General features: G+C 45.3%; 1 protein-coding gene and 1 long non-coding RNA gene across 2 annotated transcripts; one reads left to right on the top strand and one right to left on the bottom strand.

Annotated features, from left to right (window-relative positions):
• Positions 1 to 289: 289 nt before the first annotated feature.
• Positions 290 to 113328, bottom strand: PLD1 (phospholipase D1). The gene is made up of 26 exons (XM_053390553.1): positions 113067 to 113328; positions 65822 to 66004; positions 62650 to 62777; positions 60982 to 61127; positions 60038 to 60146; positions 57543 to 57608; positions 51899 to 51957; positions 51250 to 51342; positions 45571 to 45723; positions 44022 to 44171; positions 42733 to 42816; positions 39664 to 39745; positions 35694 to 35804; positions 34635 to 34841; positions 33022 to 33241; positions 32218 to 32346; positions 29521 to 29639; positions 28577 to 28690; positions 23860 to 23970; positions 21492 to 21580; positions 13390 to 13503; positions 11982 to 12031; positions 9651 to 9785; positions 2673 to 2826; positions 2003 to 2117; positions 290 to 1021 (listed from the first exon to the last, which is right to left on the bottom strand). The coding sequence occupies exons 2-26, from the start codon at positions 65973 to 65975 to the stop codon at positions 797 to 799; spliced, it is 3117 nt and encodes a 1038-aa protein (XP_053246528.1). The 5' UTR covers positions 65976 to 66004; positions 113067 to 113328; the 3' UTR covers positions 290 to 796.
• Positions 103975 to 106189, top strand: LOC128414773 (uncharacterized). The gene is made up of 2 exons (XR_008330727.1): positions 103975 to 104051; positions 105409 to 106189. It is a non-coding gene; the product is annotated as an uncharacterized LOC128414773 (long non-coding RNA).
• Positions 113329 to 125622: the final 12294 nt, after the last annotated feature.

Raw genomic sequence — 125622 nt, forward strand, 5'->3', positions numbered from 1 at the left:
TTTCTTGCTGTAAACACAGCACTGAAGAGCTGAGTGCCAACAGACAGACAGTGATCACAGTCATGGCCCAAAGTGGCAGCGTGCAGTGTTTTCTCAGCAGTCAATTTACAGAATACTCCCCCCCCCCGCAAAAAACAGGAGTTTAAAGAAAAAGAAATAAATTCTAGCTAGGTAGCCTAGGGCCAAAGATTTAACCAACTGCTATAGCCCACAATCCACCATGGGTGTAATAATTACATTGACAGTACATGCATATTTGCAGCAAATAACTCCGTGTTCTGTGCACATGGGTGCAAATTCACTTTGCCTAGTGCAAGAGGTACTTCCATGGAAGTGGTGGCCTTAGTTATTGTTGTGTCAAGTGGTTGCCAAACATTCTCCAGTGTAAAAGACAGGTGGGACGAACAAGCGCTTTCTCCCAGTTCTTTATGGCAATGAGTTTCTGAATTCCCTTTGAGGCCATCGGCCAAGCAGAGCAAGCATGCATGGAATAAGTGGTGTCTTGCAATGTGACTTGTAGTCTTTCGAGAAAGTGGCTTGCAATTCCCTTCCTTCCTGGGTTGCTAAATTGCAAGTCCTCTTTTATCCGTGAGCAGAACTTGTCAGTTATCGGTTGCTTTCGACATTTCGCCCTGCTACACTATTGTTTTCTCTGAAGCTCTTCCACCAAAAGGCACTTTTGGATCGGTGCGGACTTGGCAAAAACATCCCATGCAACCACAATCGATTCAGCAGATCTCCAGAGAACCCTGTTTTTGCTTTTTGTGTTCTTAAATCCAACATATGCTGGATCCTCTTATGTCCAAGTCTCCATGGGCACCATTGATTCTTTTGTCCCGACGGAGGGAAGCAAATTCTCTTCTTGCAGGAAACCAAAGGGGAACTGAACTAAAAACCCATGGATCTTTTTGAGTTCTTCTGCTGCTTTGGCAGGATTTTCGCAAGCGAGCTTCGGCTTGGTGATGTACTCCCGTAACTTGGCCAAGCTAGTTACTTCGTCATTGGGAAGGCTTCGGAAAACCTAATTCAAGAGATGGATGAAGAAAAGGAGTGTGAGCGCAGAAGTCTTTCCAAAGGCCCATCTACACCAGAGACTTACCCAAGGGGCTTAACGGGCAGCACCTCTCCCCACGGAACTGCAGGTCTGTGCCAAGGGCTAGGGATCTCAAACAGACAACCGAAATCTGTCAGTTTTGGTTTTTCTCCTTTTCCCAGACATATGTTCAGTTCTCCATATTTACATATCAGTTTGCAAATGTTTTCCCTCACCTCATAAAATAACTCAGCATTTAGTATGGCTTTCTCCTAATATACATGTTTGGCTTAATATATATATTTTTGCAAAGCTGTTTCCCCCAACGCAATGCATTTTGTATGCTATTTTCACAAACATAAGCCTTTTTATGCATGCTTTTACAAGTATGTGTACTTCTGTACATGCTTCTTGGCTGGAGAACTGTGCTGCACAATTCAGAGAAGTACGAGTTTCAAAGGATAGCTGTGTTTGGTTCACATATTCTTTTGGAAAGCGCAATTATATATGCTTGCCTTTTAATGTGAACCGAATTGCATTTCTCCCCCCTCTCTAGTACTCACATCAAACTACAGTTCCCAAGATTCTTTGGGGGAACTCATGTTAAAGTTAAACCCATGTTAAACCCATACACACATTCTGACTGATTTTAAGTTACTCACCCATTCCACTACAGAGAAAAACCTGAAATGTACCCCTGTGTTTCTCCAACTATTTTTCCAGACAAAACTGAAAACTACCAAACTCTGCTAAATCTAACAGCAGATAAGGGCACAGAGCCCAGCTTCTTGGGGCTCAATGCCCCCAAAGCGGTTACTCTGCCCCTCCCTGCTGCTCCAGAGTATCTTGTGGAAGGTTCTAGAAGAATTGCCCCTCCTTTAAATGCCCCACCCACAAAGCGAGGGCACTCTCTATTCTCCTTCATAGCTTTCACGAAGGAAGAGTGGAACGCAGGAGTAAATATATCACCTTATCATATATAGTGGCATTGCGTGCAGCCGTTGCAACCCACACTTCCTTGAAGAATTTGTCGCAAACAGGATCCTGGATATCATTAGGGTCTGTTGAATTGCCAAGGACAACTCTGAGAATTGGGGGAAGATGGAAAAAGAAGGGTATGGGAATTATACACTATTGGAGACATAAAGAATTATGCCCAAGCCTCACTACACGAACGCCTGATTCAGATATCCAAACAGATGGAGTTTGCCCACTTCCTTACTTATTTGTGCTTTGCTGGTCAGCGGCAACCACTTTCGGGCAGAAAACATGTAGGGAGAGAGGGAGGGAGATGGACAAATCAGCTTTTCCTTTGTCTCTCTTTTGCTAGTTGGCTGCAGCCATTTCAGGAAGAAACCATGGAGAGTCAGCGGGGAGAGACTGAACAAATCACAGATTAGAAATGTTCCCATAGGAATCAATGGAAATTGTGGACTCGTTAAGTGAACAGTCGCTTAATGAATGATCTCCTGGGAATGCACTGTGTTTGGTAAGCAGGACCTGTATGTACTTACTACTGGGCAAACATGGATAGGATTGCACTCCAAACATCCTATTATGAAACAATTTATTTTTTCCTTCTTCTTAAGTTGGGTTGCAGCCCAACTTTTAACAAAGCACCTTTGGGCTGCGGTGATACCTGAAGCACTGAAGGCGGAGAGACTGAGCAAACCGCCCCGCTTTGTAGTCTTCTCCGTCCATCACTGAAGGAAGGGTGTCTGTATCCTGCACGATGACGGCCATTTCGCTGTCTCGCTTGCCCAGCATACTGCGGTCATTGATGTTAGCAGAGCCTATGGAAGACATTGGGAGGGAGAAAGGAAGAGACACAGAAACATGGTTTGTGTAAGTTAATGCTTTAAAGTGGCTCAGAAGGACCACGTGGCAATTGACCAAACAAAGGATGCTCATATTTCGGATTGAACTGCAGCACAGATTACGAGACCTATAATAATAATTCAATTTATATCCCAGCACAGCATCTGTCGGATTTTTCGTCTTCACAGAACATATTTGTTGTTGGATTGAGAATAGGATAAGAACTGGTTCTTCTGTATGCAGATGACGCCGCACTTCTTGCCAGATCCCCTATTGGACTGAGGAGAATGTTGCAAGCTCTACATGAATACTGTGATCAGCATGAGCTCCAACCCAACTATGCTAAGACCAAGATCATGGTCTTCTCTGCCCGACCGAGACTCCATCGATGGTCGATGAACGGGATCCCCCTAGAGCAGGTTAACTGCTTTAAATATCTGGGACAAGTAATACGGTCAAATAGGTCTTTTCTGGCCCATAGAGACTATATAACAACTAATGCATCTAAAGCAGCCACCCAGATTAGATCTCTATATGCTAAGAATCAGGCTCAATCAGTGAAGATAGCTTTGAGACTCTTTCAAATGAAAGTCCTCCCCCTTCTTTTGGTGGGCATCTCTTTAGGCTCCCGTAGGGATTTTTTGAAACTGGATTCTATCCAAACGCGATTCCTTAGAGCCATCCTTAGGATTCCCCCCTCGGTAGCGGGTGCGGTTATGAGATTAGAGGTCGGCTGGCAAGCCCTATGGTATGTGGCCTTGAAGACGAAGCTCTGGCTATGGCTCAAGCTTTGTTTTAAACCAGTGGGTATTGCCCCCTTGATATTGAGGGACGATTTCCAATCATCGTGGGAAAGGGAGGTCATTAACGAGGTTCAATCCTGCGGATTGTCTCACCTTTACTTTGAGTCTATGACGTACAATCAAGCTAGAGCTGTGATCTCCCGGAGACTGAGTGACATTGCCAGACAAGAGGACATAGCCCAGGTAAAATCAGGGATGTTCCTAGGGGACCAGATCTATCGGACCATACCAGCCCCCTACCTTGCAGAAATCCACTATGTGGAATACCGCAGACTTCTTACAGCGGCTAGATTAAATGTCCTTGACTCTGCAATATTGTGGGGAAGGTACAGGGGAGTACCATACGCCCAGAGAACCTGTCTTTGCGCCATGGGTGTGGTTGAGTCCACCGAACACATTCTCTTGACTTGCCCTTCTTATGCAGAGCTTAGACAAAATTTTATAGACCCACTCCTATGTCAATTTAGCTTCCTACCCGGAGAAAACCAGGTTTTACACTTGCTGAATAATGTCGCTAGAGCTATACCTTCCTTGGTGGCCAAATTTCTTTTTTTAGCTTTTAAGCGTCGCAAGACTATAATTGACTGTATTGATATGGGGCTATCTGTTTAGCCCATTTTAGTGTTGGCTAAGTTCTAAAATCTTCCTAGATGTTTTAACTGTGTATTGACAAATGTACTTTTTTCTGACTGACGGTCGAATAAAAGGTTGATGATGATGATGTGATAAGCACTGGCAATAAGTTACCCCTCTTTGTGGTTGTCAAGAGAGAGGCATGGAAGTGCTTGCAAAAGGGTTTCTTTTAAAACAATGTTTCCCAAACTTGGGTCTCCAGCTGTTTTTGGACTACAATTCCCATCATCCCTGACCCCTGGTCTTGCTAGCTAGGGATGATGGGTGTTGTAGTCCAAAAAAAACAGGCCTAAGTTTGGGAAACACTGTTTTGAAACCTACAAAGGTTGAACGTGGGTTGTGATGTGGATCCTAATTTACAGAGGAGAGTCCTCCATCTGGTCCTAGTGCAGTTTAAAAGAATCCCCAAAAAGGAAGAGCGGCAGGGAACCTGAAGCCACCCATCACCAGTAGGCACACAGGTCACCTGGCCATAGTCTTCTTCAGTGCAGCAAGATGCATAGTGAAATTACAATAAGGTAAAGGTAAAGGGACCCCTGACCATTAGGCCGACTCTGGGGTTGTGGCACTCATCTCGCTTTATTGTCTGAGGGAGCCGGCATATAGCTTCCGGGTCATGTGGCCAGCATGACAAAGCCGCTTCTGGCGAACCAGAGCAGCGCACGGAAACGCAGTTTACCTTCCCGTCGGAGCGGTACCTATTTATCTACTTGCACTTTGACGTGCTTTCGAACTGCTAGGTGGGCAGGAGCTGGGACCGAACAATGGGCGCTCACCCCGTTGCGGGGATTCGAACCACCGACCTTCTGATCGGCAAGTCCTAAGCTCTGTGGTTTAACCCACAGCGCCACCCGTGTCCCCTGGAAATTACAAGAATTGTTGCTAAATGTGCATGTGTATATGAGCTTATGCAAATTGGTAACTGTTTCTTTAAAAACACCTCTTTTTATGAGATGTAAGCAGTCACGCAAGACCCCCTTCTATATGCTGTGTCTCATTCCTGGTCTCCAGACATCTTTTTACCAACCAAAGAACAATGAATACCTGCAAAATCTGTTTTGATGGGCAACAATGCCTCCAATCGTACTACCTTCAGCTTTTATTAAAACTATCCACGGGGCCACATAAGTTCTCCAACCAGCTGAAAATTCTTCCTTTCACCAGCAGGCAACAGAGCAGGGGAGGCTGAATTACCTCTGCTGATTTGTGCAAACTCTGAAGGCGACCAATATAAATGCCTTGTGAACATTACCCACAATTGGAGCAACAGGGGCTCTGGACATGAAGATCTGTTAAGGCAGCCTTGATGTCAAAGGCAGCTCCTAGTATAAAGAATCAAAACCCCATAAAAACAGCCAATGACACAGTGGGGAGAAGAAGAAGGGCAGGAAAGAGAGGAAGACATACCACATGCTTCATAAACTCCAGCATATGAGAGGTTAAACAATTCTCAATCCAAATGAAGAAGAAAGAAGTATGGAGCTTAATTTCCAAGCTGTTTCTGCAGAGCGATGCACCTACACTGTAAGACCGAAATGTCTGCTACGTAGGGGGAAAAAATTGCCTAAGGCGGAACATGGGAAATGTTGTGGTAGCTGTCAGTGTTGCTGCTTTTTGTGAGGCCAGCAGCCCAGTGCCACAGGGATCTATTCATCCATCCCAGGGACAAGGAAGTAGTGTTTGCTTCATCTGAGAAGCATATAGACAGGATACGCACCAATTGGAAACAAAGCAGGGTGCCTGCCCCAAAACATTTGCAGATACAAACAGGACTGAAAACGTGTCACGTATGACTGCCCTGATAGCATCATGAACACAAAACATCATGAATGCACAATAAAACAGAGATATGCAGGGGCCCTGGAAAGTAACTATTTCCAGTCCTTTAAAAATAACTAACAAGACACAGGAGGCTGCAATCAGAAAGGGGAGGTGCACCTTAACACTCTGCCCATTTTCATACTAAAAACTGAACCCTCCCTTCAGCTATATGTTTTTTTTTTAAATCCATAGAGGAAAAGTCAAAACATATTTTCCCTGCAGGTGAAAAAGTAGGGATTTTGAACAAAATACGCTTAGAGGGAAAAAAGGTTCGAAGCTTTGCCCCAGTCTCCAAACCATTCCTGTCATATCACTATGTCACCGATCAAATCCAAGGGTTTTTTGTGGATGTTTTTAATTAAAATAACTGAACTGTGTGTGTGTGTGTCCTGTGCAAAGTCTAGTTTGGTTCTGACTCAGCCTTGGTTACCTGCTCCATTATTTTAGCCTCATTCACCTCCTTGGCTTACAAAGCATTGCTAGATCAGGAAATTATGGTGTTTTAAGGCAAAAAATCCATGAAACCCACCTCCATGAGGAGACTCCCCCCCCCCAAAGACTTTAGCCTTCTCTCTAAAGGTAAAGGACCCCTGACAGTTAAGTCCAGTCATGAACGACTCTGGGGTTGCAGCGCTCATCTTGCTTTACTGGCCGAGGGAGCCAATGTTTGTCTGCAGTTTTTCCGGCTCATGTGGCCAGCATGACTAAGCCACTTCTGGTGAAACCAGAACAGTGCACGGAAACGCCGTTCACCTTCCCGCCGGAGCGGTACCTATTTATTTACTTGCACTTTGAGGTGCTTTCGAACTGCTAGGTTGGCAGGAGCAGGGACTGAGCAACGGGAGCTCACCCCGTCGCGGGGATTCGAACCGTCGACCTTCCGATCGGCAAGCCCAAGGCTCAGTGGTTTTTCACCACAGCGCCACCCACCTCCCAGCCTTTTCTTTATCATTACTCAAAAACTTTCCTTTGAGGGAAGCCTTTTCAGCTCCACTTAATGCCAGCCATTTAAGAAATACCTTCCAGAGGTGTGCCTTCACTTGATGACTTGTTTACAAGTATCCAGGTGTCCTCATTGATGTTGTGTGAATGTGTTGCAAATCACTCTGGGTAGTTTTCATTAAAATCGAGAAACATTTAAGTAATACAATAAGCAAGCTACTCTGTGTCAGGAGTGTGTGCAGGAGCCAGGCCCTGTGACCAGTAGGGCTTCGCAGGACTGGGGCCTTCCTAAGTTTCTTCTGGAGAGGCAAGGTGAGGCCACTTGGTAACTCACTGCACCTGGTGGCAAGAGCCGGGAAGGGATATAAGGTCAGCATTTTGCTTCGGCTCTTTGCCACAGCAACACATTTCCTGCCTTGCTGCGTTTGGCTCCTTGCTTCCTGATCCTCGGACCTCGGCTCCTTGCTTCTTGACCTTCAGACCCTTGACTTCTTGACTCCTTGCTTCTCAACCCTCAGACTCTTGACTTCGTGACTCCCTGCTTCCTGACCCTCGGACCCCCTGACTTCTGGACTCGCGTTCCTGCTCCCACCCCACCATCTTGCCCCCAGTCCCGACGTCCTCAGACGGGACTTCAATCGCCCGTAGACAGGGCCGTGACACTCTGGTGACAGGAAATAGCAGCACCATGATTTTTGCAGTTTTGGATTCTTAGGCAAAAAGTCTACCATACACAAGGCTCCTACTGATGCAACAGCTTTCTTGGAAGGCAACCTAAACAAGGCTGTGTCTACTTCCTATTCTGAAATCAAGGAGGAGAATGAGAAAAGTCTGCCCTCTGCAACCACTAGCAGGAGAGAAGAAAAGCAGGAAGATGACTGCCTTGTTGTCAACACATCCCCCCCTCCCTCCCCAAATGCCTTGGAAAAGGAGCCGATGGAGCACACATGTCAGCGTAAAGCATCCAAATTTCACAGCATGTTCTGTACTTTGAAGAGCAGATGACAAGTCGCCAAAGTTTCAAGGCAGATCCCAAGTTTGAGACGCGCCAGATGGGCCCAGTTCCCCGCAGAAGACCGTCGCAGAGAAGGGCAAATTTCTTCCCTGTCGGTGATTTGGGCATCATTTCCTCCCAGTTATGCCAGACTGCACCGAGTGCAATAATCAAGCCAGGGAGTCTCGCTTAAAAGTTGCCGTTCCTTTTGTGCTTGGTGTGCTTTTGTCAAAGCTGCAGCACAAGGAGAAATGCAAGAGGGGGGATGTCTAGCGGGATTTGGTTACAGGTTGATACAGGTGACTGAGCCTGGGTGCCCTTTGCAAACGTCCTACAAAATTTACCAGTATTTTATTATTATTAACAAATAATGAGTCGATTCTCCTTTGGGCCTAGAGTTTAGCATCAGGGACCCTCAATCTTCAATCTGCATGAGAAGGCCTGGAAAGTGTCAGCAAAGCATTCTATCTCACTGCAGTTTCTTCAGATCATTTCTTCATGCCTTCATTTGCTCCCAGAAGGACTGAAAGTCCCATGTAAACATCCCTGGGTCTGGTTAGCTGCTTCCTGGACATTGCAAACATCTGAATCTGTACTGACTCATTCCCTTTAACTCAAGTTTCCCTCACAGCTTGCTTCTTCAGTCTTTGACTTCCAGTGTCCCATGGCTGATCTTTACCATGTGCTGGTCACGATTTATGTTGCATTTCGGGGGGAAATATACTTTCTCCTGATGCTAATACAGTGGTACCTTGGTTTATGAACAGCTTGGAAATAGAACGCTGCAAACCTGGAAGTAGGTGTTCTGGTTTGTGAACTTTGCCTTGGAAGCTGAACATGTTCCGCTTCCTGTTGAGTGTGTTTCATTTGTAAATTGAGTCCCCCGCTGCTAATCAGAGGCTTCCTGTTGAGTCTGTCGGCTGTTGAGTCCCTAGCACCCACGCAACACAGAGGTGATATTTGGAGCTTTCGCTTTTGCTCTATTTTTGCATTTTTGTTTGTGTGGCTTCTTCGTGTGTTTTTTTTTTTTACTGTGACTTGTTCTTCATTTTATGGGACTGACTTGTGACTGTGGCTTGTGACCCCATTTTTGTGACACTGGCTTGTGACTTCGTTTTTGCGACTTGTTTTTGTGGCTGTGTGGAACCCAGTTCAGCTACTTACTGATGGATAAAAGCCCCCATCCAAACAATGACTATCATCAGTGCACGAAGAAAAAAAATATAAATTTTTATAATCTACAATACTGTCTTATTTATTTTATAGTGCAGTACATTGATTATTGATTTCATTGGTCTCGTTAGATAGTAAAATCCATGTTAAATTGCTGTTTTAGGGGTTGTTTTTAAAAGTCTGAAACAGATTAATCCATTTTGCATTACTTTAGAACGCTTTGGTTTTGGAACAGACTTCTGGAACAGATTGATTTTGGGAACCAAGGTACCACTGTATCAGCTTAAGGATGCTACTTTGAGCTGAGCAATCAGTGCAGCAGCACCACAAGTCCTACAATTGGATAGACCCTGAAACCCTCCCCAAAAAACCTGCATTTTAATTGAAATGCTTTGTTAACAACACACTCTTATTTAACAAGCTTCTCACTTACCAATGATGACTGTGTTGTCATCCACAATCATCAGCTTGCTGTGAACGTAGATCAATTCTGTCACAAGCTTTCCTTCCAGCTCGGCGTGGTTTCGGAGTCCGCAGAACGAAATGTAATTAATCCACTGGTCTCCAACTGAAGCGTGCCAGTGGCAGGTGGTGGGAAAGGGAAGGGAAACAAAGAGGCTTTAGGAATAAGAAAGTGTGGCAGTGGGACAACTAACAGCACCATATAAAGCAGCTATAGTAGCTGCACAGAAGTTGTAGGAAAAGTAAGAATATTAAGAGGTAGTCATTACACTGTGACACCAGGTGGCGCTAAGGAGTTTGCTCCTTTGGCAACGTGATTTCCCATTATAAGCTTTACACTGCGTTTTTCTGAAACTTTTTCTTTAATGTGTCTAGATCCAGCCCTTAAGGCAAACTATAGGTGCAAACTGTCGTATGAACATCCTCCTTTGTTTGCTGTGACAACTCTTATTCCTGGACAGGCAATACAGATAGTTTTTCTTTTCCTAGCTTAGTATGGTTCAAACACAACTTTTTTAAAAATAAAAAAAAGATAATGATAGATAGATAGATATAGAATAATGATAGACAGGTGGTAGATAGACATACACAAATTGCTCTTTAATTAAATTGCCTACAAAACAGCTTTACTGATATTTGAATACATTGTTTTGCTCTTCCAATAATAAATGTCTGCCAAGCTGTCAATTAAGCTTTTTGCATATCAACTGCTCCTTCCCATACTACTTGTACAATATGGACATTTTTAAAAAAAATACACTAAGATCTTGTGCCAGATTGCTTTTTCCATTCTTTTATAGATGGCACCTTCTGTCTGTCTCTGTCTCCCCCAATCCACCTGCCTCGTTTTTGGCAATTATAATTCTGGCTACCACTAGCACACTTGCAAGGTTTTATCTATTCTGAACACTGTCCCCCTTAAGTTTCCCATTAGAATAACCATTGGGTATAGTTCTAATTTGTCACTCTACTCTCCTGATTACTTCAATAATAAGGGGGAATATTGTATTGTTTGTTATTATGTTATGCATTTTTGTGGTTTTATACTGCAAAGCATCCTGTGATTCTTGGATGAAGAGTTGTATATAATTTTTTAACAACAACAACAACGATTCCACAGGACTTTCCAAGCCCTGCCTGATCTTGACCACGTCTCTGAGAAAGACAAGGAGGCAGCCTGTACACTTTTTTGAAGCAAACCAGGAGTCAGATATCACAAATATAATATTTTCTATAAGTTTAGGAAGCATCTCTGCTACTGCAGTTTGAGAATAGTTGCAGTACTGACCACCTTACCAGGTCAACTTATGAGTTAACAGCTGTAGCTTCCTTATTGTACCTTATAGGTAGCATAAACCAAAGACAAAAAATAATCAAGAAATAATTTGGTTCAGAGTTTGATCACTCAATTGTCCCGACACAGAACCCACAATGTACCCCATATCTGACACCGGGGTGGACAAATCTCTCAATTTTTGTTTAACTTAGTTCGTCATACTTCCACATTAGTCTGCATTTGTTTTAACTTAAGTCCTTACCAAATATTCATCAGCATTGTAGTTTGCATTTCTCCTACTATAAACTTAGTTTTGCAAAACATGCATTTTCGCAAATGTATGCATTTTAATGCGTGCTTTCCCATGATGCACACATGTTTTGGGTTGGAGAAGTGTTCAGAAAAGTGTCTAGAAAAGTGTGGATTTCAAAGGGTCGCTGCGTTTTGGTGTCTGCATTATTCTGGGAAGCGCGAATGACGTTGTTTATAGTTGTGTCCAACTCTTCGTGACCCCATGGACCAGAGCACGCCAGGCACTCCTGTCTTCCACTTGCCTCCCACAGTTTGGTCAAACTCATGTTAGTAGCTTCTAGAACATTGTCCAACCATCTCGTCCTCTGTCGTCCCCTTCTCCTTGTGCCGGTTCTCACTAAAAATGGGAACTGAACCGAATTCATCCCTCAACTCTACCTAACAGCGACCCATCACATTACCTAGTCCAGGGAGTCTGCTCACCATAGTATCAGCAAGTAAAATGCTGGGGGCGGGAGGGAATAATTCATTTTCAGCTGCATCCAAAGGGATGCCAAGAACTGCAGCTCTATTCTGTTTTCAGCAGACACCCAGATGTTGTTTTGCTACTTCATTCTGAAGATCTCCTTGACATAACAGAGGCCTCCTATGCTCCTGGTTTTACCATCCTGCAATTATGCCAGCTAACGGGTGCTTTATGGCGTATCAATCAAATTTTAGTGTCCTCGAGGCCCAACAGCGTGCAGTGCGCACAGAGCCAAGCAAAGCACTTACTCTCTGCTTTCAGCTGTCCCAGGATCGAATTATCTCCTCTGCACATGGTCCTGGAAGAATTAAGGCCACGATTAAACTCACAAAGCAGCGGTATGTGAATGGGTGACAAGGATGGGGCTAATTAAAATCAACAGATACGTTCATATACAAAGCAGGGAGGTGGTGTCAAGCAACACTATTGATTCCAAAGGAAAACACACAACACAACATAAGGAAGGTAAAATGTTGCAGGGCTGGTGATCCCTTCTTGGGATCCTGGAGAGCAGCTATCAGTCAGAATAGACAACACTGGGCTAGATTTATCTGATCCGGGATAAGGCATTGTCTTATGCTCCTAAATCACCACATGTGTAGGAAGCCAGAAGCAATCAGTCACCCAACACCATTTCCAGACACGGGATGATTTAAGGGATCCATGGACCCGCCAGAGAGTGGATCATACACATGAGTCACTCTGACAACATGGCTGCATGTCGCAGGCCTGGCTCACAGGAAGCCATGGCACAGCTGCCAAGTCACAGTGCACGAATCAGGCCTACTGAGCAACTTTTTAAAAAAGGAATATGATGTTTGGGGGAAATGGCACCTAACTGCGGTCTCTTGCTTTCATAGCCTGTTGTCTATAAGCGAGATACTAGGAAATAGAAGGCGAAAGCTTAATTAAAAAGCCAATGCGCAAATGTGCCCTGTGAGGTTTTCATAGCAAGGCCCAACACAAAAAGCCTGTGCTCCCTCTGCTGGCTATTTGACAGAAATGTGCAATAACACACATTCATCTGAACTGGCAAGAGGAATGGTTGAAAATTCTTCAGCATGCTTTGGCAACTGACTATAAAATACCCTTCCACACCAAACACACTGCCTCCAAGCTTCTGTTTATAAATCCAAGCGCTGGTTTCCACAGTGATGCTAAGTCCTTCTTTGCATTACTGCAAGAATTCATGCTTGCAACACAGAACTTTTCTCTTCTCTCTCTCCCACTCCTCCATACCCGCTCAATCTGCCCTGGGTTTTCCACAATGCCCCTCACCCATCCCTGGAGCAGATTTGGAGAGGGTGCGGATTGGAACAAGGACACTGGATACCACCCAAGTCTCCAACTTTGTTCCTCCAACTCTGTCGAGTGGCCCCAACATCTCCTACCCCCTTACATGTTATCATTTACCTTTTTTATTACACTGTTATCCTGCAGAGTGCAAGCTGGTGCACAAGGTCTTCCATCCATCAGCTCTTTGGATCCTGGGGCAAAGCCTGAATCAGAGATCCCCTTTTACCCCTTTGCCTGAGAGACTCCACAGAAGACCGATGCAGACCCCAGCCGTGCGCTGCCTAGATTCCCTTCACTAACACACCACAGCGTATTGCTGAGAACAAAATAATTTGGGGCAGTCAGAACAACCCAAGATACCTATAGTTAAAGTGCATGATTGCCTGCAGTGCATTTCCTCCTCCTGTTGAAATGTCGCCCTCAAATCCTGGCAGCAGTGGGATGACTACGTAGACTCGGTACCGTTTGTTTTCCCTGGAGAGAGAAGACAAGAAAAGGTGAGCCAATCTTGCCCCAGTCCCAGAACAAGAAACCCTGAAACTCCAAATAGTGGGTGTGATTTATGAAATGCAGAAGTTCTTCCTTTTATTAATCTTATTTATTGATACATGGCCAAAGGCCAGTGCAATGGATAACAATAAAGGCACAATAACTGCAAACAATAAATAATTGAGTGGTCTAAGCAATGATCAGTTAACCAATTTAAATAGCCAAGTGATGAGCCTGTTAAATACAAAGGGGGAAAAACAAAACCCAAAATATGTATGATAATATAATTGAAATTATAATGATAACAAGAAGCTGCAGAAGTTCTTAAGTCAGCCTGAGATTTTATTTAAAAGCTGGTTTCCCCCCATATCTGTTTGCCAACACTGGTGTTAGGTAATGATCTATCATAATATTGCTCTTGGATATGACCTTCCATAATTCTGGCCTCTATAGTTCAGTGATACTGCTCCTTCCCCCCCCCAAAAAAAAAAGATAAGAAAGGAAAAAACATGGAAGAAGAAGAGCTTGAATTTGATATCCTGCTTTATCATTACCCTAAGGAGTCTCAAAGCGGCTAACAATCTCCTTTCCCTTCCTCCCTCACAACAAACTCTCTGTGAGGTGAGTGGGGCTGAGAGACTTCAGAGAAGTGTGACTAGCCCAAGGTCACCCAGCAGCTGCATGTGGAGGAGCGGAGACACAAACCCGGTTCACCAGATTACGAGTCTACTGCTCTTAACCACTACACCACACTGGCTCCCCAGTGTGAACAGATCCCCACAGCATTGGCAAGGGACTGGGGCAGGAACACATTGTAAGAATGTTAGAAAAGCCCTGCTGGGTCAGATCAAAGATTTATCTAGCCAACATCCCTGCTACCCACTGTGGACAACCAGATGCTCAGTGAAAAGACCGTAAGCAGAGCATGAGGGAAAATAGCCCTCTCCCACTTGTGTACCCAAGTGACTGGTATGCAGAGGCAATCAGCCTCTGAGGTAGCCTACAGCCATCATGACTAATAGCCATTCCTAGCCTTTTCCTTCGTGAATTTGTCTGCCAGTCGTAAAGCCAGTGAAGGGCTTATCCACGCTTATGTTTTGCCCCAGGTCTGCACTTAAAAGCTCCGAGTCGTCGTTGTTGTTTCACCCCAGAGCTTTCCCTGCGAAAACCTGCTCTTTAGCGCTCCACTGAAGTAACCATGAATTTAGGTTTTCCACAGAATACTGTTTGTTCCGACGGAGCTTTAAAGAGCAGGTTTTCACGGAGGAAGCACCAGAGCAAAACAAACCAACAAACCCAGAGCTTTAAAGTGCAGTCCATGCCCGGAAAGAAGGGATGAAAGGTAAGTTTGGACAAGCCTCAAGCTGATGGTGGCAGCTATCACTGCGTCTTCCGAAAGTTTAGCTGTGCTCTGTGTGAATCGCCCAACATTTGGATTCATTGCATGTCTCCTGGTACTTGTAAGGTGTGTGTGTGTGTGTGAGAGAGAGAGAGAGAGAGAGAGAGAAAGAGAGAAAGAGAGAAAGAGAGAGAGAGAGAGAGAGAGAGAGAGAGAGAGAGAGAGGGGAAAATGTCTCCTGATTCCAGGGATGAGGAATTTGTAGCCCTCCAGATATTGCTGAACTACAACATCCATCATCCCTGACCATTGGCCATGCTTACTAGGGCTGACAGAAATGATGGTCCAAAGTTTACAAAGAGCAACAGATTTCCCCTCCCCTGCAGTTTCTCCATACCACACATAACTGCACACCCCTCTTATTGTATCTCCCTTACTTGACCTTTTTCCAGGCGTAAAAGGCACCCAAATGCTGTGCCCTTTTCCTCGCGGGAAAGTTGTTCAAATCCCTTGATCATTTCAGTTGCCCTTTTCTGCACCTCTTCCAACTCAACCATAAATATACCCAGAATTTCAAGTGTGGTGGCACCACAGATTTGTCACAGGCCATTACTGAATTTCTAGAAAGGGTTGGGAGCTGGTTCCCTTCACCTCCAACAGGCGAAGTGAAAACATATACACTGCAGACTTGTTTAATAGCGATTGCGGCAGGTATCACTGCGTCTTTTGAAAGTTTAGCTGTGCTCTGTGTGAATCACCTGTGTGTCTCCGCAATGAACTCTGGGTACTTTAGTGCTGGTGTGTATGTGAGGTGTCAGGTGAGGGCCCAGAGGGAACTCAACACTCTCATCAAACTACAATTCCCATAATTCTCTGGTGGAATCCATGACAGCTCAAACAGGATATATGGATAGAAACTGATAGAAGTTTGCTGTGCAGATATGCTGTTAGTGCTCAAGGTCAGAATTCACACACCTTTACTTCTGAGTGCATTCTTAAAAAAAATGATAGAAATAGTGGATGGAATTCAACCTTCCGCTCTTCCTATCCTTCCATCCGCTGGCATTTCAGATGGCCAGATGGAATGATTCCTCCCTCTCTTTCCCCTGCACACTGTTCTGGGGTTTCTCAGAGCCAATTCTGGGGAGAGGGCAGGAGGAGGAAACCGCATTGCACGTGCAGTCGTCCCTGCACAGGGCTTCCACTGCTGAGATTCATTAGGTGAAACCCACCCTGTCTTTTCAGCAGCCAAGTCCATTAGAAGCTTGCCACAATTGCAGAGCAATTTGCAAACTCCGTTCTCCCTCATAACATATTTGTTTTTATTCTGGCTGACAGATAGATGATTATTATGCTGGCCAGTCAATTTCTGTACAGTTTCATTTCCAGAGACACCCTTTGAGTCCCTCTCCTTATTTTTAACTCAGTAATTTGCCAGGCAATTACATCTCAGCTAATTAGCATTCATATGGAGTCTGACTTTCCAGGCACCCATAATATAATTCAGGGGTGCGAAAACTGAGTGACACTTGCTTTTTTCGTAAGCCAAAAGGGTAGGAAACAACCACCAGGTGGCGAGCATCTTATAGTTTGGATAAAACTCCAGGAAACACTGAAAATCATTAGAGATTCTACCAGGCAGATACAGCATTTCCTAGTAATTCTTCCTAGGACTAGTATTTATAAAACAACAAATATTCAGATTCATTTTCTGCAGTTAATACTGGGCTCAGAAATAAATGGGAACGTTGCCATCTTTTACCACAAAGTCCTAATTGAAATAATTTTCTAGATTGCAAAAGCAATTAAAATATTTCCATTAATAAAACTGAGAATGCACTTTGGGGGAGATCCATAAATTAGGAAACATATCTCAACCCATATGTTGCACAAGTATCTGTGCATAGTTTGTTCTTCTGGCTATAAAGGCCCCATAAGCATGCAAATGTATGGTTGAATCCAAGCACCGCTTTCTCCAAATCCAGCCCCGTCAAATAGGTAAGGTGATTGCCAGCCCGCTATTCATTGTTTTACAGTGTCATCGAAATGCATGGAGCGTTACAGAATAACACAAGCAAAAGAGAGGCAGCCTGCATCCCGCCGTCCAGGGAGTTTACAATCTGCAGTTTGGCAGCAAATAAAGCAAAGGAAAGTGATCAACAAGGATCACAAGGACATCAGCAGGACAGGCAAGGAGAACTAGGAATGATCCCAACACACAAGCATCTGTTCAGCACAGAAGAGCCTTGTAAGGCAATAGCTCAGGAGTACAGATTATGCTTTGCATGCAGAAGGTCTCAGGTAAAATTCTCGGTATCTCCAGGTAAGGATGGGAAAGGCCACCTGCATAAAACCCTGGAGAGCAGCTGCCAATCAGTGTAGACAAGAGTGAGCAAAGTGGACCAATCATCTCCACTTGGTATAAGGCAGCTCCTGTATTCTTATGGTTAAGTCCTTTCAACACACCCCAAGTCACATTGAATATCAGGTCATAAAACTGCAATCCTCAAACAATCTACACTGTGCCACTCCCAAACACCACTATAGGTGTTTGAAATTGGTACCGCTTCCTAAAATGAATGGCACATGAAAATAATGAAGTGGTGCATTTTTGTTTCTGTAAAAAAATAAAAATCAAGGTACATTCGCTCAATGTTATCATTCAGACCCATGGGTTTCGCCTTAAATTAAAGGTGTCCGCATGAGACAAGGCAAACAGCTTGGGCGCGAGGAGTATTAGTTGATACTTGCCAAAATTAATTACAAAAATAAATCACTTATGAGCTTCCCATTTTCATCATTCAAAAGCAGCATGGCCAGCTCAGAGGGAGGGGAAAAACCACAACCAGAAAATCTACGAATGTCGATATTGAGCTAATTAATTATATATGCTGTGTACTGCCTAAAGAACAAAGAGGTCCTTACGCTCGGGTGGAAAACTCCATCAAGCCCCTCCATTAAGGTTGAAATATTTATGCAAGAGCTAATTTGTCTTTTGCATGAGACCCAGGGGATTCATATATTAGTACCTACTCCCCATTCAAGCCACCCTCAAAAATTTCATAGTGAACATACTGTAATAGAGATTTCATAGCATTAGAATTAATTCACCTTGATCCAGCAAGGGAGATCTCTATGCAGACGCCGATTCTTACTTGCTGGACGAAAAGACTGAGAAAAGCGCATGCACACTGCATATGGATCATGCATATGGACCATAGGTGCCAACTCTATGGGGCTTGGGGCCCTTCACCTCCCCAAAAATATTTAGGGGAGCCAGCCCCGCTCCCCAATATTTTCTGCAAGTTGGTGCCTTCTTCCTTCCTTCCCCCAGTCAGACGCTGCCCCCTTTTCCCAGCTTGCCTCCTGGCTTTTGGCGCCCTTTCCAAGTACATCTGAGCTGGGGTAGCTGGGGTAGATGGGGCAAAGCAGGCAGGCAGGTGCCAGAGGGGGCAGAAACTTCTTTGCTGTGCCCAGGGTGCCTCGGTCTCCTGAACATCAGGATTGGGGCCAAAGTGCATTACATGGTGGGGATCGGAAATGGCACTGGGCAGGATCTCAAATATGGGAGGTGAGGAAATCCCCATAAGGGTTCCTGAGGTGGTGCACAAGCTCCTAGCCAGAGCTTGGGTTGCCCAGGCATGATATCACACACCTCTGGTGGCCAGCAGGACCCCAGTTGCATGGCCCGTGCCACAATGGGGTTGCGCCAGTGGTAATTTCCAAGGGTACTCCTTGACAGTCCTACTGGGGTGTTCAGACTGCACACTGGGCAATCAGACAGGGAACTGATCTGTTCCACAATGCTACCCAACCTTGCTTGGATCAAAGTTGTGGGCGGCATTAACATGAGTGTATCATTTATTTGGTTATAAATTTGCATGTAATGCAAAGTTATTTAACTTCATGTATAGTTATTTAACTTCATGTATAGGTGGTGGTGCAAAGCTGATCAGAGCATGTAAAAGGTAAAGGGACCCCTGACCGTTCGGTCCAGTCGCAGACGACTTGGGGGCTGCGGCGCTCATCTTGCTTTACTGGCCGAGGAAGGCGGTGTACAGCTTCCAGATCATGTGGCCAGCATGACTAAGCCACTTCTGGCAAACCAGAGCAACGCATGGAAATGCCGTTCACCTTCCCACCTATTTATCTACTTGCACTTTGATGTGCTTTCGAACTGCTAAGTTGGCAGGAGCTGGGACCGAGCAACGGGAGCTCACCCTGTCGCGGGGAATCGAACCGCCAACCTTCTGATCGGCAAGCCCTAGGCTCTGTGGTTTGGACCACAGCGCCACCTGCGTCCCTGTTCAGAGCATGCAGAAACACATTATTCCACATTTCACACACTCTTTGATAATGAACATTTTGTTCATCTGCAAAGAAGATGGGTTATGGGAAATAACTGTAACAGGCTTATGCTCTGTAAGCTGAGGAACTTGGTTGTGGGGTTCAGGTTATGTGAAGCAAGTATCTCGGACTGAGACCAGGCTCCTGCAAACTGCAGGAAACGGCTCTGGAGGCTGTGAATGAACTGGTTTGGTTTGACAGGAATGCGTTCTGCTACGACGACTGCACCACCTGAATCACAATTATACCAAGGCAAGCATATACTGTACTGTTAAAAAGAAAAAGTGCTATTTTCTGCACCATGGAAACCCAAGGCTTCCAATTAGAATTATGCTAATGTGTTATGCATTTGCATAATTTGTTCTGCTAACAAGATCCCCAGGTTTTGCAGAAATGTCTGGAACACTTTCAGCCAGGGCAGGAATAAGAAACAGGCAGTTTACAACAAGGGAAGTCAGGTAACAGCAGACATATGAGAAGGTGAAAGAGCTAAGAAACGCTAGAAGGTTCAAGCCCTGACCACACTCGGCTCTAGCGAGTCTGGCCCTGTCCCTGTCTATGGATGGATTGCTCAGGAGATCTGTGACCTGTTTTTTGTTTATGAATTACTTTAATGCATGTGCTGGAATGCTCCACATTCAACTGAAGCAGCAGAACTGGAGAAGGAAACACTTATTCCCTTCTCCCGATCCAAATCGCCCCTACCCTCTGCAGGGGAGAAAAACAACTACTCGTTTTTTCCTTCTCTGACCAGCCTGGCTCTGTCTGTGTCCCTTAAACGAAGTTTTATTGTGCTGGGTGTTGTTTCCCATCTCAACCCTCTATATTTTAGATCGCTGTTTAAATTCCTTCCTCTCACAGCGATCTTGTGGACGCACAGAAAACCCTCGGCTTTATTTATATTGACTTCTCCAGCTTTAGATAAATGCAGCCTGCTCTTCGTGATTGCAAGGCTTGATATACTAGCTTGCCTTTTGGAAACGCAGGGCAAACTGTAAACATCCTCGATCACTTTCCAGAGACAAGGCCTAGGAACACTGCAACGATCCACAGATTAATCATATTAGAATCCCCCAGTGGGTGGAGAGCCTTTATTCTTCCTGCTTAAAAGCCAGTTGCTTTCTGTCGAGAAATCACCCACACCCTGAACCACTGAGCTTAAATGATTAAAGAAGAAGATATGCAAACATTCAAAGCTGTCCTCAAGCATTTAGGAGCGGGCAAGGAGGAACGACAACCAGGTTGTCAGCATCAACCTGAGCCCCCAAAAGTAAGCAGGTGCAAAGAACTATTAGGGGTGAATTTGTTTCAGAGGCCCCTTTCTGCTGTTACACCAGTCATACACTGGCCTGCGAGTGCTCCAGTTGGAGAACAGACATTACCAAGTAATTATACTCGAACTCAGGACACAAGGGAGAAACGTGCTAAGAGGAAGGCACGCTTGGCAAATCCACACTGTGATCAACTCCCGCCCGGAAACCAATGTCCCCACTGTGGAAGGACGTGTGGATCCAGAACTGGCCTCCACAGTCACTTACGGACTCATTGTTAAAACCGTGTTCATGGAAGACAATCTTACTTGGCTACGAGTGATCGCCAAAGAAGAAGAAGAAGGTAGTAGAGATATATACTGGATAATAGACCCAGATGTTGCAGTGCCCAGGTGCCCCTGAACTTGAACACACAATCTCTTTGTCGCAAAGGTCTACTCAGAAAAACACACTGTAGTATATACACTTGTAACTCAGTTAATTTGCAGCTGGATCAAAGATTCCCACCCATTCCCTGAAAATTCAGACAGACATTATACACACCAAGATGCCCCAAGTTGCAAGGAATGCCAGAACCACTGATGGAAGTGGTGGCAAAACATGATGAGCAAAATGGTGTCATTATAGACAATGTAGACAGGACCCTAACATCATTTGCAAGATCATTTGTCCCACCAGGTCCAAAAGTTTAATTACATAAAATAATTTTACATGAACTGGTAAATACTGATTTCGTGGTTCGCCAAGTCCAAGAACTAGTTATCTTCATGTTAGCTTCCATATATTATAATCACTAGAGGAAAACCAGTTTGTGCTCCCATCTCACCCTAGTCACCTTGTCTTTTAACAATAAGTTCACCCCGTGCAAACGTTTTTTGAGTTCTCCACTTTTCCCTGAAAAAATGACTCCAGAAATGTTTTTTTTAAAGTCTGTGCTGAGGTATTTGGCTTAGAAACAAAATTTCCCCTGCTGCATTCTTCATCCCCACCCAGACTGTGTTTTTCAGCAAGATTACCTGTGCGCCTTGAGGATGCGGTGAGCGATGGCATCACCAATCCGGTTCGATACAACTTTGTCGTCCGCACAGCTAATGAAAAACTGGTTCTATGGTGTGGGAAAGCAAAACAGAAAGAAGCGGGAAATGACTGTACTGTTCATAAATCTGATAGCTACTGTAAGAAGTACCTGCCAAGGCAGTAGTTTTCAAACGTGGAACCTTGAGGCTCCTTGGAAACTTATCATAGCTACGCTGGTGATGAGATCAGTAATAGCAGACAAGTTCTTCTGAAAGAATGCTTGCCCAGTTACCAGTCTTCCTGTGCAACCTTAGGAGAGCACCAGATACACTCTAGGCCCATCAATCTGATGCCTCCAAGTCATAAGGACTATGATTCTTATCAGCCTCAGCAAGCATGTCTGTGGTGGCAGATGTGAGTTGTCATCCTAAACCAGCTGGCAAGGGGTGTTATCAGTGCCTTCTATTTGTGTGAGGCAATGGCAAAGTCTAACCCAATGGCAAAGCCTGGGACCCTCATACCTATGGGACCGCCTCTCCTGGTTTGCCCCACGCAGGACCTTAAGGTCCATAAATAGCAACACCCTAGTGGTCCCGGGCCCTAAGGAAGTTAGATTGGCTTCAACCAGAGCCAGGGCCTTTTCAACTCTGGCTCTGGCCTGGTGGAACGCTCTGTCTCATGAGACCAGGGCCCTGCGGGATCTGATTTCTTTCTGCAGGGCCTGTAAGACAGAGTTGTTCCGCCTGGCCTTTGGCTTAGAATCAATTTGATTCCCTCCCCCTCTTTCTTTTTTCCTTTCTCCTCCTGTGAAGAGGCTGCATCTTAATGTTTTATTTTTATTATTGGTTGTTAGCCGCCCTGAGCCCGGGGTCTTGGCTGGGGAGGGCGGGGTATAAATGAAATTTATTATTATTATTATTATTAACAGGTCTAGCCAGCCCACCGTGAAACCAAAGAATGCAGCCTGGGATGGATCCCACAATTCTTGGCAACACACAGGGGGTTTCTCAGAAGACCAATATGCTGGTGATAAGGGGCTCCCTAAGAGAAGGATGTATCTAAGCCAGGCTGCAACCCAAAGGAGGTGAAAGCTATACAAATTCTACTCAGATTCATTGTAATTGGTGGAGGCTGGTCCATTGGGTCAAACTGGGTATGTTTAGCCTGGAAAAATGGAGACTAGGAGGAGATATGATAGCCATCTTCAAATAAGCAGAGAGGTTGGGTGGCCAACGGGCATGGATGCATTAGCTGAGATTCCTGCACTGAAGAGGTTTAACCTAGATGACCCTCAGGATCCCTCCCAACCCTACAATTCTATGACTCTACAAAATGGCGCACTGCCCCACCAACCTCAGTCTGCCTGGACATTGTCCACCTTCTCACTTACAACCAGTCCAAGGGTGGCCCTGGCTGACTGCTTCCTCCCTCTTAGTCTCAATGTTGCCTCTGTAGAACTCACTAGGGAGGAGGATGGGGACAAAACGAGAACTAGTTGGCTCTGCCTGCCCTTGGATCTGGCACCACCTATTGCTGGGCTGCCTGACTTCTGCCCTAAGAGTCCCAGTGGCCACCAGTTACCACTAGGGGTGTGGGGCAGGGTGGGATGGGAAGTATGGGTCAATGGGGGCAAAAGATGGGAACAAAACTGGAATCAGTTGGCTCTTCCTCTCATTGTCTCTGGGCTAACTCAAGATAGCAGCATGAGACATTTAATCTCAAGGTCGTTGGTTCGAGCCCCACATTCGGCAAAAGATTCCAACATTGCAGGGGGTTGGGCCAAATGACCCTTGCATTCCCTCCAACTCTACAGTTCTATGAATCCACCTGCTGTTGTTCTGCCCAAGCAGTTTCAATGGGTGCCAGCTACACTTTAATATATCTTTACTTTGTCTGGATTTCACCCAGATGACCAATCTGTTTGGTGTTTCACATCTACAGTCATATCTCGGAATGAATATGCTTCGGGTTAAGTATTTTCGGGTTGCGCTCCGCGGCGACCTGGAAGTAACAGAGTGCGTTACTTCCGGGTTCCGCTGCGCGCGCATGTGCAGACCGTCAAAATGACGTCACGTGCATGCGCAGAAGCACCGAAACATGGCCCGCACACACACAGAAGCGCAGACACAGGTTACATTCGCTTCGGGATGCGAACGCGGCTCCGGAACGGATCCCGTTCGCATCCCGAGGTACTACTGTATATGTAAATACACACTTTACTAAAAGGTAAAGATGTTCACGACTGGAGATTTTTCGAGAACAGCTTTGAACAGATAAGCAGAAACAATGCAGGTAATAATAATACTTTTAGGATGTGGTGCTGATTTCCTGCTGTGTTCTTTATACCTACAGATAGCGACTACTTGCCTCTATGTAGACATAGTGTTTGCTGTTTTCTATCACGTTAACATAAGCAGAATGAATGGACTCCTCATGGTACTTGATCCCAGCAGACCAGTCCGTAGCAGAGCGGAGCACCTAAAAAGGAAAAGATCAGGTGTTCTTTAGCATTATATTTATTAGGTGATTTTTATAAGAATTGCCTCGATGCGATTCACACAATGAAAATAATGTTAACATTAAAAACCAGCAATAAAACAAGGCCTAAACTGCTTATATCTATATCTATCATCTATCTATCTATCTATCTATCTATCTATCTATCTATCTATCTATCTATCATCTATCCTTGTTTTTTAATCATCCATGTACCAGTCAAGTTTTTATCTCGTTGCAATCACCTATCCTCGTTGCAAAAAACAAATAACATTGAATCGTCCTGTTTTGCCAATTCAGACCTGTGCCTTAAGAAAAGCATTTGCGCTATATATATATATATATATATATATATATATATATATATATATATACACACACACACACACACACACACACATACATACAGTGTGCTTGCTTCTAAAAAAAGAAAAGAAAAAGCCATTAATATGACTAATAATATATTTAAATGTACAAAAGAATCTCTAACACTTCTGTCCTCTTAGGTAGGTCAATATTCCTTCCACGACGCAATTAGGGAACGAAAGCTGAGAGGGAGTGCTTTTGGGGAGGCATATAAGAAGCTGCCAAATGTTGAGTCAGACTATTGGTTCGTATATAGCTCAGTATTGCCCACACTAGCTAGGGATCAGGTTCCTTGAAGGATTGTGCCTCCCATATACACCTTCCCACATCTTACAGTTGCATGAGGTCCTTTGCTGGCTGCCCCTGCCAAATGAGATTTGTGAGGTACCTGTGGGGGGCAGGGTATTTTCTGTGTTGGCACCTTGATTGTGGAACATCCTCCTTAGAGAAGCTGGCCTGACACCTAAGTTGGGGTCTTTTCAGCACCAGGTGAAGCTTTTTTTCCTTTCCCCAGGTGTTCCACTCTTAAAAGTTTCAATGTTATTGGGGCTTTTAAGACATTCTATACTCTTGATGTCCCTGCAGCTAGTTTTAAAGGTAAAGGTAAAGGTAAAGGTACCCCTGCCCGTACGGGCCAGTCTTGACAGACTCTGGGGTTGTGCGCCCATCTCACTCAAGAGGCCGGGGGCCAGCGCTGTCCGCAGACACTTCCGGGTCATGTGGCCAGCGTGACAAGCTGCATCTGGCGAGCCAGCGCAGCACACGGAACGCCGTTTACCTTCCCGCTGGTAAGCGGTCCCTATTTATCTACTTGCACCCGGGGGTGCTTTCAAACTGCTAGGTTGGCAGGCGCTGGGACCGAGCAGCGGGAGCGCACCCCGCCGCGGGGATTCGAACCGCCGACCTTTCGATCGGCAAGCCCTAGGCACTGAGGCTTTTACCCACAGCGCCACCCGCGTCCCTCTGCAGCTAGTTTTAAATCTAGTTTAATTCAGATTGGGAATGTCCTAAATTGCCAGCTTTGAGAAGGTTACTCTGCCCAGAGCAATTAAAATTGGAACAAATGCAATTTGTAGGGAATAATTTCCCAGGCAAACCCAGCTCACCAAATGTCTGGGATCAGCCTGTGGTTTCCTGAAAATGTGTTTTCCTACTTGCATTTTTCAGCCAACGTTGCGCTGAGTTTAGTTTCCATCGTTTCCCATGAAGGATGATGGTAAATAATTTTCTTTGAGTTTTTGGCTCTTCCAGTGCAATCCCATACTTGTCTACTCAAAACTAAGTCGCACTGAATTCAGTGTAGCTTACACCCAGGTAAATGGCTATAGGACTGCTGCTATAATAGACTGTATCGAGAGTCCTAGGCCATCTTTGTGATTGGCCTGAGCACTCTGATCTGTATCAGAGCAAGCGTTCAGTGTTTTTAATCAATTACAAGTAGCGGAGTACTTTTATTTTGGAATGAATGAATAAATGAATGGGGGAAATTCAGCTCAATTTTCATTTGTTCCAAAAAAAAATGCATTGAGGAGTAGGAAAAAGGTAAAGGTAAAGGACTCCTGAAGGGTTAAGTAAGTCAAACTTGACTATGGGGTGTGGTACTCGTCTCACTTTTCAGGCCGAGGGAGCCGGCGTTTGTCCAAAGACAGCTTTCCAGGTCATCTGGCCAGCATGACTAAACTACTTCTGGCGCAACGGAACACTGATGGAAGCCAGAGCAAACGGAAATGCCGTTTACCTTCCCACTGCAGCGGTACCTATTTATCTACTTGCACTGGCGTGCTTTCAAACTGCTAGGTTGGCACGAGCTGGGACAGAGCAACGGGAACTCATTCATTCCTCATCTGCACCCTGGAGAGGCTTACCTGCTCCAGGGGCTATGGTCCTTTCAGCAGCTGCATCCTGCTGGTTGCCATTTTATTTATTGTTTATTAATTGATTATATGTAAACCATGCTATTCAGCCAATATTGGCTCCCAAAGCAGGCAACGATTCGGATCTAAACACAGGTGCACTATAACTAGGGAGAAGTTCAGAGTGTGCATTTGGGGATCGTCTGTTCTGCCCCCTGACAGATCCCAGCTCTCTTTCCCCAAGATGGAGATGGAACAGAAGGAGCTGCAGATGAAGTCAGAGGCTGACTGATGATGATCTGTAGAGTCTCCTGGCCCCTGGCAACCAATGCCTGCCCATTTCTGCAGTTGGTACGAGTTAGCATTTTTATCAATCTGAGCTGCTCCAGCTGTACCAGTGAGTGGTAGTATGATTTGTATACATCATGTGAGTGTCTGAGAGAGCGTGAGAAAGTCTGTGTTATCTCTTCCTGCTAAGTACTATTGGAAGTTAGTTTCACCTCTGCATGTGTCACAATTCTGTACTGGTGTTCAGAGAGCACAGACATACTGATTAAGGAGTCTCAAAGCAGCTAACATTCTCCTTTCCCTTCCTCCCCCACAACAAACACTCTGTGAGGTGAGTGGGGCTGAGAGACTTCAAAGAAGTGTGACTGGCCCAAGGTCACCCAGCAGCTGCATGTGGAGGAGTGGAGACGTGAACCCGGTTCCCCAGATTACGAGACTACCACTCTTAACCACTACACCACACTGGCTCTCGGGACGCCTATCACCGGTCTCTCTGGACTGAGGGAGATTTACAACCAGGGAGGACCACCAGAGAGATGCTCCGAAGACCTGGGAAGTTGGCAGCCATTTCCAGGGGTGTTTTTCCAACAATTTTGAGGAAAGAGAACCTGACAAGTTCATCTCATACCTACTGCAGCAACCGACACTGGCTTCTAATACTGAGCAGAGAGCTCAGTGGCAGACTGAGTCCACACAGTTCTTCAGAAGATCATTTGTGCAAAAATTCCATACAGTCAGGGCCAAGGAGTGCCTCATGTCATTAATGAAATTCAAGAGATGTAACAGAGAACTCGAGTACAGCTTATCCCAAATATCCAACATCATCCATGAAACCCCATAAATCGCAATAGAGACTAAAGAACCTTATGGTTACAAAATACAGCTATAATAATAATAATACTTTCAAAGACTCTCTGTCCCTTGAATGTTAAAATGATGTTGGATTGGATTTAAGTGGACTTAGTAATAAGACCAATAAGAATATGTAAAAATGGTTTGATAGTGGATGAAAGTATAAAGCTGTAATTCGTTGAGATATAGAGTTAAATTTAAAGAAAAAGGGTAAGGATTTGCTGAATTAATTATGTGAATGGGAATACAAAAAAGGGAGGTGTGAGGAGGTCAGAGAAACAAGTTAAGGAGAATTCTAAAAATCTGAAAAATTGATTTGTTTTTAACTATTTTTTGTGTTTGTTATATTTTATGTATTTCTGTATTTCTTGTATTTTCTTTTTCTATTTTTTTTCTTTTTTCTTTTTTCTGTATTTTTTTGTTTTGATATTTTTGTCTTTTTATAAAATCCTAATAAATATCTTTTTTAAAAAAACAAAGACTCTCTGTCCTGCCCCAAGGACTAGTAATTTAGGCTGCAGTCCTGACCATGTTGACTTCAGAGTGGGACTCACTTCTGAGTCATTGTCCTTAGGATCGCTCTGTTATTAGTTGAGGTTCTCTATGGCTATAGGGACGCGGGTGGCACTGTGGGTTAAACCACAGAGTCTAGGACTTGCCAATTAGAAGGTCGGCAGTTCGAATCCCCGCGACAGGGTGAGCTCCCGTTGCTCGGTCCCAGCTCCTGCCAACCTAGCAGTTCTAAAGCACGTCAGAGTGCAAGTAGATAAATAGGTACCACTCCAGTGGGAAGGTAAACGGCGTTTCCGTGCGCTGCTCTGGTTCGCCAGAAGCAGCTTAGTCATGCTGGCCACATGACCCGGAAGCTGTACGCCGGCTCCCTCAGCCAATAAAGCGAGATGAGTGCCGCAACCCCAGAGTCAGTCATGACTGGACCTAATGTTCAGGGGTCACTTTACCTTTACCTATGCTTTTAATCAAGAACTGTGAGTGCTAGAAAGGAGGACTGGAGAGGAAACATCTCTTTTATGGTGTCTCCTGAGATGTCAAATATCTAGTGCAGTCTATTAAAAAGAAATGGCATTTGTTCTAGTAGTTTATGGCAGTTTCAGTTTAAATGGTTTTTTACGAGGCTTCTCATGAGAAGTCTAAAAGCTCACCTTACGCCTGTATGTGTGTGAGTGTGTGTGTGTAAGTTGTAAATTGCCTACAACAAATGGCAGCCTTACCTGCACGCTGGCACACACTGCATCGGGGACCTGGTACTTCAATTCGTCAGCAGTCTGCTGAGATTTCGGCAACAGAAAAGGGTAGGAAAGGGATCTGTATTTGGGCTTCATGATCTTGGAAAGAACAACCACAAAAGAAGCATAAAATACACTGTCAGACTTGCATATGTTCAGTTTTAACATCAAGTTACAATCCTACGCATATTCCCTCCCTCCCTGACAGGGTTGCCCCTGCCCACTCTGGACAGCTCCCAACAAAATATTAAAAGCACAAGAAAACATCAACCATTAAAAACCTCATAGTATTTATGAATGCTTCCTTATGCAGGTTCATATCCCTGTGAGCAACCCCACCCCACCTGAACATCAGAGAGAAAGTTTCTTGCCCAGCTTCCCAGTCTACTGAAGTGGTGCAGTCTATTCTCACACCTTAAAGGTAAAGGTAAAGGACCCCTGACAGTCAAGTCCAGTTGCAAATGACTCTGGGGTTGCGGCGCTCATCTCGCTTTATTGGCCGAGGGAGCCGGCGTACAGCTTCCGGGTCATGCAGCATGACTAAGCCGCTTCTGGCGAACCAGAGCAGCGCACGGAAGCGCATTTACCTTCCCGCCGGAGCAGTACCTATTTATCTACTTGCACTTTGATGTGCTTTTGAACTGCTAGGTTGGCAGGAGCAGGGACCGAGCAACAGGAGCTCACCCCGTCGCGGGGATTCGAACCACCGACCTTCTGATCGGCAAGCCCTAGGCTCAGTGGTTTACACCACAGCGCCACCTGCGTCCCATTCTCACACCTTAGAACTCTCTTGTTTCGTTTCCTCCTCATTCTGCTGCCTTTGTTGGTCAAGCCTCAGAATGCGGCTCTGCATAGAACTCAGCGTATAAACTAAGAAACTACAAGGAGGTAGTTATGCAGACTCAGGTCTTCCATCAACGGAAACTCACCTTTGTGAAGTTCCAGCGCTGAATGAAATGCCGAGCCACATCCCGGGCAGCTTTTCCGTGCACCACCGAGGCAATGTCATGCCATGGCATCCTGGGCATGGTGTAGCGATCAATGAAGTCTATGTGGGTGGAAAAGGAAGTGTACATGATCTACCTGAGAATTATCACCTGGAATTTTGGTCCAATTTGCACTATGCATTTAAAGCAGTACAGTGGTACCTCAGGTTAAGTACTTAATTCGTTATGGAGTTCTGTTCTTAACCTGAAACTGTTCTTAACCTGAAGCACCACTTTAGATAATGGGGCCTCCTGCTGCTGCCGCGCTGCCAGAGCACAATTTCTGTTCTCATCCTGAAGCAAAGTTCTTAACCCAAGGTACTATTTCTGGGTTAGTGGAGTCTGTAACCTGAAGCGTATGTAACCTGAAGCGTATGTAACCCGAGGTACCACTGTATCATGCCACTTTAAACGGGCATCGCCTACCCCAAGGAATTCTGGGAACTGTAGTTAGCTATGGGTACTGAGTGTTGTAATGAGGCCACAATTCCCTTCATGAAGGTACCCTCTCCAGAGATTCCTGGGAACAGGGACTGATAGTTAAACCACTCCGAGGTAGAATCCATACACATATAAAAAAAAGTTGTGAAAATGCTTTAAAAAAAAGTTTTGAAAAATATATTTAATTTGCCATAGCTCACCATCGCCTTCTAGTGCCATGTTTGTATAATGCACTTTACAACACACTTTAAATGTTTTATTTGCAGCTGAGTCCTGAGACTTGTAGCTCTGTGAGGAGGATAGGGGTCTCCTAACAACTCTCAATGTCCTTAACAAACTACAGCTCCCAGAATTCTTTGGGGGAACCCATGTCCACTTTAAGTGGTATAATAGTGCTTTAAAAGGGGCCCTAGATATGCTTCCCATAGGTATTTGCTTGGGTAATGTGGCAAAGAAGGTGCTGGTATGATTCATCAGGTATTATTACACTGGCTCATAATGGAGATGTTCCATAAAATCAAGTGCTGGTTAAGATGCAGCAGGAAACGAATTAGTCAAAGCACTTCCCTCCTCCTCTTTCAAACCATTAAAGAGATTGCAAGATTCTACTTCCAGTTTAAAACTAACCATACTTTCCTATGACGCTCAATCTTGGCGAACTGGTTTGCTTATGCTCTGGTTGATTAACAAAGATGACCTTAAGCCCTGTAGGGCTAATCCTGCAATGCAGCACGTTAAGTGGATCAGGTTGTGGTATGAGCAGGAGAATAGATGAAGGCAGGAACTGGTGTCTCAATGATGCAGCAGGACTTTTTGAAGCGCTGAGCCTAGCCATGGGGTGGGACACTATTTAGGCAAAACGTCTTGGGCCAGCACTAAAACCATAACCTGGTCTGATTTGTTCTCACTAACTAGAATTCAAACAAACCACAGTTCCACATATTTGAACGCCATTGGGAACTGTGGTTTGTTTAAAATCACAGGCAAAAACTTTCAATATCCGCTGGTGCACAAAAGAAGAGGTGTCGGAGGACATGACCCTAAGGCTCGTCATGACACATTCATGTAGCAGGAAATCATGGCTCACAAAATCATAGCCTCTAGAGATGGAAGGGACCCCAAGGGCCATCTAGTCCAACCCCCTGCAATCTCAACTAGATCCTTCATGACAGATGGCCATGCAACCTCTGCTTAAAAATCTCCAAGGAAGGAAGGATGCATGTTACATCTCAAATGTCCAATTGTGTGGAGCTGGGGGAAGGCTGAAAAAAGTTGTGATAAATGCTGGGATCCTGGAAAAACTGGCTAAGGCATCTTAACCCACATTCAACTCTCTTAAAAACTATGTCGACAACCTTCAAAGATCTGTGCTCAATAGCGTGGGAGTTGCTGCCCCAATAACTACTCTATTCCGAACTTAAAAATGGAAAGCATAATGCTGGTGGTCAACAAAACAGGTTTAAAGACTCTCTCAAGGCAAATCTTTTTTAAAAAAATGTACAGTGGTGCCTCGCAAGACGAAATTAATTCGTTCTGCGAGTTTCTTCGTCTTGCGAAGCACGGCTATTAACGGCTTAGCGGCTATTAACGACTTAGCGGCTTTAAGAAAAAGGAAACAAACTCGCAAGAACTCGCAAGACGTTTTCGTCTTGCGAAGCAAGCCCATAGGGAAATTCGTCTTGCGGAACGACTCAAAAAATGGAAAACTCTTTCGTCTTGCGAGTTTTTCGTCTTGCGAGGCATTCGTCTTGCAAGGTACCACTGTAGTATAAACACCAACAATTGGGAAACACTGGCCTGCGAGCGCTCCAATTGGAGAACAGCCTTTACCAAAGGTGTCATGGGCTTTGAAGATGCTTGAACTCAGGACGCAAGGGAGAAACGTACTAAGAGAAAGGCACGCTTGGCAAACCCTCACTATGATCAACCCGGAAACCTATATCCCCACTGTGGCAGGACGTGTGGATCCAGAATTGGCCTCCACAGTCACTTACGGACTCACTGTGAAGACCATGTTCATGGTAGACAACCTTACTCAGCTACAAGGGATAATCAAAGAAAGAAAAAGCAGCAGCAGCCCCAATGTGCTGTGTGAACTGAACCCAACACACCAAGGAACACCAGTTTGGGGAGTTTCCCCTGACCAAAGACAAAATGGGTGCAGAAATGATACTGGTTCCCAATTGCAATAGTGCTTACCAGCAAAGGGTTTATCAAGCTGAATCCAATCTTTAAAGACAAAGTTGCAATAATCCTTCCCATGCCAGAACCTGGTTTCACCCAGAAGCTCTCCAACGCCAGTCTTCATGCTCCGGATAGAGCCTTTATCTGCCCCAAACAGGAAAACACACAGATTTATTGGAGAACTCAACAAACCGCACATCAAATTTACCCCACTGGCAACACCCAGCATGGATGCCAAAGCTAGTCCCTCGTTCAAATTGCACAGCAGCCAGGAACTCACCCTTCTATTCTCCTTTGCTTTCTTTCCTAATTCTTTCCTTTTACACCTAGAATGTCTTTTGCCATTTCTAATTTTGGCACTGTCCACAGCAATTTCAATCCTTTTATAAACAAACAAGCCCCGAAGAAAGCAAATGGGTTCAAAGCCTCAATTGCTCTATCTGTGTTATGGCTATAATAGCGCTTACACACAACTGCGGAAAGGATTGCCAATATAACGTATGTCAGCACTTCACATACCCTTGAGATCCAGCACAGGGGAGTGGTTAGAAGTTAGGAGATCCTGGTTTTAATCCCCATAAAGCTCACTGTCTCTCAGCCTAATCTACTTCAGGGGCAGAAGACATAAATGTAATATAAACGCCAAGCATTTTTGTTCTTGGAACAGGTAACTTTTTTTCCTAGATGGTACCCTGCTTTGACATCCAGGAGGAGATAAACACCACAGCCCTTCTTGACTGAACATTCACGTGACGCCAAAATCTGAAGTCCTTCTTGCCTTATACCCACTGCCCGTCAAAACAGTGAGGACCCACTCACTGGAATCGCTGTCTATACTGCTCACGCTGTCTGCGTGGTGTAGGCCGTGCCGGTGGAGCTGCTTGTAGATGCTGAACCTGGCAAATCTCTTGGGTTTCCCTATTCCTTTCATCCTCAAAGGGTCCAGAGATTCGTCGTTGTTCTCCTGCAACTGCAGCTTCGTTGGGGGCTCTGGTGCAGGGACGGTGGCTGCCTGTTCATCAGTGGCTTCAGCTGAAGGCTTGAGGCAGGAAAGAAGACAGGTTAAGGGCTCGTCTAAACAGTTGTGGTGGTGGTGGGGAGAACATGGTACAGTCTTCAAAGGCCGTTTTTTTTTTTAAAGAATATTTACTAAATTTTCCAATTTTTTAAACAAACAAACAAAAACAAAACAAACAGAAACATTAAACAAAAGCATAACATTCATAAACCGTACTTTTAAATAACAAATTCCTCAGACCTCCTCATACTTCTCCTTCTTGTATCCCAATTAGTGTTATTTGTTCAGCAATTAAAGCATTACAGCTTGTAACATTACCTCATTTTTCAAACCCCCTTTTTCCCCCTCATCTATGTTCTTATATATCATTACAGCTAGAAACCTCTCAATTTCAATCCAACACCATCTAAGGCCGTTTTGAAGGCAGATGGGCCAATAAAATGACTGAACACTCACTCCTGCAGAAAGCTAGAAGAGTTCATATACTTGCACGCAAGAGGCTATTGGAAAGGTTGATGGGCTGGTTGCATGCATCCATGAATGGCTCTATCAACAACATTCTCCAAGCAACTGCAAAGCCAAATTCTCTCCCATGACCCACAGAATTGTAGAGTTGGATGAGACCCCGAGGATCACTAGTCAAACCCCCTGCAAGGCAGGAATCTCAAGTGGAAAAGGGAAGAAGGAGATGCTCCTAGCCCCCACCCCCCAATTGTGGGTCAGCCTAAATGAGGGCCGGGACCAGGGCTACAAATGTACATACAGCAAAAAATGTGTATATTTTTCATAGGTAAAGGTAAAGGGACCCCTGACCATTAGGTCCAGTCGCCGACGACTCTGGGGTTGTGGCGCTCATCTCGCTTTATTGGCTATGGGAGCCGGCGTACAGCTTCTGGGTCATGTGGCCAGCATGACTAAGCTGCTTCTGGCAAACCAGAGCAGTGCACGGAAACGCCGTTTACCTTCCCGCCAGAGCGGTACCTATTTATCTACTTGCACTTTGATGTGCTTTCGAACTGCTAGGTGGGCAGGAGCAGGAACTGAACAACAGGAGCTCACCCCGTTGTGGGGATTTGAACCACCGTCCTTCTGATCGGCAAGCCCTAGGCTCCGTGGTTTAGACCACAGCGCCACCCGCGTATATTTTTCATAGCTGCATACAAAAAATGTGTTTATTAGGAAAAATCCACACTAAAATGCTTAGGGTTTTTTTTTTTTTTAAAAAAAATCAAATTGCAGATTGCTGCAGAAATGTGACGAGCTGAATTTAAGATTTTAAAAATGAGAAATGGAGAGAACCAAAACCGACAGATTCATCTACCCCAAGTAAGAACAGAGAAGCAATCTCAGATACAGCTCTGGAGATCTATGCATCCCCCAGACCAACAGCTGTGATTGTGGGATCTGGACTCACTGAGAGGTTGACCACAGATGCAGACTTGGTTGCTGTCATTCGTTTTGCGCTGCCGACGTCAGTCAGTCGGTGCTCATTGTCATCCCACCTGCCATAAGCCAAGTCGATGCCTCCGACAAAGGCTATGGACTGGTCAATGACCACCAGTTTCTCATGATGGGCCCATAAATAAACGGTTGAAGACACATGATCTGGGTGCCTCATTACCTGCGTGGAAAAGAGAGAGAGAGAAAAACCCAACTTTAAGCTCAGGTTATGTTGCATTAAAAGCTGCCAATGGTTTTCAAAGACAATTTCTAAATCCCTGAGAAGACTACATTTCACGGTTACAATTTACAAGTGGGAACAGCAACATAATGTTATAGCATTGGAGGTTCTGTTCGGTGTACCAGACAGTCACCTCTGTCCTCTCCAGCATACTCCATTCCGTAATTGAGGGGAAGCTGCTTTGAAAATGTCACACCTATTATATTTATTAAAAAACCGTGGCATCCTCTCCAAAGGGCTGCTTCTTCCTAAGCTGATCCTGAAGATACAACCTCAGGATGGTATAGTACCATATTTTTCCGTGCATAACACGCCCCCATGTATAAGTCGACCCCCCCCTTTTTTGGACCGCAACAAAATAGTCCAAATAGCCGTTAATCACTCTACAGCCTGCTCACCGCTGCAAATCGCACGCTTCGTCGTGGCCACCAACCAGCTGCACGCTGGCTGCCAAAAGCCCACCTGCCACCTCGACGCAACCACAGCCAATTGCACGCATGCCTCGCTGCTACCGTAAATTGATGGCCCAATTGCCACAGCCAATCGTCAGCAGGCCTTGCAGCAGCAACCAATCACACGCCCAATCGCCGCTGCCAATCTCCTGCTGGCTGCTGCCATTAATCACCCGTGCCCCCTCTGCTATCCGTGTATAAGACGACCTGAAATAATTTTGCCTATTATTTCTAAGGAAAAAAATATCATCTTATACACAGAAAAATACGGTATTTCTTTTTTAATATGAATTTTATAAAAGGAATTAATAAGCATGCACATCATAAAGGGCGTGAATACCTTGATGTTGGAGTGCAGGTGCATTAAGGTACGCTTGCTGTACTCACTGTTGATGCCAAGAGCAAGCTCCACCTCTTTATAGAGCATCACAAAGATTTTCACCCCTTGTTGCTGTCAAGAAACAAAACAGGAGTTATGACTCTATGCAGATCTGACCACCAGTCAGAAACAAGATGGTTCGTGGTCATTTTATAACACTCTCTCTTTTGTTTGCAAGACCAAATTCCAGGTCTCCCACTGTGGAGGAAAACGGAAGTCTGTTGCCTGTGTACAGCAAACAAGGTACAAAAAAATAATAATTGTATATCTTTTCCTTATTTTGCTTCTGCTAGTCATGAACGGCACTTCCCCAGATAAATCTGCCCATAGACTTAAGTCATCATTCTCCAGACCCACCTTACGGTGATTAACTAGGAGCAGGGCCTTTTTGGTAGTGGCATGCTTCTGTGGAATTTGCTTCCCAGGGAAGTTTATGTGAACTCCTCTCATGAGCTGCTGTGGCAAGCTACTGAGTTGTATCTAGCAGCTTCTCAGTGAACTATTCCGAGGCCCTGGACTGACTCTGCCCATCCAGACTAGCCACTGGATCTTGCAGGACTGGCAGGAGTATAAAAGGACTTTCTGTTTTGGTTGAGCTTCACTTGAACAACACGGTCTTCCTGAGCTCTGGAGTGTTCCTATATCCTTAGTTGTTCTTTGGTCCTGACTTTTGGCTTGTTCCTTGGTCCTGTCTTCTGATATTGACTTACGGGTTGCTTCTTGATCCTTCCTCCTGATTTTAACCATGGACAAGCAAACATTCAGGTTAGAATCATAGAATCATAGAGTTGGAAGAGACCACAAGGGCCATCGAGTCCAACCCCCTGCCAAGCAGGAAACACCATCAGGGCACTCCTGACATATGGTTGTCAAGCCTCTGCTTAAAGACCTCCAAAGAAGGAGACTCCACCACACTCCTTGGCAGCAAATTCCACTGTCGAACAGCTCTTACTGTCAAGAAGTTCTTCCTAATGTTTAGGTGGAATCTTCTTTCTTGTAGTTTGGATCCATTGCTCCGTGTCCGCTTCTGTGAAGCAGCAGAAAACAACCTTTCTCCCTCAGAGAAAACAACCTTTCTCCCTCAGGTTGGCAGAGTGAAGACTGCACCCACATCATTGCCACCTCCAGAGGAACCACGAGCAGTAAATCAAGAAACTTGGTTGCCGGTCATGGTTCTCCTGGGAGAGACAAACTATGAGCCTAGGTCTGGAGGTAATGGTGAGCCAAACCATGGCTTAGCCCAAGAGAAAGCAGGAACAGAGGAGGAACACTATGGCCACAATCTTTGTACCAGAAGCCTGCACATTTGCTTGTTTGAGCTAAGCCCAAATAGTTTGTCTTAGAGCTGCATGCAAACTGGGTCTCTTTCTACAAAATAATAATAATAATAATAATAATAATAATAATAATAATATACCCCACCCATCTGGCTGGGTTTCCCCAGCCACTCTGGGCAGCTTCCAACTGAATATTAAAAACAATACAGCACCAGACATTAAAAACTTCCCTAAACAGGGCTGCCTTCAGTTGTCTTTTAAAAGTAAAGTAGTTGTTTACTGCCTTGACATCTGATGGGAGGGCGTTCCACAGGGCAAGTGCCACTACCGAGAAGGCCCTCTGCCTGGTTCCCTGTAACCTCACTTCTCGCAGTGAGGGAACCGCCAGAAGGCCCTCGGCGCTGGACCCCAGTGTCCGGGCTGTATGATGGAGGTGGAGATACTCCTTCAGGTATACAGGACCGAGGCTGTTTAGGGCTTTAAAGGTCAGCACCAACACTTTGAATTGTGCTCGGAAACGTACTGGGAGCCAATGAAGATATTTCAGGACCGGTGTTATATGGTCTCGGCAGCCACTCCCAGTCACCAGTCTAGCTGCCGCATTCTGGATTAATTGCAGTTTCCAAGTCACCTTCAAAGTAGAGTGCATTGCAGTAGTCCAAGCGGGAGATAACTAGAGCATGCACCAGTCTGGCAAGACAGTCTATACTGCGGTTCTATATTGCAAAGGACATTTATTTTAGCTGGTCTATGCTTTTAAATGTTTGTTAACGGTGCTGCTATTGTAAGTTTTTCTTGCATTGTGTTTTATAGCCACTTTAGACTGGCTATAAATAATTATATAGCTAAATAAAGAATACTTTAATAACCAAAACCTCACTCTAACAATACTGCTCAGTGTTTAAAATCTCGTTAGTCCCCAAAGCAAGAGTGAGGAACCTTTGGTTCTCTAGGTGTTGATAAACTACAACTCCCAAAAAGCCTGGCTAATGATCAGAGGTGATGGGAATTGAGGTTTAAGAACATCTGGAGAGTCAAAGGTTCCTCACACCTCCCCTAAAAAATACTAATCACAGGAGTGGCCTTGAAATCCCAAGTTCTGAAATCAGAACAAACTCGCCCCCACCTGCCGTGTCCAAGAAAACTGTTCTCAACTCTAGTGTGATAAAGAATCTTGTGTTCTCTCTGCATCTACTCGCTACTTTTTCGTGAGTCTGAATGTTATGGATAGTTTGATTTCCATCTCAGTCCCAGAGTGCAAGGCAATATTCAGGGAAGGAGCCCATTTGCCACCAAGGGAGTAATCCTTTCTGACCCGTAAAAGCTTGAGAAGGCACTTAAGGTTCTCCTGACCGAGGCCTTTTATGATGATGACAGAAAGATCCCATTAAAATAATCTTTCACCTCAAGCTCAATATCACGCTCCGGCCCACATAAGAATAGAGTATGGAGTATGGAGACAGCCAAGCGAAATTCTCTCCTAATTAGATCTCTATCTCCCCTGGAGGAGATTGATGGCAACCATTATCCGTGTAATGAGAATCCATTCTGAAAGCAGGCACGTATTATAAATCTGGCTGCATTGCGATGGCAACTTCTCGAAAAGCCAATTTATGCTATCTACCGTTATCAACGTTTATATCATTCGCAGTTGGCCAAAGTGAGTACGCAGAGAAGAGTACAGCCAAGATCAGTCAGGAACACAGGATTAATGACGGGCAAGCCTGCTTCAGCTTACAACAAAAATCAGCCGGGCTTCCTAAGAGTTCGGATGGAACACCTATAAACTCTACAAAGGCTCTGGAACCCTGGTTTGCATCCAAGGAAGGCTCCTAATCTCTACCTCTTGTTACTCCTTCCCCCGTCCTCAAGCTATGGCTGTTTCGGAGGGGGAACAGGGTTTGGTAAGACCATCAGGATGCCGGTCAGACATCCCTCAATGCAGAGCATCTGGGCAAACAATGACCATTAACACACAGGAAGTTCATAGATATAAGAGAGGAATCCCTTCAGGAACTTCCCCTGATTGCTTTCTGCCTACATGTTCTCAGCCAAGGGGGATTAAGGAAGCAGAGGAAATATTTAGAGCCTTTAGGAGAGCCAAGATGTCTTTTGTATTGCTCTCCTCTACTATTTTATGGCTTGCGTACTTATGTATGTGTGTTTGCCTTGTGCAATTGTCAACATTCATTCTATATTTGAGGCCTTAGAATTCCTATAACACTTCAGTTTCACCAAGTGTTTACAAGCCGCCCAGAGTGGCTGGGGAAACCCAGCCAGATGGGCGGGGTATAAATTATTATTATTATTATTATTATTATTATTATTATTATTATTATTAGTGAACCACTCTCTTTCAGCCTCAGTTTCCTGTCTGCAACATGGGGATAACACTGGCCTAGCCATAGGCGCTAACTCTGTGGGGATGAGGAAAACCTTAGCCCCCTAAAGTATGTGGGGGGAGGCTTAATAGTGGTGTTTGGCCTTGTCAGGCCTAGCGGTCTCCTCCAGACACACATGATGTCACAAGCGTGTGTCACACGTGTGATGTCACGCACACACGACGAGCCCCCACCCGAAGTCAGGCGGAACTCAGTGCCTCTGGGCTTAGTTTTCAGAGCTGTGTAACGACTTGGAGAGCACAGCAAACCTACAGCTTTCCGCCTCAAAATGCAGTCTAATCTCCAACGGTTGCCTTCCACCACTGGCCGTTTCATGAATATTTCTGGGCTCAGCCTGAAAGAAAGGAAGAAAAGTTGGTTGCACCAACTTCAAATATATTTTCAAATATAAGCATATCTATTGGAAATAGTTTTTATTAGTAGTAGTACTAGTAGTAGATCTATTACCTGCCCTCAAAAGCATGTCCCAGGGCAGGATACAATAATTAAAAACTCAGAATTAAAAACAGTTCAGCATGTTACCTTCAGAAGAATGGGGTAGGTTCTGAAAACACAAATCTCAGGCATCGAAGGCCACTCCTACCTACATCTGTAAAAACAGCGTATCCGCCCTGATGCATTAATAATAAATAAAAAGCCCCTTGGAATGATTTATTTTCTGAATGTGCTTTTTATCCATTGTTTTCAACAATGCTGCAGTATATGTGACGGCCGACATCTGTGATTTGAGTCAACAAATCTATTGTTTGTGGAGTGAGCTCACGGAGGAATTTGTCACTCAAGTTCTGAGGAGGAGAAGCAGCAGAAGCTCCTGTTAAATCCAGAGCACATGCAGGACACCATGCTATCTTAGCCAACATGAATTATTCTGAAATTACTGCAGCTGTTTTGTAAATTAGACCCAAATCCATTCATGCAGCGCAAAACGTAATGGTGTTTACTTTCCAGCGGGTGCCACAAGACGTACTTCCCAGTACGTGAGCTTAGAGTGGCAGCACTTAGGGCAAATTCAATATGTTGAGGGCTGCCATATTTATCATTTGCAAAGGACTGGGAGGTGTGGGGTTTTTTTCCAAAATCAAAAGGTACACACAGGTGGTGCTGGGTGAATTGAATCTACTGCCCCATGCTCCACCTTTCCAAGGAATCTTTTTTCCAGCCTGAATCCATTGCTGAAAGTGAGCCATGAAGATGAGATAAGTCCCTGAAGTGTTGGAGCTTTTCGGTCACAAATTTGGGGCATGAAATCAGGGGTCAGGACGAAATGGGGCGATTTCAGATGATGAAAGCAGATTTTGGGGTAGACTTAGGGTGGCCATTTTTTAGGTCCTAGCATTTCCCACACACAAAATTGCCTCTCATATCAAGGCTACATTATGCAAGGGGGCTGGTGGTTTGCAGTGGGAGCTAAATTGATGGTACTGGTGGGTTTTTTCTGGAAAAGTGCCCAGCTGAAAATCACTAGAGGCTGGTTCATTAGGCTGAATGGAGCATTGGAGAATTCTGATGGAAACAGAAGCTTAAGTTGCCAATATTCACTTTTTCATCCCACATCTGGAATGAAAATCAATTCGACAGATATGATCGCCCTTTGCTGTTACAATTTTCAGTCTCCAAACAATACGTAACTGATGATGTTTCCTTCCCATCGAAATGAATGGTATGGAGTAACAGAATAATTACATAATTAACTGTGTAATTAATTACATAATTAACTATGTAAAGTTCTGCCAAACAGCTGACAGCAAGAAGAATAATACAGTTTTTTGTCAGAAGTCAAACGAATGAAGAATGGAAACAGAGCTAAATATGGCAAATACGGATCAGAATGGAAATCAGTGCCCTCTTGCCCCACCAACCTTAGAATTTCCGAAAGGCAGAGCTTTGTCCTGGATCTTAGGCAATAATAAAAGCTCAACAACTTTTGGTGTGTCCTGGTTTTTACGTTTTGAAATATGGCAAGCCTACCTATTTCCCTCACAGAGTGGTTTAACAATCCACCTCTCTTCTCGGGGAACTATGGGAATTGGAGATCTGCAAAGGAAAGTGGTCTCTTCTAACAAGTCTCAGCACCTTTAACAAACTACAGCTCCCAGAATTCTTGAGGGTAAGCCGGGACATCAGAGTGCCTTAAATGTATGGTGCAAATGTGGCCTTACTAATGACCTGTCAAGGGGTGATTCTGCCGGTCAACCTACTGTTAGGTCTCCTTAACTTCTGCCCTTTCACTGCCACAAATGTTACCAGGAAAGCACTACAAAAACTTGCAAATAATCCACACCCTCCCTCCCTCTCCAATTTTGCCAACTGTAAATGAGCCGTCAAATTTTTTGGGTGTGGGTGGGTGACGTTTTCACTCAGTCCTAGTTCCGCTTGCCTCACTTCTATGTTGGATATTTAGATGTAAATATTGCCCTTTATATGGGAACGGAACAAATGTGTGTGAATAATAATAATAATAGTGGCTGTCACTGTCATGTCTATCTTAGTCCTTACTCTGGGTGGATAATGATATTTCCATTCCTGTCAAATGGAAAATCCAGTCTGCACCAGTGCTTGAATGATAAGGGGGAAGTGGGGAGCTGGAAGATTCTGGAAACAGTAGCTTAGAGAACTGGTAGAAAAGATAAACGGGCAAGTATCCGCTCCCCTGTAATTTGAGCACCAGTCTTTGTGCCTCACATCTTTCAATTTGGTTGCTAAGTGTTAAGAGAAGGCAGCTTATAAACCTCGATTTTTCACAAGAAGGTGAAAACGCAAACATGGAAAACTAAGCACTGGTTGAAAAGTTACTTCTCTCTCTCTCTTTCTCTCTCTCTCATTTTCATTTTTGGCTGGTTCCACTTTGGTTTCCTGGCCAAGTGTCCTGAAAAGACCTTTACAGCAAAGCAACATAAAACACCCTGTCTCTGTGAAGGTTGTTTCTGTTTCCAAAACATCTGATCCTGCTGTTCAGCCTCCATGCTGAAAGGGCCCTTAACAGTACTGCCTTAGACCATTTTAATGGAAGGCAGTCAACCCAGTGTCCTCCAGGTGTTTTGAACTACAATTCCCATCAGCCCCTAGTCAGCATGGTTTGTGATGTAACATGAAATCTAGCTGGATTTTCCTGAACCCCACAAACCTGGTTCCATCGCTGGTGGCATGAGGGCCGTGTGGGCATTGAACACTTTGGCCTTGGGACCTGCTGACTGGGGGTGGATAGGAGTTCCAATCCAAAACCTCTGGTTTTGGCAAAGGGAACGCTTTAGGAAGCAAATGTGTGTGTTCACACAAGACAGATGGAGATAGAAAATCAAACCGTGCAAATTAAATACTAACCACCAATCTGTGATGAAAATCTCTTCTTTGGCAGCTTCCATGGCATTGGCGACGTCTTCAAAGTACCCTTTTGCATTTACATACCTAAAAGCAACGACAGTAGTTTGATTTCTGTCCAACTGAGAGGGAAAGAGAGGAGGAAGGGGAATAGCAGAGGTATGCCCAACAGGCCTCATACTGTTAACCTTTCATGTAGTTTGGGACAAAGACAGAGGGGTACAAACAGATATGAAAAGAAGAGTCATTCGGTGGCGGCGGGAAGAGAAGCGACTTCATTCGCCGCTCCTGGCAGCTGCCACCCCCACCCCAAAATAGCTCCCGGCCACTGTGTGAGGTGTCTGTCGTCTGCTACACACACAGACTGAAGGTTAAGTAATTTATTTATTTTCAAATCTACAGTATGAACAAAAATAAAAAAGAATGAACTGATTATAATTTTAATGAATGTGTTACAAAACAAATGAGTTTTGACAACAAACAAAAAGTCTATCCAGAAACCAAGAAAATTGCCCTTGTGTGCCTCAAAATAATATTTTGGGTCACTAGAGGCCAAAGTAGATGTGATGTAGGAGTGCTCCTTTTTTTGGAAATGGAAAGGAAAAAAGATGATGATGATAACATTTATTTATACCCCACCCATCTGGCTGGGTTTCCCATGCATTGATAAAAGCGCTAACACAAAATGGTGCAATGGACAGAAAAAGAAAAAGAAAAAGAAAGAAGAAATACTTGTGTCCTGTAGTGGTGAGGACTGTCATAAAGAAAAGTCCTGAATGTAGGGCATCCATACATATAACCACCCACTTAATGTAATGTAATGTAATGTGATGTAATCAAATAAAATACAAAATAAAATAAAATAAAAGCAGCCACAATAGATTGGGACCAGAGTGTTGTTGTTGTTTTTTAAAAAAACCTTTCCCTGCAGTTCCCTTTCCCCAGTTGAAACTCTAGCATAATTCCGGGATGTTTACTCCCACTGGACAAGGAATAGCTTGAGGGGGAATTTTGCTCGGCAATTTACTAAATCTTAATCAAGGTGTAGCAGACAGTTTCATTAGGAAGGCCAATTTCCCAGAAAAAGCTGAAAGGCAGAGATTCTTCGCAGTATAATTACATCACATTTGGGGGTTTGCACACTGGGGTCCACAGAAACTAGCTTAGAGAACCAGATTGCTGCCTTCCCCCCTTTTTGATGGTATGGTTCCTGTGTCATCAACAGGCAGACAGTAAACAGGTTTTGCACCTCATGCTGGGAAAAGCTATGAGAGCAGTGAGCCACCTCTTACCACTTTGCCAAGGTGTTCTCCTGGACAGCTGCGTAAGAGCCAAATCTGTGATGTTTGAGGAAGTTAGTGCCGTTTTTCTGAATGAATTCTTCTATCCCTTGACACCACCAGAGAGCATGTCTGTAGCTGTTGCACTTCAAAATCAGTGACCTGGAAGGGGGAAATAAAACCGTGAAATGAGAGGGGGGGGAATTATTTATTATTATTATTATTATTAATTTTATTTCTATACTGCCCTATACCCGAAGGTCTCAGGGCAGTTCACATTAAAAGAAAAGAAAAGGAAGACCAAACAATAAAATCTTGATTTGGGAGGCAGTATCTCTCTGAATACTAGTTACTGGAAGTCACAAGGAGAGAGAGTGCTCCTGAACTCAGGTCCTGCTTGCAGATTTCCCACAGGTATCTGACTGGCCACTGTGTGAATAGACTGCTGGAATATATGAGCCTTTGGTCTGATCCAGCCATGTTCTGATCTTCTTATGTTGACTGGGCAAGCAGGTTATTTTCATTTTACTGATGATCGCTTAACAAGGTACGTAGCTTTGTTTCAGAAGCTGGCACTATATAGAGGTGGTGATCCAAAGGCGGTGCCTTAATCCATGCAGGAAGATGGATGAACAAACACAGTGGGGCCGTTTTGGACATTTCCCTCAAAATCTGCTGCCCTCTGCAGCACCAGCTGTTTTCCAAACCACTGTCTGGAGACTCTGGGGACTGAACCCAGGGCTTCCTGAATGCAAAGCAGATGTTCTACAACTGAGCTACAGCCTTTCCCTTGTAGACTGTGCTGAGAGTCTACAACACAGGAAGCGAGGGAATTCGTCCACCAGAGAAATTCTTCCTTGGCCCCGAATATGGCGGCCGAAGGTACCGTAGCAAGGTCTTCACACTACCCTGCCCACCTTCGTTTAGCTAACAGCCGCTAAGATCCTTCTCCACAAACGGCAGAATGCTGAATTTGACTGCGCTATATATAGCAGCTCTTAAAGTTACCAAGGAGGCCCAAGGCACAGAGCAAGTGGTTATGTATCAATGGGTTATCAATATTTGACAAGTCTTGTTCAGTCAGGTGAATAATGAAGAGTGTCACGAATAGGGAGTTGGGTAAATATCCCAACTATGGCTTCTCTCAGTTTTTCGTTTTCCCAGTATTAAGTTCAGTTCTCCATGTTTCTATGTCAGTCTGCATTTCCCTCCCTACTCAGAGCATTTTAGTGTGAATTTTGCCTCACAAATACCCATGCAATTTTGCCTAATATAAACATTCCTGCAAAGCAATTTCTCCTAATTCATTTGCATACATATATACGTGTGTGTGCTTACACTTTTATCCTAGCATATACCCTTTCTCTTTTTTTGCACACATTACGTGGGTGTGTAACTGCATCCCAATCTTCAGAAGTGTGAACCTTAAAGAATGGCTGTGTTTCAATTTGCTGTATTGTTTTAATGGTGCAAAGGAGATGCAAAGTTTGCCTTTCAATGTGAACTGAATCGAATCTCTCCCACATTCCTAACCACAAGACGTGGCGTGAAAAGGTCTCACCTGGAGAGATTGTCTATTCGTAGCCCGTGTTTCGTTTCTGTCTCTTTCTTGCCAATCTTTATGCTGAACTCTTTATCTACCAGTAAGACAAAGGAAATGGCTCCACTGTCTGGCTTCATGTACAAGAGAAAAGAGTCCTTGACTACTAGCCACCTAGGAAAGAGATACAAAACAAACACACACAAAATTACATATATTCATCAGGGCTTCAACATTTAGCCCATGAAGCGGTAGCGGAATCAACGAAAACCCTTTGTGATCAATTACAAAACTGTCCCTAATTAATCAGGCTTTTTTATATGGTTAATTGTTTTTTAATACATGTGTTTGCAGAAATCGCAAGTGGCTGTGGCTCAGTGGCAGAACATCTGCTCTGCACACAGAAAGTCATGGGTACAATCTTCGCCATCTCTAGTGTTATAGGGAAAAACTGCTCCTTTTCCCTTATGGGGTATCCAAGAGGCCGTATAAGAGTCCTTAAGTGGGTTCCCTATCAGTAGGAGAAAATAACAGAGGCCAACCAGAGAATATTGAGAAGCAAAGCAGCTAGTAAGCCTGATCTTTATTAAACTGTTGCAACATGGTCCTCACTAACCACACGCAGGAAGGAGGAGGAACCCAGAACAATGGTGTGCCAGCGCTTATATAGACTCTTGAAACTGCCCACCCTGTACCTCACGACCACCCCCCCAAAAAATCATACATACATCACAGAAGGAGGTGGTCTACAGCAGAAATACACCACAGGATACCTGACAATGGCTACTGGTTGCTTTACCTGGGCAGCCCAGCCATTCTTTTGTGTCTGGGGGGGGTGACAAGAAGGCACCCTGCGGGGGCTTGCGGCGGCGTGAGCAGCCATCATGCCACCGCATGTGAAGAATCCTCCATTCGTGGCTGCAGCCGCGAGCAGAGGATCCCAGCGCAGGTGGCAAACCGTTATGTACAGCACATGTGCGGCGTTGCATGCATGTGCTGTACATTACAACGCCACACATGCACTGTACATAGCTGTTTGCTGCTCAAGCACCGTACAGACAGCAGTGGATCCGTCCATCGCCGCTACAGCTGCATGTAGAGGATTCTCCGTTCGCGGCTGTAGCGGCGAAGGAGGGATCCCAGCACCCTCCGTACGGCGCTGGAGCACCGCCGCCGGCAAACCGCTATGTTCAGCGGCGGCGCTACGTAGGGCGCATGCATTGTAAGTAGTGGTGCTGCGCATGTGCCCTACGTAGCGATGCCCCGCCCCGGGTGTCACGACGCCTTCGTTCGCCCCTGACTCTGCCACCTCAGGATTCTACCACCTTTATTTTGTCTCTGTGTGTGGACCTGGCCAGGGTGATCCTGCCCAACATGGGAAGCCACAATATGGAGCCTGGGTAGTGACCCATGCAGACCTGCCACTGGCTTGCCCAACCCAGAAATAAATGAGGCTTCCAGGTTAGACTGGGATTTGTGCCTTGACAACACCAGCCCTCACTCCCGTCCCTTTGGCTTGTAACTTCCAGCTCCCAATTTATCTCGTTGTGTGAGCACCTAAGGCCCAGCCCTGCAAGGCTGGGACACATGTGAATCAGAATTCCAAATGGTTTATATATAATGGCATGCTTCCTTAATTCCAGTAAAGTTAATGGGAAGGGTACTGCAATGCTCTGAAAAAGGTTTAATTGCCAAGCAACAGGCTCTGCAGCATAACAGACACCAATCTGGGTGGGGTGGGTTGTGGGGAGAGATGGCAATAACTTTCTTCAACATACACTTCCTAAGAACTGTGGGAGGAGGAGCTGATTTATAGCTAAAATCTCTTCAAAGCTATTTTTAACCATCTGGGCATGGGCACACGTAATTGGTGTACTGAAATGCACATTTTGCAGAGCTTCGTTCTTGGAATGCATGCATTTACCCCAAGGGGAAGGAAATTGCGCTTAGGAACATAGGAAGGTGCTTTCGTCAGGTCACTGATCCAAATAGCTCAGTACAGTGGTACCTCAGGTTAAGTACTTAATTCGTTCCGGAGGTCCGTACTTAACCTGAAACTGTTCTTAACCTGAAGCACCACTTTAGCTAATGGGGCCTCCTGCTGCTGCCGTAGCACGATTTCTGTTCTCATCCTGAAGCAAAGTTCTTAACCTGAAGCACTATTTCTGGGTTAGCGGAGTCTGTAACCTGAAGCGTATGTAACCTGAGCTACCACTGTACTGTCTACACTGACTGGCAGCAGTAGTCCATTGTTTCCAGCAGGGGTCTCTCACAGCCCTGTGTGGAGAACCTGAGACATAGGAACTAAGGAAGTTGCCTTGGACTGAGTCAGATAATTGGTCCATTTACCTCACTATCACCTACAACTGGCTGGAAGCAGCTCTCTTCAGGGAAGTTTTTAATATGTAACGCTGTACTGTTTTTAACACTGATTGGGAGCCGCCCAGAGTGGCTGGGGAAACTCAGCCAGATGGGCGGGGTATAAATAATAAATTATTATTATTATTATTACTCCTGGGTTTCAGACAGGCCTTTCTTCCTAGCCCTAACTGGAGATACCAGGAAGTGGCCAACGATGGGAAGCCTGGGAGCAGGACCTGAGTGCAAAGCACACCTGCCAACCCCTCTCCTTCCCCTCTCTTGCATTGCTTCACGGGGTCTCTGCCATGGGAGCATATTCACTCAGTGCTTTTCCAGCTGCACCGGCTCCCAGTGCAGTACAGGGTCAGATTTAAGGTGCTGATTTTGACCTTTAAAGCCCATCACGGCCTAGGACCCTTGTACCTACGGGACAGCCTCTCCTGGTTTGCCCCACGGAGGACCTTGAGGTCCATAAATAGCAACACCCTAGTGGTCCCGGACCCTAAGGAAGTTAGATTAGATTCAACCAGAGCCAGGGCCTTTTCAACACTGGCTCCGGCCTGGTGGAACGCTCTGCCTCATGAGACCAGGGCCCTGCGGGATCTGATTTCTTTCCGCAGGGCCTGTAAGACAGAGTTGTTCCGCTTGGCCTTTGCTTGGAGTCAATTTGATTCCCTCCCCATCTTTCTTTCTTTTTTCCTTTCTCCTCCTGTGATGAGGCTGCATTTCAATGCTTTAATGTTGTATTTTAATCTTGTTTTTTAAGTTGTACTTCAATCAACTTGTTTTTATTCTTGGTTGTTAGCCGCCCTGAGCCCGGTCTTGGCTGGGGAGGGCGGGGTATAAATAAAATATATTATTATTTTATTATTATTGTGTTGCCAAACAGGATGAGGAAGCTGGGGCTTCCCCTCAGTTAAGCGAGGGGCTGCACCCCACCTCATAGCAGAACCAAGCTGCGCACAGGAAGTGTGTTAGATAGACTAGGCTTTGGGGGAATCTGCTGTTTGGCATATCTGTGAGGGATTCGCCTCTGCCTTCCCCTTGACGGGAGTTGAGCCAGACATCGGATGCCCCATAACATGAGGAATTGAGGTCATTTCTCTGGTGGCAAAGCTCGTTGGTGGGGACAATGGCTTGAGTGTAACATTGACCCCAGCCTGGCCAGGACCAGAGCTCTACATCGTGTTCTCATTGCAGACTGAATCGAGTTTTTGTGAGATGCCTCAGGACAGTCCAGTACTTCTCAGAAGGGACAATGAGGCAGGGAACACAATGCACTTTTGCTGAGTTGGCGCTCAAGGTTGTCTCACATCTGCCTCTGGCGCATAACGAAATAATATTTTTTTTAAGGAGGAAGAGGGAAAACAGGCTTAAGAGAATTTTGTTGTTGAACAAGGAAGAGGTGGACTTAAGGTTGAGTCTTTTGACACTACACTGCTAAGCAGGGTTCAGTGGGATTCACTCCTTAGAGAGTTTGCTTAGATTGCAACCTGAGAGGGTGAAAATTGCAAGGAGCACAATTAATATACAGTGGTACCTCAGGTTACATATGCTTCAGGTTACAGACTCCGCAAATCCAGAAATAGTGCTTCAGGTTAAGAACTTTGCTTCAGGATGAGAACAGAAATAAGGCTCCGGCGGCATGGCAGCAGCAGGAGGCCCCATTAGGTAAAGTGGTGCTTCAGGTTAAGAACAGTTTCAGGTTAAGAACGGACTCTGGAACAAATTAAGTACTTAACCTGAGGTACCACTGTACCACAGGGACAGGGGGAAAGGGGAAGACAGGCTGATAGCATCAGACTGAATCTAGAATGGGAAAATATCTTAAAGCCAGCCAAATCAAGGGTACTGCTACTATTGGGTTGGATCCAGATTTAATCAGATATACTGTGGACTCACTGAAACGAACAAGACTAACTCTGAATCCAACTGCATACATTTGTCTAAAAAGCACTCAAAGGCTACTAAGGCAGCACTCTTTGGAAGAATTAATTACCAAAAATAACTTTCAAATAAGCAGGCATAGGATTGTTCTGTTCAGTACTGAATATTCATACTCAAAGCCCCCACCCCCCCACACATTAGAAACACAAACTGCTGAAAGTTAAAAGTATGACAATTCAGCTGGATGCGTAAGACATAAGCCTGCCTATAAAATAGTTTGTTTAGACAGGAGTGTTTTCTGAGCAGGTCCCAAAAATTGAATCTCGGGAGCATTAGCAACAGTATTCAAATTGATCTTAATTCAACAGGTGATCTCGGTGTGCAGCCAAGACCTGACTCACACAGACCTCTTATTGATTCACTCCAGTAACTACTAATGCACCTTCTCTCAAATCAAACTCCTCGTTCTTGCTCTAAAAGACAGCCCCAGCTTTCAACCGTCCTAATGGACAGGCACAGAAGACTGTATTTGGAAGCTGAATTCTATCCTAAAGCAATTTATCGGATTACTAGAAGATGTACTCAATTTTAACCAAGGCATAGCAAAACGGATTGTTCACTTGGGAAAGTGTGGCCCAATTCTGGTTGTTGCAGCTCAGAAAGAATGGGGAAAGGTTCAGAAAAAGGCAACCAAAATAACCAAGGCGTTGGATCAACTCCCCTATGTTTACGTTACAGGTCACATTTGGGGTTTAGTTTAGAAAACTGGAGGTGTGTAAGATCCTTCTGGATGCTAAACTAAGTTTGAGATCATAGATTAGTTGTAGTACCTGCAGGTAATTTTTTTCTTAAGCAATTCCTTTTGCTGTCGTCGGCTTGCTTTGCATGTAAATCCTAAGCAAAACTATGGCTTAGCGTAAATGAGAAAACATGCCGGTGCACGTTTGGAAAATCAAGGCCACTTCACTCCTGATGCCATGCTACTGGGAATGATGAAGACATTGTTGGGCTTCGCATTATATGGCTTGCATCTCCATCTGGGCTCATGGTTTGTCTCATCATTCATGGTTTGTTTAGGGGAGACAAACCACAAGTCTTGGTTTGGATGTATTGCTAAGCCAGGCCATGGTTTAGCTCTTGGTGTCATGGCTGCAGTGAGACCAGGGCAAAAGTGAAGTAGCTGCAATTTTCTAAATGTGCCCAAGCATGTTTTCTCATTCATGTTAAACCATAGTTAGGCTCAGCATTATACACAACTGGAGCCCAAACTTTTGGCATAAAGCTGGATCCCTCTTGCTGTTCTGGCTTCTGAGATTCAGAATATATTTTTTCTTGTTTTCCTCCTCCAAAAACTAAGTGCGTCTTGTGGTCTGGTGCGTCTTATAGAGCGAAAAATACGGTGCTTTCCCACCCTGCTGTACAAACCTGAAAAGTCAATTTTTATAATAGTACCTCTTTGACCACCGGTAGCACAGCTGTCCTTGCCCACAGCAATTCAAACCAGGTATTCTATGTCCTCCAGACCTTTTCATAATCATGCCCTCTCTGAAAGCAAAGAGCAGAGGGGGAAAAATTGCTTTAGCAAGCACTTGGAAGAAGCAATAGTTCTCAACCTGATGCGAAGAGAAGTCTATACGCAAAACCTGTCTCACCACTCCTGAAGACTTTTGAGCCAGATTACAGTCATACAAGAAGACTTTGATGCAATCCCATTTTACATACCAGAAATGATCTCCAATAGGGGATTCCATTTCCTAACAATTTCCATAAAGGGCTTGCCTTTAATGTATTCCTGTTTGTTCAGGTGAACAGCTTCCTAGTCGAAGGGCCCCTCCAGACTGGGGTTTATTTGCATTTTTGCATGCGTATTATGCAACATGTCCCTGATACAACAGTAGTACTGGGCTGTCTGCACATCATTTTGATTGATTAGCTGCTCTGCAATGCTTCCCCAGCGTTACCGCATGCTTGCTGTCTGGAGGGGGGCAGCACATGCGCCCCGAAACTTTTGCAGGCACAGTCTTGAGAAAGAGGCCTCCACTTGGTCTATGGGCAAAGGGCAGGATATATGTTTTAGAAGCAAGGAAACAACGAAACTTACATGCCCTTCGGTCCAAGATCATGGATAAATGACAGCTGACTTACACCAAGGAATTCCAGCTGAAAATACAAAAAGGACACCTATTATCTGAATGCAAAAGTCCAGAAAATAGTTGAAGGTTTGGGGCACTTTTGGGGGGGGGGTACAGGGCCCACACACAAAGGTGGCTGTTTCCTTACCACCACTACCCTGTGAGTTTGTGGTGGGGACAAGAAGTCTGTATGTGGTTTTGCCTTTGAACCCATCCTTATTCTACCTCAGACTAACAATGGCCTGGCAATAATAATAATAATAATAATAATAATAATAATAATACCTTTATTGTCAATGTACAACCTGTGTACAATGAAATTAACCGAGCTTCCCCCCCCCCAAATACTCAATCTCATTGCACTCTGTGTGCTTGTCGCACAACACACTGACCCCGAAGGTCAGTCGCACTATATTATTTTCCGTTCAGCAGCCTAAAAGCCCACGGATAGAAACTGTTTTTTAGCCTGTTGTTACGACTGATTATACTTCTATATCTCCTGCCCAAGGGTAGAAGATTAAAAAGGTGTTGGCCGGGGTGTGAATCGTCCCTGATATTTTTTCTCGCTCTCCATAGGCAACGATCCCTTGCGATGTCATCTAGTGGGCTCAGGGAACAGCCCATGGTATCATGTGCTGTTTTCACCATCCTCTGTAAAGACTTTCCCTCAAGCCAACGTAGCACACTGTGTTACAGTATGAGAGGACACTTTCTATTGTGGACAGGTAGAAGGAAGTCATCAACTGTTGTTTAACATTGTTCTTTCGCAAGACCCTGAGGAAATGGAGACTCTGTTGGGCCTTCTTAACCATCTGAGTTATATTGTTTTTCCAAGTGAGGTCTTCACTAAGGTAAACTCCCAGGAATTAAAAGGAAGAGACATTGATCCAATATCATCTACCCTGACTGGCCCTGGCTCAGGCAGACGTCTTTCCCACTATCTTACCCTTTTAACTAGAGGTGACAGGGATTGAACCTGCATGCAAAGTGCTACCACTGAGCTGTAGTTCCTCCCCACAAGGTATGCACAATATACTGTAGCTGCACGGATCTCCGGACATTGTGTAGCATTTTTGTATACATGAATTTTTGCGTTTGGCAAAAACCTTACATAACGAAAGTTAAAGTGCATTAGCTCTTAAAAACAAACAAACAGGGTTAATCTTTTTCCATAATCTGAAGTCAGTGGTCATTTTAATAATGCACTGGGTGCCCAGGTCTCAGTACTAGGATAGAAGAAGTGTGGTTTGGTATTGGGAAGTTGAAACCACAATATTTTATTTTTTCTCTCACAGCAGTGATTGAGAAAAGTAACTTGTGCTAAGAGTCATCAGTGTTATCATCATTAAAATCTTGTGTTTTATCTTTAGCACATTACTTTGTTCATTTATTAAAATGAAAAAGATGTATGTATGTGTGTGTGATTTTTTTTATGGCTGCCATCGGGGATTTGGGAGAATTTTGATTGAGCTCACCCTGAAAATGAATCTACCTAATTCAGATTTGTCAAAACAATATGCAAATTGAAGCACAGTCATCCTTCAAAACTGGCACGTCTCTGAATTTTGCAATACAGTTCCCCAGATAAGTAAGGTGTACAAAAATGCATATACAAGGATAAAACGTGCCTTAAAATGCATATATATCAGTACAATAGCTAACGAAAAAGCATTCTATTAGGGAAAATTACTTGGCAAAAATATGTATATTATGCAAAATTGCATTAAACCATTTTTCAGAGAAGTGTGCACTGAAATGCAGATGAATTTTCATGATTTATTTATTTTTAATTGCAAACCAATGTGGAAATATGGAGGATTGAAGCTAAGATTTCAAAAATGAGAATCAGGGAGAATCAGACAGATTCACTCATCCCTAACTGCCTTAGGCATTTATTTAAAGTAAGGCTCTGCTTCTGCAGATTTTCAGGTCACTCAAATTGTGAATGTTACCCGAGCGATCATTAAGAGCAACACAGGATGCCTTTAAAACCTGCAGGTTTCCATCACCAAGAAATGCCATATAGAGAGGATAACTACATCCTCTGTGTCTGTGCTTGAAATTTGACCCTCTCCCAGCTGTCCTCAGAAAGGCCCAATAACCCACTCAGGTTTCTGAATGATCTGTGGCAGGAATAGCCTAGCTATGCAGCGGAGGAATGTGAAGGATTTGGTATCAATGCCTATTGTTGCATCAAAAGAACATCGAGGAGGGATCAACTGAAGTGAGAAGGGATAATGCAACGCAAACAAACAAATAAACAAACAAACAGCAAAGTAACAGCTGTTAGGTGCAGATAAACCCAATGGACCTTTTGTGCCCATTGACTGCACAAGTCAGATTCTTATAAGACAAAACTGAAGGAAAACTTGATGTAATGTGGCACCAGCAGCAGGCCTTGTTTTCTGGCAGCTATTTCTTTCATGTTCCATTTATGTGGGAAACAAATATGGTAGCTCTTGTTAGCACCTACGGTATATTTTTGAAAGCTGCTTATTTTTTTGCTACCTCTTAAGATGTCGAAACCAAATTCTGCATGATGGTTCCCGAGACCAAGAAACACATTTTGGATCTGTGCTTGGGTTCCTGAGCAATGCCAGGTATGAGGCTGCTAGAGTTAATATTGTATGGTCAGAACCCAAAGAACCACCCCTCTAGTTCGAGGAAGCTTCTGTTTTGTTTTCAGCTTCTATTTTGAAAACATTAGGAATTGCCTGCCATGGCGCACACAGTAAGCCACTTTTGAAACCATGGAGAATTTAGCCCCCCCTCCATTATAATTATAATTATAATAATTTATTATTTATACCCCGCCCATCTGGTTGGGCTTCCCCAGCCACTCTGGGCGGCTTCCAAAAAAATATTAAAATACTGTAATACATCAAACATTAAAAGCTTCCCTAAACAGGGCTGCCTTCAGATGTCTTCTAAAAGTCTGGTAGTTGTTGTTCTCTTTGACATCTGGTGGGAGGGCGTTCCACAGGGAGGGTGCCACTACCGAGAAGGCCCTGTGCCTGGTTCCCTGTAACTTGACTTCTCGCAGTGAGGGAACTGCCAGAAGGCCCTCGGTGCTGGACCTCAGTGTCTGGGTAGAACGATGGGGGTGGAGACGCTCCTTCATCTGGTCCAACCCCTTGTGATGCAGGAATCTTTTTCCCAACATAGGGCTCGAACCCACAAACCTGAGATTAAGAGTCTTACGCTCTACCGACTGAGCTATCCCAGGATGAAACTAAATCTAATATCACAGGAAAAACAAGGAAATGTTCTCTCTCTCTCTCTCTCTCTCTCTCTCTCTCTCTCTGTGTGTGTGTGTGTGTGTGTGTGTTTGTGTGTTGTTTGTTTGTGTGTGTCTTTCAAGTGAAAGATGGCAGGAGATAGCCTGTGTCTCAGAAGTCAAAACATACAGAGGCCAGTAGACTCTGGCCTGAAATGACCTCCTTCACCTATTTTAATTCATCTCTGCTACCAGGACTAGCCTTCATTTAAGACGTGTTAGAGAAATATTCCCCACACAATGCACAACCCTTGAAAAACGTTGCCAGATCTAAAGAGGGAGGTGCGGCTGTCTCTGTGTGGCAGCACACACAAGAGCAGAATTTTAGACAAAGCATTATGTACTTTAAGCTTCTCCAATGACTCAACATTTATGGGTGCCAAGTTGGCATAACACTGCTTCTAAGAGCAAAAGGCAATTATATTATTATACATGCATGCTAATCTAAGCCTACATATACTGCAGACTTGTTGCAATAACTCTGCTAGGAGTATAAGAGCTCCACTGGATCAGGCCAAGGGTCCATCGAGTCCTGCAATTGCTTTAAAACTATTCATATATTTCATTCGATTGATGAATCGCTTCCTATGAAACCTCTCAAAGGGATTTCAGTTGCCAGACAGATGCTTATGGGAAGATCAGTAGCATAGAACATAAACAACCATTTGCCATGTAGGGATGGGCAGATCTGTCAACTTGGTTTCTCTCAATTTTTCCAATCTTCAGCCCAGTCCTCTTCACATTTCTACACCTGTCTGTGATTTTTTAAAAAGCCCTCATGAAGATTAATCAGCATTTTAGTGCTAATTTCTCTTAATATGCACATTTTGTATGCAATTTGGTGGAACCATGGTTTAGTCTGCCAAACTAAGACCTACTCTCAGAGAGCAGTTATCAGGAAACACAAGGAAGGGCTCTTATTTGCCTTGAGAACAGAGAACTTTAAGAGGTAAGAAGCTGCCTTTATCAAGGCTGGCTAAGTGCAGATGTTCATGCTCAACCATAGTTAGGGAAAACAAACTATGGTTAAGTTGATGCTTGCACAGGGTCTAAAATCTGTCCCACTCCAAGTATCCTGTGCAACATGGAAACAGATCCTGGCGTGCATCCCTAGAAGCGCACTTGCATGATTTGTATAACTGCAGTCTTTAGTAAATGAATCAGATATATTAATCAGTTAGGCATGTTCTGATTCTCAAAAAAAAAGTCTTTGATTTATCTGGAAGCACACTTTTAAAAAACATTTACTTGTGTTACTTATGTTTAATCTTAATATTTACAAAAATCTGTAGACAGCAACAGGTATTCTCCTCTTGCAAGACGTATTCTCTTTTTATTTCACACAGAAGGGAATTCAGTGGGACCTTGGTTCTGAAACACCTTGGTACTCAAACAACTTGGAACCCAAACCCTGCAAATACAGAAGTAAGTGTTCCGGTTTGCGAACTTTTTTTGGAAGACGAATGTGCTTTGTTTTGAGTGCCACATTTCGGTTTTGAGTGTTACGCTGAGGTCCATCTGTTTTTGCTATTTATTTTGCGTTTTTGTTTTTGCGGCCATTTTTGTTTTGTTTTTGTGGCTGTGTGCAGTTCAGCTACTGATTGATTTACTGCATGACTGCAGTACATTGCTTACTGTTTTCATTTTATGGATCAATGGTCTCGTTAGATAGTAAAATTCATGTTAAATTGCTGTTTTGGGGGTTGTTTTTAAAAGTCTGGAACGGATTAATCCATTTTGCATTACTTTCTATGGGAAAGCGCGCCTTGGTTTTGGAACGCTTTGGTTTTGGAATGGAGTTCTGAAACGGATTAAGTTTGAGAACCAAGCTACCACTGTACCTCTTCTGTGATAGCTCCTAGTGCAACCTATACATCAGGTGGGTGCAGAGAATGTGGTGCTGTTCAGATGTTGTGGACTACAACTCCCATGACCCCAGCCATGGGATGATGGGATTTGTTGTCAGCGACTTCTGGAGGGCACCATATTAGCTACTATAGCTCTGCCTTCCATGCATCTTCTGTAACCAAAAGCAATATACGATTTCTATTTATATGAAAAATTTATGCAGATTGAAACCAATTAAAAATAAACAAAATACACTGAAACCGATACAACTAATTGGCTAAGACTTCTTCTTTTTTTAAACGAGCAGCACCTCAGGCTACATGTGCAATTGCTGTGTGACCCTGGAAGGACTTTTGTAAACAGCTTTGAGCTGTTTTTCTTTTTCTACAATCAAGCAGCATACAAACATTATGAAATAAATAATAAAATAAATAAACTTAGCAAACAAAAACAAAGGGAAGAGGCGCACGTCACGGTTCATCACTTACCGTTCCGTGATAGTTTCTGTACAACGGCATTTTTAGGAGGTTTGTTAAGTAATCTTCCAGTTGTTTCTGCAAGGCAAACACAAAAGACTCTACTGCATCTCATTTCTTACTTAGGTTATCATTGCTTTTCAGAATCAGAAAAGTCCAAGCAGTACAAACAAGCAAGTCTCCATTTGAACTAGCAACCTGAACCTGTTGCTCTCCATCATGAGAAAAAGGGGGCAGGAGTGGAAGAAGGAAAGGGAGAGGAATGATTAATAGCAGGTGTCGAACGAATGAAGGGGAAAGGAAAGAAAAAGAGATCCCAGGCGCCAGGGCAAGTGTTACGTGGAACGACTAGAAACTTGACATGTGCAGAAAAGTAAAAGGCAGACAGCACGGAGAATTCAGGAACGCTGGAGCATCTTTTGCAATTGTCTAGTATGGATTATCAGCAAGGATCTCAATCCCGCGAATCTGCCACTCTCTCCACTCCTTCCACACAATGCAGCTAACCTGCCTGACTGCATTTATTCATGGTGAACACAATGGACGCAAAACAAGAAGCATGTTTAAAGTGTTGCGCACAAGAGTACAAGCAGGTTCGCACCTGAAATGTTTGCCTTTTCACAAATCCTCCACTGCTAGCAACAGTTTGCTTGCAGTGAGAAACTGTAGGTGGGCGATTCTTGCGTCTAACCCGTATTTGTCGTGCTTCCTCCTGGATTTGTCTCTTTCTGCCTGTTCAGCTACAAAAGCATCGACAAGCAGATCGATCTGAACTTAACTGGGGTCTGGGAGAATCAGGACAGGAGCCAAAATTGCATCCAAAGCCCAGCCAACTCATGCTGGCCAGAGCGGAAAGTGGGGCAACGGCTTCCTTTCCCTTTTCTTCTTGCTAGCACCCTCCTTTTGTCTTTGTCCATGAAGTTTTCTTGGCAGGGATACTGGAGTGGCTTGCTGGTTCCTGCTCCAGGTGGATCACATTTGGTCAAAACTCTCCACTATCACTTTTTAGTGATGTATGGAAGTGAGAGCTGGACCATAAAGAAGGCTGATCGCCGAAGAATTGATGCTTTTGAATTGGACTGCAAGAAGATCAAACACATCCATTCTTAAGGAAATTAGCCCTGAGTGCTCACTGGAAGGACAGATCGTGAAGCTGAGGCTCCAATACTTTGGCCACCTCATGAGAAGAGAAGACTCCCTGGAAAAGACCCTGATGTTGGGAAAGATTGAGGGCACAAGGAGAAGGGGACGACAGAGGACGACATGGTTGGATGGTGTTCTCGAAGCTACAAACATGAGTCTGACCAAACTGCGGGAGGCAGTGGAAGACAGGAGTGCCTGGCGTGCTCTGGTCCATGGGGTCACGAAGAGTCGGACACGACTAAACGACTAAACAACAACAACAACAGCACCCTCCTTGCATCCAAAGCCACCAGTGCCCTATCTGTGCCCTGATACGCTGATGGCGGAATTGCTAGGAGGTACTTGGGGCCTCTACTGCAGTGGGGCACCCCCAGTAACACTCCTCTTGGCTGCTGGAGGCTGGCAGAGAAGAACCTACACACATACACTCACACACCAGTCATCGACTTGGGGAGTTAGCACTGCACATCTGTTGTTACTGCAAAATCCCATTCTGTTGTCCAAGGCGCCATTCCAGTCAAGCTAGGGATGGTCAGCTGTTAATATCAATAAGTTTAAGTCGATATCAATAGGCCAGGCAGGGGTGGTGCACATTTATCACCCTGAAAGCCACATTCCCACATGCCAGTGGAGGACTGGGTAGGACAATGAATGCAAATTGTACCCGTGTGCTGCAAGTTGGCTTCTACACAAACTGTCACAGCACTGTCAGCACTAACTATTGTCAAAAAGCACACTTACACGTTAGGAAAAGGCATGTCCATCAGTCCTACATCTCTCGGCTACTCCGAGATGTGCACTCAATGAGGCAGCTGCCACAACAGAGAGGCCTGCACCCGATTTCAGCTTATGTATCTCCCCCCTCCAAGCTGTGCACAGTCAGACTACGCCTGCAGGTAACCTTCTGTTCCTCCCTCTTCACCCCTCTACTGGTCCTGGGAGACAGTGGAGCAGGAGAGACGGGGAGAGGAGGAGGAAGTGTGGAAGCCAGCCTGACCTATCTCTCCCTCCTCCTGCACCTGGTTCTTCCCTCTCCAATCCTAAAGCTTCTCCTGCCTCTGACTCTCTTCTCCGGGCTGTAACAGGCTCCCCCAGATCATGGATCCCTTCTTCCAAGTCTGTCTCCAACCAGCTTTCTCCAGGTGCCCAGTCATCAGTATCCCCTCTCTGTCTTTCATCCAGACCAAGCAAGAAGCATCATCAAAGTTCAAGGGCAAATTCCAGCCAGGCAGAAACACTTGAGTTGTGGCCATAGAGGGTACGTGGCCTGGGGAGAGGGGGTGTGGTTCAAGGAGAGTCCCCAGGGCCTGTGAGAAGGGCTTGGAATAGGGTTGAAGACGATCTACAAGAGGAAGGATGCTTACCCTTCTGCTGGACAGGTGTTCTTCTCTGGCCATATTGTCAGAGGTGCGCGGTAGGTTTGGCATTTGCCTTGCCTCTCCCCTTTTGATGGTCTGCCTTCGGACCGTGTGTCTGAAAAATACAGCAATCAGGTTGTCTGGAGGGATATTTTTTGCCAAATCTTTTTTATTGGTTTTCAAATTTTTACAATGATCATGTATTCTGCCCTCCATGCAGGAGAACAGAATCTCACATGTTAAGGTAAACAGGCCACATTGGAAGCATTCTTATACCGCTTTTGCAGTCATGGAGAATCCTGGGAGCTGCAGTTTGTTAAGGCTGCAGACCCCACAGAGCGACAATTCCCAACTTCATTAGCAAACTACAGTTTCCCGGGGGTCTCCATGACTGCTAAAATGAGCTATGGGCATGCTTTAAACATATGGTGTAGCTGTGCTCATAAAGTGCCTCTGGATACAAGCCATCTTTCCATAGATGCATGGATAAGAGGAATATTGCGTTCGTTTTCCTGATTATAATGCTAGTGCTTGTGTCCCATTTTCTAATGTTCCTTCTACACTGCAGGACCTGCTGTGTTATGGAATTGTAGCTTTTCAATAAGGATACCAGCGTGTAGTGCTAAATTTCATTCACACTGGTGTGTGTGGTGTGACACAACCAAGAATGTCACTGGGCGATGTCACTACTCAGCCATCCATTCCACACATGTGTACTTCGGTTCCCTCAAATTTGCCACTTTTTACTCCCGTGATTTTTAGGGTTAAAGGGGCTGCAAACAGGTGTGTTTCTTTCTGGAATCAAATAACAGAGAAATGAGCGCTAAACGTTCAAGGTATTCCATTCGTTTTCTGGAAATGGCTCTTATGTCCTGTGAAACCTAAAATACCATGAGGAAATTCCACCACAAGAAAATCATGGCCTAGAAAGGCCTTTGCGCCGTTGTTACCTTCTTGTAGGGATGGGGATCCGAATGAAAGCTTTGTACCGCAGCAGTTCCCTGTGAAACTCTTGGAAGTGCTTGAATTTCCTTTTCACCTGCCATGTAAATTCCCCGTGTGTCAACTCAATGGTGTAAACGTGTAGACTAGGCACCTTCAGGAAGGAACAAAATTGTTTAATGGTGCTAACCCCATGACATCCTAAAACAAATCAGTTTTGTACAGCCTTCCTGTAGTCCAGATAAGATAGGGTCACTGTTAGTGGGCCATTCCCTAGACCAGATGGATGGGAGATTGCTTGCTGTTGATGGGTCTACACTCCCTCTGAAGGAGTGGGTATGTAGCTTCGGCGTACATCTGGACCCTTTGCTGTCACTTGAGCCTCAGGTGGCCCAGCTGCACCCCTTGTCTGGACAGGGACAGCCTAACTTCTGTCATCTCTGCTCTGGTAACCTTTAGGAAGGCCAGACTCAAGAGTTGACCTTGGAACTGGGAGACCTTGGGTGGCATCCAACGAATTTCTTCTGTCAGTGCAAGAATTTCCTATTGTGCAACAGAACTTCCTCCCCCCTCTCCTCCGTGTGGCTTATGCCCTCCCCAAATCTGCTCTGGAGGCCTTGGGGAAACCCCAAGAACAGATTTAGGGGGTGCACAAGGGGGAGTGGGGGGTTGTGCCATTGCACAAGTGGAAATCCTTGCACTGCTGGGACCCTTCGGTTGGATACTGTCAATCTTATCTCTACCATTTCTGAAGAACCTGTAAGTTAGCAAGACGAGGAAAGGCCTCTACCTGAGACATTTGAGAGCTTCTTTGAGAGCACACTGAAGGACCAATTCTTTGCAAGTGCAGAATGGACATTATGTGGTCTTTGCAAAAGTGTCAGTTCCACAAGTCTTCATTACATTTGGAAAAGCTTGAACAATTGCATTATTATTATTATTATTATTATTATTATTATTGACTCGGCAAAGTTTCACCGTGTCAAAATGAGAGAATCTCTGCCTTAAAAAGCTTTCAGGTCCCATAATGCAAATTCCAATTAGTAGTTAGCGTGTTCATCAGCTTCTACAGATGGACCACATATGGTCTCCTATTGTTTTAGAATAGCAGTTTTCTATGGATCAAGTTTAAAGGCTGTTATGTATGTCTGATAAAACATGCAGGTTGGAATTCAACAGGGAGCTGCTAATGATATTGTTTAATCCAGGCATGGGCAACCTTCGGCCCTCCAGATGTTTTGGCCTACAACATCCATGATCCCTAGCTAACAGGGCCAGTGGTCAGGGATGATGGGAATTGTAGTCCAAAACATCTGGAGGGCCGAAGGTTGCCTATGACTGGTTTAATCAGTGCAAACATTTCTGTCTCCCAGGTGGAACAAGCTCCCCTCTTCTCCCTCCCTGCCCTGTTCTGGGGGCGGGGTCTCCTGACCCCCTGAGCAGATTGGGGGGGGTGCAGTGGTATGCAAGGGGAGGAGTTCTGTTGAGTTGGCTTCCGCTACTGCAATGACTTAGTTGAATTCAGTCCTTAGTTTACCATTTTGTTTTCATGCAACTTTCCATCCCACTCTCCACCTCAAAAAGCAAAGCACTTAGCAACAGAAGCATGGATGCATCATGAAATGTGAACTGGTTTTATTTTTTTTAAAGCGCTGCACTGGCAAATAAGATCTGACCTTTGTTGTTGAGGTACAGCGTTCCACTTCCAAAACCCGCACTCGGATTGGACACCCAGTTAGATAGGGCTGTGTATGAGCCTCTTTAAATCCTTTAGTGTTATAAATGGCAGAGAACGGGATGCCCACTGCAAATGATGAAATGGAAGTTTTGGTACCAGTCCTTTAAAGCACAACTTGGAACACAGCAGGCAAAAGTTCAATATCAAAAGCTGCTAAATAAGAGACATTGCAGCACATAACAGATTCCCCCCCCCCACCAAGTAGGAATGCATGATTCTGTCATTTTCTGTTAAATCTCAGTTTCTCACCTTTTCACTCTTAAATTAAATTGTTATTCACCCTGGGAACTCAGAGAGAGCGACAGGTAATAAATTTAACAACATCACCATATTTCTTTCCAGTAGCACCTTAAAGACCAACTAAGTTAGTTCTTCATATGAGCTTTCGTGTGCATGCACACTTCTTTTGACTATGGCAGACCAACCTATCTGTAACCATATTTCTTGTGATTTTTTTTTTAAAAAGGTTGTCATGAAAACCAATCAGGCGAGTTTCTCTATCCTGCCCCCACCCAAAAAAACCACACCCATCTCTAGTCCTTAACTAGATATGCCAGGGATTGAATCTGGGGTTTTAAAGCATTTATTCAACACCTGAATTTGTGCTCTCTCTCTCTCTCTGTTTAAAAGGGGGATGGATCATTGCACATACCACAACTCACATTCCATAATAATCCTTGTGACCGGGGCAGCTTCAGAAATCTGGTCTTAAAGTTTAGTGTTTACCCGGGAGACTCGGAACAAGAGCCTCAGGTGACAATCTACATAATTAAACTGCAGAAAAAACATCTAAAATCCACAAAATCTATTTTTTAAAAAACCAAGGATTTCTATGTGCCAAGGAATTTGTCCTATCATATGCTGAGTTTCCTACATTTCCTTCCAATAAATACAGATTTTAATCTGAAGAGGCACAGAAAACCTGAAGCAGACTGGCGGTGCTCATTCCGAAGTTATCCCTTAATTCACACATCAAAGTCCCATTGCATTCTAACTCACGGGTGAAGATTTAGCAGCAACTGAGATACTGCTGGGATAAGCTCAGTCAGAAGAGTGTGAGACTCTTAATATCTGGGTTGCGGGTTTGAGCCCCACGCTGGACAAAAGATTCCTGCATTGCAGAGGGTTGGACTGGATGACCCTTGTGGTTCCTTCCAACTCTTCAATTCTATGAAAAGTATGATAAAGACTATGGTGCCTCTTAAAGAAAATATGCTTCACAGTATTTACTGCTGCTCAGCGATGCAGATGAATTTTAAACTAAACTCTACTTGTCAAACAAGTGGGGGCGCAGCCTGCTTGGTGCAGCAGTTCTTTTTATTTACTGTACTAGGTTTGCTGATTTGCTCCCGCCATAAATTCTCTTGGAAACCAGCAGAAACTAGGAAGCCAGAAAAATAAACGACATTTCATCAACCTCCGAGCTATTTGTTTGCAGTTAATTCATTTAGGCAACTGAAAGATTGGAAAGTGATGAAAGAAGGGGAATATTATAATTTAAGTAGCAATATAGAGGAGACAGGCAGCTTGGCAGAGAGGAACAAGCTTCCATTGTGTACAAAGAAGAATGAAAAGCTCCCTGCTCAAATTATTATTTTGCTGTATGTGTGCTAGCTTCTTATAAAAGCACAGAGGTACGTGTTCTGTTTTTCATGCAAAATTGGGATCGACATACATGGCGATTCAGGCCATAATATTGTTATTATATTTATTTACTGTATATCCCACCCTTTTTCCCAGAAAAGGGGGCTCTCTAATTCACTCTGCTGAGTGGAGCTCTGAACTTTGGCCCCTAAGTCAAACACTGACGACATCACATGCATCTATAGGCCTGTCTGGATCCCAGCCAGCATTTCATAGAAGTAAATAAAATTATGCACAGAAAGCGGCTAGGGAAAAGTTTCTCTTCCTCTCTCATAACGCTAGAATTTGAAGCTGAATGTTAGGAGATTCCAGCAGAGAATCTTGCATAGCTCTTTGCTCCTTCCCATGATGAGCCGAACCAAAACTGGTTTGACTTTGACCTTTTGTAGAAGAAGCAGGTTTTGAGAGAGACTTTAAAGCAAAGCAGCCTTTCATTAAAAAAGCGGATTGTTTTATAGCAGGTAACAGAAGGAAGAATGCTATGACAACTGGAGATAAGGCTGTTGGAGCACAGGAAATAAGGAAATACTAGCCAAGGTGGATGAGCAAGAAGCTTTGGGGAAGAGGCTTTGGCACAGTGGTGGAGAATTTGCTTCGTAAAGGTCCCAGGTTCAGTCCCTGGCATCTCCAGGTAGGACTGGGGAAGATTTGTGTCTGAAACCCTGGACAGCCACTGCTGGTCCATGTTGACAATACAGTCATACCTTGGGTTACAGACGCTTCCGCTGAAACCCGGAAGTACTGGAACAGGTTACTTCCGGGTTTCGGCGGTCGCGCATGCGCAGAAGTGCTAAATCGCACTTTGCGCATGCGCAGAAGAAGAAGAAGAAGAGTTTGGATTTGATACCCCGCCTTTCACTCCCTTTAAGGAGTCTCAAAGCGGCTAACATTCTCCTTTCCCTTCCTCCCCCACAACAAACACTCTGTGAGGTGAGTGGGGCTGAGAGACTTCAGAGAAGTGTGGCTAGCCCAAGCTCACCCAGCAGCTGCATGTGGAGGAGTGGAGACGCGAACCTGGTTCCCCAGATTACGAGACTACCGTTCTGAACCACTACGCCACACTGGCTCTCAGTGGTGAGAAGCGCCGAATCGCAAGCCATGTGTGCGCAGATGCACTGCTGCGGGTTGCGAACGTGCATCCCGCACAGATCACGTTTGCAACCCGAGCATCCACTGTACTGAGCTAGATAGACGAATGGTCTGTCTTGGGATAAGGCAGATTCCTACATTCAAAAGCTACGCAGCTCCTTGAAGACTTCCCTGGTGACTACGAAATCTCTCATTCAGCCTGTTTCCCTTTTGAGATTTTCCCAAGCACCACCCACAATTTGATTCCCCCTGCACTACTGTCATGGGGACTAGCAAACTGAACTTTTTTAAATAATAAAAAAACCCAGAGATTCCAAAGCAGTCCAATTCTGCAGCAGAAGAAGGCCCCTATTCTACATCTTTGCCCACTGACTCACCAGGTGCTTTGGGGTCATTCAGCACGTCTGCATCCACCTCTTCCCCTTCGAAGTGGAGCTCTCTTGTGTCCAGGCTTTCGATGATGTTGGTCATGTCGTTGGCTATTTTCCTCAAGGCTGAGGTGTTCAATTTCCTTTCATTGCTGAGAGACATCTTAAAGGCTCACACTCACCCAGGGGGGGCTGTTTGAGAGAAGAAAACGAAGAATTTCCATTACTGTTATGACCTGAAATCTGCGGCAACGTCAAAGAGCCATTGGCTTGCCCTATTTCTGGGGGAGCTCGAAAGTATGGTTGTGATTCCCCCCCCCCTTGATCTTATTGTTTTATCTGACTGGAGATGGTCAGTCAGGTCATGTATCAATAATAATAATAATAATAATAATAATAATAATAATAAATTATTTGTACCCCGCCCATCTGGCTGGGTTTCCCCGGCCACTCTGGGCAGCTTCCAACAAAGATTAAAAATACATCAAAATATCACGCACTAAAAACTTCCCTTCAGATGTCTTCTAAATATCAGGTAGTTGTTTATCTCTTTGACATCTGGTGGGAGGGCGTTCCACAGTGTGGGTGCTACTACCAAGAAGGCCCTCTGCCTGGTTCCCTGTAGCTTTGCTTCTCGCAGTGAGGGAACCGCCAGAAGGCCTTCGGCACTGGACCTCAGCGTCTGGGCAGAACGATGGGGGTGGAGACGCTCCTTCAGGTATACAGGACCAAGGCCGTTTAGGGCTTTAAAGGTCAACACCAACACTTTGAATTGTGCTCAGAAACGTACTGGGAATTATGTGGTCTCGGCGGCCGCCCCCAGTCACCAGTCTAGCTGCCGCATTCTGGATTAGTTGTAGTTTCCTGGTCACCTTCAAAGGTAGCCCCACGTAGAGCGCATTGCAGTAGTCCAAGCGGGAGTTAACTAGAGCATGCACCACTCTGGTGAGTCAGTCTGTGGGCAGGTAGGGTCTCAGCCTGCGTACCAGATGGAGCTGGTAGAGAGCCGCCCTGGACACAGAATTAACCTGCGCCTCCATGGACAGCTGTGAGTCCAGAATGACTCCCAGGCTGCGCACCTGGTCCTTCAGGGGCACAGTTACCCCATTCAGGACCAGGGAGTCCTCCACACCAGCCCGCCCCCTGTCCCCCAAGAACAGTACTTCTGTCTTGTCAGGATTCAATCTCATAGCAGTGACCAGAGGAGGAATGACCCCTGGGAGGAGCACAGAGAGAATAAATGCCATGGTGCATCTGCAGCAGCAAAACCGGACACCTTCCTCTACCCCACCTGCAACAAAACATGTCTCTTCCGTATCAATCTCTGCAGCCACCACAGGCACAATAACTCTCCAACGTTTGACTTCCCCCCAAAGCCATACACCTCCACTGTCCACCGAGAAAGGAAAGCGCCGACAATCTATTTGTAAGCAGCTTTGAGGCGTGTTACAATCAAGCGAGGTATAAAATTTATGAACTAAATAAATAATAAACATGTGTAAAATGGGCTGTGAGCTCAGTGCGAGAACTGAAAATGAATTCCTGGCCTTGCGTGTGCCTTGAGGCAACCTTTTCCTCTCCATTCTAGGCAGAGACTGGAATAAGGAAAATGGGACCCCCCCACTCCGGAATATGCTGGTTGAAATAAGATTATATTGATTACCTTAGCAAAACAACAACACACAATCCTCTCTGGCCCCCTCCCCAACGCAGCTCTCTGGAGCTCTCTAAAATTTAAAAGCCTTTGGTTTGTATAAATATTTAAGGACAACGCACTTCATCATTTATGAAGGGCACATTTCTGTATGACAAGGGATGTATCCCTTTAAAATATTCAAAAGTAGACACCACAATCCTTTCACTACCACCACTGCCAAGTATTTTAAAAGGTACAACTCCAATAGGACAGGAAATGTAAGAGCACTTGAGTATATTGTACTTGGATTAGGGATTCAAATCACCAAGGGTGAAATAATACCAGGAAGCTAGATTTATGTCTTGAGAAGGGTCTGGCTTCTAAGCGGTCTTGCTTTGCAAGGCTCAATGGAATATACTCTGGAAGTGTGCACTCGATTCTGACCAAACTATGCCTCCTGGTATATCTTTTGCTCCAGGAGGCTTAGTTTGCTCAGAATTGGGTATATACTTCCATAATTAATGCTAAATGCATTACTTCTGGTAAATGAGCTACTATAGCTGTTAGAGGGCCATGAAAATAGGTGCCCCGGGCTTTTTAGACTTGCCTACCCATCTACGATTTGAAACCAAAGGGTTGCTAGATGTGAAATATATTGGCAGCTCTCCTACTCAAAGTCTAATTGTGAGCCTTCCTGGGCTTCCACAAAGGCTCATTTGGGCACACTCATTTCACCCAAATGCCTTATTGCAAGCTCATTCTATGCATGTTCCCATAAAAGAGAGAGAAATGCACAGCTAATTATATGAATGAATCAGCCTGGCATTTGTAGGAAGCAGCATTCTATGGGAGGGTTGGAATTACACACCTGGCACAGCCCATCAGAAATGGGAAGTGCAAATATCGTAAGAGATTTAATATATATAAAAAGCATTGTTGTACAGGAAAACTCAAGGCAGATGGAAACAGCATGACACATGCTTGAATGAACTGGATGAGCCCCAGGAAGCAATATCCTCCTTTTGTACAACCAATCAGCAATCTTTCACACCAAGTCATGTGCCTGAGTCGTAGGAACTGAATTGCTTCACCCATTAAGCTTGAGGACAAAGCCCAAGAGATTCGTCTGACTTTCATATATGTGCTGGTCTTCTTGCAGGCAGCGTAATTGCAAAAGTAATAAAGCTCTTGACATTTCTCGATGCGCCAGGGTTAAGTCTTTTTGCCCTGGAGCCAAATAACCAACGATAGCAGTATCCTTTATTGAAGCAACTTCGATTGCTTTTGAGTTTTCAAGTTGCGCCAGGCTTCGTGCATCCTATAGGGCTGTAGAGACGAGCAAAAGTTGTTCCGGCTGCAGACAGAGGGCCAGGAGTGGGGCAGCAGAGGAAGGGCAGTGCTGCTCTCTTCTGGCTTCCCAACCCAAATGTGTGGGGCAGGGCGAGGCAAAAGGAAACTGAGCTGCATGGCTGAGTAGGGATTTGAACCCTGGTCTCCCAGATCCTAGTCCAGCACTCTAACCACAACACCACAGTGGCTTCCCTATGTCCCCATATTGCAATGCATCCCCTCAGGTTCTGCCTGTGGGGTCAAAATAATAACGTTGCCACATGTTGAAGGGCAGCAGAGCGGTGACCTCACTCGTCAAAAGCACTGCTGCCTCAGGAGTGACAAAACTGAATGGGATGCAGGAAGAATCTGTTCCTCGTTCCTTTAACTATCTGTGGGTCTTTTCTTCCACTTTTATTTACACTGCATTGTTCCTGCCTGGTGAGTATTATGCAATCTCAAAGGCACGTCAACATTATGCAGCCCAAAGCAGTTTTAAACTGATGAGCTTTCTTCAATGATGACTGCCCAGAGGGGATTTTTGCTTGTTTGTGGGAACTGAATGCTCCCAGATCATCGGACAAGCCGCTAAACAGGGGCGTAAGGTTAATTAAAGGAAACAGGTTGTAAGCAAAGAACAGGGTAATTAGTTCATTACATGCATAGTTCTCATGTTTTTCCTTTCCCAGGAAAAGAGCGAAGCAATTTGATCACAGCTTAAGCGGGAAGCCTTATGCATGGAACCACATGCTGACATTCACCGTTCCCAGCCTCAATATGTTGTCCGCCATTGGCTACATAATGATCAATTTTTGTACAGGAAACCGTCCATTTATGCATGCTCCATGTGCGTGTGACCACACACACATGCGGTGCTGGGAACCCAGAAGCGGGGATGGGGGGATGGGGATGAAGCCAGGGCAGTCCTGCTGGCTTGCGAGGAGACCCTTCCCAGAACTTGAAGAGGAGAGCTGATATGCAAGGTAGCACGGCTGCAACAGCTGCTTCCCCATGCGTCACCTGTGCAAGGCCCATTATCCCTCTGCTCGTTCTGGAAGCTTCTGGTCAAGGGAGCTATGCTGTCCTTCCAGTTCGCATGAGACAGTGGGGTGCAGGGAAGTGGCTGCTACTGCTACTGCTGCGCTACTCCGCATGTCAGCTGTTGAAGGGAAGGCCTCAGCAAAGTCTCGCTTCGCTCCTGGCTCACAAGAGGACCCTCCCTGGAGCCCTAAGAAGACATCCTTTTTGGGGTCTGGGGAGGGTCTCCTCACCCTCTCCAGGGTGCTCCAAATATACAGTACACCATTTTGGTTACCCATACAGAGGTGCAGAACGTAACTCCTGCGTAAATTGGATTTTGGCTGCGTTTGTGGTTACCCAAGCCACAGCACAAGCAAGCATAAGAAAACCTTTTTAGCTTCGTTCTCGCCTGTATGCGACGTTGCAGAGTGGACACACCTAGGGCCCCTATGTGCACACAACTGGTAGGGCTTCTACACATGAATCAGTGGCGCTGGTTGAATCAGGATTCCTGATCACAGGTAAGGACAGCACAGGGCTGGTCCTTGCAGCAGTGAAAGGCCCTTACCAGCACCGCCAACTCTAATCTCTAAATGCCCACGCTCAGGTGTTTTTTGCATACATTTAACAGGAGAGGGAAGAGACACAATGCAACGCATTCCTGAAGCATGTGGAATACCAATTCTGATTCAGGCCAATAATGCTTCAGACGTGAGACTCAGCCTTACCATGAACTTACATAACGGTGCTGCATTTTCTGGGGATTGGGGGATAATAAGACGCAAAGCCATTTGAGATGTGCCTAGCTGAAGCAACCTACATTTTAATGTCTGTTGCTGTCAGGATGATCCTCAAAAACCGACAAGCATCCATTTGTCTCCCTAAGCTCTTCTATTAATTGTTTATTTAAAAAACAAACAAACTGGCAAAGAGAAAGACGATGCATAATACACCTTCGCCAATTAACCTAAGGTGTCTTTTGTATCACATTGGACCAAATATCACCCCTTTGTGGCCTGCTTCGTGTACACCTGTGCTCACACAGACCTGTAGCACCACAAAGAGCAGGGTTGTGGTATATGTGTGAATATTCTAATCCCCTTTCCCACCAGATTGTTAGGTTGGCTGGGGAAGACCTCTGCAGTCAGCCCTATCCAGATGGCTACAGGATTCGCACACATACTATAACCATGTGGGATAGCACCACAGGGGATGCCTATCTAACAAACCATGTTTTGTGTTTGTGTTTGGGGCAGAGCAGGGAGCCTGCAGCACAGAATGCTATGTGGGAGGAAGCAGTTGAAAGGAGCATGGCCTAACAGTTGGGGAACAGAGGGATTATTGTAAACTGGAAGGTGGAGAAGGGAGAGAGTAGAGGGAACTGGATGGGTGGGAATGGGTTTTAAGACAATCATTTTATTTGTATGCCACCTTTCCAAAGTTAAAACCATGCTCAAATTCCATAACTACAAATATAACAAAAGTAGTAATAAACATCAAAAAGTACACAACCAAACTGAACAATTTCCACTAACTTCAATCAGCGCCTGCCTCCTTGGGTTTAGGAGGTCCTAATCACATTCATCGCACACTTAATTTCTCCGCAAATAAACCGCGTTGTTAATCCTGGGCGATACTTATTTTTAGTGATTTCATAAAATTTATATTCCACTTGATTGTAGAATCCCTCACTTAAAAGGTCTGAATACCTGCCCCACTCCCTAGAAAGGCCCAAGCCTGTGTTGTTCCCACAGTGAGACCACAGCAACTATCCTATGCAGTTGTGGGTACCATCTTTCTTGTAAAAAAATGTTGTAATAGCTCCTAGAGAGACAAGACCCTCTTCAACTTACAGTTAGCCAACCCCTTCATTTCTGTTGAACTCAATAGCACTACAGCCGCTGCTCCCAACCAGTGTGACTACTCTTTACACTTTGTACTAGATCTTTGGCACCTCTTGGAACTGAGCCGAAGTTCACCTTCCCTCCAGTCATCTCCATGACTAACAGCTCTTCCACACAGGAACGTACTCCATATAGAAATCTCTCTCCTTTTGGCACAGTGCTGACCCTGTCAATGGGAGGTGAGTCAGTTGCTCATTATTTGACTTCCTCTTCCTGTGAACCGTGAGCATCAGGGGCTGCGAGAGGCAAGGTGGTTTTAGAGGAAAAACCTGAAAAGCTTCTCTCTGTGCATCAGCAACCCTCACTGAGCAAATACACGAAGGGGCTTCTTGGGTTTTGGCATCTACCGTATTTTTCGCTCTATAACACGCACCCGACCATAACACGCACGTAGTTTTTAGAGGAGGAAAATCCGTAGGCATGCCACCCATAGGCATTCCCTCCATAACACGCACAGACATTTCCCCTTACTTTCTAGGAGGAAAAAAGTGAGTGTTATGGTGCAAAAAATACGGTATTTTCGAGAACGCTTGCAAACTGGCAACAAGGATAAAACATATCTTTCATGAGCTATCCCAAACCGTTGAGAAGGAGGGAAACTAAAAACTAACAAAAATGGCCAATGTGCCACCAATTGCCTACAATCTTAGAGGGCCACCAACTTGGGTGGCTTTTCACAGAATCAATATGATTGTAGAGTTGGAAGGGGCTCTGAGAGTCATTTAGTCCAACCCCTTTGCATTGCAGCAATCTCAGCTAAAGCATCCATGACAGATGGCCATCCAGCCTCTACTTAAAAACCTCCAAGGAAGGAGAGCCCACAACCCCCCGAGGGAGACTGTTCCACTGTCGAATGACTCTTATGGTCAGAAAGTTCTTCCTGATGTTTAGTCGGAATATCCTTTCTCATAACTTGAAGCCATTGGTTCGATTCCTACCCTCCAGGGCAGGAGAAAACAAGCTTGCGCCTTCTTCCATGTGACAGCCCTTGAGATATCTGAAGATGGCTGCCATATCTCCTCTCAGTCTCCTCTTTTCCAGGCTAAACATACCCAGCTCCTTCAACCGTTCCTCATAAGGCTTGGCTTCCAGACCCTGGATCATCTTGGTCGCCCTACTCTGCACACATTCCAGCTTTTATTCTACTCTTTACAGGAAGGGCAGGATAAAAATGTGCCATTAATATAGTCTCTAGTGCAGACTGTAAGAGGAGCTACTCAGGGCAGCAAGCCAGTGAGGATTACCGTATTTTTCGCTCCATAAGATGCACCTGACCAGAAGACGCACCTAGTTTTTAGAGGAAAACAAAAATATATATATTCTGAACAAAACAGTGGATGTATGATTTTTGTGGTTCATGCTGTGGCCACAGACATGATATGTGATTTGACGGTGAGTTTGGGCTAGCTCAATGCAAAAATCCTGAGGATCCATGTAGATCCGTGCTTTGTAACCACGTTTTTGCACCACTGCAGCCCCACAAAACAGTGGGTGCATGATTTTTTGGGTGCAGACTGTAGCCATGGACATGCTATGTGATCTGATGGTGAATTTGGGGTGACCCAATGCAAAAATCCTGAGGATCCATGTGCTTTTACCTCCCCCCTCCCAGGCAGCCTCCTTTATCTCTAGAATCCCTTATCTCCCCTCCCGATCGCTTGCCGATCAGCTGCTCAGCGGCTTTGTTTCAACACCTCCTTCCCTCTTTCTAAAAAAAAAAAAAAGCACAACCTGCTTTTTGCCCCTGGGCAATTCAGCTCCAGGGACTACGCATTCGCTCCATAAGACGCACAGACATTTCCCCCTACTTTTTAGGAGGAAAAAAGTGCGTCTTATGGGGCAAAAAATACGGCAGTTAAATTCGTGGAGGGTAAGGCTATGAATGGCTACTGGCCACAATGGCTATATTCTGCCTCCATTGTTGGTGCTGCTTACTAGGGATCACACGCTGGGAAAGGACTATTGTGCTCATGTCTGGCTTGTGGGATTCCCATGGGCTTCTGGTTGGCTACTGCGAGCAGAGCCTATGGCCTGAATCTGGCAGTCAGGCTCTTCGTATGTCCTTACATTTCTTGCAATCGTCAGCTCTCATAAACATTTATTACCCATCACTGCTTCCTTAACATGGATTCTCCTAGGCATGCTTTAAAGAATTCTGCTGGTACCTATTCTGAAGGAACAAGATTGTTGGCAAATTTCCACGATAATGGGCAGCAAATATTCTAAATGGTTTAGGGGAACATATTCATCCATAGCTCTCCCACAGATGGGGACACTTAGAAACAAATTAAGTGACGACTTTATTTTCGCAGTAGGTACAGGCTGTGCCTCTCTTTGATGAAACAATGGTCATTGACTTCAAACAGGGAAAGCCCATAAAATGAGCCCTAGCTCTCGTCCCAAGGATAACGGAGCGGAGGCAAGGTGGTGTGATGCACAAGAATTGGAGATGTAGACCTGGGTTCAAATGCCTAGCACTTGACCATGAAACTCACTGAGCAGCCTTGGGCAAGTTTCAGGTTGGAATGCTATGCAGGCATATGGAAGTAAGTCCCGTTGAACAAAATGAGATGGCACCTTATTTGTAACAACAACAACAACAACAACGAATTACAAACTGGACATGTTGATATATTTTTTTAAAGGCAGTTAGGAGCTTGGGTGATATTACATATTTCCCCCTAACAGACTAGGTAAAGGTAAAGGACCCCTGGACAGTTAAGTCCAGTCAAAGGCGACTCTCGGGTTGCGGCGCTCAATTCACTTTCGGGCTGAGGGAGCCGGCGTTTGTCCACAGACAGCTTTCCGGGTCATGTGGCCAGCATGACTAAACTGCTTCTGGCGCAACGGAACGCCGTAACGGCAACCAGAGCGCAAGGGAACGCCGTTTACCTTCCCGCTGGAGTGGTACCTATTTATCTACTTGCACTTTGACATGCTTTCGAACTGCTAGGTTGGCAGGAGCTGGGACAGAGCAACAGGAGCTCACCCCATTGTGAGGATTTGAACCGCCAACCTTCTGATCAGCAAGCCCAAGAGGCTCAGTTGGTTTAGCTGAGCTTAAAATTTGGGCATCTTAAATCACCCCTGTTGGCTGTAGTATTTTGCAAAGGAGAGTGATGGAAACAGTACTTCATGAAACACAGTGATGAGGAGGCATTGTTCCCTGCCATCCTGCCGCCTAACCGACTGAAAACAGGTGTTTGCAGCACTGAGTTAATAACTTACTAATTAATGTACAAAGCAAGTTCATCTGACAAGTGAGGCCTGGCTGTGCCAGGCACAAGGTGGAACGCCGGCACTACCAAGATGACTCTTATTTTCTTTCTCTCCCACTGTGCCCTCATCCTTGACATCGCCTTAAGATAATTTATTGGCTGGTTAGGGCCATTAAGTCTTGTCGGGCAAGATTAAATAGCACTTGTGATAAAGAATTTACAAAATCATGGTTTTATTAACTTTGACTATGCAAACAGCACCCATGTGCAAAGGGTCTCCCATTTGTGGAAGGATTGTTCTTTAAAACCAAGAAGCAGGAAGACTGAAGTAGGATGCTGCAACAAAATATTGCAGTGTTACAGCCAACTATCTCTCCCAGGAGACTGGATTCCATTATCCTTCCCCTGGTTTTCCAGTTCCCATCTTCAGCTGAAAAAGTGTTCTCAAACCCTGCTCTAGGGCTATACAACAAAAACAAAGTTTTGACCAATGCAGAAAATTGTGGCTTTCAACACAAAGCATGTTTCCCCCCTCACCCTGATTTTGGATATCATTTATCCTCGCAAAGATCTCTGGTGAATTCAAAAGCTTGCTTGCTATTTTGAGATATTTTGATTGGTTATAAAAAAAAGGATTTGGGGATTTTCCAAAATAAGGCTGGCCGTTCAACTCTTAGGCATGCATGGGAATGTAATCTATTTCCCTCTTCAGCTCGCCTACTGGGTTTCTCTCTGAGAAAGGCCTGTTTATCTGGCATGCAGAGAACTGGCAAACAGTGTCCCAGGGGCAGAGGACATCATCATCATCAACATCCCTCCTGGGAATTAAATGGCAGCACTTAGCCCCTGCCTATTCCTCCAGAGCAGAGTGAGGAAGAAAGAGAAATGTTGAGAAAGAAAGGTATAAAGATTTTAGAGCACAGGTTTGCGGTGATCTGGATTTTAAAGACACTTGTGACCGTAATAAATAAGTGTGCACTTTGTACCCATGTTAATTGCCACACTTGGTACTTGCTTGGCAATACGTCCCTACAAAAACATGTTTTGAGTAGCAACTAACCTTGGGGCAACGGCACAATTTATAGGAGGAAGGAAAGGGGCGCGTGTTGGTTTTGCATCCATTTGCAAAACCACAGCTTCAGGCGTTTGTTAACTTTTTCAACCATCATACCAACATTACTAACATCCACACACCCCAAAAACACTCCATATAACTCCTGACACCAAGCCACTGGCCGATAATCTCAACTACCCATCTCTACTATGGCATCATTCTTTTGCTCACAGACAGCAAGAGGACAGAGTTTGTGAACTGAGGGTGTCACTTTGCCAACTGAACAATATTTTCACCATCTGAGTCATAAAACAGGCCACATTCCAGCAATGCAGGAAGTCAGAGGTTTTGGAACACATTGATCCACACAAACACGCACACACTTTGCCCTTCCACCAAGCAAAAAGCAATACAGTGGTACCTCGGGTTAAGTACTTAATTCGTTCCAGAGGTCCGTACTTAACCTGAAACTGTTCTTAACCTGAAACACCACTTTAGCTAATGGGGCCTCCTGCTGCCGCTGCTGCATGATTTCTGTTCTCAACCTGAAGCAAAGTTCTTAACCCGAGGTAATATTTATGGGTTAGCGGAGTCTGTAACCTGAAGCTGTCAGGGAACTGCCATCTGAGACGCAGGAGGTGAAAGGGCTCACGGAGGGTGAGAGAGACCATTCAGCTGAGGAGGGGACCAGCAGGGGGAGAAGTGGAGTTCCAAGGGAAAGTGAGTCGGAGGGAGGGCTCAGAGACACTTCAAGCGAGAACAGTGGGGAGATTTCAGGACCTCCTGTAGGGACACCCACTCCTCGCCGGAAACTGTCACACCGAGAGTCCAGAAGACGCGTTTCCGTTAAGGAGCTTTTATGCTGGAAGAAGTTCCGCAAACGCCCACTGTCCGATTCAACGAGCGACTGATGGAGCCATGCTTAAGGAGCTCCGTCAGAGACAGAGGTTTGTGGACTTAGCCAAACTCTGAGGGACTAGGATTTTACGCACAAGCAGCTCACCATCCCATCACAGCAATCGGACAGTCCCTGAAAGCAGCTTGTGCAGAGAGGCATCATGAGCAACCCAGCCGGAGCCGGGGGAGCAGGAGGAGCTGGAGAGGGTCCAAGCCTGGAAGAAAGGTACAGGGTGTTGGAGCTCCAGCTAGCGCTGCAAACGGCGAGGCTAGAGGAAAGGAGGGCGCAGGATGCAGAAAAGACAAAAGGCGCCCCACTAGCAAGAAAGATGCCAGGATTGGTGCAGAAGTTTGGGGGGGACCCCAGGAACTATCAAGCCTTTAGGACAGAGATGCAATATGCTCTCGAGCTGCAGTTTAACGACTTTCCCGACAAGGCATCGCGAGTGGCGTTTGTGATTGGCCATCTCGAAGGGGGGGCGAGAGACTGGGTTAGACCCCTGATGGCAGGGAATAGTGAAATGCTGAAGGACACGAGGAAGTTTTTTCGCGCCATGGATTTGATGTTTTCCAGCGAGATTGAACAGGGACTGGTGCGCAGACAATTGATGGCTTGCAAACAGGGGAGCCGATCGGTTCGTGAGTACTGGACTGAGTTTACAATGTTGATACATAAATTGGGATGGGACCTATCGGCGGAACCCATTCAAATGCTCTTTGAAGAAGGGCTTTCTTCGGCGGTGAAAGACGAACTTTCCCGGGCGCCCAGGGCGGAGTCTATGGACCAGCTGACCAAATCAGCGCTGACCATTGGAGCGCGCCAGGAGGCAAGAGCCTTGGAGAAGCGGGAGGGGAAAGGAGAGCGTTGGAGGGATTTCCGCATTCCAGAGATTCCAGAGCCAAGTTTCCCGCCAGGAGAGCCGATGGAAGTTGGAACAGCGCGCGCGCGCGCAGTTTCAAATCCCAGTGAAGGGAGGAAGAAGGAGGGAAAGAGCGCCAAGAAATGTTATCTCTGCCAGCAGCCAGGTCACTTTGCCAGAGTCTGCCCGCAAAGAAAGGAATGGCAAGGGATGGCGGGAGCTGTTGGGGGGAAGGAGGAGGGAGTCCAGGAGCCAGTAAAAGCCAACGCCTGGCTGCCACCGTCAGGGCACTGCAGCCAGGCCAAGGAGCAGTAAAAGTGCCCACTCCGGAACCTCCAAGACCAGCCCTAGTAATAGAGGTGTTGCTAGAGCTGGCAAACGGATACCCACTAAAGACAAAGGCGCTGTTGGACTCAGGCAGCTCCTGTAATTTTATGAGTAAGGAGTTTGCAGCTGAACACCAGATACAGACACTCCCTTTAAGCAACCCCCTGCAGGTGACCACGATCGATGGGAGGGAGCTGTTGGGAGGAGAAGTTAGCCTACAGACCGTCCCAATGGTTATGAGGGTGGCCAGGCACACCGAAAGGATAGCGTTCAATGTGGCCACCCTGGGAGGGGCTCCCGTCATTTTGGGAATGAGCTGGCTAGCGTTGCATGACCCGCTAGTGGGCTGGCATCAGAGAGTGGTCTCCTTTGGGTCAGCACATTGCCTGGAACACTGCTGAGAGTGGAAACTGATGCCTCAGACCGGGCGGTGGGGGCGGTGCTGCTTCAGCCAGGGAGCAATAAGTCGGAATGGAGACCGTGTGCCTTCTTTTCGCGTAAGCTGAACAAATCCGAGAGGAACTACACCGTATATGACCGAGAACTACTCGCCATTCACGAAGCGTTCCGGAGATGGAGACACTTACTAATTGGCGCACAGCATAAGGTGCAAGTGTGTACGGACCACAAGAATTTGGAGTATTGGAGAACGGCACGAGTGCTCAACCAACGACAAGTGAGATGGGCCCAGGAGTTCTCCAAATTCCATTTTGAAATCTGCTATGTGCCAGGTCCAGAAAACATCAGAGCGGACGCTCTCTCTCGCAAACCTGAATATTTGGAGGGGGAGGGAGCGCCTGAAGAGAGACATATTATCCCAGAGGACCACTGGGTGTGTGGGGCGGCCTGGGTGGGGCAAAGAGAACTGGTAGAGGGAACGGTAAACGATGAATACGCCCAGGATAAGCTCAGAGGTTTAAGGAGAGAGGGAGAAGACCCCGGAGGTTTTGAAGAAAGAAATGGGGCATTGTATTACAAAGGGGCACTATATATACCCGAAGGGGAATTGAGGGGGAGAGTACTCAAACAGCTGCACGACAATCCCACAGCGGGGCATTTTGGGCAACACAAGACCATGTGGTTGGTGACCAGGGAGTTTTGGTGGCCCAAGGTGAGGGAGGATGTACGGGAGTATGTGAGAAGGTGTGACCAATGCCAGAGAGCCAAAGGAGAAAGGCGGGCACCAGCGGGGTTATTAGAACCGTTACCCACACCAGAACGACCGTGGGAGGCGGTATCGATAGATTTTATGACTGATCTGCCTAAATCCCAGGGGAAAACCGCCATACTAGTCGTAGTAGACCTGTTAACTAAGATGGGTCACTTTGTAGCTTGCTCACATGCAGTCACGGCGGAAGAGACAGCGAAATTGTTTGTAGAACATATTTTTAGACTGCATGGCGCCCCCTTGAGGGTGGTCTCCGACAGAGGGAAACAGTTCACGTCCAGATTCTGGAGGAAACTTATGAGCTTGTTGCACGTAGAGGTCAACTTTTCGACTGCCAGGCACCCTGAGACCAATGGGCAGGCGGAGAGGGCAAACGGTATCCTCCAACAATACCTGAGGTGTTATGTCAATGACAGAGAGAAAGATTGGGTCGAAAAGTTGGCGCTAGCGGAATTTGCTTACAATAATGCGGAGAATGTGTCCACCGGGATGAGCCCCTTTTTGGCTAATTATGGGTGCCACCCCAGGGCGTTTCCAGGGGGAGGAGGGGAGAGATGGAGTGTCCCGGCCGCTGAACATTTTGTAGAAGAAATGGAAGCGATCCATCATCAACTCCAACTCAACTTAGAAAGGGCCAAAGAAGAATATAAGAGGCAGGCAGACAAGAGCAGAAGGGAAGGTGAAACCATTAGGGTGGGGAGTCAGGTCTGGCTATCAACCCAAGGGTTGCCGTTCAAGGGGGGTTGCAAGAAATTGAGACCCAAAAGATTGGGACCATTTGAGGTCATCCAACAGGTCAACCCAGTGGCTTTCAGACTCCGGTTACCGAACCACATGAAACTGCACCCACTATTCCACAGGTCAGTACTGTCACCATATAGGGGGGAAGGTGAAGGGGTATCCACACGGGGGCCAGCCATAGAAGAAAGGGAAAGCAGCAACCATGTGGCGGAAATCATCGACTCCAGGTGGAAGGGTAATCAGGTGGAGTATTTGGTCGCGTGGGAAGGGGAACCGGAGTCGGAAAACACCTGGGTGACGGCAGAGGAGGTCCGTGACGAGATCTTGATTGAAACGTTCCACCAAAGGTTCCCCAGGAAACCTCAGCCAGTAGCGAGGTTCCAGAGGGAGTACTTTGGCACCACCGACGATGAGGAGGAACTGGAAGGATTCAGGGAATCGGAGTTGGAAGGAGGAACAGACTCCGATGAGGAGGAGTACTTGGAAACCGGAAACAGCAACAGGTGGAGGGAAGTGTTCGAAACTTCGGAAGATGAGGGAGGTTCCTTCAGGGGTTTTGCTCCCTCGCCTCCCGCAGAGGAGGGGAGGGAAGGGGGTGAAGGGGGCCCTGGAGGGGAGGTGGATGTCAGGGAACTGCCATCTGAGACGCAGGAGGTGAAAGGGCTCACGGAGGGTGAGAGAGACCATTCAGCTGAGGAGGGGACCAGCAGGGGGAGAAGTGGAGTTCCAAGGGAAAGTGAGTCGGAGGGAGGGCTCAGAGACACTTCAAGCGAGAACAGTGGGGAGGTTTCAGGACCTCCTGTAGGGACACCCACTCCTCGCCGGAAACTGTCACGCCGAGAGTCCAGAAGACGCGTTTCCGTTAAGGAGCTTTTATGCTGGAAGAAGTTCCGTAAACGCCCACTGTCCGATTCAACGAGCGACTGATGGAGCCATGCTTAAGGAGCTCCGTCACAGACAGAGGTTTGTGGACTTAGCCAAACTCTGAGGGACTAGGATTTTACGCACAAGCAGCTCAACATCCCATCACAAATTCCATTTGCTTCTTCAGTGACATCTCGGAGCACAACAACTGATCCCCCCCCCCGATTATTTTACTACCTAAAAGAGTTCCAAAGGAGAAGCGATGTTGTCCACTGTTTCAACAATACACACAAAAATGTGCCTAAGACTGCAGTTTAGGTATTTGGGGTGGGGTGGGGGGTCAGGGATTCAATTCATTTTGCATTTAAAGCTGAAATCTGAACTTTCTGAAGCAACGTGGGGACAGAAACACAGAGAAATTCGCACTTATCTGAATTTTGTGGTGCAGTTCTCTAACCAAAATGAAAACATTAAATGGCCTAAAATATTAAATGGCCTAAAATAGCCATTATTCCTCTGGTCCTGTTAGCTAATCTCCACCAACCTCTCTCCAATGACTACCAGTATCTTTTGTCCATGAACAAGCAGAGGTTTGTGGACTTAGCCAAACTCTGAGGGACTAGGATTTTACGCACAAGCAGCTCACCATCCCATCACAGAAGCGTATGTAACCTAAAGTGTATGTAACCCGAGGTACCACTGTATCACAATTAAGAAACCACATTCCAGGCAGGCAGGTGCAACGAGGGATATGGCCTGAGGAGAGGCCTCCTGAGGGCCAGATATGAAAGCTCAGAGGGCCGCATTGGGCCTCCGGTCCTGAGGCTCCCAAGCCTGATGAGAGGTGTATTTTGTTTTTATTGCGTAATCATATATGAATTCCTCCCTTTGCGTTTCAGGCTTGCCAATCCATAACAGCCTAACATTTCTGTAAGAGCCGTTAATGCGGCTACGATGTTGATGCAGGTTATTTTAGGTGCCTGGCCAAACACATTACAATCTCTTTCAGGATAAAATCTGAGCTTTTATAGCACTGTTCTGCCTCTCCTGCCCCACATCAGTGACTCTTAACTGCTTAGCCCATAGTCCCTGCGCTCCCCACTCAGAGCCCAGTTCCCACAACCCTTTGCAACCAGTGACCCTTTTGGCGAAGTTTCTTTGGAAATATCCTACAGTTCCTACTATTGACTAAATGCTGCTATGGGAACAGCACCGGACAGGACCCGGCAGGATACAAAGCTGCTTGTTCTGCCCTGACGAGGCTAGATTTGTGATTTTTTCGGGACCTTGAACAATAATGGAACCCTGTGCTCTTTTTCTCTAATTCAGTTGCAAGAAAGGCTTGTGGCCTAGTTCTTGGTAGCAATTCAGACTGCAGAAGACGGCTTGTGTATTAAATGCAATCCCCCCCCCCGATATAGACATTCTCCACAAAGAGAAAGCAAGCATTTCAGAGAGAATGATTCTAACTCAGCCTCCTTCCTGACATGCTAGATTTCCATGAGCAGGGTTTTTTTTTTCTTTCTGGGGAGGGCATTCCATCATGCGACGCAACACATACAACCATCTGCTCTGCTGGAAAACATGGCGGGGAGTGCTCTTGTGCTTGAGTCCTGCTTGTGGGTTTCCCACAGGCATCTTGCTGGACTAGGTAGGCCATTGGCCTGGTTCAGCAGGCTTGTCTTATCTTCATAATTCCCTGCATACAGAAAGCTAGCATGTCTGGGAAGTTAAGAAGCTGCCTCATACAAAGCCTGACCATTGGTCCATCTAGGCGTCTCCAGTGTTTTGGGCATGGTTCTTTCAATCGCTGGGGAGATGCCGGGGACTGAACACGCAAACCATGATCTCTACCATAGAGAGAGGGTGCTGGCTTAGACTTCTCCCTGGCCTGCTAGGTTTCTATATTCAGGGAGTGGTATGGAGCAGAGGGGACAATCACAATCTCACGCAAAGCAAATTGCAGGCAGTTAACTTACTTACTGTATTGGCCCGCATATAAGTCGCACCTTTAAAATTGAAGGGGGGGAGAAAAAATACCCTTCCTCGCTCTCTCCCTTCCCGGCCTTGGGGGAGAGGATGAGGAACTAAGCATGGGGCAGGCACAAGTGCCCCGCGCTCCTGGTGCATAACGTAAAGTTGCGAATATAAGCCGCACATTAACTTTTCATGTCAGAATTTGGGGGGAAAGTGAGGCTTATATTCAGACCAATACGGTAATTTGCTGTCACGAGAGTTGTGGTGATGGTAAGGTAAAGGGACCCCTGACCATTAGGTCCAGTCGCGGACGACTCTGAGGTTGTGGCGCTCATCTCGCTTTATTGGCCGAGGGAGCCGGCGTACAGCTTCCAGGTCATGTGGCCAGCATGACTAAGCCACTTCTGGCAAACCAGAGCAGCGCACGGAAACGGCGTTTACCTTCTCACCGGAGTGGTACCTATTTATCTACTTGCACTTCGACGTGCTTTTGAACAGCTAGGTTGGCAGGAGCTGGGACCGAACAACGGGAGCTCACCCTGTCACGGGATTCAAACCGCCGCCCTTCTGATCGGCAAGTCCTGGGCTCTGTGGTTTAACCCACAGCGCCATCCGCGTCCCTCGTGGTGATGGTGTCAAAAAGGGATTGGGCCAACTGCTGGCTTGAAACAACCATGCTCTTGCCCCACTCGGTGTGATCGCCAAAATATCAGTCTTATGCATTTGTGGAGCAACAGAGCAGCTGCTTGACCTCCGAGGTTCAATCCTCAAGCATCTCTAGGTAAGGCTGGGAATGTACTCAGCCTGGATCCCTGGGGAGCTGCTGCCAGTCCGTGTAGGCAATGCTGAGCTAGATGGTCTGACTCAGTATGCAGAAGCGTCCCACATTTCAACATTGCTCCTGCGATAACTGTCTAAATGACTCCTCAACGGCAAAACCTAACCCACCAACGAAGGCTAAAGATTCCGATATGATATTGGATGCAAGATAAAGGAATCCAGAGAGTTGCAATGATGTCATATAGCCTTTTTTTCTTAAGCATGCACAATTTAATGCAGGAGTTGTCAACGCAGCACCCACAGGTGCCCAGGTGTCCCGAGGGGCCTTCACTGGGGCGCACAGCGGCCCACCCCCTGCCCCCCTCTGAATTTAGCCTTAAAAGCAGCATTTTATTTTAGGCAACATAACTGGTTGTGGCGGCTGCTCCGCTGACGTGTGTGTGTGTACTCTCAACACTTTCTCTTGCTTGCAAAGGTGCCCAGCAGGTTGGCAACCCCCGATTTAATGGAAAGAAGGGCTTCATTGCTAGCATACTCGGGACTGAAGCAATTAGAATGAACGGCCTTGGAGCTAAATCGATTTAAAATTCCTGTCTCCCTTTTGCCCGGAAGGGAAACGGACTGTCAGACCATGAGTCAGCGAGTCTGCTTAATGGGATAACTTTGGCAACGGTTAGGAAATAGAGCCTGGTTGTTTCCTCCCCGCCTCCCCCCAGTCAGAATCAGAATGTTATTAAACACTTCAGACATTGTGCATAGCACACCTCATTGTTTAGGCTCTCCTTTCGCAAAGGACAGCAAATGATTTAAATATATTAGGTATTTGCAATATTAAACAAACAGCTACTGGGTGTCGATGCAGCAGCACTCACAAGCGGACCTAAAGCATAACACATACTGCCTTTACTTGAAGAATCCCATCTTATTCTGTGCAGATTCCTTTGCTCGCAGCCTTGTGCTGTTTAATTTTTGCTTGGGTGGAATCCTTCTTTCTTTCTTTCTTTCTTTCTTTTGAAGGATGTCTGTTCTTTTCCCCACCCCCCAATAATGTTTAGGGGCGCAGGTGGCGCTGTGTGTTAAACCACAGAGCCTAGCACTTGCCGATAGGAAGGTCGGCAGTTCGAATCCCCTCGACGGGGTGAACTCCCATTACTCAGTCCCTGCTCCTGCCAACCTAGCAGTTCGAAAGCACGTCAAAGTGCAAGTAGATAAATAGGTAGTGCTCCGGCGGGAAGGTAAACGGCGTTTTCGTGTGCTGCTCTGGTTTGCCAGAAGCGGCTTAGTCATGCTGGCCACATGACCTGGAAGCTGTACGCCGGCTCCCTCGGCCAATAAAGCGAGATGAGCGCCGCAACCCCAGAGTTGGCCACAATTGGACTTAATGGTCAGGGGTCCCTTTACCTTTACCTTTACAATAATGTTTATTAAAGTTTGAAGAAAAAATTACAAAGGATAAATATCTAATATCTTCTTATCAACGATAAACTAATCTAAATAAAAACACAAACCAGAAGTGGGGGGGGGGGGAGAAAGAGAGAAAGAAGAAAAGGAAGAAAAATGAGTGAGAGAGGAAAGGAGTAAAAAGAAAAAAATTCCAATTCTTTGTCAGTCAGCTCTCGCTCTCACTCTCTCTATATATAATTATTCAAAACATCCACCCCAAGATAACACCCAACAATTCCACTTCCCATAAACCAATATTTTCTTCAATCCTCAAACCCAGATATCGTAAATTCATATTCCCCACTCCCACACACAAAGTCTATATGGGGTTTCCAATCTTGAGCAGCTTGGATGTGATCCTGACCAACATCACCTTCCGCATTCCTGAAGCTCTTTGAGACCCTGAGTCTGTTACTGCCTTTCAGCCTAAAGTACCTCACAGGGTTGTTGTGAGATGAAATGGGGCGAAGAGTCCTTGGAGGAAGGTGGGGAGGAGGATGGACCTAATGAGAGACCTGCTGGACCAGGCCAGTGGCCCCATCTAGTCTCGCATCTTGTTCTCACAGTGGCTAAGCAAATGCCTACAGGAAGCCCCAAAGGAGGACGTGAGCCCAAGAGCACTCTGCCCATGGCTGATCCCCAGCAACCAGCATTCTGAAACCTATTGTCTCAGGGAGTGGAGGTACAGAATAAATATCATAATATTCTCAATGGTGCTGATCCATTCCTTAAGCGATTCCTAGCCAGACATTAAAAGTGGAGCAAAGTTTTGGTGGACTTGTAAAAGGGTAAAAGAGTATTGGGAAATGATCCATAATGAATTGAACAAAATGTTTAATGGTACTTTCCCCCAAAAAACCTAGAGTCCTTTCTGTTGGGGATAATTCAGATTGAAATTCCCAGGTGTCAAAAAAGGTTATTTGTGTATGCTACTACTGCGGCCCGTGTTTTGTTAGCCCCAAAATGGAAAACGAGCAAAGAAGAATGGCAACTTAAACTGATGGAATATGCACGACTCACAGACTTAACATATAGAATAAGAGAAAGAAGAACATATGTTTAAAGAAGATTGGAAAACTTTTATTGAATATATGGGAAATAATTGTATACAGCTGAAAATGCTGGCAGCATTAAGATAAATTCAACAGTGTAATCAAGTTTTGATGGATGTAATAATGGAATACTGAATGGTATAGTTTTTTAAAAAATATGCAGGGATTCATGATATGTAACATGAACCATGGAAAGGGAAGTCATTGATATCTTAAGCATGTAAAATGAGTATTTTAAATTGTAAAACAGTAAATTTAATAAAAATTATATATATATAAAAGTGGAGCAAAGTTCTTCCCAAACGAGCCTGGGATTATCGACTAAGTAAACAAGCTCCTTGCTACTTGTTCTTAATCATAGAATCGTAGAGTTGGAAGGGACCCAAGGGTCATCTAGTCCAACCCCCTGTAATGCAGGAATCTCAGCTAAAGATCCATGATAAACAGCCATCCAACCTCTGCTTAAAAACCTCCAAGCAGAAACTTCAAAAGAGGCAGAGGAAATGTCCGCGTTTCTTTATGCTTTCGATGTAGTCGAACAACACTGTATTAAAAACAAGATTCTTGCTAGCAGCTTGGGTCAATCTCTTGTCTAAACAGAACTTTTCACTTTCCTAATTACAAGCTACCACTTCTATGTAATTATACGCCATGTAGCATCTTCGTTTTGGCAGCCCCTGACTCATCTGGAAACAGCTGCTCAGGGATGCCGTCAATTTTCCCTCTAACAAATTCTTCCAGGCTTTTCTCCCCAAGCTTTTCCCCATACAAACAGCTAAGAATACTTATCAGCCTCTCCTCCCCCCACACCTATATCTGTTAATGGTTAATATGTGAGCGCTAGAGGACAGCGTACATACTTGGGCGGGAATGAAAATGCTCGCTCCTGCATTTTCCTCTTCTCAATCCACCTGTGATTAAGAACAGGCAAATCTGTCAGTTTCTGGTTTATTCCAGTCTCGCCTTGTTCCAATCTTTAGTTCTACATCTCCACACCAGTTTCTGATTTTAAGCCCTCATGAAAATTCATCAGCATTTTACAGTGAAATTTTCCAAAAGTAAACATTGTAATACACATTTTTACCTAATATGTACATTTTTTTGCAAAGCAATATTCCCCTTCATAATGCAAATGTGTGCATTATTTTCCCTGCTAATATTCATTTATAAGCACATTTTACCCTAGTATATGCATTTTTGTACACATGGCTTAGCTGGGTAACTGCATTGCACAATTCAGAGAAATGTTAATTTCAAATGTGAATTTTTCAGTCTGTGTATTGTTTCAGAAACTGGATTAAATGTGAACTGAACTGAATCCACCCCCCCCCCCATTCTCACCTATAGCCCATTTCCACACACCTAGATACAGCCTTACCTTTGCAAGGAGTTTGTTTGCCGAGCAAATAATAAAACAGAATTGTGCCTTATACATTTTATAGACGTACAAATGGAAGCATTTGCAGGAGAGATGTTTTATGTACACAAAGCAGTGAGATGTTTCAGGAGTTCCAGCAAGAGCCTTAAGCAAGTGTGCAAGCCATGGTTTCGCTAACTATTGAAAAGTATATTTTGGTTAACTAAGGAAATCTCACAAGTTCATTGGGGCTCAGTTCCTGGCAAGTATGCTTAACAATTACAGTCAAACCTCGGTTGTCAAACATAAACCATTCTGAAACATCTGACAACCGAGGCACGGCTTCCGATCGGTTGCAAGAGCTTCTCGTGCTCAAATGGAAACTGCATTGGACGTTCAGTTCCGAAAAACATTCGAAAACCGGAGCATTTACTTCCAGGACTTCGGCGTTTGGGAGCCGAAAAGTTCGGAAACGGAGCCATTTGAGAACTGGGGTTTGACTGTATAGCCTAACAGCACGATTTTGAGTATGTGCTTACTCAGAAGTAAGTGAGTTCACCCAGGTAAACATGCCCAGAAATGCAGCTAATTCCCACTGATTCTAGTGAAGTAGGATGGCTTGTAATAAGGAACATTTCTTTAAGGTAACCAATTTCTGGTCCCAGGTTAACAACTACTAGAAACAGATAACCCAGGAGTATCTGCAGTTTAAACAAGAGCAATAATGAATGGATAAGATAGAATGACTAGGCTACACGCATTAGTTTTGCTCATTAGCTTAATGAAAAGGTCCCTATGTTTAATTCTGTTTCATTTCCAATCCAAGCTTTCCTTGGCTATCAAAAATACTTGCAAAATGAAAAACCTTTTAAAATCATTGCATGCTTTTAATTATCTTAAATGCTCATAAGGCAGGTGGCCAAGGCCCTGCGTGAAAGTTCTTGTGCATCAGGCAGAAAGCTATTCTGGGATTTATACATGTGGGGTAGGCAGATAAAATAACCACCTGCCAAGTCATATTCCTGCATTAAATTTCAAGTACTACAAGATGAACGACAGCATGGGATTCTGCTGGCGCTCTGCTCAGACTGCATTCGCCAGGCTTAGGCAGAGCTGAAGAAGCCAGACATCAAATGTTCCGCGTTAATAACAGCCCTGCTAAGTTAGATACTCGCATTTTAGTGAGCCTCTTTAAGTCATGGAGTGGGGAAGACCTTTCAGATCCACAAAGATCAAATTAACGGCGATGGTCCAGAAATCCTTGTTGGCAGGTTGCAAGGGATTCACTTGGCTGACTGGAGTCAAGCTAGTACATAGAACATACTCTATAGCCTGCAGTCCAAGGCTGCATGATTTTTTTTAAAATAAAAAAACCACACTTGCATTTCTAAGAAAAGCTGAATTCTGCACCGTGATAATGTTAAGCAAATTTTGCATACTTCCCTCACTCTGCATACTGTATTATGCTAGGCATACTACAGTGGTACCTTGGTTTAGAACCACAATCCGTTCCGGAGGTCCGGTTGTAAACCAAAACAGGTTGTAACCCAAGGCGCGCTTTCGCCAATGGGGCCTCAAAGAAAGGGGGGAGGTTTGTAATCCAAAAAAAAAATGGGTTGTAGTCCAAAAAAACGTACACACACTTCTGGGTTTGACGTGGTTGTAATCCAAAACGGTTGTAATCCAAAACGATTGCAAACCAAAGTACCACTGTATTCTGGTTTTGCTATGAAGGGTACTGAAGCCTGAAAAGCTTTCTCTAGCATTCCTCTACCCCCCAAGATTTCAAAAGCCATGACCCATATATTTTCAAACACAGCTTCGCAACCATAAGGTCTACAAACGTGCTTTCTTTAAAATGAAAGCGGAAGTTGTAAGGAAGCTGAAATTCTGTGTCCGAGGTGATATTTTGTGGGTGCCCTCTGCTCTCACAGAATCATGGCATAAATGTGGCCTTGATTAACTCCCACTAGCAGTGAGAGATACTACACTGGCTTCCTATATGCTATGCAGCGATGCCTTGAGTGGCTTGGGTTTGCTTTGGTTTTGTTTGGTAGGAGAGGCAAGGCAAGGGAGTCAATGGCAAAGAACAGGAGAAAGCTGACGGTGGTTTTTAAGATGATCTCCTGCAAAATAATGCTTGGACTGAACTAGCTTGGTTCAATAGCAAGTTGATGGAATTGGTTCAAAAATCTATGACTTGTACCTTAAAATAGGTATACACCTTCTTTGATTTATGTATCTTAGGTGTTTTTATCTTATCCTGGTCTGTAGTAATTGAGAGACTGAGTATATTTGGCGACCACTCTTGGCTGAGTAAGATTGTCTTGAACATGGTCTTCACAGTGAGTCCGTAAGTGACTGTGGAGGCCGATTCTGGATCCACACATCCTTCCACAGTGGGGACATAGGTTTCCGGACGGGAGTTGATCACGGTGAGGGTTTGCCAAACGTGGCTTCCTCTTAGCTCGTTTCTCCTTCTTGCCTTGAGTTTGTGCTTCTTCAAAGTCCACGACACCTTTGGTAAAGGCTGTTCTCCAATTGGAGCGCTCGCAAGCCAGTGTTTCCCAGTTATCCATGCTTATATTACATTTTTTTAGATTTGCCTTGAGAGCATATTTAAATGTCTTTTGTCATCCATCGGTATTTCGTTTTCCATGCTTAAGCTGGGAATAGATTAGTTGCTTTGGAGGACGATAATCAGGCATCCACACAACATGACCAGTCCAACGAGTTGATGTTGAAGAATCATTGCTTCAACACTGGTGATCTTTGCTTCTTCTAGTATACTGACACTAGTTCGCCTGTCTTCCCAAGTCATGTGTAAAATTTTTTGGAGATACTGTTGATGGAATCGTTCGAGGTGTTGGAGATGGCATTTATAAGTGGTCCATGTTTCACAAGTGTACAGTAAAGTTGGTAGTACAATAGCTTTGTCAACGAGCATTTTGGTTTCCCTGTGAATGTCCTGGTCCGCAAATACTCTGCGCTTACAGTTGCCCTATCACCTATTTAGCATGCTCTAAATAGGTGCTTTTACCTAATCCTGGCCTATGGCCGTAATAAAGATTTTGATTTGCTGAGTGAACTGAACACAAATTAGTATTATAGTGGGAGGGGGTAGAAGTTTGAACAAATTAGTTCATCTTATGTGTTTATACTCTTTAGACTTTTAGGGCCTTTAAGCTTAACCTTTAATTGTTGGGGGGGGGGAATAAACAACTCACATTTCACATTTTTTTCTTTCTTACTTCCAAAATATTCTACATAGTAATTTTGTGAGAAGACAGAAAACAATGATAAAACATCGTTGCCTAAACATTTGCTTCTGAGTATATGACAATGAACTAGTTTTTGCTACTCCATCCTAAAGGTTCAGCCATCGTGACGCATTGTGAAGATCAACAAACCCTATTTATGTACAAATCTCATCCGAACAAAATGGAAGTTACCCTTAGGACAAAAGAATCTAAATCTCAAAATGTCATCAAGTCTGAAAATGAACAAAACCAACATTAATTCATTAATTAACATTTCAGAAATATCAATCAGTACTATCTGTCATTCCTATAAACGCATGTGGGCGGTTGTGAAAAAGAACACCCTGTGTAAAACAGGGGAGGAGAGAAAAAAGAGTTATAATTTTTACATAAGTTTTAAAACAAATCTTTTCTCCCCCCCCCTCTTTCCTTTCTTTCTTTCTATTCTTCCTTCTGTTTCTTCTTATTCGATTTGTATCTTCTGTGGTTGTAATTTTGCTGTATTATGGGAAATTCTTAATAAAAAATCTTAAAAAGGACCCCTGACCATTAAGTCCAGTCGTGACCGACTCTGGGGTTGCAGCGCTCATCTCGCTTTATTGGCTGAGGGAGCCGGCGTATAGCTTCCGGGTCATGTGGCCAGCATGACTAAGCCGCTTCTGGCGAACCAGAGCAGTGCACGGAAACACCGTTTACCTTCCCGCCGGAGCGGTACCTATTTATCTACTTGCACTTTGACGTGCTTTCGAACTGCTAGGTTGGCAGGAATTGGGACAGAACAATGGGAGCTCACCCCGTCGCAGGGATTCGAACCGCGACCTTCTGATTGGCAAGTCCTAGGCTCTGTGGTTTAACCCACAGGGGAAATGCTCTCCATCTTTCTTATCTGCCTGATAAGTTGTTGTGTGTTCTGAAATTACAGCTGGTGAAAGAGATGGTTTCTCAGTCATTGGATTTCCAAGACTGCATGCCTCGACCTGCAGCCAAGCTCAAATATAGGGCCAGTTAGGAATGAAATGTATGGGGCAGCTGCAGCCATCAGTCAGGAGAGCAGCTTATATCTGTGGGTTCCATGATAGATGTGAAAAAACTGCACACATGGATGTGACTTTTGTATCTTGGTGCCATTGAGTCAAGAGCATGGTTTGGATTCTCATGAGCCACAAGCCCAAGGGATCACATAACAGTAATCGCTTGTAGTTTGCTCCTCTCTCTGTAGCCTCGGTAACTTACTGTAATACAACACATGCAATGTAACACCAGCTTGCTCAGAATTTCTTTGCCCCAGCAAATGGCCATGAAGCGAAGAAGGAAGAGAGACACTCAATTTGGCAACTTCATATCACATACTTTGGACTGCTGGGAGATAACAAGGAAGAGAGACAGGGCTGCTGTTTCAGTAGAAGATGAGCATCTTCTGAAACATCTGATGACCTAAGTACACTTCAGATTGCATCGGCAACAGAACAAGTTAATTGTAGATTGGAAGCAGTTAAGCTCGGTTTAAGAAACCATGGTTTATTAGACTGAATGAGGGTGAATATTGTGCCCACATGCTCCCTGAAATGGAACACTTGTGGAGTTGTTATGCCATAGTTTTCTGTTACAGCCAAAACAAGAAACTGAAGCTTGCCTCCAATCCAAAACAGGATCTGAAACTAGATTCATGATACTTCACAGTCTGGATATTTAAATAATTAAGATCTCTCTGTGTGTATGTGCCCAACTAAGGGGAATGCAAAACTGTTGGCATATTCAGTGCCGCAGTTCTGAACTTATAATGTACCTGCCATAATGTACTTTTAACTTATAAAATACATCAATTGTACCAATTTTTCTCTTAATAGGTAGCTAAGTGAAATTTGTTTCCTGAATATATATTTTTTGTACAGTGGTACCTCGGGTTAAGTACTTAATTCGTTCCGGAGGTCCATTCTTAACCTGAAACTGTTCTTAACCTGAAGCACCACTTTAGCTAATGGGGCCTCCCACTGCTGCTGCGCCGCCGGAGCACAATTTCTGTTCTCATCCTGAAGCAAAGTTCTTAACCCGAGGTACTATTTCTGGGTTAGCGGAGTCTGTAACCTGAAGCGTATGTAACCTGAAGCGTATGTAACCCGAGGTACCACTGTACAATATTCGAGCATCCTACTAGTATTTATTCTAGTGCTGGCAATAGATATATTTTTTAAAAGTTTAAAGTGGTGCTTTGTGCTTTGAGGAATTTATGAAAACAGAAGGGCAGAGCAATCAAATTCCCCCACCATTTTATACCAGGCTGAGGGAGCAGAGATATTTGCATTTTGCCGTCAGAGCCCACTAAAAAACCCCTGAAACAGGAAGTTCTGAGGGCAGAGATATCTGCTGGAACCCAAGCCTATTTCACAGACATCACGCAACACCATAGGGATCAATCTGTTCCTGCAAAGTCCCACAGGCAGGGAGTAGAAGTAAAGGACCGCATTTGCAATCTTTTTCATCCATTAAAAATTATGTTCATTTTATATATTTGAGAGGGATATATATTTAGTCATTTTGTGCACACATCTTGATTACATTTGTTGGTAAGACAATGCATTTTTAAGAACTCGATAGTTTAGGGTGGCAGCACCTAGACTTTGGAATTCCTGGCCTGTTGAAATCAAGCAGGTGCCTTCGCTGTGCTCTTTTCGGCACCTGCTAAAAGCATCCTTGTTTAGACAAGTCTACCCAGATGTTCAGAAAGTTCATAGAATCATAGAACTGTAGAGTTGGAAGGGACCCCAATTGTCGCCTAGTCCAACGCCCAGCTAAAACATCCTTGACAGTTGATGTAACTTTAATCTGTTTTAGTCGTTTAACATTTGTATGTTTTAAAGTATGGCTGTAGATTTGTCTTGATTTTATCTTTTTGCAAATTGCATTGAGGGTTGTTTTCTTTTTTCACACTCAAGCAGTGTATAATTTTTATGCAATAAACAAACGCAAGACAACGGATAAGAATAAACTGGGGCAAATTGTTTTGTTTGGAACTGAACTTTTATCTGCAATGGTAATACATTTCATAACATCTGAGACTTTTATAATGTCTGACACACTGGAGAGACAGTGTGGTGTAGTGGTTACAGTCTTGGACTAGGACCTGTGAGGCCAGAGGTTCAAATCTCAGCCACGATATTCACAAGGGGGGCTTCAGCCACTCCCTGCCTCTCAGCCTAGCCTACCCCACAGGGTTCTTGTTAGGGCAGGACTGGGGAGGGCCATGTATGAGCTCCTTGGAGGGGTACAAATAAATGTCTTCTGCATACATCTCTAAACCTCTGGCAGCTTCCTAGCAAATGCAACATTGTTGGCAGAAGCACTGAATAGGAATCAATCTCTCAAATGCTACCATGGCTTTTATTTCCCAATTCCTAGTGAGATGACTTGACATCAGTTGCATGTTGCCATGGAAATGATTAGAATAACGAGTGTTAACTTATATAATTCTGGAAACACGCTATAATAATTGTCAGAAGTTATCCCTGATCTGTAGGGCAAATAAGGACAAATTGACGGATGCATGGCACAGTATGCAGAAAGAAAGGTGGATGTCAGTTTTAAAGAATATGTTGTTGTTTAGTCGTGTCTGACTCTTCGTGACCCCATGGACCAGAGCATGCCAGCCACTCCTGTCTTCCACTGCCTCCCGCAGTTTGGTCAAACTCATGTTCGTAGCCTCGAGAACACTATCCAACCATCTCGTCCCCTGTCCTCCCCTTCTCCTTGTGCCCTCCATCTTTCCCAACATCGGGGTCTTTTCCAGGGAGTCTTCTTTTCTCATGAAGTGGCCAAAGTCTTGGAGCCTCAGCTTCACGATCTGTCCTTCCAGTGAGCACTCAGGTCTGATTTCCTTCAGAATGGATATGTTTGATCTTCTTGCAGTCCATGGGACTCTCAAGAGTCTGCTCCAGCACCATAATTCGAAAGCATCCATTCTTCGGTGATCAGCCTTCTTTATGGTCCAGCTCTCACTTCCGTACATCACTACTGGGAAAACCATAGCTTTAACTATACGGACCCTTGTCGGCTGTCTAATGCAGACTCAGGCAACTGACTCTCCTCTGGCTGGGTGTGGTTCTCAGAGGTCCTACATCAGTCTTTTTTCTGACCCTGCCAGTCTCACACATGTTCATTAACAGTGGCTGACGATGACCACTGGGGCAGTGGCGAAGCTGCATGCTCCGCTACCAGGGGCGGAGAGCAGGCAGGTACGTGGCTGGTGCCCCCTGGGTGGCATGGCACGCATCCCGGGGGCATGGCAAACTGCCCGCAGGAGCATGGTATGCCGCTCGCAAGGGCATGGCGTGCGTTCTGGGGGCGTGACACACCGCCTGTGGGGGCATGGCGCCAGCGCGGGTTGTGGGCATGGTGCGTGTCCGGGGCAGGCGCCGCAATGGCACCCTACTGGAATAGTGGTGCTGGGGGCAGCCCACTCCCTCTGCACTCCCGTTCATCCGCCAGTGCATTGGGGCTGGTCAAATAGAAGACAAGGATGCCAGCAATAGTTGGAAGGGGGGCCAATGACAGGCAGGTGCCATTCTGCATTTCATATGAAGGCAGGGTGAAGTTAAAAGTTGTAATAAATAGCACGAGGTCTTCTCTTCCCATTTTATCCTCACGGCAACCCTTCTGAGGTGGGTGAGGTTGAGAGAGACAAGAGACTGGCCCGAGATGGCCCAGTGAGCTTTGTGGCGGAGCAGGGATTTCCAGTCCAACACTCTGCTGGTTACTAGAGCCAGTGTGGTGTAGTGGTTAAGAGTGGTAGACTCGTAATCTGGGGAACCGGGTTTGCGTCTCCGCTCCTCCACATGCAGCTGCTGGGTGACCTTGGGCTAGTCACACTTCTTTGAAGTCTCTCAGCCCCACTCACCTCACAGGGTGTTTGTTGTGGGGGAGGAAGGGAAAGGAGAATGTGAGCCGCTTTGAGACTCCTTCGGGTAGTGATAAAGCGGGATATCAAATCCAAACTCCTTTTACGAGCCAGTGGCTTTTACGAGGCATTCCACATATAGCATCTAAAATGTCCTTGAATTCTGTTCACTTCCTTATATACACAGTTGTGGGAAGTGTTCATTTATCATTGATATAGAGCACATTTGCAAAGCCAAATTGGACACGGCTGCTTGTTCATCCTATCATCGCTCCTACGATACCTGGGCTGTAAGTGGGTCTCTCAGCCGGCCTTGCAGTGCTCTTTGTACATTAAGCAGTGGGGAAGTGCTTGGGAAGGTCGAAAGCACAGTCCAATTTTGAGATCAATAGACTGACAGCAGGAACTCAAGCGCCAAGCACCCACAGAACCGAAACGATTCACTCAGCTCTACAGATTCAAGCTAAGAATACCAGAGGTGAAGGTTACTGTGCGGTTTGCTTTATCCTTTAGATATAAAAACCAAACGTGTTAAGCTGGGGAAAGTCCAGTGGCTGAGAGCTGTTTCCATAAAATAAAACAAACATTCCTCCTAATGCTCACCTCACGAAAGAAACCAAGATTGAGCAACTTGCGGCTTTTGCTTTCAAAAGTGCTGGGCCTAATGGAATGCTTAGTGAAGAGGTTTCTGAACTGCTTGGCTGGGGAAACCTGATGTTTCTGGGAAGCTTAGCCAGGATTTTTCAAATGAAAAGGGCAGAAATGGTAGATAAGTTTCTGGGGGAAAGGGCTAGACCTGCTGCAGGAGAGAGTTAGCGGTTTAAAACTTTGATTAATGTTGTGCTTTAATTGTTGTAACCCACCTTGAGATCTTAAGGCTAAGGATGGAATATTAACAATAATAATAGTAATAGTAAAAAATACTCTAGGTCTCACATTTCTTCATATGGGGCTTGGGTGAGGCGTCTCAGGCTTGCCCAATGCCATTTATGACACATATCCTTCCCTGACCAGCTGTTTGGTGTGTGTGACTATGCATGTGCATGAGAGGGAGAGGCAGGGAACACCGGGGGCCTCCTACGCCTGAGTTTGTGGGAGGCGGGAAGGATAGAGGCGCATGTATTTTCCCACCCCTCCAGCAGGATCCCAAGGGGTTTGCTACCAATTCCACGCCCTCTGGATCACCTTTCAAAGGCATCCAAGTTGCTCTTACATTCTCACTTGCTTGTTAGTAATGTCCGTGCCAAGAATGATTGCATTTGAGAGAGAGAGAGAGAGAGAGAGAGAGAGAGAGAGACATGCAAATTAATTACAATAATGACAAATTAATTATAACCTTGATATTTACTATTGCAGTTGGCCACTAAAATCCACCATCAGTGCAGCAGTCTAAAGGCATCCAAACCAATCTATCAATGATGGTGTTTTCCCAACGAAAAGGATGGCACCTTTTTGTAGAATAATTCAAGATACAATTTGCAGCATCAGTGTCATTTAGATAAACCAAAAGTACTATTTCTGGGTAAATAAAACGATACACACTTCAAATTCTTGCTATATTGAGAACAGATCTTGCACAAAAACAAATATATATACATATACAGTCATACCTTATGTTACGTTTGCTTCATGTTACTTTTTTCAGGTTGCGTCCTGCGGTGACCCGGAAGTACCGGAAAGGGTTACTTCCGTGTTTTGCCGCTCGAACATGTGCAGAAGCGCTAGATCGCGCTTCACGCATGTGCACAAGTGCCAAATCGCACCGCACACCTGCGCAGATACGGCACTTCAGGTTACGTGCTTTTTATGTTGCTAACGGGCCTCCAGAACGGATCCCATTCGCAACCAGAGGTACCAGTGTACATACATATATACACAAAACATACACTTATGTTTTAATCTCCTGTCAAATCCCAGAAAAACTGTGCCTTACGTTTGCGTTAGCACTTGTGATGTTTTTTTCCCAAAATCAGAACTGGTTCTCCGAAAAGAAATAATTATCCCAATCTCTCTCTCTCTCTCTCTCACTTATGTCTATAATTGGCCACCATGCCATACCTAATTTTAATAAAAGGGGATACATTTTTCTCATTTGGCTTTTCAGCTTTAATAGATGCAATTAAGCACTCAAATTCTGTATTTCCCTTAATTATGCTATGCGGGGGCGGGGCGGGGGGGGACGTACAATATCTCTTATCTGACCCAGGTGACATAATGCCACCCATTTTATCAGCACTTTTATAGTTAACAAAAGGATATTATATGGTTGTCAGATGTCAAATAGCGGAGTCTAAACAGATTATGATCATTCGATCATACTAAATGGATACACCCCCCTAACAAATTTGGAGAATGTATCCCTGTTTAAAATGGATTTATTTTTTTTTAAGGGTAAGGGGAAAGATAGGCAAATACAGTTTTTACATGGAGGTATACCAGACTGATAAAATACTTACTGAGTTTATATTATAACTTTCCATGGGCACTAAGGAGCTATAGTATTTCTGTTCCATGTTCCATGTGAAGTTCTTTTGGGAAGTAACTGCAATTTGCTACTACAGGCCAAAAAAACAGGCCAACTAGACACCATGCTTAATCTCTGCTTCTCCTTTAACTAATTACAGGTGGGAAGTGATGAGGTGCCAGAAATCACCATGAACACCTCCCTCGTTCTCTTACAATGGCAATGGCGCCCACCTGAGAAGCTGAGTTTCAGCTGGAAAAACAACAACCCTGGACGAGCCCAAATCTATTTGCAACGGAGACACAGGAAGAGGGCAGGTTTATTGGGATTACAGTGGTACCTCGGGTTAAGAACTTAATTCGTTCTGGAGGTCCATTCTTAAGCTGAAACTGTTCTTAACCTGAGGTACCACTTTAGCTAATGGGGCCTGCCGCTGCTGCCTTGCCGTCATGCGATTTCTGTTCTCATCCTGAAGCAAAGTTCTTAACCCGCGGTACTATTTCTGGGTGAGTGGAGTCTGTAACCTGAAGCGTCTGTAACCCGAGGTACCACTGTACTTTTCTTCACAGTGAGATTCAGGCTCCCTGTTGCCAGTAATTAGTTAGGGAAAAACAAGATAGACAGCTGCCTGTTACATATTAAACAAATGCCTAGGTTGGCCCTTAGATATCCTGCCTTATCAGGAAATGGAAACAGTCGTGTTTTGGCCACAGCTTCCTTGGTAACCCCTAAGTACTGGTTCGTGTGAGCAAATGGTTAGGAGATAGTCTCCTGACACTTTGTAGAATTGCAGTATTGGAAGGGACGCCGAGGGTGAACTAGTCCAACCCCCCCTGTAATTCAGGAATCCTGCCCATAGCTGTCCCTGTGTGGGCTTGGACCACCAACTTCCTGATTAACAGCCAGACAAACTGATTCATTGCGCCTCCAATAATGTCGGGGACAGATCCACCTTGCGAGAAAGGGCGTTCCACTACAGTGGTACCTCGGGTTACATACACTTCAGGTTACATAAGCTTCAGGTTACAGACTCCGCTAACCCAGAAATAGTACCTCGGGTTAAGAACTTTGCTTCAGGATGAGAACAGAAATCGTGCTCCAGCAGCACAGTGGCAGCAGGAGGCCCCATTAGCTAAAGTGGTGCTTCAGGTTAAGAACAGTTTCAGGTTAAGTACGGACCTCCGGAATGAATTAAGTACTTAACCCGAGGTACCACTGTACTTGAAAACATCACTGAGTGGATCGGCACCAGCAGCAAAGCGTTCCCTGCATATTGTAGGGCCCAAGATGGCGAATGCATCTCCTGTGAGTTTTGAAGGAGATGTCAGGCATAGCTTGGGAAAGCAGGGCATGCAGGCTTGCCATAGGCATCTGGTAAGCCACTGTGAGAGCAGGATGCTGGGCCTGATCCTGCAGCGCTTCTCTTAAGGCCTCTCTCTTCTTCGCACACACAGAGTAAGGGGAGGTGCTGTGCAGAAACAGCACCTTGCCTTTGGAACAAGCAAACGCAGAAAATGAGGCCACACGCACCCCCTACGTTTAAAGCCAGGCATAGGCAGACTTGGCCCTCCAGATGTATTGAGACTACAATTCCCATCATCGCGGACCACTGGTCCTGTTAGTTAGGGATGATGGGAGTTGTAGGCCAAAAACATCTGGAGGGCCGAGTTTGCCTATGCCTGGTTTAAAGCACTATGATGCCATTTTAACACTCATGGCTTTCCCCCAAAGAATCCTGGGAGCTGTAGTTTGTTAAGGGTTCTTCTCCACTTCCCAGAGCTACAATTCCCAGAGTCCTGGGGTAGAGGGATGGATTGTTAAACTACTCTAGTTTAGCTCTGGGAGGGGAAGAGGGGTCTCCTGGGTGGCGCTGTGGGTTAAATCACAGAACCTAGGACTTGCCGATCAGAAGGTTGGCAGTTCGAATCCCCGCGACGGGGTGAGCTCCCGTTGCTCGGTCCCTGCTCTTGGCCACCTAGCAGTTTGAAAGCACGTCAAAGTGCAAGTAGATAAATAGGTACCAGTCCAGCGGGAAGGTAAACACCATTTCTGTGTGCTGCTCTGGTTTGCCAGAAGCGGCTTAGTCATGCTGGCCACATGACCCGGAAGCTGTACACCAGCTCCTTCGGCCAATAAAGTGAGATGAGTGCCGCAACCCCAGAGTCGGCCACGACTGGACCTAATAGTCAGGAGTCCCTTTACCTTTACCTTTAATAATTCTCAGCACCCTTAACAAACTACAGCTCCCACAATTCTTTGGGGAAAAGACACAGATGTTTAAAGCGTTAAAGGTGCTTTAAAAGTACGGTGCAAATGTGGCCGAGCTGTGAGTGAGCTGACGGCTAAAGCCAGATCGGCAGCCTTGCAGATTCTCGCCTGCCGTTCCTCTTTACTTAAGCTCCACTTGCATGGTTTGCAAACGAAGCAGATTTAATCTACTCTTAAGACTTCCATGACCAAAAGGGAACCAAACCCAACTAGTGCTGTTACCCCTGGAATTTGTCGCCACTCTAGGAAGCAAGGAGCACACCGCAGGAGTTAAACTCGGATGTCCCCATCTACAAAATGTTGAGGTCCTCTGTTCCCACACATACGCCACCAAACATAAACACTCTCGCACGTCTGGGAGTCCGCAGAACATTCTTCTCCCCTCTTCCGTCTGTTTAGACAGATGGTTTCTCTGTGATTAGAGCACCTACGAAACACAGGCAGAGAGTGGGTGAGTTGTCTGACAAATGAAGAGCAGGGTCTGGGATTTGATTATATAATTTTTCACTTATGTTGTTTCATCTGCTTTTAATTGAGAGAAAACACCCACAACATTCTGGGGCCCTGGGAGGGGACTAGGCATCAGTGGGTTTGGGAAAGTGTTAAAACCAGAAGCAATCAGAACAATAAGCATGAGTTTCTTACTTATATAACTTAAGTTGTGTGGGCAGCGAGTGCCGCAGATATGCACCCTCCCCGTACCTCGAGGAGAACTGGCGCATGCAGCATTGGCCAGCATGCATGCATGCTCCCTGCTTTGCCGGCCTCAGCAATTCAGCCAGCGACAAAGTTGTGTATGTGGGTGTTATGTACTGAGTTGAATAGGATCCAAAATGCAGCAGTCTGATTGGTCCTAGAACAATAGGATTCAGAATGCAGCAGTCTGATTGGTCCTAGAACAATAGGATTCAGAATGCAGCAGTCTGATTGGTCCTAGAACAATAGGATCCAGAATGCAGCAGTCTGATTGGTCCACAGGAACCACCCAATCCAGCTCCAGGTGGAAGTGAATCCGCAACCTGGTTGGCCTGCAGGAGAATACCGGAATTAGCCAATCACGTGGGGGCCCATTGTGTAAAGAATGTATATAAAGCAGACATTCTGGGGGAACTTCCATTCCTCCTCACCACTATGACCTGAATAAAGAGCATGAAATCCACTCTCGACTCCGAGTATATTTCAGTGTGTGTGCATGTCTTTCTCTTCCCACTCATTGCAGGAGAAGGGACACAAAACTACTGGGGAAATAAGGCAGAGAAGCCAGCACTTGGCAAGCTTTGCCGCCTAAGCCTCCTGTATCAAAGAGTGCATTGTTGCTGTGTCAATGCAATCGTTTCACAAAATCAAAGCCAAACTATGCAGGCATTCACTATGCAGGGTTTTCAAACGATGCTCTGGGGAAGCACTGTAGCTCGGCGGTGCACAGGAACCTGCTAGGAACATAGGAAACGGCCTTAACGCCGAGTCCAGCCATTGATCCATCTGGCTGGGTGATGTCCAATTGGCTCTCTAAGTTTTTAGCTAGGAACGTTACCAATCCTACTTGGAGGTGCTGGGGATTGAAGCTGGAACTGTCTGTCTGCACACAGACTTCTGCCACACAGCCCTTCCCATATTGAGCTACTTCCTGTGGAGAGCACATGCAAAGGTGCCACACACACACAGGTCTTGTTTATGGCCCCCAGTTGGAGGGTGAGAGCCCACAATAACAATTTAATTGATTGCATACAGCCAAAGGCCTACACTAGGAGGGGGGTGGCGCTGTGGTCTAAACCACTGAGCCTAGGGCTTGCCAATCAGAAGGTTGGCGGTTCGAATCCCCGCAATGGGGTGAGCTCCTGTTGCTCAGTCCCTGCTCCTGCCAACCTAGCAGTTTGAAAGCACGTCAAAGTGCAAGTAGATAAATAGGTACCACTCCGGCGGGAAGGTAAACGGCGTTTCCGTGCACTGCTCTGGTTTCGACAGAAGCAGCTTAGTCATGCTGGCCACAAGACCTGGAAAAACAGTCTGCGGACAAACGCCAGCTCCCTCGGCCTGTAAAGCGAGATGAGCACCACAACCCCAGAGTCATTCGCGACTGGACTTAACTGTCAGGGGTCCTTTACCTCCTCTTCCTCCGCCCGTGGCTTAATAGTCAATCGCTCTTCCCAGAGACTCTGGGAATTGTACCTTTGTGAGGGGACCAGGAGTCTCCTGGCAACTCTTTGCACCCTAAACCAACTTCAATCCCCAGGATTATTTGAGGGAAGCCATGACTGTTTATATATTTATAGCCGTATCATACCACTTTAGTGAAGATAGGGTCTGAGTCCAGCAAAAAAGGAGGTAGAAGTTGCTGGGCAAGCTTCATAACAGACTCAGCTTGGGGGGTCTAGCAGCACCATCCATCATTCTGACAGCCTATTTCTACACACATTGACTTTAGGCCCATTTTGTTTGACAGGATTTACTTATTATTATGTATGCTCGGGGTAGCAGTCTGGCAGACACAACGGGACACGACATGAGAGCTGCAATGAAAATGGAACATCTGTTGGGCACTATGATTGATCGCCGCCGCAAGGTGGAATACTGGGCAAAGGCACGGCTGTTTTTGCCTCAGCGGGGACCTCCAAACTGGCCCCAGAGGCTCCGCTCATGTGAAATTCAACCCTTGCTGAACCCCTGCAGCCAGTGCTTACAACAGGTCCTTTCCCCCCCAGCAGAATAGCCCCCATCCCTTTCAGGGGAATCGCTTGAGGGGGGCGGGACAAAAGTGGGTGGAGCAAGGAATGTGAACCTTGCTTTTGTGCATTAGACTAAGCCAAAGGCTTCTACACATTTATTCCCCACCGCCTCCCTCCCTCCAGAACATAAGAACGTAAGATTAGCCTGCAGGATCAGGCCAATGGCCCACCTAGCTGTCAGGTGTCAGAGGATCCAACCCCCCACAGTACATTGCCAGGAACTGGTAAGACAAGGAAAGTTCTTACCAGTGCTTTTTATTCAATATTCACAGAGAGAGGCTTAGACAGGCAGCCACTTGGGAGTCAAGTGAGTCTCCACCCGCTCCCTCTCTCCCATTATGCATCATCGGTACGGGTGCTGAGATTGTCTCTGAGCTCTCTGCTCTCGTACTTTCAATGCCCGCTAGGTTTTTTGGGGGGAGGCGTCTGGAATGCTTTCTAAAGACACTCTGTCCTTCAGCTGTTCCCCCTCTGGTGCTTCTTCTTCTTCCTCCTCTCCCATTATTTCCCAGCTTTCCCCCTCATCTGCCTCTGAGCTTTGATCTCCCTCAAACCCCTGTTGTAATTCTGAACTGCCTCCTTCTTCTCTATCTGCCCAGGCAAGCAAGAAGTATTGCGGATGTGGCGTTCGTCCGGCGCCCCCGGTTGTCTCACGGACTATTGACCCGTACACCACTAATCCGCTGCCACCAACCAGGTCCTCCCTGGTAAAATCACTTCAGTCTCAGTCAGGTTCTCAAATTAATAAAGAAGAGTGTAGTTTATTTCAGACACAAACAAACTTTAACGGCATTGCAAACCTTGTTACTCTTTACTTTCTTAGTCTTATTTTCCTCTATCTCTTCTATCTCCCCTCACTCAAGAACCCACTGCAGTAACTGTCTCTATTTCCAACTGCCTGCCAACTGCTTTGCCAACTGCCTTTCCCAACCAACCCACTAAAACCAACCAACTACCCGCCAACAACTAACTCAAACCTCGGGCTAAGCCCTTTTATAAACAGGTAGGCTCCGCCTCCGCCTTTCCTATTGGTCTACATTTTTAACCCTTTCTCTCTCCCCTGTACAAACATTTTCTAAACGAACGGGCAAACGCCACAGCTGCATTCCAAAGACACATTTTAACCAGGCAAAAAGCACTCTGTGAGGGCTCTATCCTGAAGTCCACATTGAGTATGCTACTGTATGCATGTAACACCAAAGCAGGCCTGTCTTCAAGGTCTACTGTGCCTTACACTTATAGGCAGGCCTGAGGACTCATGACTCAACTGTATTTCATAACTGTAATTATTCCAAGATAGCATCTTTCATTTTTCGTAATGATGACTGGACTTCCAAAGAAGAACAGCTTTCCAAAGTACTTTACTCCTCTCCCCTCCCAGCCGCTGCTCCTGGATTTGGGATTGAAGTTCAGGTGTGGAACTCTGGTGGTAAAAAATGCAGTGAAATAACCCCTCCCTCTTCCCCAATCATAATAAATTATATTTTATATTTAAGCTAGTGATACTCATGGGAACAACACACAGCAATGAAATCAACTGTCTCCATGCCTGAATTGTGTTAAATTACTTCTAAAAAGAGGAGAGGATGGGCCCGTTAGACTGTAAAGCTCCTGGGAATAGAAAAATGTCTTCAAGAAAAAATGAAAGGAGGAAAGAAAAATTTGAAGAAGGAACAGGTTGAATTCTAGAGCCTAATTAACCACAGGTTTATAATGTACGAAAGGAATATCCCCATTTACAGATGTCTGAAGGTCTCAGTGGGAATTTTATAAACTTGCCTATGAATACTCAACTACCAAATACTATATAAATTCAAAACATGTAATTTGGAATGGAGTGTTTAGAGATGGGTGAGAAATTCAATTCGGCTCATGAACCTACATCATTTGTACCTCCTGAGACAATAATAAATTTCCAGAGTAGTTTTTACAGTTCTATCAAAAATTACTGATTTGGTTATACTATTAGAAATACATAGACAGATAATTATGAAATTATTGTGAGGTTTAATAAGTTGACTGTTTATATTTGGACAGTCAAGTTTTCTGCTGTACTTTATTGGAAGGAGAAAAATAATCATTTCCTTAATAACAATCTAAACAATTAATTTAACTCAAACAATAATATCATAACATATGTATCCATGTTCGTTAACTGATGTGGTTCAACAAGTTTTTAAAAAAAAAAAACTTAGACTGAGTTTTAGCGCACATGAAAAACTTAAAACAAATCCTTATTTCCTTAAACAGAAAACTATCTTTAGAAAGATTTTTCCTCCAAAAGCATTTTATTTTAAAAATTCGATTTATTTTTTATTTTTTTAAATCGTTTATTTTTATCCACCCTGCTTAAAGTACAGGGTGCTTACTGGAGTCCCCCAGGAAGGGAATGCCATAGCCTTAAGTCCTGGTGCAAACGTCTTGCTACAAAAAAGGCAGAAAAATTCATTCACACATTGCGCTCCTGCCTCCTAGTGCAAGGTGATCCCCACTTTCAACTCTGAGATATGGATCAGCTTGGCTTTGAATTCTGATCCACCTGTGGCCAGCTGTAGCTCATTCCCAATTCTTGGCCACATATTTTTGTTTCTATACTGGGTGACGCAAGTGAGATCATTTTCTTTCTTTTCCACCCACATATAAAGAGGAACAAATATACAATAAACTCGGATTTTGCTCGAAGAGATACACATAAATACTGTACACAAAGAGTTACAATCCAGTTTTGCAAGCACTGGTAAAACGGGGAGCTTGAAAGACGCCAACTTCCTTCCCAGGTGAAGGTATGGGCATCATTTCAGCAGAAGTTAACGCTTTCTGCCCGCCCACCCCAACCCGTCAGCAAATATGTATATAAAAGAATATCGTCACTAGCCAGTGTTGACAACTGATAGCAAAAGAAGGTGGTTCAAGCTCCTGATGGTATCTCAGGATTGTCAAGTGGCTTTCTCAGAATGACATCAGACATCTGTTCTCTCTTCAAAGTCAGTCACCTTCAGCCCAGTTGAGCAGAATCCATTATCTTCTTCTTCTGCTGCTGCAGGAACTGCAGGAACTGCTCCCTCCAAATATTAAGACACAGCTTTCCCAGAAATTAAACCTCAGGATTCAGCAAGCTCTGAGCTTAGCTGCAGACTCTCACAGACTGCGTGGTCTCGATTATTTACATCTTTCTCTGTGTACATCTCCGCAAATCCTGTTGGTTGGTTGTAGCCATCTTTCTTTTTCTCGTGTTTGTTGTTCTATAAACTGTTGTTGGATCTGAACAGCCTGGACTTGGGCTTTGTATGCACTATACAGTGGTACCTCAGGTTAAGTACTTAATTCGTTTTGGAGGTCCGTTCTTAACCTGAAACTGTTCTTAACCTGAAGCACCACTTTAGCTAATGGGGCCTCCCGCTGCTGCCGCGCTGCCGGAGCACGATTTCTGTTCTCATCCTGAAGCAAAGTTCTTAACCTGAGGTACTATTTCTGGGTTAGCGGAGTCTGTAACCTGAAGCGTATGTAACCTGAAGCATATGTTACCTGAAGCGTATGTTACCTGAAGCGTATCTAACCCGAGGTACCACTGTACCTTTAAAGCACATTTGAAGCACATTCATTCCCTCAAAGGAGTCTGGTTGCTGTTGTTTACCCCTCAGAGAACTGCAATTCCAAGCAACCCCTAACAAACTAACGTGCCAAATCGTTTTGGGGTGGATGTGCTGTGAATGTGCTTGAAAGGTGTTGTGTGCATGCAGCCAGACGGAAATGCTGCAACCTGAATGCCTTCTTTCCAGGGTCCTTGTATGAGCAACAGTCTCCTTCCTCAAAGAGGACAGTCTCAGGGCAATTCACTAGACTCCCTACTGACCAAATGTTTGAGAGCATTTTAAGAAGTTCTAAGAAAGAGACGCTCAAATGCAAGCACAACTACAGAGGCATATGGGACAAAACGAAGAACTCATTCAACTCCTAGTAAAAGGTAAAAAGGTAAAGGACCCCTGGATGGTTAAGTCCAGTCTAAGGCGACTATGGGGTTGCGGCGCTCATCTCGCTTTCAGGCCGAGGGAGCCGGCATTTGTCCACAGCTTTCCAGGTCATGTGGCCAGCATGACTAAACCGCTTCTGGCGCAATGGAACACCATGACTGAAGCCAAAGCGCACAGAAATGCTGTTTACCTTCCCGCTGGAGCGGTACCTATTTATCTACTTGCACTGGCGTGCTTTCGAACTGCTAGGTTGGCAGGAGCTGGGACAGAGCAACGGGAACTCACCCCTTCGCAGGGATTCGAACCGCCGACCTTCCAATCGGCAAGCACAAGAGGCTCGGTGGTTTAGACCACAGCGCCACCCGCGTCCCCTATCCATTTCCTCTATGCCATACATAATTGTATAAACGTCTATCATGTCACCTGTCAAATACTGCAACTGTTCCTCATAGGGGGGCCAGGGACTAGGGTTGGCTGTCAAGCATACACCCAGTGGCAAATCCTGTCACATACAGGACAGTAGAAAGAGGAGGAAACCCTGCTGGGTCACTCACTAGTGAAGGACATTCCTTGTGGACCTCACAAATCCTTGAACCCACCCACCCCTGAAGCGAAAGGGACACTGTGCTCTACAGCGTTTTGCAAAGACGGGTTCTTCTGCATCAGCAGCTACACCTATTCTGGGGTTTTTTAGGATAAGCTACGGTTTGTTAACTTTAGTTTACAACTGCTCATCATGTTATATGGCTTCAAGTGATCCTGGGGGAAAGAGTCAAAATACATTAGCTTCACTGAAATCCAGTTCAAAAACTATATTCAATGAGTAAGACAGGTGAGACAGAAAGAATGCAGATGTTCTAAGCTTAAGGTGGAGGCTCAAAAAATATTCCAAATTGAAATGTGCTAGCACAACACAATGTTTTAACCGTAACATTATATCTATCTATCTATCTATCTTCTATCTATCTATCTATCTATCTATCTATCTATCTATCTGTATCTAATTAACCACCAGCTCTGTGCATGGCTGGGCAATGTTTTGTGATTCTTCACCTGTGCATTCATCACACCGTAACAACATGAATGGATTTATATTGCATTTTTTTTATTTTAATGTTTTTGTAAGCCACCCTGGGAACTTGTTGAAGGAGACTATAAATCCCTAAAATCAATAAATAAAGGGCCGCTGCTCTCAAGGGCACAAATTCAACTTTCATGCATTTATTTCACAACATAATTTTCTTAATTCAAGGGTCTGCAAAGCCAACATTCCCTCAGAACCATCGAGTTTGAAATATGCCTCTTCATACTCAAACTCTCAAGCTGAGCAAAAGAAGTACCAGTAAGCACTGTTGTTGTTGTTGCAAATGGTGCAGACTATTTGCAGAGGTGTATCTTGGGTCTTCCGCTGTTTTTGGACTACAACTCCCATCATCCCTAGCTAGCAGGTCCACTGGTCCTGTAAGCTTGTTGTTGTTTTTTCCGGCTCCAGAGGATAGGTCTGTACCAATGGCTTCAAGTTGCAAGAAAGGAGAGACCCTACCTGCCCGCGGACTGTCTCGCCAGAGTGGTGCATGCTCTAGTTATCTCCCGCTTGGACTACTGCAATGCACTCTACGTGGGGCGGAAACTACAACTAATCCAGAATGCGGCAGCTAGACTGGTGACTGGGGGCGGCCGCTGAGACCACATAACACCCGTATTGAAAGACCTACATTGGCTCCCAGTACGTTTCCGAGCATAATTCAAAGTGTTGGTGCTCACTTTTAAAGCCCTAAACGGTCTCGGCCCAGTATACCTGGAGGAGCGTCTCCACCCCCATCGTTCTGCCCGGACACTGAGGTCCAGCACCGAGGGCCTTCTCGCAGTGAGGTTACAGGGAACCAGGCAGAGGGCCTTCTTGGTAGTGGCACCTGCCCTGTGGAATGCCCTCCCTTCAGATGTCAAGGAAATAAACAACTATCTGACATTCAGAAGACATCTGAAGGCAGCCCTGTTCACGGAAGTTTTTAATATTGTGATATTTTAATTTATTTTTAATCTTTGTTGGAAGCCGCCCAGAGTGGCTGGGGAAACCCAACCAGATGGGCGGGGTACAAATAAATTATTATTATTATTATTATTATTATTATTATTATTATTATTATGACCAAACATCAGAAAAAAACTTTCTGACACTAAGAGCTATTCAACAATGGAATGGACTCCCACACAAGGTGATGGATTCTCCTTCCTTGGAGGTTTTTAAGTAGAGGCTGGATAGCCATCTGTCATGGATGCTTTAGCTTAAGATTCCTGCATTGCAGGGGGGGGTTGGACCAGAAGATCTTCAAGGTCCCTTCCAACTCTATGATTCTATGAAATATGTAATATTTACACGAAGAGTGGTGGACTAAAACACCTTACTTCTTGAGAACAAATTCTAACATCAGACAGGAGAAAGACCCATTAGAAACAGATTGCACTAGTAGGACTACAAGAAGTTCTGTCAGGAGGACTCTGTGAAATATTGAAAAGAATTATTAGTTAAGGACAATTAAAAGTAATAGAGAAATTAAGAAATGCAGAACAAGTGATAAAGAACAGAAAATCTTCAGAGGTTGTTGACGGAAGTCTAAAATATTGTATAAGATAAGAAGTTATGTTAAATGATTGTTGGAATTGACATGTTAAAAATTTTATAATAAAAATAAATAAAAAAGAGAAAGACCCATTAGAAATCTGTCTTTGCAACTGCTCTCAGGTCTAGAGCTCCTCGGTTTTATGCAAAACCTGGACTGGTGCTACCCTAGGCCCTAGTGAGCAGGAACACTTTAAAAAACAACAACAACAGACTGGAATCCATTAACAGAATAATTCCCACCTCAAAGAGCAAAAATTACACGTCTAGTAGGTAACAAGGCCATTTCGGCTTACTGACTGGGGGTTTGGAACTCAGTGGTAAAACAGGTAACTGGCAAACAGAAGGGTCCAAGTTCACACCTGGGAAGCTCCTCTTCAGAGATTTCCTGCCAAGCAAGCCTGAAGGCAGTCTTAGTGACCTAAAAGTCCCCTAGGTTACCTTGGCACACTTGGGCTGTTCCCTGGTTATCTAGAGAAATTCCAGGTTCACTTCACTCCAGCAATAAACAAGAGATAAAAGTGAGGCTGACACTTAGACTCCCTTTTTTTCCTTCAAAAGTTCTATTAAAGGAATGGCATGCAAGTAATTTAATAAGAGCATTGCTCCCTGTGCAACTTGGGAGGCAACAGAGGAGACAAAAATGCTTAAGGGATTATTTTCTGAGAATTTCTTTTTAAAAAATAAAAATAGATTCCCTGTTATCTTAGCTAACTCTCTGCAGAGTCAATTAACTCTGGCTCAATTCCCACATGTTTGATGCTCAGAGTGTGGAACTCCTGCAGGGATCCCATGAGAAACAGTTTGCATCTATTTTTCCCCTGATGAAGAGCTGATAAAAGCTAAAAACACATTGGTTCCCCCCTGTTTTATTGCTTCAAATGCCCATGTTTGTAGGTCCAGTCGTGGCCGACTCTGGGGTTGTGGCGCTCATCTCGCTTTATTGGCCGAGGGAGCCGGCGTACAGCTTCCGGGTCATGTGGCCAGCATGACTAAGCCACTTCTGGCGAACCAGAGCAGCGCACGGAAACGCCGTTTACCTTCCCGTTGGAGCGGTACCTATTTATCTACTTGCACTTGATGTGCTTTCGAACTGCAAGGTTGGCAGGAGCAGGGACCGAGCAACGGGAGCTCACCCCATCGCGGGGATTCGAACCACTGACCTTCTGATCGGCAAGTCCTAGGCTCTGTGGTTTAACCCACAGCACCACCCGCGTCCCTTGTAATCACTACATCCTCACTAATAGGATGCTACCCTTTTGTACCAACTGCCCCTGATCGCACTTGAAATGTTTATGCTAGAACTGGCCATTCATGGAACTCTTCCTGAGGTAAATGTGCTAGCTAGGAAGCTAGGACTCTGCTCACTTTCCAAATAATTACAAAACTAATCCCAATATATTTTTTGTATAAGCATTTGTGTGTGCACATTCTCTCTCTCTCTCTCTCTCATCTGTATCTGTGTCTGTGTCTCTGTCTCTCTCTCTCTCTCTCTCTCTCTCTCACACACACACACACACACACACACCAGTTTTACACAGGAGTAAGTCCCAGGCCTTGCTCCCAAGAACTGCACTAATGAACCAGGTCTGCTGGCAAGTCAGATGCATGGACAGACAGCAACTTGCAGAAAAGAATCCTTAGGGTGTCCATAGCAGGTTTGAAACCACACCTACGTATCTCATAGTGTCAACACTGTTGTGCTCACACCTGGGAGACTTTCAGGGAAGACACCATTTCATGATGCCTATAACACTGTGGTGGAAGAAACCCGAGGCCGTTTAAGCCAGGTCACTAGCACCACAGACCTGAATCACCCAGGTAATCCTAGATATCCAACCCCATGTCATTGCCTGTTTATATAGACCTAAGATCTAGAACCGTCTCTCAGCCTTGACAGTTTCATCTGCCTCAATAGCCAGTCTTTATACCAACAAGATGCAAGGGGTAGTTTCTATGGTCCTTCTCCATGTTCGCCTCTTTTACCCTGTTATCAGCCATGAGGTAGGTGAGGCTGAAGTCTCCAAGGTGACTGAATGTGCTTCGTGGCTGGGTGAGCATCTGAACCCAGGTCTCTAACTACTAGAGTGTCCTGCAGAGACCACCCTATCAGGAGGTCCATTCTGCGCAGTGTTGGAATCATGCTTTCAGTCTGGCAGCACCTGTCCTGTGAACTCCCTCTCAACGCACATCCCTATGGTCTTTTTGGCACCTGTTAAAGACGTTCCTGTCGAGAGCCCATCAATATCTTCTTCCCAGTTGGCATCTGTCTTTGAATTGATTTTATGCACTCACTGCTGTCGTTTTAATATATTGTCTTTACATATGCAATCCTTTTAGATGCACCTGTTTTGCATAAGTTGATATTGATCTCTTTATACATACCTATTATTTTAAATTGCTTCGGGATGCCTCAAGGGAAGAATTTGTAAACAACAACAACAACATTGGCTCTCACCAAGAAGGCCACTAGGCCCTCTCTCTATGATGCCAGGCCTTTGGACCTTCTGCTCCATGCACTTAAGGACATAAGAAAAGCCCTGCAGGATCAGACCAAAGTCCCATCTGGTCCAGTATCCTGTTCTCACAGTGGCCAACCAATTGCCTAAGAGGATCCTGCAAGCAGGGGACCAGGATTCCCAAGAGGTAGTATAATTTCTCCATCCATTCTGGGCTTGAGCTTGCTAGCACTTGGACCTGAGGAATCAACACAAATTTGCACATTTTCTTCTTCACAGGAGCAAGTTGTGGTTACAACAAAATGACTGCTGGTTAAACCAATAAGGACGACCATCAAACATTGTACTGTGGCTGCCCAATCTAGTGACGAGAGGGAGAGAAAGAGAAGTACCGGCTCTCTTTGCCTGGCAAAGATCTTTGAGGGTTTCTCAGAAAAGTTTATTTCATTAAGAGCTATCCATCTTTGCCCATTTGCCATCTGAAATCTACAGAAGTTTCGGATCTATACGTTCAGGCACTACATAGCTTCTAATAAGCCCATTACATAATCTTTTAAGAGGCCAGCCCCTTGCAAAGGAGTTGATCGTTCCCCTTCCAAACTTCTGGGGTGCTCAGTGTGTTGGGAGCAAAGCCAAATCAAAAGCAAAGTGAAACCCGGCAAGAAAAGTCATTTTAAATTGTACATGCCAAAACTGAAGGCGACAGATAGCTTTCCAGAGGAAACTTCCATTTTTAATCCTTTAACAGCCAGATCCCTGCCATCGTTTATATTGAAAGCAACCCCTCCTGTTCTGCAAAAATTAAAAAATACCCTATATAAAGTCATCCTTCTCCCCTTGTTAGCAGGCAGGAAGCTGAAGCCTCGACTGCCTAGGGCTGTCACCAGCTCCATGACAGCCTGGCAACAAGTTGAGAGAATCAACACGGACAGTTGACATATACGCGTAGAAGTTTGAAGTGTACTAACCTTGTGCCCCGAGGGAGGAAAGCGACCCATTGTCCTTCTGGTGTGTTTTTTCTCCTTTTAAAAAAGAATAGCCAAGTGCTCTCCTTCAGTGTTAAGTTAAATGACCATGCCGGTGTTCAGGAAAAGGCAATTGAACACCCAGGGTCTCTTCAGAAACTGGGAAACGGCTTCTAGCTAAGTGCTTCTTTAGCTCAGAGATCTTGAGCTTGTTCCACAGAGGCAGTTTAAGGGAAAATCCAGCCCACGAGATCCTTCAGCCTATGAATTCGAGCTGATCAAAGGGAAGCCACTCCCCTTGGAGCCAATTCGAATGGGAGGGAGGCAGAGAGGAAAAGCCACAGTCTGAATGAGCTTATTAAGCCCTCTGTGTTTTGCCACTAGACACTCTCTCTCAAAACCCAGGGGAACATTATTATTTTTTAAAACGGTGCAGGTAGATGAACTTCATCGGAGATATATTCATCTGCAATTGTTACCCACATCTCTTCAAGGTATTTGTGACCCACAAAGCGCAAGATTCTACAGCTTGTTTACAATGCAAATGAATCGCATTGTGCATCCCTTTGAAGACAGCTGCAGCGTGATGGGGAATATGTTATTCATTCCACTGCATTTTAACCCTCTTTAAAGTCAAGCAGTTCGCAGTGAAAAAGGCTGTAATTTTAAATGCTTGTTCAGTGTCGGTTCCTACAGATCACATGCCGCTGTTGTAAAACCAGGTGTGTCTATCATAGCCATTTAAACAGTCAGTGTTTATTACCCCAATTGCAAATGCAAAGAGGTGGGAGAAACCTAGAAAAGGACTTGATGCAATTCTTCATTACGGTGGCTGCTCGACTCTTCCCTCGACAAAGCAACAGAGTCACAATTTGGGTACAGAATTCATATCATTCTTAACACAATCACGCATATAGCAGGGATCATTATTATTCTGCTAGGAGTTCTTATTTAGGCTGCAACCCTCAGCAATTGTATAGCAAATCCCATTCACTGCAAATTCATCCCAAACAAAGTGTGCATAGGATTGGAGCATTTCCAGAAAGCAACTTGCACTAAGATCTAGCAGACTTCAATAGCGATGCTTGAGCCTCGCTTCCTCTCTCAACAGCTGCTTCCATGACAGGTAGAAAACCCATAGTCCATGGACACCCAGAATACTACGAAAGTCTGAAATAAGAGTTTTAATTCTAATAGCTGAAATGTCTGCATTAACAGGTTGAAAGGCTTTTTACTGCTGTTCGTACTGTCCTATTATCTTTCTGGGTTTCCCTGTTCTGTTCCCTCTATTAAGCAAGAACACTTACAGTGTCTTAGGGAGCAATCTTAACACAAAGTAGGGGGACACGGGTGGCGCTGTGGGTTAAACCACAGAGCCTACAGCACGGGTCTGCCCTTGTGGCTCGTTGGAAGTTGAAACTGCTTCACATGTACTATTACATGTACTATTACATTGCTGCTGTGCAATGCCAGGTCAATGATTCATAAGACCACTGCCATCCATGACTTGATCATGGATGGAGGACTTGACCTGGCATGTGTAACAGAGACTTGGTTGGATGAAGCAGATGGGCCTGTCCTTGCCGCTGCTTGTCCACCAGGTTTCTCTTACGCACAGCAACCCAGGTCATGTGGGCGGGGAGGGGGGGTTGCAGTGATTTTTAGGAAGTCATTAGTTTGCACCAGGCGTCCTGTTGGGAAGACCCAGTTTTCCGAGTGCATGTTCTGGAAGTTGGGCAATAGGGGCAGTACAGGATTCCTTTTGGTGTACCGACCTCCCCGCTGCACCAAGGATTCCCTGCCCGAGCTGCTTCAGGTCGTGGCGGATGTTCTCCTGGAGACACCTAGCTTGGTCGTCCTAGGGGATTTTAACATCCATGCCGACACGACCTTACAAGGGGCCGCTCGGGACTTCGTGGAAAGCATGGCCTCCATGGGGCTGTCCCTGAATAAGTCTGGCCCAACCCATAGCCGCGGACATGCCTTGGACCTGGTGTTTACCTCTATGGATGTTGGTGATCTGACACTAAGTAAAAGCGAAACGAAAGAAGTGCCATGGTCAGATCACTTCCTGGTGCAACTGGACTTCTCTGCGACCCATCCCCTCTGCAGGGAGGTGGGACCAATTCGGATGGTCCGCCCCCGCCACTTAATGGATCCAAATGGTTTCCAGAGAGTGGTAGGGGATGCTTTATCCCATGTTGATGGCCTTTCAGCTGATTCCCTGGTGGCCCGCTGGAATGTGGAGTTAACCAGGGCTATTGACTGTTTGGCTCCGAAGCGCCCTCTCCGATTGCATGGAGCCCGGACAGCCCCGTGGTTTTCCACGGATCTGAGGGCAATGAAACAATCGTTGAGACGGCTAGAGCGCCGGTGGCGGATAACTCATTCCGAATCTGACCGGACACAGGTTAGAGCTCAACGTCGAGCCTACCAAGTGGCGATAGCGACGGCGAAGAAGAATTTCTTCACCGCCTCTATTGCATCTGCAGAAAACAGCAGCAGGAGACTTTTTCAGGTGGTTCACAATTTAGCGGAACCACCTGCAACATCGGGGCCCAGTATGGGCCACATGTTCTCCTGCAATGATTTTGCAAAGTTTTTTGCAGATAAAATCGCTCAGATTCGGGAAGAAGTAGACTCCACCGTGGGAGCAGGGCCGGGGCGGGAGAGTGCTAGAGTTCTGTCTAGTCAAGTTGAGTGGGATCAATTCCAATCTGTTACCTCCGAGGATGTGGACAGGCTGCTTGGACGAGTGAAACCAACCACCTGTCTCCTGGATCCTTGCCCATCCTGGCTTATAAAAGCTAGCCGGGAAGGACTGGGCGATGGGCTTCGTGGGGTGGTGAATGCTTCCCTCCGTGAGGGAGCCTTCCCAGACCCGCTGAAAGAGGCGGTTATTAAACCGCTTCTTAAAAAACCATCTTTAGATGCGGCCACGATGGCCAACTATCGCCCAGTCTCAAATCTTCCATTCTTGAGCAAGGTGATTGAGCGAGCGGTTGCCGAACAACTCCAGGCACGCCTGGAAGAAGCGGACCATTTGGATCTCTTCCAGTCGGGGTTCAGGCCTCATCATGGGACTGAAACTGCCTTGGTCGCACTGGTTGATGAGCTCCGGCGGGCTAGAGACAAAGGTGAGAGCTGCTTCCTAGTTCTGCTGGATCTCTCAGCGGCGTTTGATACCATCGACCATAACATCCTTCTGGACCGTCTTGAGGGGCTGGGAGCTGGGGGCACTGTCATACAGTGGTTCCGCTCCTTCCTCCTGGGCCGTGTTCAGAAAGTGGTGGGGGGGGATGAGTGTTCAGACCCCTGGGCTCTCACTTGTGGGGTGCCTCAGGGTTCTGTCCTCTCCCCCATGCTTTTCAACATTTACATGCAGCCGCTGGGAGAGATCATCAGGAGGTTTGGGCTGGGTGTTCATCAGTATGCGGATGATACCCAGCTCTACCTCTCTTTTAAATCAGAACCAGTGAGGGCGGTGAAGGTCCTGTGTGAGTGTCTGGAGGCGGTTGGAGGATGGATGGCGGCTAACAGATTGAGGTTGAATCCTGACAAGACAGAAGTACTGTTTTTGGGGGACAGGAGGCGGGCAGGTGTGGAGGATTCCCTGGTCCTGAATGGGGTAACTGTGCCCCTGAAGGACCAGGTGCGCAGCCTGGGAGTCATTTTGGACTCACAGCTGTCCATGGAGGCACAGGTCAAATCTGTGTCCAGGGCAGCTGTTTACCAGCTCCATCTGGTACGTAGGCTGAGACCCTATCTGCCTGCGGACTGTCTCGCCAGAGTGGTGCATGCTCTGGTTATCTCCCGCTTGGATTACTGCAATGCGCTCTACGTGGGGCTACCTTTGAAGGTGACTCGGAAACTACAACTAATCCAGAATGCAGCAGCTAGACTGGTGACTGGGGGCAGCCGCCGAGACCATATAACACCGGTCTTGAAAGACCTACATTGGCTCCCAGTACGTTTCCGAGCACAATTCAAAGTGTTGGTGCTGACCTTTAAAGCCCTAAACGGCCTCGGTCCAGTATACCTGAAGGAGCGTCTCCACCCCCATCATTCTGCCCGGACGCTGAGGTCCAGCGCCGAGGGCCTTCTGGCGGTTCCCTCATTGCGAGAAGCAAAGCTACAGGGAACCAGGCAGAGGGCCTTCTCGGTAGTGGCGCCTGCCCTGTGGAATGCCCTCCCACCAGATGTCAAAGAGATAAACAACTACCTGACATTCAGAAGACATCTTAAGGCAGCCCTGTTCAGGGAAGTTTTTAACGTGTGATATTTTACTGTATTTTTGGTTTTTATGGAAGCCGCCCAGAGTGGCTGGGGAGGCCCAGCCAGATGGGCGGGGTATAAATAATAAATTATTATTATTATTATTATTATGAGGATATACATTTGACTTTTATTACACCTGTTTTGCAAAAGTCCAGGAAAGAATCGGAACACCATAGTTTAAAACTACTGCTAGAGGACAAGAATCCCAAGACTACATTAAATGTAGCTAAATTCTGTGCGTCTGCAATTAATCGCAGGAAGCAAGTGGTATTCCATAGTGACTAAACCCCTAAATGTTAATTACAGGGGGCACGCTAATAATTAATTTTATTTTTTATATTTAAATCCTTGTTATATTCATATTGTCTTTTGTATTTCTGATATATTTTTTTTATGATCTGTGATATTGTGTGTGTTGACGCTGGTCTGTGACCGTATTAATAAATTCATTCATTCATTCATTCATTCACAGAGCCTAAGACTTGTCGATCGGAAGGTCGGCGGTTTGAATCCCTGCAACGGGATGAGCTCCCGTTGCTCGGTCCCTGCTCCTACCAACCTAGCAGTTCGAAAGCATGAAGTGGAAATAGATAAATAGGTACCGCCCCAGCGGGAAGGTAAACAGCGTTTCCATGCGCTGCTCTGGTTCGCCAGAAGCGGCTTAGTCATGCTGTCCACATGACCCGGAAGCTGTATGCCGGCTCCCTTGGCCAATAAAATGAGATGAACGCCGCAACCCCAGAGTCGGCCACGACTGGACCTAATGGTCAGGGGTCCCTTTACCTTTAGCTAGTGTAGGAAAAGCCAGCGTAAGTTAAGCCTGCATAAAGTACATAAGATCTAAACTCTGTTCAGCAGTGGGGATAAAGTTGGCTGAGCTAGCCAAAGTCTGGCAGGGGGAAAACAAGCAGTTAAAATGATAAATAAATAAATAAATAACTTATACCCCGCCCACCTGGTCAGGCCTCCCCAGGGTGTCTTCCAACAAGTTGTTTTAAATATTAAATATTGCTTTAGTGTTGCAAACCACATGGAAGCCATTCTGGTATACAAGCACTATGTAAAATTAATAAAGAACAACAACAATAAATTTAGAAACTGACTCCCTCCCCTCATTTCAGACCACAAGTATGCCCTCTCAAAAAAAGATACAGCCATATTTCTTGCCTACTCATTGTTACTGCAAAGGCTGGGGGGCGGGAGAACCCACCACCCTCCAGATGTCATTGGACTCCAACCTGTGTCAACCCCAGTCATCATGATTGACAGTCTGAGATAGGGATGGGAAAGAACTTTGGTTCGGCTTGCATTTAAAGGCAAACATGTATCATTCGGTTTCGAAACAGTACAAGTACTGAAACGCAGTCACCCTTTGAAATTCGCATTTCTCCTAATCTCGCAATGCACTTCTGCAGCGAAACAATGTATACAAAAACGTTGCGGTAAAGTCTGCATAAGAACAAACAGGTTTGGTGGAAATAACAAGCAGAAATGCACTAAAGCAGGGCAAAAAAAATGTATTAGACAAAATTGCATGCAAAAATGTGTAATAATTCACACTTAAAGAGACTGATGAATTTTTTGTCGGTTTTTGTTGTAGGCAGGGATGAGCAAAATCGGTTTCACTCAGTTTCTTTTTTCAACCTTCGGTGCAGTTTTACACATTTCCACATCAGTTTGTGAATTTATTCTTTTAAGTCCTTGTGAAAATTCACCAACATTTCATTGCAAATTTCTCCTAATGTAAACATTTTGTGTGCAGTATGCATATCTTTGCAAGGAATTTACCCTAACGTAATGCATTTTTGTACATTACCTTCACTAATTCCAGTATGTATCCATCTTGGATCTGAATTGGTTTTATGTAAGTTCTGTTGTTGTTTCAAACTGTTTTTGTATCTATAATTGCTTCTTAAAATTTGTTTTGTATATTCTTTAAAGATGTTATCAAATTGCAAATCCCTTTGGGTTGCCTCATGGGAAGCTATTCATAAATGAAATCAATAATAATAACAGCTTTTAAGCATACTCTACCTAGTGCATGTGTTTTTGTACACAATACTTGGTTGGAGAATTGCAATGGAAAATTTGGGACTGTATTTTGACTCCATTGTTCCAGGAAGTGTTAATGAGACAGATTCACCTTTAAATGCTAACTCCCCCCCATCCTTCTAATTGTAGTCAGAAGCTCTTTGTGCATGAAAGACTTTTGGAGCAGTGGCATAACATCACTGGAATCAAAATACCTGTCTGTATCTCCACAACCCTGAATTAATTCAGATTTACCCTTTCCTGGCGGGAAAGCCAATATGCAAAAGAACCTGGTTGCCAAATAACCATTTACATTATCTCAGAAGACTCATTTGCAAATAAAATACTGTTTAGATGCATCCTCAATTCCAGCTCTGCATTCTTGTATTTTCCCCACCATTGTTGGTTTTTTTTTTGTTTAGTTGTTTAGTCGTGTCTGGCTCTTTATGACCCCATGGACCAGAGCACGCCAGGCACTCCTGTCTTCCACTGCCTCCCGCAGTTTGGTCAAACTCATGCTGGTAGCTTCGAGAACACTGTCCAACCATCTCGTCCTCTGTCGTCCCCTTCTCCTTGTGCCCTCCATCTTTCCCAACATCAGGGTCTTTTCCAGGGAGTCTTCTCTTCTCATGTTACTGCCACAGTAACAGACTGAGGTTGAATCCTGACAAGACAGAAGTACTCTTTTTGGGCGACAGGGGGCGGGAGGGTGGGGAGGACTCCCTGGTCCTGAATGGGGTAACTGTGCCCCTGAAGGACCAGGTGCGCAGCCTGGGAGTCATTTTGGACTCACAGCTGTCCATGGGGGCGCAAGTCAATTCTGTATCCAGGGCAGCTGTCTACCAGCTCCATCTGGTAGGCAGGCTGAGACCCTACCTGCCCACAGACTGTCTCACCAGAGTGGTGAATGCTCTAGTTATCTAGACTACTGCAACACGCTCTACGTGGGGCTACCTTTGAAGGTGATCTGGAAACTACAACTAATCCAGAATGTGGCAGCTAGACTGGTGACTGGGAGAGGCCGCCGATACCATATAATACCGGTCCTGAAAGACCTACATTGGCTCCCAGTACGTTTCTGAGCACAATTCAAAGTGTTGGTGCTGACTTTTAAAGCCCTAAGCAATCTCGGCCCAGTATACCTCCACCTACATCGTTCTGCCCAGACACTGAGGTCCAGCTCCGATGGCCTTCTAGCAGTTCCCTCCCTGCGAGAAGTGAGGTTACAGAGTACCAGGCAGAGGGCCTTCTCGGTAGTGGCCCCCGCCTTGTGGAACGCCCTCCCATCAGATGTCAAGGAAATAAACAACTACCTGACTTTTAGAAGACATCTGAAGGCAGCCCTGTTTAGGGAATGATTTACTCGTTTTCTGCAGGAGGGACTTCCTCATTTCATTTTGAATTTATATTATTATATATTCATTTGCCACAACATAATGGGACAGAATAGTGCCACTCTAAGGGCTAGAGACATTTTTTAAAAAGAAAAAAAGAAATGAAAGGTGAGAAGCTTGGGCAGCTAATGGTGAAAACTGGCACCGGTTAGTATAACTAGAAACTAGAAATATAGCAGCCCCACCTTTAAACATACTTGCCTGACAAGGCTAATAAGGAAGAGTCAGGGACTGAACCAGAAACAGAGGAATGCCCAGTTCATAAGGACAATAGACCTGAAGTTGCCATCTTTAAGCACAATTAAATGGAACCACATCCTCTTGAACTCTGCAATCCCCAAACCATAAACCTGAGTATGCTTAATTAAACCAAATGCATATTTATTCTTTCCCCGTTTACCACTTCCATCATTTCCACCTCCCTTCCTCCGTTGTCTCCTCTGTGTTTTAATTTTAGATTGCAAATTCCTCTTGCACTTTGCAAAGCAATTTGCCCATTGACGACATGGCAAATCAACGAACATCGAAGCTTCCAAGCCAACAAATATTACATATTGCGTCAGACATGTCATTTCCTGGTTACTCTGGAAAACTCATCGCTTTGATTTTGATGGAACAAGGCCCTTAACTAAGTGCCTTAAGGACTGCCTGATTCTTTATGCTCCACTTCAATCGCTGAGGTCTTTTGATGGGGCATTTCTGGTAATCCCAGCTATGACTGGCCTTTCCCTGGGGCAGGCCTTGCCCTGTGGAACTCCTTGCCAATAGGGCTTCGGCAGGAGCCATCCCTGCTCATTTTTTAAGGGAACAATCCTATGCACAAGAAGCTGGATGTTAAGCCAGTGTAGAGCCTACACCAGATTCAAACCCCGTTCAGCAGCCGGACAGCTGGCAGAGGGAAAACAAACCTTTAAAATGGTCCTCCATCCTGAATGGGCTTAGGATCCGGTCTAAGTCTCCCCACTCTGCTCCTGCCCCCACTAACACCCCTTTCCCCAGTTTAGCAAATTGAGCCGATATATAAAATAAAGAAAGGTAAAGGACCCCTGGATGGTTAAGTCCAGTCAAAGGCGACTACAGAGTTGCGGTGCTCATCTCGCATTCAGGCCGAGGGAGCTGGCATTTGTCCACAGACAGCTTTCCAGGTCATGTGGCCAGCATGACTAAGCCGCTTCTGGCGCAATAGAAACCGTGATGGAAGCCAGAGCGCACGGAAACGCCGTTTACCTTCCCGCCATACTGGTACCTATTTATCTACTTGCACTGGTATGCTTTCAACTGCTAGGTTGGCAGAAGCTGGGACAGAGCCACGGGAGCTCACCCCCGTCACGCAGATCTGACACCTTTACCTTTAAGCCAATGTATCTTTGACTGAGCTGAGCCAGACACTACATTCTAAGCTGCCCATCCCAGCAGATCTTGCCCCCTAAATGTCTCCTGAAAACTGTATTATTACTCAAACAGGACTTTCAAAACTGAGATTCTTGGCCAATCAGCTCTTACAGATACGGCTGATGCTTTTATTGCGCTAGGTGTGATTTTTAGTCTGTGTACCTCCTTATGCTATTTTATCTCGAAGCGCGGTTTGTTGGAATTTAAGTAAATAATAAATAAATAAAACTTCCAAATAGGTATGCTGGGGATCACAAGCTCCGTCTACACAAAAAGTCACAGTGAGACATCCAAGAGCCATTCATAAAGCACGGGAAATAGACAAAGGAAGGCTGCTGGGAGATTTATTAATGTTCCATTGAATATTTTGTTTCCTGACTCATACAGTGCCTTTCGGTCACCTAGTGAAAAGTTTCCTTTTTAAATTTTTTCTCCTTGGCATTCTTCTAATGAAAGAAAGGGGACAGCGTGCACCAAAGCCACAAGCAAGACATTTGCACACAGGCCAAAACTCATTAGATAAATCTGTAGTTAGCAATGCAGCCATTTGCACAACAAACGGATCCCTAGACCTTCATGATTCATCCCCAAATGTCCATCTCTGAAATCCAGACTACGTAGGACACCCTTATGTTAAAAGCATCTGATTGTGAGGGGAGAAGTGTTAGAACTGGACAACAACACTCAGGGACGGGTGGCAATATGTCACCATTTCCCTGGCTTAAATCAACCCTCTTCCACCCAAAGCTAGAATTATTATTATTTATTAAATTTGTTAACTTGCCCAAGGCAACCCAAAGCGACGTGCAAACCAAAGCTATCAGAAACAGAAGAGAAAAAAGACAGAAGGTCATATACAACTGAGTTTTACTCAGCGTGGACCGATTGAAACAAATAGGCCTAACTTGGCCATGTTTGTTAATTTCAATAGGTCTACTCTGAGTAAACATAGTTGAATAACACTCAGACACTCCTCCCCCTAGTGTTTTACCTCCATCAGCCAGTTAGAAAGCTGCAAATATCAGCCACCACCATGCCTGCTGACATAGAGACGTTATCTGCCCCTCTCTCCTGCTCATGACAGAAGGAAGGGTGGGTGGGTGTCCAATCTTGAGACTATTTAAGAGGTCATGTTCAATGTATGAGAGGCTGGGCCAGTGCAAACAGGAACCGGAACAGGAAGTGGTCTCTCATGTATTGTGGATTTCTGAAGAGATATTTACTGAGACCTTTCACGGGCACCGCAAGAGGTATTGGTGGGCACACTGGCGCCCGTGGGTGCCACGTTGGAGACCCCTGCTCTATTCTGACCCCTCTCTTCGGAGCCGCAGGCAGAGATCTTCCATGCCACCTGCTACTTGATATTATTTTTAAAACTAGCTATACCAGTAGTGAGCCTAGGACTTGCCAATCAGAAGGTCGGAAGTTCGAATCCCTGCGACGGGGTGAGCTCCTGTTGCTCGGTCCCTGCTCCTGCCCACCTAGCAGTTCGAAAGCACGTCAAAGTGCAAGTAGATAAATCGGTATCGCTCCGGCGGGAAGGTAAACGGCGTTTCTGTGTGCTGCTCTGGTTTGCCAGAAGTGGCTTAGTCATGCTGGCCACAGGGAGCTGTACCCTGGCTCCCTTGGCCAATAAAGCGAGATGAGCGCCGCAATCCCAGAGTCGGTCATGACTGGACCTAATGGTCAGGGGTCCCTTTACCTTTACCTATGCCAATAGTACATGTGAAAAGGATCTACGGGTTTTAGTGGCCCACAGCACTCAGGGAGGGGTGGACAACAAGCTTAACATGAGTCAACATGAGACAAAACAGCAAAAAGAAAGAAAAGAAGCACTAATGCTATTCTATTCAATCAAGGGAAGTCACTCTATTCTGCCTTCGTCAGGTCCTGTGTCCAGTTCTGGGCACCACAGTTCAAGAAGGATATTGACAATCTGGAACATGTGCAGAGGAGGGCAACCAAGATGTTCAAGGGTCTGGAAACCAAGCCTTATGAGGAAGCTGGGTGTGTTAAGCCTGGAGAAGAGGAGACTGAGAGGAGATATGATAGCCATCTTCAAATATCTCAAGGGCTGTCAAGCGGAGGATGAAGCAAGTTTGTTTCCTCCTGGTCCAGAGGGTAGAACTCGAACCAATAGATTCAATATACAAGAAAGGAAGAACTTTTTAATGGTAAGAGCTGTTCGAGCGTGGAACGGACTCCCTAGGGAAGTGGTGGTCTCTCCTTCCGTGGAGGTTTTTTAGCAGAGGTTGGGTGGCCATGTGTCATGGATGCTTTAGCTGAGATTCCTGCATTGCAGAGGGTTGGACTAGATGACCCTTGGGTCCCTTCCAACTCTAAGAATCTACGATTGTACTATATGAGTGATTGAACCTGCAACCACCTGCATTCAATACACAGATTCTGTCACTGACTAATGGCCCTGAGATAAAGAGGTTTTTTAAAAATAAAATACCCCTCCTCTATTGGCACATATTCAGTTCAAATCTCCCCTCCCTGTGGCTTTTAACTAAACAGGCATTGGGAGATTGAATATCTGGTTTGCCCCTAAAATTCTCCTGTTAAGAGTGAACTCAAACACTTCTACAGAACCCAAAGCAACACGTGCCTCAGGCTGTCCTCCTCTCCTCAGCCTCAAGCTTGATCCAGACAAGCTCTCCTTCTGCTAAAGGCCTAACATAAATGCATCACATAAACTTGAGAGGGAAACTGCCTCTGTAAACAAGGATGGCATTCTTTTCTGCTTACACAAAATCACTAGGCTGCCACCTAGTGGCAGCATCCTTGCGCATAATTCACAGTAGAACAAAACATAAAACTCCAACCAGCAATAACACATAGGAAAAAGAAGATCAGGGAGAACATTGCCATATGATACTGAAAGGGAAGAGAAGATCAAGTTAAAGACCATCCTTTCTTTCTTTCTTTTTCGGTTCTAGTGACTAGCTTGTTGGACTAAAGAGATGTAATCCCAAATTTCTACGGAGTGATGAAGTTCACTATCTGGTCTTGGGAAAGTCCTAAATTCTCAGTGTAATCTTTTCACAGAGCTGTTGTGTGATTTACAATGCAGGCTAGCTTGGAGGAAGCTTCAGGTGCAAATGGAATAATAAGTTTGTGGCCCCGTGGAGAAATATAGGGAAAAGATGTATCGTGGCCAAATAATGGTTGTGGACTGATTCATCAGATAGACAGGACCTGATAAAGCACAAGTTGATGTATTGACTTAACACAGGTTGAGACCTGCAGACTGCAGAAGCGTATCTTTAAAGATAAGGTGCTCGATGGGAATGCCATACGTAATCTAAATACCTGTTTGATAAGCAGAGCATGAATACTAAGTAAGGCCTGTTTTGCCGCACATTGCACAGAAACAAGCGTGGGTTTGCCACTGTACACGCGACAAGGAGGTGCAACCAATAGTGGGCACACACATCAGTGTGGCCTGCGTGATGCGACTG

The sequence above is a fragment of the Podarcis raffonei genome, chromosome 5, assembly GCF_027172205.1.
Source record: "Podarcis raffonei isolate rPodRaf1 chromosome 5, rPodRaf1.pri, whole genome shotgun sequence".
Lineage (NCBI taxonomy): Eukaryota > Metazoa > Chordata > Lepidosauria > Squamata > Lacertidae > Podarcis > Podarcis raffonei.

Coding starts and splice junctions, on each gene's coding strand:
- PLD1 (XM_053390553.1), bottom strand. CDS start 65,975: ATGTCTCTCAGCAATGAAAGGAAATTGAACACCTCAGCCTTGAGGAAA. Junction 62,778..65,821: donor GAATGACCCCAAAGCACCTG/GTGAGTCAGTGG, acceptor CATCATTTGCAG/TGGGCATCCCGTTCTCTGCC. Junction 57,609..60,037: donor AACACCTGTCCAGCAGAAGG/GTAAGCATCCTT, acceptor TTTGCCTTGCAG/AAACAACTGGAAGATTACTT.